The 144179-nt window shown below is 40.2% G+C and overlaps 1 protein-coding gene across 1 annotated transcript; it reads left to right on the top strand.

The window, feature by feature from the left end:
* Positions 1-31067: 31067 nt before the first annotated feature.
* C6 (complement C6) lies at positions 31068-143238 on the top strand. The gene is made up of 18 exons (XM_075543013.1): positions 31068-31198; positions 38306-38468; positions 40164-40320; positions 41123-41267; positions 47435-47576; positions 56068-56206; positions 66105-66305; positions 88172-88412; positions 96769-96891; positions 102459-102625; positions 104210-104435; positions 106501-106672; positions 107490-107601; positions 124757-124889; positions 126043-126231; positions 131088-131175; positions 135769-136010; positions 142546-143238. The coding sequence occupies exons 1-18, from the start codon at positions 31093-31095 to the stop codon at positions 142719-142721; spliced, it is 2922 nt and encodes a 973-aa protein (XP_075399128.1). The 5' UTR covers positions 31068-31092; the 3' UTR covers positions 142722-143238.
* The last annotated feature ends 941 nt before the right edge of the window (positions 143239-144179 follow it).

The raw sequence follows: 144179 nt of genomic DNA, 5'->3' as shown, positions 1-144179 counted from the left end.
CAAACAAAGAAAACCCAACAACAACGACTGAACAAAACATCGAAATACCTCAATCAAAATGAAAGTGGAAAATATTAACAATGGAAATAACTTGAAAATGAGTGAAAAAGGAGATAAAATAGTGTTTTACATATTAACCAAACTACATCTGTCATGCTAGACTTTAGGATGCTTGACGTCTGAGAGCAAGGCTAGCCCATCCCTCGACTGCTCTGAGAGGAGCTTCACAGGAGGATTTAGCCATGCGTGGACCCTGCAAATGGTTCTGAACTTCCATTATCTCCATAGCCTTTTGCACACCTGGGATTGATAAGTTAAGCACTGATACCATTCCCTCCTTTGGATCTGGATTTTATTGTTTGCGATCTTTGGATTACATACGCTAATCTGTACAGGTCATCATACATGTATAGTGATCTGAAGCTAGCCTAGTCTTATATAGCTTCCTTTTCTCAACAGAGTTTTAATTGCTATACCATTGGCTATATTAATGACACTATTGATAGAATTACCTTATGCTCTGGGGTGGGAAGAGAGTGATTTATATTGTTCTCCATCATAAAGTGATATTGAAATATTTAAAGTGAACTAGAGTCATATATAAGCCATAGATACATGAATGGATTTGTGGTTTGCACTTAATTCCATAGAAATTTTGATGGTTCATTTTATAGAAGTAAATTACCAGGCTTTTTTATCTAACAGCCTCTGGTGGATATGAGCTGCCAACATTTCAGTTAGCAGCTGAACCTATTAGGATTTGTTCTAGCCAGGGACTCCTCCATGTAAATTAATTTACAAATATGAAATACAAAGTTAAAATCTTATTCACACACAAAAAATCTCAAGGTCCAGATAAGTTCACAGTTGAATTTTATTAAAATTTAAAGGAAAATGTAATGGCAATATTATGAAACAGAGGAAATGCAACACTGCCAATTCATTTTATGAACTCTACAATATTATGATAACAATGTTAGAAAAGCAATTATAATCAAAGAAAATTACAGATCTTTCTTGTGCACTGAATAAGTGTTGGAAATATTAACTAAAATTGAATATGTAGAAGAGAATCTGATTAGAACGAGAAATCATTCATTTGATTTGGGGTTTGAATTATCCTGGACTTGGGACATCTAAGAGAGGACTAGAGGCTGAGGAAAATAACTGGTAGACAATTTTGAGTTTATCAACATGGCAGGAAAGTAGCACAAATGTGGAAGCCATGGCTTTACACCTATATATTAAAATGATAATGACAAAATTAGGTTGTATAGAGGCTGCACTACATGCCTTTATGAATATGAGCTTTGGAATCCCACCACTTGTGCTTTAAACAGCCTTTAAGATTTATTAGTTGTCTCTCTAGAAGCAGTGATTGTGGATCCAAGTAAGATGAACTCCTTGACAACTTCAAACTCTTCTCCATTGGTCATGATGTTATCTATACGGGCCCAGTTGTGAGGATGTTGATCTCATTTACTTTAGGTTGTAATCCATACAGAAGGCTGTTATTCATGATGTTCATCAGCACATGCTTCAAACCCTCAGTTTCATCAAGCAAGGTTGCTCCATCATATCTCAGGTTGCGAGTAATCTTTCTCAGGTGCAAACCCTCCTTAGTTTCAGCAAGCAAGGTTGTTCCATCATATCTCAGGTTGCGAGTAATCTTTCTCAGGTCCTGATGCTGCATTCTTCTTCCTTTGATCCAGCTTTTTGATTATTTGCTCAGGATGCAGATTGAATAAGTATGGTGAGAGGGTAAAACCCTGATGCACACCTTTCCTGATTTTAAACCATGCAGTGTGCCTGTGTGATGCTTGCACAACTATCTCTCGATTTATGTACGAGTTCTGTATGAGTACAATTCAAAGTTCTAAAATTCACATTTTCAGGGTTATCCATAATTTATTATGCTCCACACAGTAGCTTGTCTTAGCATAGTCACTAAAATACAAATAAACATCTTTCTGGTATGCTGTGCTTGGAGACAAGATCCATCTGACATCAGCAATGGGATCCTGTGTTCCATGCCCCCTTCAGAATGCAGCTGAAACCTCAGTGGAGCTCCTCTCCATACGCTGTTGCTCCTATGATTGGATTATCTTCAGAAATGTACTTTCCTGTGATATTAACGGCATTATTCTATAGTTTGAGCATTCTCTTGGATCACATTTCTTTGGAATGGGTACAAATATGGAAGGTGGATCTCTTGTAGTCAGTTGGCCAAGTAGCTGCCTTCCAAATTTCCTGACATAACCTAGTGAGTGTTTTCAGTGTTTCATCAGCTTGTTGAAACCTGCCTGTTGGAGTTCCATCAATTCCTGGAGGCTTGTTGTTGGCTAATGCCTCAGTGCAGCTTGGACTTCTTCCTTCAGGATTGGTAGTACTGCTGTGCATTTGAATAAATGACAGCCACTATAATGTCTTGATCATTTAGAAGAGTTTTTATTCAGTTATAACCGGACTTCTAGAATCTAAAAGTGATTCTTGGATTTCAGTCCCGAGTCCACATTTCAGTTCATCTCTTAAAGGCAAAAAACTCATTTATCACCTGTCTAGGATTCAAGCAAACATGAATCTTTCAGGGTGCAAAATGAATGGATTAATTGTAACTTCAAGAAGAATAAGCATGCATTACAAGGTACATTCCTTATCATAAAAATACCAAAATTGATTATAACATCCTGGTTTCCATAACAAAATTATATTGTAATATCCTGGTTATCATGCAAGATTAACACCACCATTCAGATTACAATATCCAAAGGAACAATATTGAATCAGAATAGTCCAAATTAATTGTAGTGCCCAGAACCTGGAAACTTGGGAGCACAATCTAAATTAATCACCAGCAGAGACTTTCCTATAAGAGAAGGGAGAACGGGCAGGTCAGTTAACAGTCAACTTTCTGAGATGTGAGGAACGGGCAAGTTACTTAGCAGCTTACAAAAATGGAGTTTATTTTGCTCATCTGCCAAGTACTTCCTGAAATGGTAGAAGGTTGACTAGTTCTTTTTGTTACAGGGACTGTGTTTTCTTTGCATCTTCTTTTTTGATGCTTCCTGTGTCAGTCAATATTTTGCTAATAGAGTCTTTCAATATTGCAATTAGAGGTTTCAATTTTTTTCTTGAGTGTTTCACTTTAAAAAATGCTGAGCAAGTTCTCTATGTTTGTTTTCTAATTTTAGGGCTTTACACCTTTGTTTTCGTGAGGTGCCCTTAGAAGTGTTCTGTTCAACTCTTTGATTTCATTATTTCCACATTTGACATAGCTCTTCTATGATTAAGAGCAAGTTTCAGAGTCTCTTGTAATATGCCCTTTGATCTTTTCTTTCTTTCTTGTCTTTTTAAAAACCTCTGCTTTCTTCATAAATGATGTTCGTAATGTCCTTCCACAGCTCATCAACCCTCCTGTCATTAGTGTTAAATGCACCAAATCTGTCCCTGGGATGTCTTGAAATTCAGATGGTATATACTGAAAGTTATATTATGGCTCTTGTGAACTTGGTTGAATTCTCTTCAACTTCAACTTACATATGAGCAATTGATGGTCTTATTCTGTAGTCTGTCCTGGCCTGGTTTCAGCTGCTGACATCAAGCTTCTCTGCCATGTCAATTTGATTTCTGTGTAGTGCATCTGGAGGATCCCATGTGCATAGTTGTCTTTTGTGTTTTTGAAACAAATATATTTGTTGTGTTAGTCTGGGTACTTTAGAGAAACAAATCCACAGAAACTCTTATGTATAAGAGAGAGTTTTATATAAAGGGTAAGTGCCCATCAAGAAAACATCCCAACTCAGTGCTACCCAAGCCCACAAGTCCAACATTAACCCATATGTCTGACACCAACCCACAAAGTACTGCTCCACCTCACAAAACACACCCTATGACACCTATTGCAGGAGGAAAAGCAAATCAGTGAGCGTGTGAGCATCTCAGTACTGGCAGGGGTCTCCACATGGCTGCTCCAGCACCCAGAGCTGCATCGGGGTAGGTCCATGCGACTTCTCCTTGGGGATGTCTTGTAGGAAGTGAACCTTGCAAGCTGAAGCAGGGAACTGGCTAAGGCAGCTGCACCCTGGTCCGACCATCAGAGAGCAAGAGACCCAAGAACAAGACAGGTGAGGCTCACGGAGCCATTTATCTCTCCACTCTTCAATTAACCCCACAAGTGTTTGTCGGCCAGTTTGGCACAATAAACTTTAACTCATTTGATATGAACAAGTCGTTGGTCTTACAGAACTCTTTATTTTCCAACTACTGTTTCCTTCTGTTTGTGTCCAACTTTTGCATTCTAATTGCCAATACATCTGCCAATAATTATCAATACACCTTAATTACATGTTTGATCAATTTATTACTCAAGAAGATGGGGAAATTGTTCAATTTTTCCTTATTAGCTTTTAGTACTTATATATAAATTTGAATCATCGTATTGATTGGATTTCCTTGAAAGTGGAGAGATAAAATCCTATCACAGACAACAAAGTACCTTAAAGTGGATTGTGAAATGCGAAGCCATTCTTGTTGATTTTATCACTCTTACCATAGTAAACCATATGATTTTTGGATTCAAAATGCCAATACCAGTTCATTTCAGCTCGTTCACACCTGGGGTATTGATCTCTATGCTCTCATTGCATTTCCATTTATATGACTTCTGATCTTCCTAGATTCATGCTTCTACATTCCATGTGAAATTTTTGGTAGATTTTTTTTGTAGCTCTTTCTTCTTGTTTTATTTTTATTTTTTTCGTGCAAACCCAAAAGTGAAAGAAGAGATTCTAATTAAGGAAGGAAGGGGGATTCACCAAGTAAGGAAAAGCACAGGGAGCGTGGGAGCAGGGAAGGAGAACGCAGCCAGGACTGGGGAAACCTTACTCTCCTCTTCCAATTGGCCCTACACAGACAGACAAGGTGACACAGTGGGCCCTCTCCCTTGGCAAAACGCAAAATGGCCCCAGTGGTCAGAGGTTGTCTGGCTTGGGCCCCAGCTCCTTCGCATAGCTGGTACCTCCGATTCAGCCCTTGTTTCCAAACAGTGCTGTGTGGCAATCTACAGGCAGACCCCTGGAAGCCAGCAGAGCGTCCTCATAGCTTCTATCCGCCCCAGCAAAGCTTAGAAATAGGAGGGCTTGGGGGAGGAGCCAGGGTCTGGACCGCCCCCTCCACCTGGGGCCTCAGCGGGAGGAACAGTAGTTGTCTTCTGGCTCCAGGCCACCCAGACCCACAGCGACCAATAAGGTTCAATCACTGGGACCAGTTAGTCAGTGGAGCTTGTTTGTTTAAAAATAAAAGAAGACAAAACAAAACTCTCCTACAAGCACAGAGTTTAAGTTTCAAGACTTTTGTTATTGTTGTTTTTAATTAAAAAAACAAAAACACACCCCTCAACACCAGCGGTAGGAGTGGCGACACCAAGAGGGAAGGGGGTGTAGAAACGGAGAACCGATCTTGGAGATCTATGTGTAACCTCCTCTCTGGGAGATGGGCAATGGGAAGGTGGGTAAGGGGAGACGCCCGGCAATGTAAGATAAGATATAATAATTATTTATAAACTATTAAGGGACCAGGGGGAAGGGGGTGTGGGGAGCGAGGGGGAGGGGAAACAAAGGGAAACTGAGCTGATTCCAGGAACCCAAGTGGAAGGCGAAATTTGAGAATGACGAGGGCAACGAACGTATAAGGGTGCTTTGCTCAATTGATGTATGTATGGATTGTGATAAGAGTTGTATGAGCCCCAATAAAAAGATTTATTAATTAAAAAAAAAAACACCTGTCCCAGGCCAGGGGAAGACACATCAGAAGCCAGCTTGACCAGGTACGGTGACCTTGGAGCAGGTCCACTGCCACTTTCTTGCCCAGCTTGCAAGCAAGCCATGCTTGTAGGGTACACACTGACCCAACGCCCTGCTCTGACTGTTAGGGGGTTCCAAGAAATAACTCCAGGACGCTCTCGCAGAGACTGAAGGAGAGGCCACGTGATCCAACCAGATGTTCCTGAGGAATTCCGCAGCCACCGTGCATGCTCAGGCTTTGACTGACAGCTTCATCTTACCGACCTCTTTGTTAATCTCCCCCAGAAAGTGCAGGTGTTAGTCTGGGTACATTAGAGAAACAAATCCACAGAAACTCATTTATAAGAGAGAGTTTTATGTAAAGGTTAAGTGCGCTTCAAGAAAACATCCCAACCCAGTGCTGCCCAAGCCCACAAGCCCAACATTAACCCATATGTCCGATACCAATCCACAAAGTCCTCCTCCATCTCACAAAAGAGAAGCAAAGATGCCGACTGCGTGAAGAAAGCCTAGTCAGCAAATAAATAAGCATCTCACCACTGGCAGTGGTCTCCACACGGCTGCTCCAGCATCCAGGGTCGCATCGCGGTAAGTCCATGTGGCTTCTTCTCAGGGATGTCTCAAAAGAAGTGAGCCTTGCCAGCTGAAGCAGGGAACTGGCTAAGGCGGCTGCACTTGGTCTGACCATCACAAAACAAGAGACCCGAGAACTAGAAAGGCGAGGCTCACAGAGCCATTTGTCCCTCCTTCAATAGGTTGGCAAAATAACCTAACTACCTCAGTGCATCTTGAAGTCCAGCCACCATCTTGTGCTTGACCATCGCCTCGGTCAGAATATTCTCGGCTCTCATCGTCATGAAGCACATGCAATCTTCTGAATCTCACAAAGCAAGAAGCAGATGAAAATGCAAGCGCAGGAAGAAGGAAGAATGTGTGTGGACTGCAATCAATGACAGAAAACAAAATAGCTATGGATTGTTAAATGGGAAATCATTTTGCCCGATAAACTTTCAACCCATTTATAAGAAATAGCGTTTTCACAAAAAAAGAAAGGAATGAAGTCAACATAGTGTATGCTACCATCCAAGCTATTGTTGTGGACAAATGCGATATAATCCCAATGCAGATCTCTAGGCAACAATGTAGACGACATTTCATTCATTCAACTGAGGGACAGGAAAACAGTATTTTTTTCTATCAGTGGCCCTATTACCCAAACTTGAGCACCAGTTCCAGTTGTAGTAACTCTCCTGTGTTTCCAATTGTCCTTGTGCATGGGCTGAGTTGTTCCAGGGTCACTCAAGGGCCTTACGCAGAGTAGCAGAAAGTTTATTAGGTAAACTTTGGTATGTACAGGTGAGAACAAATTGGGGTATGACAGAACACCTACAGCCACTGCGACACACTCACACTGGATAAAAGATGCACCAAACAATAACCATTATGTCTAGTCTGTTAGCTGATTACAGCATTTTTAAATACTTGTTTCACAGATATATTCAAGGAATTTGACTCAAAAAAAAGCTTAATGCCTTAACATTAAGCATTATGCAAACTGTAAAACCTTAGAAGCACAAGAATTTTAAACATAATAAATAAGTAAATATTCATGTACAATGTCCATAGTCCTATGAAATAAGAGAAAAATAATTCATCCATAAATCATGAGAGACACATCAGTATAGAAATCTTCCAATCTGCTTTTCTTTATTAAATGAAGTTTGGTCCACTTGTTTGCCTGATGACTGAACAATTTTCTGCCCCATTATTTGTCAAAACATAGCAGTCAAATTTTGTGTTTCAGATGTTATCCCTAAAATATTTCAAAGGTTTTACCAAGCTCTTTGGGGGCTTAACATTCTCTTCACATTCTACTCTTTAGCAAACCTGATTTCCCTTTAGCTTTCCTGATTGTAATGGATTAGTATCTTAGGCTAATTTAGCATAAGGTCTGGAAGTAGAGGTTGGTGTTTTCCCACGCTCCCTTAACTCCAGACTCCCTTGCTTCTTCTGGACCAGAGCTTTCTGGGTGTAAAAGTCCATTTTCTTGTAGTTTATGCCAATCTCCTCTTCCAATGTTCAGTTCTTCACCAACGCTTTCCCTCATTTTCTAAGGGAAATCTCCTTGGTTCCAGGCCCATTTCGCCACATTGCCATCTGGTACTTTTCCTTAATTACAGGAAATTGAACCTCTTGTCCAAGATCACGGTTGGAAAGCCTCGAGTCTGGGGAAACCCGACCTGGCTGACTTAAAATCTTGCTTTGCTATCCACAATATTCCACAACTTCCGAATGCATATGCACCTAACAAGAGGAAAAAATAAACCGTGGTATGTTAAAGGTGCAAGATTGAAGAACTGAATCAATGATGGTACCACTATTAGCTAATGGGGGAATTCATTTGGAATCAGTTGACAAGGTCAAGAAGGAAAATAAGAAATTCAGATGCAGTCACACTGCTCTGGAGGGGACTGAGAGGCACACACATGAAATTTTGTAAAGGATTTTGTAGTGAAGTGAAATTATTTGGTATGGATCTTCTGGGTTGGACCATACAACTAAAATATAGGAGAATCTAAATCAAGGATTGATACATTTTGCCATTCTGATGGGCATAAGATTGAGCCATCTCAGAAGGAGGAACAAGAAGAGTCACAGTGGAGCCGTGCTGGATCCTGGTATAAAATGGCAGAAGCAGAAGCTGAAGTACCGAAACCATAGGACAGAGCAGAGGGTTTTCCACCCCCACATAACCAGGCAGAGACTAAGGAGTAATAATGCTGGAAGGTCAAGGTCCAGCAAAAGACATGGCTGAGCAGAGGCACTCCTGAGGATAAAGGACTGTATTCTTACTGTTTTCTGATCCTGACATATGGTAACCTGCTAACATCTCTAACAAACCACCTTAAGCATGAATAGTAGCTGAATTCTGTGTGGTCAGTGAAAATGAGTATTGAACTCAGCAGAGAAATAGAATGTCAATTGATATTAGAGTGACCATTGGTATTCAAATAGGGTAAAAAGAAGATGAAGAGTAGAGACTTGTCAAACCAAAGCCTTTTAGCAGCCAGCCTTGGACCAAAATGGAGATAAATACTCCTTCCCTCCTCTGAGGCAGAGGGAGGCAGATGTACCCCCACCACACACACACACCCTTCCCATATCCTTGACTTTGCAAACATGTGATCTGGTTTTCAATATTTTCTCTGTATGTGTTTAATATTGGGGGTTCTCTCTGATGTATTTTGTCATTGTGGTATCATTCTTGAATCTTTATATGTTTTTTTGGTATATGAAACCCAGGATTGATGAACCTATAAAGACAGCAAGTAGAATAAGGTTCCTGGGGGTACAGGGGGGGAGGAGGGGTAAAGGGAGCTGATATCAAAGAGATCAAAAAGAAAGAGAATGTTTTGAAATTGATTGTGATTAACAATCATACAATACTGCTTGATATGATGGAACTATGGAATGGTATGATATCTGTATTAACTTCCAATAAAATTATTTTTTGGGGAAAAAAGAAATGTAAAGGCTTGGCTAGAAATTTATTATTCAATGGAACATAATTTTAAAATTACTATTAAGATCATCTATGTAGATACATTTTTAAAATTCTTCTCTTAAAATATTCTTTTTACAATCATACTCTCAGAGATTGAAATTTACCTGCTAGAGCTCAGGTGAAATTTAAAGATTTAACTTTTTTCTGAGAGTTTTTCTTCCCTTCCTGCCCATATATGATAATGATGGAGGAGGCATAGCTTTTCAATTAGTAGTATTTTATAATTAAATATTTAATCAATGTAAAATTCCAACGGCTTACCACAATTGTGCCTCTACTTGTCGTTTGTCATACTGACTTGTATTCTGCTGTGATGCAGGGTGCTGTATATTTTAAATACTAGCAGCAGTGTCACCTAAACTGATTAGCTTTCAGCAGAACTTCCAGACCAAGAACAGACTACACACTGCAAAGCAGGAATAGGCTGATCACTTGTGATTATTTGACCACTGAAGCTTCACAAACAAGAGCAGAATATTTTAAGATACTAAAAATCTTATAAATAGCAGAATATTGCCCAATATGGTGTCAGAAGATGAGCCCCTCAATTCACAACGCACTAAAGTTATGACTGAGAAAGAGCAAGGATCTCAAAGTAGAGTCAATCATAATCATAAGGATGAAGGGGTTGATGTAAAAATGAGATGAGACAGCTGCAAACATCCATTAATAATTGGAACTTGCAAGATATGAAGTATGACTCAAGGGGAAGTGGAAGTTGTCAAAAACGAAATGGACCACATAAATATTGATATCCTAGGTATCAGTTAGTGGAAATGGATTAGCATTTTCCATTTTGAATCAGAAAATCATATAGCTTACTATGTCACTAATGACAAATTCAAGAGGAATAGTGTCTTATTTATCTTCAAAAAGGACATTTCAAGATCTATCATGAAGTATAATGCTGTATGTGATAGCATTATAGCTATCTGCATGAGAGGAAATCCAGTCAATACAATCATTACTCAAATTTATGCACCAACCACTAAAGCTAGTGAGGACAAAATTGAAGAATCCTACCAACTTCTTTATACTGAAATTGATCAAACATACAATTAAGGTGCATTGATAATTTATTGGCAATTTGAATGTAAAAGTTGGAGACAAGGACAAAGGAATAGTAGTTGGAAAATATAATCTTGGGGATGGAAATGAAGTTGGATACCATGATAGAATTTTGCCAAACTACTTTTTCATAGGAAATTCAACTGTACACATGGACTTCTCTAGATGGAAGACACAGAAATCAAATTGACTACATCTGTGGGAAGATAAAATAGAGACGCTCAGTACCAGCAGCTAACATGAAGCCAGAGACTTACAGAGTAACAGACATCAATCGCTCATAACTAAGTTCAGGTTGATGCTGAACAAAATTAAAATAATTCTACAAGAGCAAAAACATTACTTTGAGCATATCTCACCCAATTAAAAAAAAAACATCTTAGGAACAAATTTGAAGTATTGAACACTCATTATAGAATATATTATGGACATTGGGAACACATCAAGAACATCATTCATGAAGAAAGAAAAAAGTCATTAAAAAGACAGGGAAGAAAGAAAAGAACAAAGTGGATATCAGCAGAGATGCAAAAGGAAGGAATGATGACGTCAAAGAGATGGACAGAAATGTCAAAGGGCAGCTGGAGAAGATGAAGTGTGATAATGAAATGTGCAAAGACCTACAGTTAGAAATTAAAATGAGTATGATATGTGAATATTACATCAAGAAAACTACTATAAAAAAAGAAACGGAAAAGTTGACCTATGGATACCATGGGTGAAGGAGGAAGAGTGTTTGCTTGGGGGGCGTTGGATTTATTTTAATGGCGGTGGAACCATTTGGAGAGGGCTATCAGTAATGGCTCACCGCATGAAGAGTGCAATCAATGGCAGTGAATTATACATGTAGAATTTGTTGAACTGAGAGTGTTTTGTTTGTATGCCTTTGCCTCAAATTTTTAAAAATACATAAATAACAATGAGTACAAGGGAAAAGAAAATATTCTAAAATTGATTGTGATAAAGATTGTGCACTACATCTTGATATGATTGAATTGTTGAATTGTATATGTGGATTAGGTGCCAATAAAACTGTTTTACAAAACCCCAAAGTGAAGATTATTTTCAGTTTACCTAAAACTGAAAGATCTGAAGAAAACAATTCAAGCCACAGTTACAATACTGGAATGTTCTATGGGCACAGTATTGAACAATGCAGGAAGCAGCAGAAGAAGACAGAAAGAGTACACTGAATCATTGTACCAAACAGAAGTAGTTGACATTCAACCATTTCAAGAGGTTGTATCCCCTCACCATATGCTTCATTCTGTGCTCTGTGCCAATAATCACAGCCGTTGGATTACATGAAGCGGATATGCAGCATGAGGGCTAGAGGACAGCTTATTAACAGTCTTCTGTATGCAGCTGACCCAACCTTGCTTGCTGAAAGTGAGGAGGACGGGAAGTACTTGCTGGTGAAGATCAAGGATTTCTATTTTCAATATGGAGAACAACTCAACATAAAGAAAACCAATAGGTGACATCATAATAAACAGAGAAATGATTGAAAGAGTCAAGGATTTCATCTTGCTTGGATCCACAGTCAACACTCATGGAAGCAGCAGGCATGAGATCAAGTGGCGCCTTTTCATTGGGTAAAGCAGCTACACAAGAACCTCTTTGAAAAACAAGGGTGTTACTTTGAGGACAAAAAGGAGCCTGGTCCAAGCCATGGTGTTTTTAATCACTGTGTATGCATGTGAAAGTTGAATATTGAATAAGGAAATCTGAAGATGAATTGATGCATTTTTAATTACAGTGCTGTTGAAGAATATTGGAAGTACCATGGACCGCCAAAAGAATAAGCAAATCTGTCTGGAAGAAGTATAGCCAGGATGTTTTCTTAAGAAACATGGATGATGAGACGTCATGGCATGTACTTTGTACATGTTAGCTGATGAGAGCAAACCTTGAAAATAGCATGCTTGGTCAAGTAGAAGGCATTGAAAAAGAAAATTTTCAGTTGCCCCACATGCAGATGATCTAGTTGGACATTGAATAAAGGAGACTAAAGAAGAATCAGTGCATTTGGATTATGGTGCTGGGGAAGAATATGGAAAGTATCATGAACGGTTAAAAGGACAAACCAATCTTTCTTGGAAGAAGTACGGCCAGAGTGCTCCTTAGAGATTCAGATGGCAGGACTTCACCTTACATACTTTGGACATGTTGCCAGGAGAGACCGTTCCCTGGAGAAGGGCATCATGTTTGGTAAAGTGGAGGGCAGCCCTCAAGGGGATGGATTGACATCATGATTGCAACAATGGGCTTGGGCCCAGGAACAATTATGAGGAAGGTGCAGGACTTGCAGTGTTCCATTCTGCTGTGCATAGGATTGCTATGGGTTGGAAACAGCTCGATGGCGCCTAACAACACCAGCAATAGTGAGTAATAGGAAGACTCCTCATGGATGGATTGACACAGTGGCTTCAACAATGGACTCAAACATAACCACTGTAACAATGGTGCAGAGTGGGTGTTGGTCATTGAGTTGTACATGGAGTTGCTATGGGTTGGAAACAACTCGATGGCATATAGCAACAACCATGACTTTCTGTGCTCTCCCCTAGGGTTTGTTCATGAAGTCAATTGAGTTAAGCCTTTCAACTATATATTGTTATTATCACACCACATAGTTTTTCCTACCTAGTTCCTAACCATTCTCACCTTGAGGGGCTTACACTTTCCCGCTGCCCCTGCACTTCCTCAAGCATGACGTCCCTCCCAATGATTCCTAGTAATCTTGAGTCAGGCAGGGAGTGAACTCAAAATAGCAATCCTACATAAAATGTGAAAGGACGCCATCTAAGACTAAGGAATTGGGACGAAAAGAAGTAGAGGCACTAAAATATATGAAGGCATCCTGTTTGTGTTTCAGGGTTCTGGCTTTTTAGTTTAATTCCTTCCTGTCATTGCGTCTGCATTTTAAACTGCTTACCACGTGAGGTAGTTAGTTATTTGTGCCAACCTGGCCGATAAACACATGTGGGGTTAATTGAAGGGTGGAGGGATAAATGGCTCGGTGTGCCTCACCTTTCTAGTTCTCTGGTCTCTTGCTTTCTGATGGTCGGACCAGGGTGCAGCTGCCTTAACCAGTTCCCTGCTTCAGCTGACAAGGCTCACTTCCTGCAAGACATTCCTGAGGAGAAGTTGCATGGACCTACCCCAATGCAGCCCTGGGTGCTGGAGCAGCCGTGTGGAGACCCCTGCCAGCGCTGAGATCCTTACACGTTCACTGACTCAGCTTTCCTCCTGCAGTCGGCATCATAGTGTGTGTTTTGTGAGATGGAGGAGGACTTTGTGGATTGGTGTCGGACATATGGGCTAATGTTGGACTTGTGGGCTGGGCAGCTCTGGGTTGGGATGCTTTCTTGATGCACACTTAAACTTTACATAAAATTCTCTCTTATACATTAGTTTCTGTGGATTTTTTCCCTCTAAAGTACCCACACTAACGCACCAGGCGTTAAGGAGTCAGGGATGCAAAGTAAAAGTGAATCTGCACTGTAGAACCTTCCTGGGATGAGGGGAATGAACAACCAGACCTGAGAGGAAATGGAATATGGCTCTCTGGAGAAGACGGTGATGTGAGAAGGTGCAGTTGGGAAGCAACCCTTTCCCTAAACCATAAACTCACTGCCATCCAGTAGAGTCTACTCGGACTCTCAGTGACGCTATGTGGCAGGAGAGCACTGCCCCTGTGAGTTTTTGAGACTAACTTTTGTAGGCGTAGACAGCCCCATCTTTCTCTCTTGGAGTGGCTTGTGGTCTCAAACTGCTGACTGTGTGGTTAGCAGCCGAATGCATAACCACTGGGCCAGCAGGGCTCTCACTCTTGCCCGAAGTGACTCCACTTACAACTGCAGACCCATTCTAGCTCAGCCCAACCTTTTCCTGACTAGCCATGACATGTTCACACCGAAACCACTAAGAAACCTGTTAAAAGCTCTTTTGGGAGAAGCACTTGCTGAAGCCATTTGTGCTACTGCTAGTTCCATCTTTCATTCCAGGAAGCAAAAATAAACTGCTGGAATGACACGCTGAAGCTGTCTCAACTTCTCCTCAAGTGAGATAAGAACACCGGGGGACCCTTGGTATTCTACTAAATCATTCAGTCATGTTAAGAAGATTTGTGCATTCATCATCAAAATCAATTTCAAAATATTTTCTTTTATTCATTGTTGCTTGCTTCCCATCGCCCCTATTGCCATCTGCCAGCCCCAGGCAATTATCAGTCCAGTTCCTGTGTCTGGAGATCTACCTGTCCTGCATCTTGTATATAGAAAATCATACAAAATGCAGAACAGAAGCAAACGAGTACAAACAAAGTGAAAAACAGCGACTGGAAAAAAACAAAACCTCAATAAAAAATAAGACAGAAAAATTTTTAAACTTGAGACAAATTTAAAATGGGTGAAATAGAAGCTTGCATAATAAAGTATTATATATATTTGAAATCATTTTATAGGGGGCTCATACAACTCTTATCACAATCCATACATCCATCCATTGTGTCAAGCACATTTGTACATTTGTTGCCATCATCATTCTCAAAACATTTGCTTTCTACTTGAGCCCTGGGTATTAGCTCCTCATTGTTCCCCCTCCCTCCCCACCCCCACAAACCCTCAATAATTTATAAATTATTATTTTGTCATGTCCGACGTCTCCCTTCACCCACTTTTCTGCTGTCTGTCCCCCAGGGAGGGGTTATATATAGGTCCTTGTGATTGGTCCCCCTTTCTATCCCACCTTCCGTCTACCCTCCGAGTATTGCCACTATTACCAGTGTTCCTAAAGGGACATCTGTCCTGGATTCCCTGTGTTCCAGTTCCTATCTGCACCAGTAATGCATCCTCTGGTCCACCTGAATTTGTAAGGTAGAATTGGGATCATGAGAGTGGAGGAAGAAAGCATTAAAGAACTAGAGGAAAGTCATATGTCTCATCATTGCTACACTGCACCCTGACTGGCTCATCTCCTGCCCACAACCCTTCTGTAAAGGGATATCCAGTTGCCTACAGATGGGCTTTGGGTCTACAATCCACACTCCCCCTCATTCACAATGATAGGATATTTTGTTCTTTGATGCCTGATATCTGATCCCAGCAACACCTCATGATCAAACAAGGTGGTGTGCTTTTTCCATGTGGGCTTTGTTGCTTCTGAGCTAAATGGCCACTTGTTTATTTTCAAGACTTTAGCACCCCAAATGCTATATCTTTTGATAACAGAGCACCATCAGTTTTCTTCAACACATTTATTATGTACCTGCTTTGTCTTCAGCAATAGTATCGGAAAGGTGAGCACCATGGAATGCCAGTTTAATAGAACAAAGTGTTCTTGCATTGAGGGAGTACTTGAGTCGAGGCCAAATGTCCATCTGCTACCTTAATGCTAAACCTAAAAATATATGCACATAGATCTATTTTCCCATCCTCATATATAAATATATTTACGTATGTACATGCCTGTATTTAGACCTCTGTAAATGCCCTTTACCTCCTAGTTCTTTCCTCTATTTCCTTTTATTTTCCTCTTCTCCCACTATCATGTTCAGCCTTCATTTGGGCTTCAGTAATTCCTCTCAGTTACATTGTCCTTGATCACACCCTACCAGGCCTCCTACACCTTCCTTGCCAATGATTTTGTATCACTTGTTACCTTGTCTCCGGGTTTGTTAACACCATTACCTTTCCCCCACCTCCGCCTCTCCCATGCCCCCCAGAATTGTTAGTCTTGTTGTTTTCTCCTCCAGATTGTTCATCCAGCCTATTTTATTTAGACAGACCTGCAGAGATAATAACATGCACAAAAACAAGACAGAGCAAAACCAAGCAACAAAAGAAAACAAAACAACAAAAAAGCCAATGACCAGAAAAACAAAACAAAAAAACCGCAAGAAAAGCCTGTAAATAGTTCAAGGTATGTTTGTTGACCTTCAGGAGTGTTTTCTGGTCCAGTCTGATGTGCCATCGAGTCAATGCTGACTCATTGCAACCCCTGTGGGCTTCCTAGACTGTAACTGTTCACAGGATTAGCAAGCCTAGTCTTTCTTCCTAGGAGCTGCTGCTGGTGGTTTTGAAGTCATGACTATGGGGATCAAAGGCCAGCACATAACCATTTAACCACCAGGACTCTTGTTCTGTCTGCCCTAGTCAACTTTACAATGTTCTCTGTCTGAGAGCATGGCTATTCACATCCCGTGACTGGGCACAGGGGTTTCTCAGGTGGTTTAACCCAGATGTGGATCCTGCGAAGGCAGTTAGGGCTTCTGCTGTCATCCATAGCCTTCTGCAAACAATTTGAGCTCTCATACCATTCCCTCCTTTGGTTTGGGATTTGATTATTTCCGATCTTCCTATTGCACAGGTTGATGTGCTTCTTCCATGTGGACTTAGTTGTGCCTCACTTAGATGGCTGCTTGTATGAAGACAAGCCTTTAAGTTCCCAAATGCTATTCTTTCTGATAGCTGGGCACCATCTGGGTTTTTTGTTGTTGTTGGTTTTGTTTTCCCAACACACTTTGCTACAGTACCCTTCTCTGCAGTGTTCTCTTGATGAGGGTGAGGACTGAACAGGGTCAAATCATAAGAACAATAGTTTTTAAACTGGGGCTAGAATTTAGTGTGAGTCCCAAATCCATTTATATATCTATGATATATTTATATAGGTGATCCACTACAGATATTATTATCATTTTATGGGAGATAACATTATAAATCATTCCTCTGGGACATAAGATAATTCTATTGGTAGTGTGATTTATTTAGCTATTGGTATAGAATTTAAGGCACTGTTAAGGAAAGGAAATTATACAAATATAAGCCCACTTCAGACTGCAATACTTGTATTGTTGACTTGTACAAATTAAACTCTCAAGTTTAATTTGCAAACTATTTAAGCAAACAGTGGGGATAAGTGTAGGGTAAAACTTTCAATAACACTCATTTATAAAGATAGAACCAGGCCTGCTAGATTAATACATGTCATAAGAAAGCAAGGAAGGCATTAAAATAGCAGCCCCAGGCCACCATTCACTGGGCACCCTCAATTCTTTAACTTTGGGATGGCAGCCAACTGCTTCCTCTCACAGTATGGTGTGTAAGCCCACAGCTGAAGTCCATGGAAGGATTTCCCTTCCTTAAATCTGCTGCAAATGAGTTTGAAGTAAATCCCAGTTCACTTCATTGGGTTTCCATATAGAATCATTCTGGTGGGGACTGTGAAGGATAGTGTGGGCCTCGAAAGCACAGAGCCCAAAGTCCCTGTAGGGTAGGACACATGGCCTGAGTGAGTCAGCAAGGGCTACATGGAAACTAGGTCAAAAGAGTCCAATTGAGAACATAGTAGGTGTAGTCTTCCCTTGGGTTCTATATAAATATTGTTAAGCATTTTCCCTTATGCGAGGCTGTTCCTCTTGGGTTACACACCAACAGAAATGATGTAACCACCTTCTCTCAGAAAGACCTAAACGTAAGGCCCATGGCTTTCAGGGTCATCAATAAGAAAATTGGAACAAGCGTAAGGTCCCTATTGTAGAGCATACACAGGATACCAAATACAGTAAAGGAAACACACACCGAGTGAGACAAAAAGATGAATGGGACCTATTCAAAATGAAACACGTATGCACTTCCTCATAGGAGTACAAATGAGAACCCATGGAGTGGGGAAAAATCTTAAGCAATGACACAATGGACAAAAATCTATAGAATTCTTCAATATTTCAATAAGAAAAAGAAAACAAATAATCCAGTTGGGCAAAGGACATGAATATATAATTCACAAGGGGAAACACTTGAATGGTGAGCAAACCCAAGAGGAAATGCTCACAATCACTAGCCATTTGGGAAATGCAAATCTAAACAAAGATGAGATATCATTTGATGCCCTCAGCAGTAGCCTGATTTGGAAAAGCAGAGAACAGGTGCTAGAGAAGGTGCCGACAGATTGGAACTCTTATACTCTGCTGGTGGCCTTGCAAAGATGTGCAACCATAGTGGGAAGCCATATGAGGATACCTAAAATAATTGGCAATAGAGATACCAACTACCCAGTAATACATTTGCTGGGCATACACCCGAAAGAAATAAGAGACAGAACATGAAGAGTTGTATGGTTTCCCATGTTCACTGTAGCACAGTTCACAATAGCAAGAAGCTAGAAACGGCCCAAATGCCCATCAGGAGAAGAATGGATAAAGAAACTCTGGTACATATGCACAATGGAATACTACGTATCCCTGAAAAGAGTGATGGAACCATGAAAACCCCTCATGACATGAATGGACCTGGGAGCCCTTATGTTGAGTGAAGTTAGTCAATCACAAAAGAGCAAATATTGTATGTGTCCACTACTATCAGGATATACACAGGATGAAGGCAGGCTCCCATCTCATGTAACCTTTTAATCTGATCTCCCAAGCAACAAGGTAGATAGCTTGCTGAGAGTGCATGAATCTTATATACACCCCCGTTCTTTATTTGTTCATCTTAAAAACCACATCAGCAGAGGAGACTTCACCTCATCTGCAGTCAGTATTGCAAGGTGAGAGGAGAAGGGGAGGACCATCCGGGCGCTGCCATACAACACTGTGTTACGGTCACTCCAAGTCAACAGTCACGCCTGCAAGGGTGATCAGTGAACTTTACTGGTCATTCAAGTATCCTGCTCTAAAATGGTTTTCTTTCTGTTTCATGTGTGACAAGACCACATTACTCTCCGTGTAATGGCAGAGGGGTAGCAGAGAAAAAAAGACAGAGTACGGACAAGAGAGAACAGGGTTTCAGATACCATCGGACTACCAACTCTCCCTCCAAACCTCACTTTCATGGCTGGTGTGGTTGTTGTTGGGTGCCATCGAGTCAGTTGGGACTCACAGTGCTCCTATGTACAACAGAACCAAACACCGTCTGATCCTACACCATCCTCACAGTCTTTGTGTCTGAGCCCATTGTTGCAGCCACTGTGTCAGCCTATCATGTTGCAGGTTTTCTCTTTCGCTTCCCCTCCCTTTTCCAAGCACGACGTCCTTCTCCAGGGCTTGGTCTAGCCCAATAACATGCCCAGAGGATATGAGATGAAGTCTCTGCAGCCTTGCCTCTACAGAACATTCTGACTGTACTTCTTCCAACACAGAGCTGTTTGCTCTTTTGACAGCATGGTATTTTCAATATTCTTTGCCAGTAACTTCTCTCAAATGCACCTTTTCCTCTTTTTTTGGCCTTCCTTATTCAATGTTAGTGGAAGGGTAAATTTCGCCCCAGACTCCAAATCACACAAAACTTCAGATTAATAGGATCTGCTAAGAAAGGCATAGCAACAAGGAAGAGTACCTTGTTTATTCCAAACAATTCATGGTTGCAAATGCATCATCGTATCTTATGACCTTGTTATTCTTCAGTCCTCATAACGCCCTTAATTTCTCAAAGTAACAAGGTTTGTTTGATTAAGCTGGGTAGTAGTAAAAGTGAACAATTGTATTTCCTCTCCACTTTTACCAAATAGAATCAACTTATATAGCGAACTCAAAACCTAATTTTCTGCCTTTCTATTTCCACAAGTAGTACAGAGTAGGTAATTGCTTCCTTAGTCAGTAACAATCATTCATAAAATTTGAGAAACCAAAGACTATGGATTGTTTCAGCTTCTTCCAACTCCTATCCTACCTGAATTAAGTTCTAAACTAATCTCTGATTTTAACACACTGTTGATTTAATAGTTACTTTGTCAATGAAAATTTAAAAGAGCAAGCATTTAAGAAATATATTTGTTGCCAAATTCTCCGCTGATGTGATTCCAGCTCCCAAAGTTACGCAACATATTCCAAGAAAAAGAAACTTAAACAGTAATGTTTTACTCTAGGGGGAAAATGCCAGAGATTTTGATAGGGAAGTGGAATTTCTGTTGCTGACATTAGAATTATATTAGAGCGCCCTATTCACGGAAGGCTATGGCCCACAGGGAAAGCCTTCTGACCATTGAGCAGCATGTGAATGGCCTTTCCCTCACACAGGGGGCATTAGAAGTTGAGTGTCTCTACACCCTCTCTCTTAGGGGCTTGCCTGGGTGTGGTGTGAGGAGATCACCATCGTGGGGGCTGCACAGTCATCAGTCATGCGCTGACTGTCTTGGTCAGAAGGTCCTGGATCAATCGGGTAAACACTTCTCTCTAACATAATGCAGGTGTCCCAATCATAGTTCCTTTTCTGCTTTCATAGTCCCACCAATTGTAGTGCATTGATGTCTTCCAATCATGAACTTGTGACTGTTTCCTTTGTGGTCCATGCCTTATTTAAGTAATTACCTGACTGTAAATCATCTGACGGCATTATATTCTTGTGCTTGGGTCTCTCTCATCTGGATCGTGTGTTTCTGTTTTTGTCTTGTCTTTATTCCATTTAAGTCTTAATGTCTGCCTGAAATTTGGGCTGCTAGCTACTAGGTCAGCAGTTCAAAACCACCAGTCACTCCATGGGAGAAAGGTGAAGCTTTCTAGTCCCATGAAGAGTTACAGTCTAGGAAACCCATAGGAGCAGCTTTACTGTATCCTATAGGGTCAGAAAAGTCTCAGGCACAGTGAATTAAATTATATTTGAGATTGATGTTGCTTTTGGACCCAAAATAAGACCAAAAAAACTAGTTACTGTGAAGAGTATCACTATCCGTACCTTGTAATGACACAGTTTTTTTTATCCTTTTCTTCCTCTCAAGAAATAGTGTGAAGTTGACTTTTAAATAAGTAATCCCTACCGGAAAATATTTTGTAGGGAATATTGTTTCAAAATCAGCTTAATGTCCATTGATGATGCTGATTTTCTTTTGTAGATTGTTTTTGCATACCTGTTTATCCAGTCTTGCAAGCTCTATCAAAATCTCGACTTTAATACAAGTTTTGGAGCTCTGGTGGTGTAGTGGATTTCGTGTTAGGCTGGCAACATCAAGGTCAGCAGTTAGAAACCACCAGACCCTCTGAGAGAGGCGGATCACATTCTACTCCTTTGCTCAGTCCCACAGTCTCTGTGCCACAGAATCGGGGTTCCTCTGGTCTTGGTCTCCATCATTTCAGAAATCTCAAATGCGCTCTTCTCCCAATGCTCCGGGGGGTTCTCTCTGTGTAGAGGTAGCTTTGACCCACAGAGGAACGACTTTGATGGAGGGAGGATTGTGTCTTTGATACACAGAGGAAAGACTTTGATGGAGGGCAGATTGTGTCTTTGATGCCCAGAAGAATGACTTTAATGGAGGGCAGATTGTGTCTTTGATACACAGAGAAATGACTTTGATGGAGGGCAGATTGTGTCTCTGATACACAGAGAAATGACTTTGATGGAGGGAGGATTGTGTCTTTGATACACAGAGGAATGACTGATGGAGGGGGCTTGTGTCTTTGATACACAGAGGAAGGACTGATGGAGGGAGGATTGTGTCTTTGATACACAGAGGAAGGACTGATGGAGGGAGGATTGTGTCTTTGATACAAGAGGAATGACTGATGGAGGGGGCTTGTGTCTTTGATACACAGAGGAAGGACTGATGGAGGGAGGATTGTGTCTTTGATACACAGAGGAATGACTGATGGAGGAAGCTTGTGTCTTTGATCCACAGAGGAACGACTTTGATGGAGGGAGGATTATGTCTTTGATACCCAGAAGAATTACTTTGATGGAGGGAGGATTGTGTCTTTGATACACAGAGGAATGACTGAAGGAGGAGGCTTGTGTCTTTGATACACAGAGGAAGGACTTTGATGGAGAGAGGATTGTGTCTTTGATACCCAGAAGAATGACTTTGATGGAGGGAGGATTGTGTCTTTGATACACAGAGGAATGACTGATGGAGGGGGCTTGTGTCTTTGATACACAGAGGAAGGACTGATGGAGGGAGGATTGTGTCTTTGATACACAGAGGAATGACTGATGGAGGGGGCTTGTGTCTTTGATCCACAGAGGAATGACTTTGATGGACGGAGGATTGTGTCTGATCCCCAGAGGGATGACTGATGGAGAGGGGATTGTATCTTTGAGCAGCTCATGCTCTCAAGGCAACAAAGGGTTCAAACCTGCTTCTCAGGTCAAAGCTTCCTCCTTACCTTCACCCTGTGTCCATTAACACAACAGAACCCCCTCCAAAATTGGACTCAAACACAGGCACAGAATCTAGAATGATAACACTTCACGTATGGAATGATGGCTAGCAGGGCCATATTAATAGACTACATCTCAGTTTGATATTATTTGTTGTTTGAAAGTAATAAAATTTATCTTAGGTAGGGATCATCCGCTTATAAATAGCAGACATATACTTCAACTATCAAAAGCAAAAAAAATGATATTTTGCTGAGAGGAAAAGGAGTGTTTTATTAAATAAGAGGCATCCAAATGCATCTGGGCCTCATGAGAGGCAACCTTTTCTCTAGCTGAGGTCACAAGTATCACATCTATACATTTTGCCAAGTTCCCATTTCCGTTCTCCATTCTCTCTGGCCATAGGCATTTTATACATCTTTTTGCATTTGGCCTAAGTAAGCTCCAAATTATGTCTAACTAAAGACTCTTGAGTCCTAATTCCCAATCTTGGCACACAAAATTCGATTGGCAGCCAGTTCAGGTCAATCAGCCTGGACCAAAGACAGAATCATGCGACTTGCAGCCGACTCGGCAAGACCCGTAGCATTAGATTTTTCTGAATTGAAACTGGATAGACTTTTCTCTAAGAAATTATAGGGGGAAGAAAAACATTTGACAGAAAAATCTGCATTCTAGAAAACGTATGTGAGTGAATATTAAAAAGATGTTTATGAAAGATATATAATTTGTCTATTTCTACGTGTTTTTTCCCTCTCCACTCCCACATACGCATGCATATTTTTCCCTCTTTTCTTCTCTGGTCAAGGTGTTTTACACTAATAGCTACTCAGTAATTCTTTTCTAAGTAAGTAAATAAAAGGTTTTGAATAACAACCATCATTGTAATTATCGTGACCAACTTAAAGACAAGAGATTAAGAGATTGAATGTTCAGGGAAGTTTTAATTTCTGTCATCAATTTCTTTTTTTTTTTAAGCAAAAGGGAAGAAATTTATTGAAGACCATACGGGAAACCCTATAGGGGACCAGCATACCTTACTGTTTCGGCATGCCTGGCACAGGGTCATACCATTCACTGTACCCCAAGTCCCAGAGGGACTCCTCTTGAGCAGAGCCCCAAAGCCCCAAGACTGGCTGGGGGTGGGGACCAATTTCTTAAAAATATAAATTCTCATATTTTTCTACCCTACTACCAGTAACTTTGGATTAAATTTATTGGAAGAACTAACCAAGTCTTACTGATTTTTCAATGTCTAAATTTCAGCATAATGCCTAGTATACAATGGATGCTCAATGAAAATTCATGAATTGAGTGGAATGGTATGACATTTGAAAAAAAGTTAGCACATCATAAAATGCCAGGCAAATATTATCTGGCGATTTTCTTCACTATGACGCACTAGAAAAATTACTCTTGTGACAATGTTCAAGATACGTGAAAACCACTAAAGAAACAAGCAAGAAAGGTGATCTAAAAGTCTATGAAAGATGGATTAATGGTCCCTGTGTTTATGTCAGGAGGCGGTTGGGGGAAATGGTGCGATAGTAATGATAAGAATAAGATTGAAGACAATGTTCTAAAGCTGACTGTACAACTCTTCTTGATGTGATTGGATTATTGAATGCAGGATATGCGAATTAAATGCCAATAAAACTGCTGGGGGGCGGAAATCTACAAAAGACCCTCTCGACACCAGTCAGTGATTTTGCTGTTTCCCTTTCCTGTAGGGCCTACAATTAGAATCCAATTATGATTTCTTGGTAATTTTGGTGTCTTAGGTGGTATCCAGTTGAACCCAACGTATAGCAAAACTTTGCACAATGAAACACTGCCCAATCCAGTGCTGTTCTCACAATTGTTATGTTTGAGCCCATTACTGCAGCCACTGTGTCAATCCATCTCTTGGGGTCTTCCTTTTCTCAATCCAGCTTGAATTCTTGAATAGCCTCAACTCTCTTCCATGGAGAGACTGGTAGGTTTGAACCACCAAACTTTCAGTCAGCAGTCCAATGCTTGCTCTGGACTTCAGAGATGAGCCTGAATTATACCGTGTCCTGAAAGACAAAACTGGATTGAGGAAAACTCATTTAGTTTGCCAACTAGAAGTTCACTGTTGGTCATTGAGAGATTACTTCTTGTAGCCTAGTATATTTATAAGCCAGATCACAAAGACAAAGTTAATTAGATATAGACTATAGGAAATAGCAATGCAAATGCATTCAGCTTAAGTGACTCCTCTAATAATTGTAATTGAAAGAAACAAAAAATGGTAGGTTGAGATACAATGTAAACTTCTGTTTCCTCAAGATTTGAGACTTTTCATCTATATACCCCTTAGTAAAATAGTTCAATTTTTCTCTTCACCAAAACTACTCACGTTTCAACTGACTTCATACTTCAAGTACAATTTTAAGGCCTGCATAATATACTGGATCAATAGCCTTGGTCTGATGAGAAATTAAAAGGTTGCTTTGCTATAATGATGAGCAGGCTTATGAATAGTGAGCGTGTTTAAAAGACCTCAGATAGTAAGCAAGTTCAATGTTCACTATCTTATGTTTGGGGTTATTTTCTTGGCTGAAAGTAATATTTGGCTGAGAATCAGTCATCATTAGGATGGGAAATAAATATTTTTATTTCCTTCTAGAAAAATGCTAATTGCAGTGTCCTAATGTTTCACGTGCTGCCTCTCATGTTGCCTCCATCCTTATGTTGCTTTACCGGTCAGTGGAAAATTAAGCTCACCAGCGACTTTCCAAATTATGAAGGTACAGGGCATCCTGTCTCATAGCAAATCTAAGATTTGCAGTTACCGAATCACCTCAGCTGGTGAACTTTGTAGCAGGCTTTGTTTTTCAGCAACACTTTCCTAGCGGCTGTTTGGAAAGTAACATATTCTTAGCATGCCGGAGGACAATGACCTACAAGGATTCAATTCTTATGCTTTTTCATCGTTAATAAAATACAAGTAAACATCTTTCTGGAATTCTCTGCTTTCGGCCCAGATCCGTCATCTGACATCAGCAGTGATATTCCCTGCCCCTTGCAGGCAAGGATTGTAAGACTTCCTCTCAGACACTTTGAACTTGTTATCAGGAGAAAACAATCCCTGGGAGAGAGCATGAAGCTTAGTAAGTGGAGGGGGAGCAATAAAAGAGGAAGGCCTTGGATGAGATAGATTGACACAGGGCTGCAATACTGGTCGTAGACAAAGGAACTATTGTGAGGAAGGCAGGGGGCTGAGCAGTGTTTCATTCCATTTTACATAAGATGGCCATGAGTCAAAATCTAATGGCACCTAACAACAATGTTTAAGTCCTCAGAATCCCCGGTGGCACAAGGCTTGTTAAGTACTTGACTGCTAACTGAAAAGGAAGCCACCCAAAACCTACTTGGAAGAAAGAATTAGTGGTCTGCTTCCAAAAGGTCACAGCTATGAAAAGTCTATGGAGTACAATTCAGCTCTGTACACATGCAGTGATTGTGGGTTAAAATCAATTTAGCGACAACTGGTTTGGTTATTTGATTCCTAAATCTGTAACTATCAGTCATCAGTCTTAAGTAGAATTATTCCTACTGGTCAATGCCAAGTGGATAATCTTGGAAACACTGATCAGGCCAGAAATCGTTTCCACTGAATTTCAGGATTAAGAAAACTTCTATAAAGGGCCAGATAGTAAATATTTTGGGCTTGAGGATCACACATCTCTATTACAATTATTCTACTGCAGCAATGCCAAAACAACCACAGACAATACCCAACCAGCATGCCTTTATTCCAAAAATAACTTCACTTATAAAAACAGACAAGCTATATTTGTTTCAGTGGCTGTAATATGCCAATCTCCACTCTAGGAAAAAGCATTGAATAAGATTTAACCATTTAACCTTTCATGAAGTCTAAAGAAAGAGAACCCAAATCACTGGGAAAAAATGGCATTTTAATAATAGGTTCTATTTTTTGGGTCACAGAAATTTGCAGTCTATCTCAGAAATTCCTCCAAACCACCTCCAACTTTGTCCATTTGTGCTTCCCCTGTGCCATGATACACACCCTTCCATCTCATTTCCCTCCACATAGGCCCTATTACTTAATACTATTTTCTCTCATTTTTATTGGATCTTGATAGGAGTCTCACTAGGTTATGACTAGAGAGCTCTCACCGCAGAGTGGATTGCATGTTGGGCTGCTAAACACAAGGTTGGTGTTTCAAATCCACAAGGAGCTCCATGGGGGAAAAGATGAAGCTTTCTATTACCATAAAGGTTTATAGCTTCAGAAACTCACAAGGGCAGTTTTACTCTGTCCTATGGGGTCATTATGAGTCACGGCAGACTTGATGGAAGAGGCAGCATTTGTTCTTGATTCCAAACAACATGGCCTAAGGGAGAAATAATGAAAGAGAGAGAAAGAGAAGAGAAAGAGAGAATTTAGGCTTTCAAAAAGACTAGACAAAGACATGTACCAACTTAAGTTCTATATTTTTTACTATATCTTGGATTTATAGTCACTATGCAGTCTCATGTATGGCGAGGCGAAGAGGCTATGTGGTTAGGATTAGGTTATATGTTGTCCATTATGACTCATAGCCACCCCGAGTCCCATCAGGCTTCCTAGAGTACGATCTTTACAGAAACGATCACTAGATATTCCTCCCATTGAACCACTGGATGGGTCCAAACTGCCTAATTTTGTTAATAGTTCAGCACCTGACCCTAGCTCCACCAGAACTCTGTCATTAATATTAGTCTTTAATATTGGTCTTTAATATTGGTCTACAGCATACTTGTCTTTAATATTGGTCTACAGCATGCTTGTTTTCCTCATTAGCCTTTGAAGTCTCCAAATAGTATGGGATAAGAAAGAACACAGAACTGTAAATTAGGTACGTATCCCATCAGACTTACTTTGAATTTGGGCAAGTTATTCTCATGGATGTTAAATCACAGTGTCTTTAATATAAAGATATAAAGATGGGCATATTTGTTTATATATATAAATATACATATATATATTCAAATACAATAAGGAAGCAGATGGACTTTGGGCCTCTACTTAAACCTGACCTCAGTACAAGAGCGACTGTTCTAATATTATGGCAAGGTATGATACTCACCTCCCCAACATGATGACTGAAGACAGAATGGTTGATGAAAGTCAGTGAAGAAAGCTAATGGTGCCAAGCTATTAAAAGACATAGCATCTGGAATCTTAAAGGCTTGAAGGGGTAAACAAGTGGCCATCTACCAGAGAAACAACAAAGCCCACATGGGAGAAGCACACCAGCCTGTGCATCATAAGGTGTGGATGAGAACAGGTATCAAAAGTCCAAAAACAAGCAATCAATTTATGTGAAGGAGCGTGGACAAAGTGGAGACTCCACCCGAAAGATAATTGGACAGAAGGACCACACAGAAGAGATGATTTATCCAGGGTGCAGTACAGCACTGATAAAGCACATAACTATCCTCTAGTTCTTTAATATTTCCTCCCTCCACTATTATGGCCTTAGTTTTGCCTCATTAACCTTGCTCGACTTTCATAAGTACACTTGTACAGTCACTATCTTTCAATGTAAAAAAATCCAAGATAGATTAAACCCATCAGGAGCGGTAATAGGAGTAACAATTGCCTGAAGGCACAGGAAAAGAGGAGGGGAGAAGGGGTGAAGAAAGAACTGATAGCAGTGATGAATTCATAACGTCACTTGAGGGGAATGAATAACAGAATTGTAGGTGAATTGATACATTGGATGATCTCCTGTATGGCATAATTAATAATAATATATAACATATTAAAGGTCCAAGGGGGTGGAAGGGTGGGGAGGGAGGGCATAGGGGGAGCTGATATCAAAGAGTTCAAGAAGAAATAAAATGTGTTGAAAATGATGGTGACAGCAATTGTACAATTATGCTTGATCTAATGGAACTATAGATTGAAATAATATTCTTAAGAGTTCCTAGTAAAATGTTTAAAAAAAAGCAGTTCCTGAACTGTGCTTCATCTCTTCTGAAGATCTGAAAAAAATGGTCACTTCCAATTGCACAGTAAAACTTTAAAGTTGTTTAGTGAATACGTTTTCTACAGAAAAATATAGTTAGCTTTAATTATATATTTTAGTCTCGCAAAATTTTCCACTGCTTTGAAAGACACTTTAGAAAAAAAATAAAGAACCAGAATTTCCGTGAGGCAAAGTGTCTTGCTGAAGATTACATCGCTAGTAGAGACTCAAGATTAGAAATGATATGTGATATCCCAAACCTACACGGAAGTAATATCTAAAACACACAGGTTACACCCGACTCTGGCAATAAAATAAAATAAGCACAATAGACTAGTAATCAGAGAATGTAAATTATTAATTTCAAGAATAATCAGAGAAGTGCTACTTAAGCAATCATGAGAAACCATTTCATATTGTCCAAAGTAAATATCGGCGGTTGCCTAATAACACATCCTGATGCAAATGTGGAGAAATGAAATCCCTGCTGGTAAGAGTGTAAACATATGTAGTCTTTTAAAAGAGCAACCTGGCAGTCTTTAGGGAAACTACTTTCTGCTTAAAAACCTAGTGATTTCACCCCTGGGTAAATGCCCAGAGAAATTCTCTCTCAAGATCACAAGAAAAAACTACACTTTCTTTATAGGTAGAGTGATTTGGAGGCAACAAAGTAGGTCCAGAATTCTAAGGGAATAGGTAAGTGAAATGAGGTCAGTACTGGAAATCTCTGCCACCATAGATTTACATATGAATAAGGCTCAGAAAAGGAAGGTTGGGTGAAAACAGTAAGCAATCAAATTAAATACAGAGCAAAATGCCATTTCTGGAAATTGCAAATATGCATGGAAAATGTTACTTATTATTTTTAAATAATAGACACATCTATAAATAATCATATGGAAGGGAAAACTAGTTACATACATTAATCGACACTTACTATCAGAATCCACTGGAAGGCAATGGGACCTATGGGAGTACAAATGAAATAAAATGGTGAGGGGAAACAATTAGGCAAAATAAAGCAAAAGATCTCAACAGAGCACTGATGATATGATTCTATAAGCTGAAGAGTGTGATCATTTCCATTTCTTTAAATCATTTCTAAATGCCACTTCAAAATTTTATGTGTTTTTAGGTGTATATTTACAGAGGCAAAAACAAAAACCCAAAACAAAATACCATCTACACATTGCATGCCTGGAAGTAATCAAGAAGAGTGGCTGTATCCAAAGGTTATCATGGGTTATGGAGGAAGAGTTTTTGCTTAGAGGGCATGCAGTTTAAGAGTGGTAGAATAATCTGGAAAAGGTTATCAATAATGGCTGTATAAGATGAAGAGTGTAATCAATGGCACTGAATTATACATGTGGAAGATGCTGAACTGGAGAATGTTTTGTTGTGAATATTTTTGCCACGCTACAAAACATATTACATAAATAACAGTGAGTATAGGAAGAAGAAATTGTTCTAAAATTGACTGTGGTAATGAGTTTACAACTCTTCTTGACATAATTGAATTACTGAATTGCATGACGTGGTTGAAATGCCAATGAAACATTTTTTTAAAAAGAGTAGCTTTCTCTGGTTGTAGGACATGCATTTTTTCTTTTAAAATGTGAACTTATTTTATACTTTATCGATTTTAATGTAATTTAATATCTATATATAGTCTATATCTTCTCCAATCCATATTTCATACTCAAAATAAATCACAATCTCTACATATTGTCAGCAAATCAACATATTCCTAAAAGTAGGGGAGAGGTGATGTTATTTCATTCTTAAGAAATCTCTTATGAAAAGTTTTCCATGGACTCAGAGATGTGTTTTCCCAGTCGGCTTGAAAGGGAAAATCTGGTAATGCAGGACCTTGTGTAACATCTCATGCTTAGAGCTTTAGAGTCACTGAGTTAGGGTAACTCGTTGTGAAGTCCAAAGTTTCTATTGACTGTTTAGTGTCACCCTCTAGAGTGCGTGTTGCTCCGGAGAGGAAACCATTACCTTGTTTCCCTTAGTGAAGGGAGAGGAAGCTTGTCTGGCTTACCCCACACCCTTTTTATGGTGAATTCCTTTTGTTTCCTCAGCCATTTTCCACTGTGTAGAAACCACGAGCTCTGACGAAAGGTGAGTGATATGATGATTTCATTTTCATTCTTAATATTTTAACATATAGACCATGCTTCTAACAAGTATTCCTGTTCCATGCATGAGCTTTTATCCTGAAAGTGTAGCCCTGTCTTTTACTTCTATTTTTTAAAAATCATTTTATTGGGGGCTCACACAACTCTTATCACAATCCTTTTTGCTGAAATCTCCAACAACCTAAAGGTTCATGTTTATTAAGAAAATGTCCTTTTAGAGAACCACTTAGTTGAGATCAACTTTTTCTAAGAGTTTAACTACAGTTTAAAAGTAAAATAAATAAATCTTTAGCCAAAGGGCCAGTCATGCCCCTGGAACGTTCAGCCTGTCCTAAAAACAGTAAACATGATTTCTTCAGCTTCCGGGAATGCGCAGCAGTCAAAAAACATAGGAAACTAGGGATTTGAGCCTTTCTAAAGAAAATGGAAAAGAAGAGCCTGCAGTCAGTGGTAAACTCGAGCATTTTCTTAAACAGGAGAAGAAACTGTGGTGAACTAAGTGCCTTGGGAGTAACACATTCATGTAAAGGTAATGCTCTGGGAGGTGACTGATAACAATAAGATAAAGATTTTTAACTAGAATTCCCTAAGTGCCAGCAAAGCTATCTTCAATAGTTCAGTGAGTTCATCAATTAGTAGAGAGTTCAAAAAATATTTTAATTATAAGAAAACCTCAGAATTCCTGCTATTCTACCTTGGCACTGAAACTGGAGAATTTTTCCTGATGATCAGAAACAGATCTTTATTCCACAAACATTATGTCATTTCATGTTTACATGAAAAAAATGTATGTCATTTTTGACAACTCCAAAATATTTCAGAAATGTTGAAAATAAATTAGGAACCATTTCATTTTACATTTTGGGTCATGGTAAACCAAAAAAAATAATGAATTATCTTTAAGAGAAAAGGTTAATTAAACAATTGTTTCTCATAACACTGAAATATTATGAAAAGAGACACTACTAATGAGTAGCAGCTCATCAAATAACAAGCATTGACATGCCATCTTAATTTACAGCGTCTTCCAAATAGCCTGAGGACACTCATAGATAGTCATAGAAGAGAAGAGATCACAATAGTTTCTAAAGGACCTGCTCTTGCAGATTTTAATCAGAAACAGGATGAATCCACCTGTCCTTTCTGAGTTTCTGATTAGATAGTGTTTAATTTCTTATAATATAACTGCTCCCAATCAAGTTATTTACTTGCTAAATTTAAGAAAGTGTTTCCCAATTATTGAGAGAAATATTCTAGAAGTTTCTGTTTCATCCTATTCAAAAATCTAGTAATTATAAAACAGCTCCGTTTACAGGACCTTGCTGTCTGTGTTATCAGCATGTAAAGCAGCCCCAATATAAAAAATCAAAAAAAAACAAACAAATAAACAAAACGGGGGGGGTGGTGGTGGTGGTGGTGGTGGTCTAAGAATCCCTGCTCCCAGTGATCCTAAAGGGAATGAAATCATATCCTTATTTGGAGTTTGAGTCTGTTGTAGAAGGCTCACACTTCCAGGTTATCGCAGAGACACTGATGGGGCAGTAGCCAGCGCTCTGTCCGGTAGCTCTAAGGCCGGAAGTTGGACCTGCAGTCCATCATGGGGGGAATGTGGCAGTACGTCCCATGGGGGGGTTATGACATGGACTCCACTCATCGGCCAACAGGTTTAGTTTGGGAGTTTTTTTAATATGATATTGAGCCCTTGGGAGTGCAATAAGTCTTCATTCAGCTCAACTGAGAACCAAAACTTTGAAGGTCAGAGTTAACCCACAGAGGCCTTGGAAGAAACATCTGATGAGGTGCTTCTGAATACATGCACCACAGAAACCTTATAGAGCACTACGAGGGTATTCTAAAGATGTTGTTTAAAACTCTTTATTGACCTGTGTTTGTGTCCTAGATGCTCGCAATTAGGCTATGCCTAAATCAACTCTAATATATACATGTGGTTTACATTTTGCAGCAACTGAAAAGAATGAAGTAGATATGCATACACTGATGTGGAAAGACCTTTGTGTTATATTACCAGGTGAAAAAAGGAAAATTGCAGAGTAGTGCATAGTACATGATCTTGTTCATGTATATATTTAAATAATACGCACGCATAGCTATTGGTTACTCTGATGTATCGAAGTATTTTCATTCCATTGGAGTCATAAAGAGAGAGACTTCACTGGGTGAAGTGACTCTACCTCAAACATACTTGTCACCTGAGCACTTAAGACCGAAAATTCATGGTGTTTGAAAAAGCAGAAGGCAGCTATACTAAGATTATTGAACAATCGGTAGGGGGGAAATCATTGATTTACTACATCAATGCCTATGTGCTATATTGATATATATTATTCAGGCAAACTTGTGACAGACATTGTCAATGAATATTAGAGTAAACATTCCCTAAGAACCAACTCCTCTTGATTGTGTAAATAGGACCCAAACATGAAAAGATTGATTCTGGGCAAGTGAATAATTCAGGTATTGTGATATCAAAAATTAGTACTAGGAGTTATTCAAAGACAATATTAAAGGAAGATCTGTATGCCCAAGGGAGATGATCAATAAGACTCTTTACAATAAATTAACAAATTGGTCTCTAAAGGGAGGCAAAGGTAGAGTTAAAAAAACATCGATCCAAGAAAGGGTTTGGGGCTCACATGAAATGCTAGCTCCAATTTAAGAACAATTAGTTCTTGCATCATGGTCCTACTAGGTACTCACCCTCAGGAAGGGAACACCAAAGATACGGGTACTGTAGCAAAGTGTGGTGAAGAAATTAGATGGTGCCTGGCTATCAGATAAAATAGCATCTGGGGTCTTAAAGACTTGTTTCTAAACAAGCAGTCATCTAAGTAAGATGTCAACTAAGTCCACGTGGAAGAAGCACATCAACATCATTGATCAAAGCATTATAAATCATATCCCAAGTCAAAGGAAGAATTAGTATCAGAATCTAAACTGTGAGACACTAGTTTGCAGAAGGACATGGATGACAATGGGATCCCAAGATACATTTGTGGGATCTACATAGGGGATAAGCCTCTGGTGATTTCCCCGTATCCATAATAGAGGGAAGGGAAGAAACTGGTCGTCAAACAGAGTGCATCAGAGAGATGACTATAGAAGTTCAAAATGATAAACCTTCCAGCAGGGTTAAAATCTTGTCACTCGATCCCCCCTCTGACGCTCACTGGCAACATTTTCTGTATTTTTTGTTTGTTTATCGCAAATGTATTTTGTCATTGGGGGTGGCCCTCTTGAATGTTTATATTTCTCTGTTTTTCAGTACATGAAATCCAGAATTATTGAACCTATAGAGACATCAAATAGAATGAGGGATTCTGGGAGTAATAGAGGAGGGTGGGGTGGGAGTAAAGGGAGCAGATGTCAAGGAGTTCAAGAAGGAAGAGAATGTTTTGAAACTGATTGTGGTAGCAATTGTACACTCCTGCTTGATGTGATTGAACTATGGAATAATATGGTATTTGTATTAGCTCCCAATAGAATGGTTTTGGGGGGGAAGGTTGCAAGTATGAATGGGATTCAAAAATGTGTGGAAAATTTCACGATATTTTAATTTCATGTACATTTTGAAGTATTCATAGTTCTTTACAGAATAACAGTTTTTCTCGTATTGCTCTACCTATTTCAACTTGATTTTGTAGTTAGAAATGTCTTATGTTAAAAAGTAGCTTAGTAAGAAAAGTGTTGGGATATCATGTTTAACATCTGATTTTAATAATTAACTTATACCCTTAGAACTCTCCAATTTCACGGTTGAAAAAGAGAAGAGAAAGAGAAAGAGAAAGCAGTGGTATTCTGGGGAGTTTCCTGGAATGGGTAGAAGAAAAGAACCTCAGACTTATAGTGTTCTTTTTCATCTCTTTGTGTTCTGATTAAGTTTATAAAATATGTACAGTTATTTGGGTTTTGTTTCATTTTAATGTTAGACTGAGTTTCCTTATGGGGGATATTTTAAGCTGTTTTAATATTCTTCTTCGTCCATAATTGTATTTCTTAGAACACAGTCTCACTCAACTCACTACCATCATCAAGTCAACCCTGGCCCCAGGGACCCTATAGACAGAGTCCCCGCCCCCTCAGGAGTCTGAGGTTGTGGTTGCAAGGGAAGAAAGACAACGTTCTCCTTCGGGGTGGCTGGTGTGTTCGAACTGCTCACCACGTGGATAGCAGCCCAGTGTTTTACCTACTGTGCCACCAGGACACAGTAAAATCTATCAAATAAAAAAGATGGCTGACTTAATTAATTAGAAGTACTTTTAAACAAACCTGACTCTCAAGAAATCTAGTTTGAGATTCAGTAAACCACTGCAATGAACTAAGCGTAAAACAATTAGGCTGTCAACAATCACTTTTTGATAAGAGAACAGTTAATAGTTGGAGTCCAATTTTGGAATGCACAGATTTTAAAAATGTAAATTTAGACACTTCATTTAAATTGCGGAAGTGATTGCAATTATGGTCCTAAATTATAGGATTCAATTTTCTTTAAAGGTCATTTCTAAAATGTGTCCAAGATTAAATCCAACAATGCTTGCTTTCACTTTCAAAATCCTGAAATTAATAAAATGGCCAAAAAAAATCATCCATTATGGTGTTAACATTCTAATAAGGAATGAAAAAGAAGAGAGGATAAATGTATCTGAATTAATTAAGCAAAATTTAATATATTAATAAGGGATATGTACAGAGAGAAAAAATAGTGAAGTGGAATAGGAAATGCTGGTGGAAATTGCAATTTTAAATAGGGTAGTCACATATTTATTTGCAAGATAAAAATAATTAAACCACATTTCTATATTATTTGAGTATGAATACCCTTAATTAATCCAAAGCATATATCTGACCTTCCTAGATCCTTTCTGTAGTTTGCTAATTTGAAAAGCCACATAATCACCAGATACTATTACATTTGTGAAAGTCTTAATTGTTATAATTTTTGAAAATGCATACATTCTGAATGAAGACTTTCCAAGAATGATCCTAAGAAGTTTATATGAACCTTCTCATTTAATTCTAACAAAAGCGTGGCAAAGCTGGTAAAAGTATTTTTCCCATTTTACAGATAATGGCTCCAAAGCACAGAGAAATAAGTGAAAGTATTTGACTTCTGTATGTTACAGGTATCATCTTACTGGCTGTGATTGCTCGTTAGTGGAACAAATTTTCTGCTGTATGATGCTTACGCTGTTGCTGCTGATCAGCTACTGATAAGAGCAGGGCTTTTCAGTGGAAACTGTAGATAAATTGCATTAAGAATATGAAGCCCTTCTATGAAGAACTGTAAAATAAAAATGAAACATAGCTTTATCAGTCTAATCCTGAAGACAGAAAGTACAACCAAAGCCTTGGCTTCCAGGAGGTGGAAGCAGTCCAGGCAGAGCAAACTGAACCTGTCAGGGTGACAGTGTTTTGGGATATTCAAAGCATTTTGTTTGTTAACTTTCTGAAGGGTCAACGAATGATGACATCTGTTTATGAGAATATTTTAGAAAGTTAACCCACACTTAGAATAAACTTCACCACAGAGTCATCTACGAGGGCAATGATCTTTTCATCAAGTAAGGGCCATTTTATGAGGGTTTTCATAGGAACTCATTAAGTACCAACCTTACAAAAATCATTTAGCTGCTTCTGAGTTCCTTTTATTGTTTTATAATTTTTAAAAATCTTGAAAGGACACCATTTTCTTTAGCCAATAATGTAAAAGGACTGCATTAATATGGTTAAGGATTCGATTAGTCTTAGTTGATAATGTGGTGGTTTATAAATATTGTACTGACTTTGATGGAGTTTACATTGAAACACGAAGTTTATACTTTTCATTTTTACACTCTAATTCCATTTCCCACAAACTTTTGAATTCTCCTCATATACATACAAATACTCTGATAATTAGCATGGGGAGAGAATCAGCAAAACCAAGGAAATCGCTAATGAGATGAATCAACCCAATGGAGTCCAACATAATAACTATTGTGAGGATTGAATTGGGTCACTATGATTTGATCTTAACTTTAATTTTTCAGTCAGAATCGTGTAAATTTGACCTATGGAGATATTAATGGTTACAGCTATTATTTTTGCTCTTTCTGGTGGGTCCTCTTCAACTAGGGCACAAACAAGAATAGTTATTTCTTCAGAAATTATAGCTGGGTTGCTTTTGCTGGGTTTATTGTCATCACAATCTCCTCCCTTCTCATAAACTATTGCTTTCTTTGGGCCATGGTTACCATACACTTTTTAGAAAGCATCCATAATTTTAGCATTATTCTACACACTCGTTATCATAAATATGACATTTATTCTTGCTTTCATTTTAGCAGAATTCATGTTGTTCTCATGGGGGCTCTATTCAAACTGATATCTTATCCTTCTTAGTACCTCAGATTGATCATGCTCACACATGTCATAAATTGATACAAAATTTTTGTTGCAAAATATCTCTTTAATACATACATAGTTTTTTACAATGTGCATTTTCTGTGAAATTTTTGAAGGTTCCTCATATGTTGCCTTCCTCTGGTGAGATATAGAGATTAAAATGATAATAATGGAGGGAGAGGTTGTTTTTCAATTTCCCATAAATAATGCAAGAATCATGAGTGATCAGTACAGCACGCAGCAGGAGATCACTGGTCAAAGGATTCTCTAGCATCTACCCATGGTTGGAAAAGCCTTCACATGATCTGGGTGGGGAAGTTCCAAACAGCCATGCAGTATTGTCAAAAACTCACTGAAGGCAGGCATCTCAACTCAGAAGCAGGAATCTTGGGCTTCTAGTTGTGACACTGACTTTGCATGATTTTACTTCATTAAACCTCTGCTTCAACGTCCATAAAACAAGGAAGTTTGACCAAGAGGTTTCAAAGATCCTTCTTGCCCTAACTTGTTGGACCCTGCAGGTAACACTAGGTTGCGGATTGTACTATTTCTCATTAGTTGTTCAAGCACAGTTGGTTTCTAGGTGCCAGAAAAGTAAATGAAGCCTAAGCTGCTTCTCCTGATTTCAGATGTATGAAAAATTGAAATGTATTTGAGAATGTTTCCCCAAATAAAAGACAGTCGTTTTAAGGAGTCTAAAATCATATATTGTTGTTAGGTCTCATTAATTTTTTATCTATAGTAATCCCATCTGGCAGAGGAGAACTCCCCCTATCGGGTTCTATAGGCTGTAACCTGTATGGGAGTAGCATTTTCTCCCCTGAAGCCAGTGGGTGAGTTTGAACTGTCAAACTTCTTGTTAGGAGAAGGGTGTGATTCCATTGTGTCCTCAGGCCTCTTTTTATAAGATGCAGCAGTACAGTTTGGGAAGGACACCAGTTACTATGTATTTTCTTGGAGCCTTTCTATCGAGAGTACGAGCTCACGGATTCATTAAACTGAAAGCCAAGAGGATAGCACGTGCCCCAATTTGACTTGTGATGGGTGCCCTGATGATGAAAATCTTCCATGCTTGAAACTTTTAGAAACAGGACTACTACATTGCGTGGCTTTATAGGCAGACTAGATGAACAGACGGTTTCTAAGACCACATTGTAATCTGTGACTGCATATGGCTTGGAAATTTCTGTTTCTAAAATTTTTTATGTATGTATATCCTATCTTTCCATTTCAGGACCTGGAGGCTCTCAAGATATGGCCAGACATCCCCTCTTGCACTTCATTCTGCTGTGTGTTTTGACCAGTGGGAGCCAAGCCTGTTTTTGTGATCATTATCCATGGAGTCAATGGTCCAGCTGCTCAAAAACCTGCAATTTTGGAACACAGAGTAGACAGAGGTAGGTGCACGCTATGTGACTTTTCTTTGTGGTTTGGGAGACCTCAAGAGTGGAGCTCGGAGTTTCAGAAGCGCCCCCGAGAGAAAGGGTAAAATGTATCTCACTGGGGATGCAAGTTGAAATCTGATAAAGTCGAATTCATCTTCTCCTTAACAATGATGGAGTTCAAAGAAATTTAAGTATGAATCTGGGTAAGATTGACAGTTGACTATTGAACGTATTTAGAGTGACGACTCAGTGTTTCTCTCAGTCAGCAGAGTTCTGCTTGCACACACTTAGTGAGCTAATTCTAGACAATTTCCCCTGAGAAAAGCACAGGACCTTGATTGAGCAGCACCGTTAGCTATTAGCTTGATCGTTGGCATGTACAAGAAGGCAAACAAACTGTGTTTATTCAACAAGAGTTAATAATGTCGCCTTATCACTATTTCAGACTACTCATTCCCCATCATTTCTTCTATGCCATAGAGATGATCAACTGATATAAGATGAAGGCAACAAATGTACAAATGTGCTTGCACACAATGGATGTATGTATCGATTGTGATAAGAGTTGTATGAGCCCCTAATAAAATGATTTTTTAAGAAAGAAAGACATGCATTGGATATGTTTTTAATATTATAACACTTTTGCACACTTAATTTAGAAAATTATTTTACACATATGTGAGTCTCCTTAAAATCTTCAGTGACTTCCCTATTAAACCTGTCCCTAAGCCTGTGGAAACATATTTGTTTATATTATCTTCCTCTGTAAGAAATCTTCAGTCGTGCTCCTGTGATTAGCTGCTGCCTATGGTGACCCCGAGACAACAGAATACAATTGCTCTGTCCCGCCCCTTGAGGGGTGGGGCCCCAACAATTTTCAGCTCTGATCCATAGGGTCTGCGTTAACTAATGTTGGGGAGTGAAACACCTGGCATTTCTGTCTAGTTCATCTTGGTCTGGCAGTTCTGCTGAAACCCGTTCACCACTGGGAGTCGATAATTCTGCCACTTAACCACCATGCTCTCCATCATCTGCCAAAACCAAGTACAATATATCCTGTCCTTGACAGTCATGCATTTGACAGGTCTGGCCTACAAGCTCCTCCCTGACATGACATGCTGTCTTCCACGTCTGGTCTTTGCATGTGGACACTTCCCTTTTTTACCCAGTGAATTCACACTAATTTTTCAAGATGTATCTCTCCTGTCATTTTGTCTTTGAAAGTGGCTTTATGTCAATCACAGTGTGTTGTTATTTATCTATTTTTTAAACAAGTCACACTAAATTTCTTTCCATTCTTCCTTCTTGCCTTTCTCTTCTGGTCTCTTCCAAGAATTCGATCAGGATTGGCTGAATGAATGTGTGGCTTTTTCAGTCCTTTAGAAGGGTTTCCTGCGTGACTTGCCTTCTAATGTTTAATGCTCTAGTATTACTGTTCAATGCTCCGTGATTGCTGTCTTGAAATTACTCATTCTCCAACAACGGCCATTGCACTCTCATCCTGTACGTGGCCTCACAAATGATGTCGTCGGTCGTGAATTCCAACACAGAGCAAGAGCATCCCCGACACCAGTCTGTCTGATTTTCTGCAAAAACCTTGTTTCCTTTGATTCATGATAATGAATATTCAATGAGACCCTTCTTATGGGACTAGAGCCGTAGTCACACACTCGTTCTGAGCAGTCTTTGTGTTTCTCCCTCTTGCAGACAAATAGTAGTCAACCAGTACTATTTGGATAATTTCTGTGACCAGGTTTGCACCAAGCAGGAGGTCCGAGAATGCAACTGGCACACGTGTCCCATCAATTGCCAGCTGGGTGATTATGGCCCATGGTCAGACTGTGACCCTTGTGTGGAAAGTCAGGTAGGTAACTTGTAGGCATAGCCAACAACTAAATAAAAAGATGTGGCTCCATGATCGGCTCGGCACGGGCAGAAATATTGAATTTGTATTAATTTATGAAAATAAACTGCCCCTCCATCCAGTGAGGGAAACTTTTATTTAGCAATATTGGTGTGACGAGGATGTTTTATTTGATATGTTTTACCAGCATGTGAACTCTAATCTACACTTATCTTTGCCTGGCTCTGGAAATTCAGAGAACACAATCAGGAATAACACACATTTTAGCCCAAGATTTAAAATCAGACAGATATCAGGGAAGTGAATTAAAAGTCCAAACTTTTAATTCCTCTAATTTCTCTTTTCCCTTGAGAAAGTGCCCCCAACTTGTTTGCCTTTCAACCTGCAATACGTACTCACCTCAAGGTCATTCCTGTAAGGGAGTGGGCCTTGAGGACCTCAGGCAGGTCCCATGCTGAATAGTCACACATTAGGAAAGGGAAATTCCTATTTGGAGCACTCTCTCTGTGAGGCAAAGCATGCAAAGCCCCAGGCAGGTTTGTCATTGTTGGTCCCTGGGATGGTTATTTATGTTATTGGGAAAGGGATAACTTGGGGAATGGGGATGGGAATGGTTGCAAAACGTAAAAATGCCATCGATGCTACTGAATTATGAGTTTAGAAAGTCCAGAATTGGTGTATACTCTGCTGTGTACAATAAATTACACACACACACACACACACAAAAGAAACTCGGTTTGCTTGAATACATTTCTGATGATGACCTTATCTCCAAATTACCCATATTTCTCTTTCTTTTCAGTTTAAGTCTAGATCTATCTTGCGCCCGAGTCAATTTGGGGGACAGCCTTGTACTGAGCCCCTGGTGACCTTTCAGCCGTGCATTCCATCCAAGCTCTGCAAAATCGAAGAGATTGACTGCAAGAATAAATTCCGCTGTGACAGTGGTAATGCATTTTTGTAAAATGTACAATCTAAACTAAAGACAGCGACATAAAAGTCATTCCAATTGATTACCAGTGAAAGTCCCACCAAATTTTGCAGGATGGAGGTGGGAAGGAAAGCAATGCTACCACGTCCAAGCTATTCGTGTGTGAAATTACAGCTTTCGATTTATGCCTACCTGACCACTTACCTGAGTCACGTGTTCATCAAGCACTGGTGGCCAGGTTCCTAAAGTGTTAAAGCAAAAAGAAAGAGGAAGAGGAGTAAAAAGAGCAAAAGGTAGTTTTTATGTTTTTAAGAATCAGCTCTTGGTAAGCATAAATGTCTACAATAAGAATAATCACATGAAAAGAAGAAACAGATTAAACAGATGTTCAATCTAGTGTATTATACTATATTACCAATAAACATCAAAACCTACTTCCAGAGAGTCGATTCTGGCTCACAGTAACCCTAAAGGACAGAGTAGAACTTCCCTGTAGGTTTTCAATGTTGAAAATCTTTACAGGAGCAGAAAGCCCTATCTTTCTTCCGTGGAGCAAGTGTTGAGTTTGAAATGCTGAACTTTTGCTTAACAGCCCAATGCATAATCCACTACACCACCAGAGCCACTATGTTCAAGTTAAACATTATTTAAAAGCACAGGTAGCAGATCATTTCAGACCCATGAACAATAGCATTCTGACTTCTCATCTGAATAATCACTTTGACCTTAAAATAAAATTAAATTCAGATTAGTGGAATCCAGTCCATGTCCTTATGCTTTGAAATACCCTGAAAGGTAAATTAGTTCTAACTAGATAGTAGATTTCAAAATTAATAGATAATTTTCCTTTTCACCTTTTGCTTCTTAGGCCAGCTTTGCTGTTCTTTACAGAATGCCAGACAGGAATCCTGCTGTCAAAATTATTCCACTATACCCCACACATGTATGATAAGTGTAAGAAAAGAGAGATAGACAGATATATCAACAAGTATTCCTATAAAATAAGAAAAACTTTTACCATACCAAAGGTGAAACTGTTTCCTAACACATCCTCCAGCATGGTCTAAACACTTCTGAAGGCTGTATTCCCATGTCTATAAACCTCTACCCCCCAAATTCTACCTCCTCAAAGCTACCATTTTCATGATCCTTGAACGACACAGAAGTTTTTCCTTTAAAATTTTCTTGAAGCTAAAATAACAAAATGAAATCTCAAAGAGTAGGACAGCCTTTAATACCATCAGAAATGATATTTAATTGTCATGATGAAGAAAAAAAAACCTTGGTGAAGTTTTCTTAACCTTTTCCTCATCAATGAAATTTTCAATTTTTAAAAAAATCCTTCCTAATAACCCCCAATGGTCATTCTGTGGATTTGGAACACATCTATCAACGTGTAAAGACCTGGAATTAGAAAACTTTGTTAGCTTAGGTGGTCTTGAGAAACAAAGCCAAAGACACCCATATATGCGTAAGAAAGAGCTTTCTATAAAGAAGTAATCTTATATCAAAAAGGTATGCAAGCCCAATTCAACTTAAGCCAAAGGGTCTGATGCTAACCAGAGCCCTCTTCCCACTCACTTAGTTGCAAGCTGACGGTGCAAAAAGGTGAACTGGGATGCAGGAAAATCACAGGCCGGAGGGTGAAGAGTCCCATGCATCCAAGTTCAGTGGAAACAAGCTGTTCAGGGCATCAACAGCTCTCAGGGGCCACACCTGTAGATAGTCACAAAGTCCCAGCAAGCAGTGTGTGAAGGGGAAGAGAGAAGAGACATTCTTGTTTCTTTCTTACAGGACAGGCCACAAGTCCAAAGAGACATCATCAGGCTATGACCTAATAAATAGGTTGGACTCTACTCCTCCACTTTCAGACAAATGCAAGTGGACATAAAATCTTACTAACACACACACACACACACACACACGAAGATCACACTTAGCATTTCACAACCTGTCAGGACTAAATGAAAGAAACCAAGCCTCCATTGCAAATATTAAAAGGATTAGGGGGAAAAATAGGGAACAATGCACCAAATGAAGATGTAAATAAATCACAGTCATTTTACCAAATAGAACTGGTCACCATTTAACAATTTCAAGAGGTTGTATATTATCAAGAACCTCAGATGGTTTTAAAGGAAGAAGTCCAGGCTGCACTGAAGGTACTGGCAAATATTGACAGGATATGAATAGAAATGTTTCCATAAAATTTAAATAGTCTATGCCAAGAAATTTGAAAGACAGCTACCTTTCCAACTGACTGGGATTGATCCACAGCTGCCCATTCTAAAGAAAACTTGACCCCATAGAATGCAAGCATTATCAAAAAATATCATTAATACCACATTAAATGTTTCTGAATGTCATTTTTAAAAGTTGGCAGTATTGGTGTTATCAGATTCCACGTAGGTGGGTTCTGACCCGTAATGACGCCTATGCACAGCAGAATGGAACACTGCCGGTCTTGCACCATTCCCACAATTGCTCCTGTGCTCGTGCCCATGGTTGCAGCCACCGTGTCAATTCTTCTTAGTATGGACCTTCCTCCTTTTCACTGGCCCCTTACTTACTTTACCAAGCTCAATGTCCTCCTTTAGGGATCGGTCTCCACTGATATGCCCAAGGTAGCTAAGACAAAGTCTCCATCTTTGGCTCTAAGGTACACTCTGGCTGTACTTCAAAGGCTGATTTTTTTTGTCCTTTTTGAGTTGCCAGAAATTCAAGCTGGGTTCAAAAATGACATGGAACAAAGAATATCATAGCTGATGTTAGATGAATTTTGGCTAATTATGACAAAAAATACCAGAAAGACATTTACTGGTGGTTTATTCATGATGCAGATTTGACTCTGGAGATCATAACAAACTTTGGATAACATTGCATTGACTGGGACACCCAGAACACTTAAGCATACTCATTCAGAACTTGAACATAGGCAGGAGGCAGTTATCCAAACACAACATGGGGAAATTGAATATGGTTAAATCAAGAAAGATATTATCAGGGTTGTATCCTTACACCACGGGATTCAATATATATAATGAGCAAATAATCTGAGATGTACAAAGCATGAGGATAAGTGGAAGGCTCATTAACAACATTTCAATATGAAGATGACACAACATTGTTTAATGATAGCGAATAGGACTTTAAGCACTTACTGATGAAGACTAAAGGCTACTGTCTACAAAAAGGATTATATATACCTCAATGTAAAGAAAACAAAAATCGTCTCCACTTGACCATTAGATGGCATCATGTTAAATGCAGAAGAGATTGAAGTTGCCGAGGATTTCATTTTCCCTGACTGCACACCACCCCTCATGCAGCAGCAGGTCAGACACCAGAGGACTTGCCGTGGCTAATCTGCTGGGCAGTGCCCTTTTAACGTGGTGAAGAGTGCAGCTGTCCATGTGAGGATGAATGTGCACTGAACCAAGCCAGGGTGTTTTCAGTCACCTCATACGCATATGACAGCTGGACAGGGAATAAGGAAACCACAGAAGAGTTAATGCATCTGAATTATGGTGTTAGTGCAGAATCCAGAAAGTTCCATGGACTGCCAGAAGAACAAACCAATCTGTCTTTTAAGAAGTACAGCCAGGATGCTTCTTAGAACAGAATCTTGGGTTCTTTTGATATGTTGTCGGGAGGGATAGACACCTCATGCTTGGCAGAGTTGAGGGTCAGCAGCAGAACAGATCTTCGTTGAGATGTGTAGACACAGTGTCTCTAACAATGGGCCCAAACATAACAAGTGTGAAGGTCGTGCAGGATTGCCAGTGTGTTACTCTGTTGTGCATAGGATAAGTGTGTCTGCACCATCCCAAAGGCCCATGACAGCAACATGTCTAGTACCCTGTTGACAGAACTTTTCTGTGCAAGCACAAGGGAACTTGTTGTAGCTCTTCCTCTCTCAGAAAATGTCATTTGAGTCATTCGACTTTATTTTACCCTTATCAAAAGTTAGCCTTTACAACACTTTTCAAGTACCAGGTCGAAAGTCTGAAAAATGTAAAAGAAGAAAGAAAAGGAAAAAAGACGTAACATATTAGAGGACTTCAAATGTTTGTGGAAAAATGGAACTGAAAAGCATTGAGCCCTGGTGGAATAGTGGTTACATGTTGAGCTGTGGTCCGAATGGTGAGCAATTTGGAACCATCAGCAGCGCTGCAGGAGAAAGACTGGGCTTTCTGCTCCCACAGACAGCTACTGCCTCAGACACACACAGGGGTCGCTATGAATCAGCACTGAGTTTGCTTGGGTTTTGATGCTCTGTAAGCGTTTACCTAATTCACAATCACAAATGTTTAATGGATTTTTTTCCTATGAACTTTTGGATGCCCTCATGCACTCTTTTTCTTTTAGAAAAAGTTTTTATTCTATTTCAAACTAAATTATTCATTCTATTTTAACTTCAAATAAACAAACAAAACGACAGAGATGTACTATTTGAAAATTGAGCATCTCTCAAGTTATACCTTGGGGTTGACAGAAATTCAAGTCCATTTATATTTTCAGTCTTGTGTGATAATATTGCTCATAATTAGTATCCTTTATAATCATGATTCCAGAGTATTGCAAGCTTTTGAATCATCAAAGGAAAACTTAATTATGTTCATTTCATTCTACTGTCTTAGTAAAGAGTATTAGCTAAAAGAGCTTAAATTAAGGAGAGCATTCTATAAATCACAAAATTTAATTCAGCCGAATATTCAATTCCCCCAAGCATTTTAGTTAGTCAACATAGTCATGCATAACGGTACTGAGATGCTTGTCACACCTCACCTGGCAGTCTTGCATGAAACATTTAATCACTGTTACATGAGATTGTATATAATGGTATAGATGCCAGAACCCCTGCTTGCTAGCAAGAGAGTGAAAGGCAAGAAAAGGCAAATCTCTTATTGCACCTAATTCATTTCAATTTCTATAGTATGTAGTTTGATTTTGGTTTCTGGGAGTCTTACTCGAGTCAACAAATATAAAAAGAAAAGGGAATTCCCTGAGTACATGCCATTTGAACCACTTTTTAGCTTTCTCACTCAATTTGCTACCTAATATTGTAGTGTGTAGATGCTTGTCTCATCCAAAAAAATTATATATGAGAATAATATTTACTGGCTATATCTATAGCAAAATACTTACAAATCATGTGAACAACAGGACTTCAAAGAGTTCTGGAAAAATCCCACATTTCTCAGTTATAATTTTCCAGGAATTTTTGACTACTTCTCATATTAGAAGAATATGTAATAGTACTATATAATAGTAATATATACTGATTATACAGTAAAATATATACTGTTTGTGTATATTAAAGGAATTATATAGTTAAATAAGTCTATGGCAAAATAAGTATAATTTTTGACCTCTATAAACAACCTCCAATCAAGATACAGAATATTTCTATTCAGAAATTTCTTTTCCTTTCTCTTTTCAGTCAATCCTCTCCTTGTTTCTGAAATTCATATATAGGAATCATAGCATGGTCTTTAAATGCCTGACTCCTTCTGGTCAGTTTTGAGATTTATTCAGACCATTGGGTCTAACAGCAGATCCTTGCACACATAAAATTAGAGTCTTTTAAATAAGAACCTTAAGTCCACCATTCTAGATCAAAACAAATTCTGAACCTACTGTTAATTTTCTCAGCACACCCTGACCTGGATCTCTCCGGCAAGTTTATAGTAAAGAGCATGGGATTCTACAATTAATTTTCTTTTTTCGAGACAGTCAGCACATTCTCCAAAGCTCACTGCCACAGATTAATTCTGATTCATAGCCATCCCATGGGACAGAGTAGAACTGACCTTCTGGGTCTTTGAGGCTGCAAATCTTCAAGGGAGTAGAAAGCATCAGCTTTCTGAGAGAAAGCAACAGGTGGCTTTGAATTGCTAATCCAGTGCTAAGCAGCCCAGTGTGTAAGCCAAGATGCCACTAGGTCTCCCATCAGCACAAGAGTGACTAAATAACACTGTGGGGAATCTTGTCCTCTTTTTTAAAAGAAAGGAAAATGTCAGTCAGAAGACTTCATTTCCACATGTCCCTAAATATCTATCAGAAATAATCAAAATGTTCTTTAACTTTAATCTAGACATTTAAATCAGTTGTATTTTGAATGCACAAATCCTTTGTGAAGTGCTCAATGGATGTTGATATTGTTTGTCTTTTCTTGACGAGGCCGCTGCATTGCCAGCAAGTTAGAATGCAATGGGGAAAACGACTGTGGAGACAATTCGGATGAAAAGGACTGTGGGAGAACAAAGGCCGTATGCCCGCGCCTGTATAAGCCCATCCCAAGTGTGCAGCTCATGGGCACCGGGTATGTAACTGCTAGTCATCACGTGTGAGACAGCCAGGCTCCGAAGAACTAATGGGTTAGAAGCAGCAAGCAATGAAGCCACGAGGCCTGTCATTGACTCTGCTCTTATTACAGTCGTCAGCCCTGTCCCTGCTAAGAACTACCGTGCACAAGTGGCTTGTGATCTTACTGCTGGTGAATCCAAAAAGCAGCATTTGCATGTGTATCTTGTGCTACACAAAGTTCGGAGCCCTTTATACACATGATCTTTTTCATTCTCGTGCCATCTCTCTTTTGGATATCGCTCTCATTGGAAGCTCAGAACTCCCAGTAATGACAGGAATGCTCATTCTGACAGCTCTGGAGTGGATCCGACTGAACTGGTCCCGGCTGGCTGAATAAAACCCATCAGAGACAGGAGCAAGTGAAGAAGGCAGTTTTCTCAGACGTTGACCTGTGAGAATGTAGACAGGAAAAGCCTTAAAGGAGCACTCCCAGGCCGACAGGGGAGAGGCAAGCCCGGGCTAATCATAGGAGCCAAAGGCAGAAGAGCGAGGATGGCCGGCATTTTTTTTTTTTCATGTGTGTGGGAAAAAGCAAGTTGGCATGACTCCAGTCACCAAAGCTTCTGTGAGGCCATAATTAGGTCAACCTTGTGAAAGGCAGGCGGTGAAACTTGAGCTGACACCTAATCCTACATGTTCGGCTGTCCATTCAGGGGACTGAGCTTCAGAAAGCTTACATAACTGTTTGAGTCTACCAAAGAGTAAATGAAAAAGAATCCAAAGCAGCCATGAAAGTTCAGGTTCTTTCTATGTGTGTACTGACTCAGAAACACCATTCACAATACAGAGGGGAACATCCTGGAGGAAGTTTCAGAAATAGCCCTCAACCCTCCTCCTTCTGAACAGTGCGCAGAGCTTTGTATTTCAGGACTCTGTGTTCATGAGGGCATTGGGGTTTGGCAAGGGATTGTAAATTAATTATACTAGGTGCGTGTCTTGAAATATTTACTAAGCATAAGCTAAGTCATTGAAGCAGAAGCGATCCCTGATTGAGACATAAGAAAGTTCAGTAATGGTAGCCCCTGTGGCCTCCTCCAGCGGTCCTGAAGGCATCTCCCTTAATTTGTCGTTGGTTATTGCTTCATACTGGACTTTTATAAAATTGATGTATTTAGTTATGCTTCCAGATTGGCATAATCTGAAACCTTGAAGCGTCAAAGGCAAAGAGCAGAAATTGTAAGCACAGTTTTACTTGATTTAGAATACAAACCAGAAGCTACTGAACCAAATTCAGGAATGCCAGTAAAAGGAAACAACTATTAATCTGGGTGAATTTGTTTTTTAAAAGCTGGTCCTAGGCCAACCATAGCCAAATAATTTAACACCTCCGAGTCTCAGTTTCCTCCTCTGTATATTGAATGGATATAAACTGACTTGAAAGTCTATATAAGAAGTCTCGATTAGGACTGAATCTAATGAGAATTCTTCAACTTCATCTTCTGTTTCTCAGTGTAGAGATATATATTTCTTATTTTTTTCCCTGGAAACATACTTCAGGTCTCCCACTGACAATCATGTCTTCTAATGTTCTAGTTGGTGAGAGGCGATATTGTAATCTTATCTCTGGCTCAGCTGGTCTAGTCTCTAGTGTTACAGATGGCAGGACCACATGCTGTGTATGCTTTGGCAGAAGAACCATGTGGCCCTGTGCCACACAGAGCTGTTGTCCCAAGGATTCTCAGAAATGAGCACAATCCGCTGGCTCAGGACTGTCGTCCTCTTCTCCCCTCCACAGGGATGAAAAGTTTCACACGGCTTACTGGAATCTCTTTACTTATCTACTGACTTTAGAATCCCTGACCTCACCAACACAGTTCCACCCACAAAAAGCAGCTTCCTGAATGGCTGTCTCTTTTTAAAATGACATCTCTCCAAGATACAACTTGGAGCCTGGAAATATAAAGTATTGAGAATAGTCTAAACAATGTTGAGCAATAATAACCAATAATGACAAAGTCACACTTTTTGATTTGAAAAGACTTCCAAGCTATAATAAATAAGACAGGTGCTACTGGCACAAGGATAGACCTTTGGATCAATGGAATAGAATTGAGAATTCAAAGCTACACTCCTTCTTTGAACATTAAATTTCACATGCTACTAGGACCTTTAAAGAAAGAATAATCTGTTCAACAAATCATGCTAGAAAAATTATGATTCACATTCATAAAGTAAAATTTGACCATTTCCTCACACCTTAACAAATATTAACTCAAAAAGGTTCATTGCCCAAATGGAAAATCTAAAACTATAAACTCTAAGAAGATACAGAGAAAATCTCCATGGCTTTGAGTGAGGCAAATCTTAGAAATGCCATCAAAAGCATAGATGATAAAAGGAAAATAATTAATTTACAGGTGTCATAGGCATTTAAAACATCTCTGCCTCAAAGAACACCATCCTGAATTTAAAAGACAGCTCACATAGTGGGAGAAAAATATTTTGCAACATATATCTGATAAAGATCTTATAATCAAATTATGTAAAGAACTTTTCAAAACAATAAGACAACCCAACTAATAAATGGATAAAGGATATACAAATGGCCAATAAGCATATAAAAATATGCTCAACATGATTAGTCATTGTTGTGGTCCTTTTAGGTGACATCGAGGTATTTCTGCCTCTGAGCAGAATCACACACTGCACAGTCTTGGGCCATCCTCGCCGCGGTTGATATGTTTGAGCGCATTGATGTAGCCGCTGTGTAAAGCCATTTCATAAAGGGTCTTCTGCTCCTCTTAGCCCCTGGTTTGCTAGAACGTCTTTCCCTAGGGATTGTTCCTTCCTGAAAACACGTGCCAACTCTGTGAGACGAAGTCTCACTGTATCCGCTTCTAGCGAACATTCTGGCTATACTTCTTCCAAGACAGATTGGTTTGTTCTTCTGCCAAGCATTATTATTTTCAATATCCTCTGCCAGTGCCATGTTTCCAAAAGCATCCATTTTTATCCAGTCCTCCTTATTCATTGTTCATATGTCTCATACAGATGAGGTGACTGAAAATATTGTGGCTTGGGTGAGGTTTACCTTAGTTTTCAATATGACATCTTAACTCTTTAACACTTTTAAGAGGTCTTGTGCAGCACAGTTGCCCAATGCAATACGTCCTTTGATTTCTTGACTGCTGCTTCCACTCATGCCCATTATGGATGCAAGTAAAATGCAATCCGTCATGCCTTCAACTTTTTCTCCAGTGATGAAGATGTGTTATTAGTTGTTAGGTAAATGTAAATCAATATCACAATGAAATAACATTTCACACTAAGTAGAAGACTTAAAAAGTGAATGATAACAAATTTTATGACAATGTAGAGAAATTAAAGCCTCATATATACCTGATGGGAACGCAAATGGTGAAGCCACATGGGAAACGTTCGCAGACTTCAGAAATTCACGTAGCGTTATGATGTGACTCCATAATCCCACCACTTAATTACATACCCAAGAGAATTAAGCACCCACTGAGCACACAAAAGTTTGAATCTGAATGTTCTTACTATCATTATTTACAATAATCATATATATAAATAGCCCAAATATCCATTAATCAATGCATAGATACGCAGGATGTTATGAAGACATTCAGTAGGACATTGCTATTACTTGCTGAATTCAGCCAACCGGATGTTAAAATGACACGGTCAGAGTTCTTTCTGTGGTGCTGACTGGGCAGCTAGCCAGTGTGGGAATCAGAAATTACATTCCTTCCTCCTTTTTAGTGTTCATCTGTACAACAGTGTTGTTATGATAACATTTTGAAATAATAAATGACCTAGTGGTATATCATTTTAATACTTTAAATGGCCATTAGGGCAGTGTACCTATTGTTAAATTATTTTACTCTACTTGTTTAGCTCCTTGTGGGAGTCACAGTCTCCATCCTTCTTGTCCCGAGTCTTCCCCTTGCGCACAACTCTTCTGCGTCACCAAGAAGGGTGTCCTGTTCCAGGACCGGTCTCTCCTGACGACATGTCCAAAATGCGTGAGGCAAAGTCTCACCATCCTTGCTTCTAGGGGCATTCTGGTTATACTTCTCCTCAGACAGATGTGTTTGTTCTTCAAGAGCACTTGAATTCAAATGCATTGATTCTTCTTAGGTCTTCCTCCTTCAGTCAGTCCCAGCTTTCACGTGCATATGAGGCAGCTGAAAGTAACACCGCTTGGTCCAGGTGCCGCGACCTCAAAGTGACATCCTATCGTACCATGGGACATTATTCAGACTGAAAAGGAATAAAGTTCTGTGTTAGTGTGGGTACACAAGGGAAAGAAATCCATGGACACACAGGTGTGTATAAGAAAGAGATTTATATACAAGGGCAATTAAACATTGATAAAACATCCAAGCCCAGTCCAGCTCAAGCCCATAAGTCTGATATTAGCCCATATGTCTGATACCAATTTATAAAGTCCTCTTCAGACTCATGGAACACATGCAATGACACTGAATGTAGAAGATCACAGGCCAGTGGGTAGAAAGGCTTTGGATCCAGTGGCAATGGAAACATCTCAGCATTGGCTGGGGTCTCTGCATGGCTCTCTGCACCCAGGGCTGCATCAGGGTCAGTCCATGTGTCTTGTCAGCTGCTATGTCTTCCTGGGTGTGTCAGAGAGAGAGCAGTGTCTCCCACCTCCAAGGAGGAAGTACTGGATTTCCCAGAATCCTCAGAGAATGCCATGCCCACACAGAGGCCTCATGGGCTATGATCTGGTTGACAAGCTAGACTCCACCCCTACACTCTTAATCCTCAAATTGACAAATGATGATATATCTGCCACAAGTACTGAGCCACACTGCAACAGGAATAAATCTTAAAAACTTGTGTTTCAGGGTTTTAAAGTGGTCTTTGTGCAACAGAGTGTCATTGGATCTCTTGCCTGCTGCTCCCATGAGCATTGATTGTGAATGTGAGTAAGATGAAATCCATGACAACTTCCATCTTTCCTCCATTGGTCACGATATTCCCTACTGCTCCAGTTAGGAGGATTTTGATTTCCTGTACATTCATTTGTAATCCATACAGAAGGCTGCAGGCCTTGATCTTCATCTGCAAGTGCTTCAAGTCCTCCTCCCTTTCAGCAAGCACGGTTGTGTCATCTGCATGTCACAGATGGCTGGTAAACCTTCCTCCAATCCTGATGCCACTATCTTCTTCATAGAATCCAGCTTTTCTGATTATTTTCTCAGCATGCAGATTGGATGAATAAGTACTGTGAGAAGACAGAAACGTGAAGCATACCTTCCTTGATTTTAAACCATGCATGCAGTATGCCGTTGTTATTGTTCACACAACTTCCACTTGATCAATGTACAGGAGGATAATGAATTGTTCTAGAACTCCCATTCTACTCAGACTCTCCACAGTTTGTTATAGTCTACACAACTGAAGGCCAGACATCCTTAACAAAACACAACTGAACATCTTTCTGGCATACTCTGCTTTCAGCCAAGATCTACCTCACATCAGCAATGATAACCTTGGTCTCGTGTCCTACTCTGAATCTGGCCCGAAGCTCTAGCAGCTCCCTGTCAAGCTACTGCTGCAGTCTTTGTTGGATGGTCCTCAGCAGATTTTGCTTGCTTGTGATATTCGTGATATTGCTCTGTAACTTGAACGTTCTGTTGGGTCACCTTTCTTAGGAATCGGTGCACATACGGATCTCTTTCAGTCAGATGGCAAACAACTGTCTTCCAAATTTCTTGGCAAAGGCTAGTGAGTGCTCCCAATGCTTCATCAGCTTGTTGAAGCATGTCAGTGGATATTCCATCAATTCCTGGAGCCTTGTTTTTGGCGAATGCTTTCAGCGTAGCTTGGACTCCGTCCTTCAGCGCCATTGGCTTTGATCGTGTGCTCTGCATTGAAATGCCTCGATGCTGGCGAGTTCTTTTAAGGCGAGTAGTTCTGCATATTCTATAAATCTTCTTTGGATGTTTCCTGCGTCGTTCAATGTATTTCCTGTAGAATCGTTCAAATTGGCAACTCAAGATTTGAATTTTTTCTTTAGTTCTTTTCAGTTTAAAATATGTTGAGTATGTCCTTCCTTTTTGTTTTCTAACTCTATGTCTTTTCACGTTTCATTGTAACATTTTACTTTGTCTACTGAGCTGCCCTTTGACAATTCCTATTCGGTTCTTTTAAAAGTCTTATTGGCCCATAATCCACAGTCACACAATTCAATAGTTTTATCATATCAAGGAGAGTTATACAATCATCACCACAGTCAATTTTAGAACATTTTCTTCTTTCTTGTACTCATTGTTATTAGCTCTCTATTTCCCCAGCCTCCCCTGCAAGAAACCATTAATCCAGTTATTGTCTCTATTGATTTACCAATCCTGGATTTCATTTACCAAAAAAAAAAAAAGGACACAAGGAAAAAGACAAATCAAACTAAAATAATAACAGCAACAAAATAAAATAGGGAAAAGCTCAATGGAAAAGAAAGCTCAAAATATTAAAAACTGCAACAACTTTAAAGTGGATCAAAGGGATATCAAATAATAAGGCATTAAATTTAAACATATCTACATCTTCCATAATCCACTTTCCAGAGCACTCTGCTCTACAACAAGGTTGGTCACATCCCTCGTCTAGGGTGAGAGGGGATACACTGGAGGCCTCACTCACATGTATTTCCTTGACTTCGTCTTTTCTTCCATTTGCTTTAGCTACTCTAGTATTGAGGGCAAGTTTCCGAGTCTTTTCTGACATCCATCTTGGTTTCTTCTTTCTTTCCTGTCTTTTTAATGTCAATTTTTTTTCTTTCTTTCTGTATGATGTTCTAGATCATACCACCCCACAACTCATGGGGCCATCTGTTATTAGTGTTCAACAAGTCAAATATGTTCTTAAGATATTCTCAAAATTCAGGTGGGATATGCCCAAAGTCATATTTTGGTTCTCATGGCCTTGTTTGAATTTTCATCAACTTGAACTTGAACTTGCATATGATCAAGGAATGATCTTTTCCTCTGTCAGCCCCTAGCCTGGTTTTAGCTACTGCTATACACAACTTTTTCATTCTAATTGCTAGTAATTGTCAATTCATTTTAATTTCATGTTTGGTCAATTTCAGACTGAAGACTTTAGTAAAATACTTCAATTCTGGCATCAATTTCATTGGTAATTGATGCATAAATTTGAGTACTAATTGTATTGAGTGGATTTCCTTGTAAACAGATAGCTATAATCTATCACAGACAGCATTAGGCTTCAAGATAGACCTTGAAATGTCCTCTGTGATGACAAATGTGAAGACATTCCTCTTGAAGCTGTCATTACCAGCATAGTAAACCATATGCCTTTGATTCCAAATGGCCTGTCCCACTGCCATTTCAGCTAGTAATGCAAGGACATCACTCTTGATGCATTCCATTTCATTTTTGACAAGTGCTAATTTTCCTAGATTTATACTGCGTACATTCCAAGTTCCAATTACTAATTGATGCTTGCAGATGTTTCTTCTCATTTGATTAGTGCTTCATCAGCAAATAAAGGCCTCAAGGACTTTACTGTCACACACTTTACTCTCTTTATGTCATTATAGTTTGCTCGGCTTTCAGAAGGCAGTTCTCCATCGGTCGTATTGTGAGTGCCTTCTGTCCTTAGGGGCACTTCTAGCACGATCTCTGACAGTTTTCTGCTGATATTCCTGAGGTTTTCAATATCTGAAAATATTTCTATGCTATGTATAAAGTTTTCAGTGGATAATGCATCTGAAGTTGAAGAAACTTAGTTTCAGTCTGTAGTAATTATCAGTCTTAGTCTATAGTATTTTAATCCATAATAATTATTATAGCTATTATTAAAAGCAAGATTAAAACACTGTTGAAATGTTTTGTTATCAATTATCTATCAGAATTTTAAAATTGTATTTATTAAAGCAAAATTGGCCCTAAATAGCATTTACTTTTGTAGCAATTTAGTTCATAGTTTCCCTGAAAGCTTGTGCTGTCTTCTTAAACCATAAAAAAACTAACTCGAATTTTTATTCCATATTGAAAGACCCCCAGATTAATTGAGAGTAATAAGGAGAACCTAACCAGAGTTAGCCCTGGTGGACCAAGGTTTACGTATTCATCTATGCACTGAAAGAAAGATTGTGGATTCCAACCCATGCAGTGGCTACATTAGATACAAAACTGATCATATTCTCCAGTAAAGATTCACAGCTTAGGATATTCGATGGGGCAGTTCCATTCTGTCTTACCTGGTCACTGTCCATCAGCTCCTCCATGGCGCACAATAACAGTCAGAGGTAGATGGACTGAGTGTGGGCCTCCACGCCTCTCTGGATGATGCCATAAGCTAGAAGAAAAGGATTTCTCTTTCACTCACTTGTCATAGTCAAAGTTGTCTAGGAGAGAAATGCATTTTAGGTAACTGGGGTCACTTTTAAAGATTTCTCTACAGCTATTCACTCTGGAAAATTCCTTTGTGTCCAGGTTTCACTTTCTGGCAGGAGAGCCCCGAGGAGATGTCCTTGATAACTCTTTCAATGGAGGAACCTGTGAGACTGTCAAAAGCAGCAGAGCGAGTAATCCATACCGTGTCCCAGCCAATCTGGAAACTGTCAACTTCGAGGTATGACATCCTATCATGATGGCAACACAGGACCAGTGGTGACTCTCGGATAAACTTCTTGAGAAAAATTAGTGACAAATGAAGGGACAGTATGAAACAGGACCAGTGGTGGCTCTCAGTTAAACTTCTTGAGAAAAATGAGTGACAAATGAAGGGACAGTATGAAAAGGTAATGAATATTTATAATCACCCATTAGGTGTCATTTAATCCTTCCCAAAGCAAAAAGATCAGTGTTATTCTCTTTAATTAACAGAAATTGAGGTATATCATACTGGTTCTCTTAAATAACCATAAATTTTAAACATAACAAAAGACCTTGGCTTCTAAAACAATCAAGATGAGTCAAATGATAATGAGGGAACTTCTTCCCTTCTTTTGTGTTTCATTTGTTGATTATGTTTTAGTTTGGGTTGTTGTTTATTACATAATGGTTGTTTATTACATAAATGGTAATGAGCTGAATACGACATGCTCCCTGAGTCTCGGATGGTGTCTTACTCATGAAAAGTGCTAGCTGCTTCTTAAACTATCTAATTATTAAATTTGTAATAAAGGAAATGAGGATATGTTAGTAATGGCAACATCCATGGACACACATTTGACATCAGAAAAAAAATCAGAAGATCTAATAGTTCCTGCCCTAACTTCTCTGTCAGTTTGTCAGACTGTGGTGGCTTGCATGTTGCTATGATGCAGAAGCTATGCCGTATGGATGTCAAATGCCAAAATGTCACTCAAGGTAAACAAGTTTAAACAGCTTCCAGAATAAGAACAGACACAAAAGAAGGAATAGGCTGTCCACTTATAAAGCATTAGCCACTGAAAACCTTTTGAATCACAGCAAAGCACTGTCAAAGGCTGTGCTGGAGTATGCGCCCTGTAGGTTAAAAGGCACTCAAAATCAGACAAGGGCAGAGCTGCCTCCTGGAGACCCAGTTGACCACAATGCAATGGATGGAAAGAATTCAGCTTTCTGGACCTTTATTGATGTAAGGGGCCTGACTCAAATGAAACCAACAGTGGCAGCATCCACGAACAACAGAGAACATAGAAGGTTTACAGTCTGAATCTACATAAATTAAAAGTCATCAAAAATACCAGAGACTGCATGAAAATTGATATTTTCAGTATTGTGAAGCTGAGATGAACTGGTACTTGCCATTTTGAATCAATTGTGTGGTTTAATATGCCAACAATGACAAAGTCAAGAGACTTGTCATCACAGTCCTTCCCAAAAGGAACATTCTGGGATGGAGACGCATGCTAGCTGTGATGTGCCTGCTGTTGGGACGTGCCCTCAGATCAGTTCTAATAGCAGAAGAGACGCTGCCTGCTCGGTGCCATCCTCACTACTGTTCTTATGGCTGAGCCCATCAGTGCAGCCACCGTGTCCATCCAAGCCGTCCAGGGTCTTCCTCTTTTTCACTGTCTGCCTACTTCACCAAGGACTGCTTTCCCTTGACATGTCCAAAATACTTGGGACCAAGCTCTTGACCTTGCCTGTAAGAAGCATTCTGGCTGTACTTCATCAGAAACAGATTTGCTTGTTATTTTGGCAGTCCCTGGTACTTTCAATATAATTTGAGTATTCTGTCAGGTCGCCTTTTTTTAGAATGAGTACAAATATGGATCTCTGCCACAAAGTTGTCCAAGAAACTGTCTTCCAAATTTCCTAGCATAGATCAGTGAGTGCTTTCAGGGCTTCATCAGTTTATTGAAACATTGCAATTGGTGTTCCATCAATTTCTAGAGCCTTGTTTTTAGCTATATTATTATTCCGTGTTGAAATAATATCAATACTTTTGTAAAGAAGTCTAATTAATACATTTATTATTCAGATGTTTTCACTAATCATAAAAGCTAGTGGTGAAGAAATGAAAGATGTCTACCAATGTTTTTAGTCTGAAAGAGTTCAAATACAGTCAAGATGTATTCACAATCTTGATGATTGGAATGTGAAAGCTGGAGACAAAGGAGATGAGCCAGTAATCTAAAAAGAAGGCCTTCATGATAGAAAAACAAAAAGCTAAGGATTGAATGACGGAATATTTCAAGAGCAAGGACTTCTTCACTGCAAATATTTTTTCAGAAACACAAATGGTGACGGCGTACATCGATTTGGCCAGATGGAATACACAGAACTCAAGGTGACTACACCTGTGGGAAAAGAAGAGAAGCTCATTAGCATCAATCAATATCAGGAGCTGACTATGGAACAGACTGCATCAGTTGCTCATTAAGTGAAGTTTAAGAACATGAAAATAAGCCCATCAAAGTAACATATACCCTTGAATATATCCACTTGTTCTGAAGAACAGATTTGTCATATAAAACAGAAATCTCAAGAACAGATTTGTCATATAAAACACAAATATATGATGAGTCTGGGACGACAGCAAGAACAGAGCACCTACATGGAAAAAGCACAAGATGATCAAAAGGACAAGCAAGCAAGAAACACCCAAAGTAGGTGTTAGAAAATACTCTGAACATTGCTCTTGAATGTAGAGACGCTAAAAAAAATTAAAGAAACAATGATGTAAAAAAAAAACTTCCCAGAAAATTTCAAAGGGCAGCTAGACAAGACAGTGGAAAAAATTATAATGAAGTGTGCAGAGACCTGGAGTTAGAAAACTGGAAACGAAAAACAGGCTCATCAAATCTCAAAGTGACATAACTGAAGGGAAATGACACGCTTCAGGGTGTAATCTTGAAGGATTCCATGGGAAAAGTACTGAATGAAGTAGGAAGTATGAAAATAAGATGGAAAAACTGGACAGTTTGTGTGTTACCAAGAAGTAGTACAACCATTTCAGGAGGCACCACATGATCAAGAACCAATGGTACTCAAAGAAGAAGTCCAAGATATGCAGAAGGCATTAGAGAAAAGCATTGCCCCAGAAATCGATCAATATTGATTCCAATGTTCCATCAACCTCAAGTGCTCGCTCGTCTATGCCAAGAAATTTGGAAAACTACTACCTGGCCAACTGATTGAAAGAGATTCATTCTGAAGAAAGGTGAGGAAACAGAATTGGAAAATGATCAACAATATCATTACTATCACATGGAAGTGAAATTTGCCTTAAGATGGCACAACTATGGTTGCAGTAGTACTTCCAAAAGACATGCAAGAAATTCACGAAAGAAGGGGAGCTGGCAGCAGGGATCGGATTGCCTGTGTCAGAAGGATCTTGGCTGAAAACCAAGAACACCAAAGCGATGTGCGCTGGAGTCTTGTTGCTGTTGTGAGGTGCCACCAAATCGGTTCTGACCCTCTGTACAACAAAACAAAACACTGCACAGTCCTGCACCATTCTCAAAATCATGCCTATGCCTGAGCCCATTGATGTAAGCACTGTGCCAGTCCTTCTATTTGATGTCCCTCCACTTTACCAAAACTAATGTCCTTCTCCAGGGACTGTTTTTTGTTTTTTTTGCTGAGAGTACAAAGGGGTACCCCTCAAAAAATTGAAAAAAGCTCCGCCGGGTGGAGCTTTCATAGTACATATTTTTCCTGCTAGGAGAGCATCAAGCAACTTACTCTGAGTTAGTGTACCCAGTGGCATCCCCTGGGAAGGTTCTCTCTGGTCACAGTGAACTTTTTCATAAAAGCAGTTTCACTCGAACCACTTTTTTTGTGATGGCTGCTTTAAGATAATAGTGCGCAGCTGGGAACTTCTGTTTCCTGCTCAGGAAAAAATGGTGCATAAACTTTTGTGATGTTAAACCCAGATTACCAGAATAGTGCTATGGGAAAAACTCAAGTGTATGAGTGATTTTCTCATTTCAAAAAGGATGAAAAGTCGATTGATGACAAACCTCATTCTGGATGTCCACCGGTTTCCTGAATGGACAAAAATATCAACTTGTAGTGCATTTGGAGTTTATTCCAACAGGTCAGACTGTTAATCAAGCTTTCTATAGGGGTTCTGAAAATATTGTGTAACACTGTGGGACCAAAAAGGCCTGAATTGTGGGGATTGGCTTTGCCACGACAATGTACCTGCTCATGGAGCAATCTCAGTGCGCCAATTTAGACCCAAACCAGCATGCCTCTCTTGCTCACGCAACTTACTCACCTGACCTCGCTTCCTGAGACTTTTGTTTCCTCGAATGAAGAGGGCATGAAAGGACTATGATCTGATGATGACTTGGAAGAGGTAAAGAAAACAATGAAGGAGGTGGTCAGGTCAGTCATCCAAACAGGTGAGTTTGAACAACGTTTACAAGAACGGCATCACAGTGCCCCTGTGGGTTCTCCAGGCTGTAACATTTGTGGGGAGGGAAAAAAAAAGAATGGAATTGCAGATTTGACAAATGCATTAAGTGTAATGGAGAGTACTTTAAAGACAATAAGGTGATAGCTTTGAAAAAAAATTCCATTGGGGGACCCCCTCATATAATGCCCTTTGAGAATATACACATACATCTGGCATGACCCACTTCAATATGCTATGAACGTTTGTCCATTGAAGTTTTTCATGTTACATTTTGAATAAGAACTGGTCATTGGTCTTGAAACGTGTTATTGGGGCCTGCAAAAGTTATCTCAAATTATCTTGAGTTGAAGTGACTGTGTCTCTTGATTTTATTTATTTTTAAATAGTTTGATTGGCTCAGAATTCACATCTCATACATTTCTGTAAAGTTGCTTTCAATAAGAAGTTGTATATAAATCATCACAATCAGTTCTAACACACTCTCCCATATTCATTATTTGCTCCTCAATTCCGTTCAACCTCCAGCCCAACCCCCAATCCAAAATGAGCTTTTACATCAGTCATTGTCTCCATGTATCCCTTTTCTGTGTTTCATAAACATAGCAAAAAATTAAAAAACATAACGGAAAAAGGGGAGAAATAAAAGACCACTGACAATATTAAGATAAGCCAGAGTGATAATAACTGTCTTGGAAAAAGTGAGAAATATGTAAACCTAAAGCAAATTCAGGATGGGTTAAGAAGGAGGTCAGTTTACAAGGTTTCACATTATACCGTAGTTCCACCTACCACAATCAAGTGTACAATAATCTCTTTCTGATATTAAAACCATTCACGCCCCTCAACTGTGGCCAGAGGGGATCTGCCAGAGGCTTGATCCCAATAGGTACTCTGCAGGTGAATTTGGGGCTTCGCTCTTCTCCATAGCCTTCTACAAATTGGCTGCTCACATTCAATCTCTGATATCTTTCCCCTCGTCATATTTAGATTTTGCTATTTGTCATCTTTGGATCTCGCAAGCTGGTGTACTTCTTCCATGTGCACTCAGCTGACATCGCACTTAGATGACTGCCTGTTTGGATACAAGCCTTTAAGATCCCAGACACCATCCAGTTGACAGCCAGGCACCATGGGCTGTCTTCACCACACTTTGCTGTAGCGCCCATATCTTTAGTGATATCTTCATGACGGCGAGTATCAAGAAGAGCCATGTCATAGGAAACAACTTTTCTTGGATAAGGGATAAAATTAAGTGAGATCCCAGAATCAATCTACTTGTCCTTGGATTATGTATGATTCTGGTTTACTTTAGTGGTCTCATTATCATTTTATGTCATCCTGGGATATAGAAACATATAAATAAATATGTTATTAATGGAACCCAGGATGTATATTTATATACATGTCATCCTGGGGTTCCATTAATAACATCAATAAGTTTCCCTTGACTTTCTTCCTGTCCCACTAACATGCTCAGTCCCCACCAGAGTTTCAGCAATTCCTCTTGGTTACATTACCCTTGATCATGCCCTACCAGGCCTCCCACACCTTCCTCACCACTGCTTTGGATCACTTGTTGTTCGCTTGTCCCTGGGTGTGTTAACACCACTTCCTTTCCCCCCACCTCCCTCTCTCCCATGTCCTCCCAAAACTGTGGGTCCCATTGTTTTCTTCTCCAGATTGTTCATCCAGCCTATCTTATTTAGACAGACCTGCGGAGATAATAACATGCACAAAAACAAAAGCAGAGCAAAACCAAGCAACAATATACAACAAAGCAACAACAACAACAAACCAATGATAAAAAAGCAAAACACAACACAACAAGAAAGAAAAGCTTGCAGTTAGTTCAAGGATCATTTATTGGCCTTTAGGAGTATTTTCCAGTCCAGTCTGTTGGGGCACCCTGCCCTGGCCCCAAAGTCCACCTTCAGCATTCCTTGGGGACCTGGCCAATCCATTCCCTTGCTGTTCTGAAAGAGCTGGGAGGCAAAGAGTATTTATAAAGGTCTAGATAAAGACATGTATATATGCAAATATATTTATGTATGAGGATGGGGAAATAGATCTATGTGCCTACATTTATAGGTTTAGTATTAAGGTAGCAGAAGGACATTGGGCCTCCACTCAAGTACTCCCTCAATGTAAGAATACTTTCTTCTATTAAATTGGCATTCTATGATGCTCACCTTCCCAACACAACTGCTGAAGAGAAAGCAGGTGGATAAGTAAATGTGGTGAAGAAAGCTGATGGTTCCCTTCTATCAAAAGATATAGAATCTGGTGTCTTAAAGGCTTGAAGGGAAGCAAGCAGCCATCTAGCTCAGAAGCAACAAAGCCCACATGGAAGAAGCACACCAGCCTGTATGATCATGAGATGCTGAAGGGATCAGTTATTAGGCATCAAAGAACAAAAAATCATATGATGCGTGCTCACCTCCATGATATGACCACTGAAGACGAATGGGTGCATAAGCAAATGTGGTGAAGAAAGCTGATGGTGCCCGACTATCAAAAGATATAGCGTCTGGGGTCTTAAATGCTTGAAGGTACAGAAGTGGCCATCTAGCTCGGAAGCAACAAAGCCCACATGGAAGAAGCATACTAACCTGTGTGATCATGAGGTGTGTTGAAGGGACCAGGTATCATCATCAGAACAAAAAAATCTTACCATAGTGAATGAGGTGGGGAGTGTGTAGTGGAGACCCAAAGGCCATTTGTAGGCCATTGGACATCCCCTTGCAGAGGGGTCTCAGCCAAGGCTGGCATCAACAATAATGCCCCTTGTTCCATGTCCCCTACTGAATCTGTCCTGAACCTCTGGTAGTTCCCTGTAATGTACTGCCACAAGTGTAGTTAGATGGTCTTCAGAAAAATTTTCCTTGCATGTGGTATCAAGAATATTGTTCTACTATTTGAGCATGCTGTTGGGTCACTTTTCTTTAGAAGGGGCACAAATATGGATCTCTTCCACTCAGTTGGCTAAGTACCTGTCTTCTGAATTTCTTGGCATAGATGAGTAAATGCTTCCAGTGCTTCATCAACTTGTTGAAACATTTAACTTGGTATTCCTTCAATTCCAGGAGCCTTGTTTTTGGCTAATTATTTCAGTGAAGCTTGAGCTTCTTCTTTAAGCACCATTGGTTCTACCTCATTTGCTACCTCTTAATACGGTTGAATGTGGATAAGCTCTTTGGGGGACAGTAACTCTATATCTTCTTTCCATGTTCTTTTGATTGAACAACCCTATGTTGTTCACTATATTCTGTAAAGAGTGAAACTGTGCCATGTCATGGGGTTTCCTATGGAAGTAGACTAGCATATCTTTCTCCCACGGATAGGCTTGTGAGTTCCAACTTCACATGGAGCACTTACTCACTGTGTCTGCAAGGCTGCTTGTCTCATGCCAAAACCCACACTCAAGTCAATTCTGATTCCTAGGGGCCCCATAAAGGAGTTCGGAGACTAAAACTGTTTACAGGGACAGATAACCTCAAATGTCTTCCATGGAAGGTTCCGTGGGTTTGAATTGCTGAGTTTGTGTTGAGCTATCCAATGTCCACCCGACAGAGCCACCAGGGCTCCTTCTTGCTTCAAGTCAGCCTCATTTGAATATATTGAATACTTCAAAACAAGAAGAGATTTCTTTCCATTGCAAATTCGACAAACGTCTTTAATACAAATACATGATGTTTGGTTTTTTTTGGTTGGGGGGGCGGACTCAAGTGCCAAAGAGGGAGAGACTCCTTATATGTGCAGGCCAAGAGACTAAAAAATCTGACATGCAGCCAATCAGAGAGACATTATTTTTATTTTAAATCATTTTACTGGGGACTCGTACAACTCTTATCACAATCCATTCATCCATCCATTGTGTCAAGCACTTTTGTACATTGAGACCTTCTTTTGTTATACTCTGGTGATTACAAACAAGGATAAGCAGTACTGCTTCTTCCAGCTGGCAGCTGGTCTGGTCAGGAACGCTTCCTCTGAGGGGTTCTTTCTGTGGCTTCCTCTTAGGTGTCCAGCGTGGTAGGATACCTAAGCTGCCGAAGCCATTGACACTGGGATGTTAAGAAATTCAGACCATGGGGAGGGATCAGGAAGTATTCACAGTGCTGTGGTTTTGCTCTGGCTCCCAATGAGGAAAGAGTATAATTCAGATGACCCAATGATACACAGAGAATACCTGCTTAGCTGCAAAGACCATTTTGGAGAACTAATTTAAGTCCCCACTCATCAATTAATTTACTTGCTAAATCAAGCAAAGAAGCAAAAAATGATACTCTGCAGTCAAGTCAATTATGACTCATAGTGACCTTCTAGCATGGGGTAGAATTTCCCCTGTAGTTTTCCAAGACTGCATCTCCCTATGCGAAACCAAACGAGACACTTCTCATTCCTGCACCATCCTCACCTTGCTCCTACGCTGAGCCCAGTGTTGACCGTAACTCTTCTCAAGGTAGAGAACCCTCATCTTTCACTTCAGGTGCTGCTGATGGTTTCAACTTGCTGACCTTGAGGGTATCAGCCCAACATGTAACCACGATACCAGCAGGAGACCTTAACTTTCTTGATACCTTTTCTCATCCATCCACTTTTATTTCTTACTCACATAGCTGGCACGGGGCTTCCACTTCCGCTTGAAAAATACCCGGCCCAACTTATCACACCAGGCAGTTCCACTTGTTGTATTTTTTAATTCTTCATAGACCAAATCAATGAGAAGTTACAGCCACTCAACAGGAAGACCCAAAAGATTGTCTTTTGTTTTCAGATTGGCCCAAGTGGAAGCCAAGGTCTGAACAAAGCCCAGGGCATGGAGTGGGAACCTGAGAGGTGTTTTCTTCTTGCCAGACCTTTGTTTCCCCAGAGCCAAGCACCCACCCAAACAAACAAACCAACAAATAAGCCACTTGATCTCAAGTTGACTCTGACTCATAGCGAGGCCAAGTGTTTCAAACAGAAATATGCTCAAAGAATTCCAATGGCCGTTACCTTTCAGAAATAGATTTCTAGGGCTTCTTCGGCGGTGCCTCCTAAGTAAACTTGAAGTGCTCACCTTTTGGTTAATTGCTGAGTGCTTAACCAGTTGTACCACCCTTTTATTAAAAACAGCGAAAAGAACATGATCAGACTAAAAATACCCCCAAAGGCATAAAAAATATATCTCACTGCCATAGAGTCAATGCTGGCTCACAGCGAGACCCTGTGGGTTTCCAAGACTTTCACTGCTTAAAGGAGTAGAAAGCCCAGTCTTTATCACGAGGAGCTGCAGGTGGTTTTGAACTGATGACCTTGTGGATCACCGTCCAACATATACCACTACACCACCAGAGCTTCATAAATGGCTTGCAGCCTCTTCAACTCTTAGCCATGGTATTCTTTCCTTGATGACAATTGTCACAGATAATTGCCTTTCTGGCTTTTATTGTTATTTGGATAGCCCTCTAGGAACACAGCACTTACCATATTAAATTGAGTGTGCATGCTGTCTCTCCTTAAAGAAATAACCCCTTAAGAGCAGGGCAAATAGTATTTCTTCTCTCAAAAAGTGAGTCCTCAAATGCATTTGTTAAACTCAGAAAGAAATGGATGATTGTTAATGGTATATGTCTACCCTTAGCTCCAGTATTTCTGAAGTTATGTTATACTTCTTATGACTTTTTTCCAGGTAACTACTGAAGAGGATGATTTGGAGACAGAATTCTACAATGATTTGATTTCCCTCAGTGATAAGGCAAACCGAAAAGGTACACATGAAAGTCAACACAGAGACTCTTTTTCGGTGCCCATTTTCTACTCCTCAAAGAGAAGCCAAAGCACCAACCAGCAGTCTGCCTTTAAACAAGCTGTTCAGGCCTCCCACAAAAAGGTAATAAAAATAACTTCTGGCATTCCTATCCTTTCTTGAAAATTAACACAAACGCCAGCAATGGTGTGATTATATAAATATATCAAATAAGTAGGATTATTAAAACATCTAAAAAGTTATATATTTTTAGTCATATTCCACTTCAAAAATTTCAGAGGTAATATATATGGCTGTGCTTCCCTTTCACATACATTTGACTGTTTTTTATTAGTATTCTTTGATTTTCACTTATGTCACATAGTTTTAGATTTGTTTCTTAAAAACCACATGTAATAGGATATTGCTTTTATAATATAGTCTCAGGATTTTTGCTATGGATATTCAACCACTTTACATTAATTATGCTTGAAATAAATTATCTTCTTCATTCTATTACCTGAATCCAGGTTCTTATCTTACCAAGAGAAAGATTCATTTCTGGAAAACACATGACATTAAAGGACTCATAGGAAAAGAAGTCCTTAACACTCCGAATGTCTGGCTTCAGCACTTCAATCCCTCACATTCATACAAGATTCTTAAGGATTCCAGTTGTGTACTTGAGATTCTCAGGAATTTCCATCAGGGTATCAAGCAGTTGTCTCAAATGTAGTCCCAAGATGCTTTATGTACTTTGTACATGCTCTGTCCAAATCTCCATCTCTGATCCTTTTACCTGTCTCATTTCTCCCCTGAGAGATTTCATACACATAACTCTTTATGGGATCATGGTTTGAGGTCTCTCCTTCTGTAGTAGCTTCCAGCTTATACGAGGCTCAGCGAATCCTCCCCCTGCCGATGTGAATAAAAATCTCTCTTATTACGGGGAGCAAGCTCTATCCAGTTGAAATGCTTGACTTGAGGCTGTGAATCATTCATAGACATGGGCTTATTCGTGGTCAGCAGTCTGGGTTTCCTCGGCATCATCTAAGTCTTTGTTTCAGAAAATTCTGCCACAGTCACACCAAAGGTTGTCCTAGGGGAAATTCTCATGGTCATAATGAGACAAAAGCAAAGAGGGCTAAGGGACAGATGGACTGCCTAGCAAGGCTATGCCTGCCCATGAATGATTCAAGACTTCCCTCCCCTACTTTACTCTCAATGAGTCTTAATGTACACGCGATTATAAAAACAGGAAGGTGTTGGCTGTTCTAACAGGCTGAATGAAAGGTCCCAAAAGATAACTTTTTTCCCCCTCTATGTTCTAGCTCTGAGGACACCATTAGGCCAAGCTTTCTAGTTTGTGTGTTTCTGTGCATGTGCGTGTGCCTGTGTTTGCGTCTTCTCTTTCTCTAAGAACACCAGCTCTCCCTGCATTTTCTATGCAGCTTAGTGGTGAGAGTTGTGGGTGTAGAAAGAATATTCAAGATGGCTTGTGGACTGGTTCCAGGCCTAGGATGGAGATGGGGATCGGTGTGCAGGCGGCAGCTTGCTGTCAAACCAATGGCTTTTGGTGTCTAGCACTGGATACATATCCTCCTCCAGACCAGAGGTTGAAGGTAGCACACTGATAATTAGCCTGGGCTGGAAATGGCAGCCAACATTGGCTCTTGAATCACTCAGTGCTGATTTTTCACTGTACACCATCACGTCTGCCATGACCAGGAGACTTCATAGTATTGATCGGAGCGTATGGTCATCACCTTGATCCAAGTCGTTCCTTTTCCTCTGCTACATGTGCAGCAGCAGTGAAACATAATACTATGAATGGAAGGCAGATTAAAATCTTCACTATCCCTTGTAAAGGTGATCTACCTCATAGGCATGTTTCTGATAGGGACTTAGTAGCTATGTGAAGCCTTATCTAATTCTATTATGTCCTGTTCTACCTTCCCTGTAGTCTGATAGGTGTGCTGCAAGAAGTGTTGACTCCTGCCTCAACTCTACCTTGCTGGGCTTGTAAAAGGCCAAAGTTGCTGTTGCTCAGGGCCACTTTGGCCAAAGGGCTCCTTGAGCATCACTGTGACACGCCCGTCCCTCAACAGCTTTGCCTGCTATTGGCCCCATGGTGATTGATAAATTTCTTAAAGACTATTTCAACTCAAGCTTAACATAATTTAGAGACTAATGCTCTCAAAAGTGACCAATGACAACCCAAGTGCTGGACTAAGGGACTTCCTTTTTACTTTCACTTTACAACCCAAATTTCCAGGAAATCTCAAGGAAAGCCATGGTGTTTTGCTACAAAATATTTATTTTCCTTGAAAGATAGATAAGGATGTTGCTTTAGTAGCTGGGTATCACATAAGTTGTTACTTAACTATACTCATAGTGAGGTCAATTTCACGAAGTAAAAGCTTGTAAGAGTTGAAAGTGGAGGAAGAATAAATAGGTATTCTTGTGGCAAATACAATGATGCAGTAGACAACTAGTACTTGTCCTGGATTGTGACAGTCCATCAAATAGCATCCTTTGTCCAGTATCTAGTCTCCCCTAAAAAGCCAGGGGTAACTGGCAGGGAGTTAACATGATTTCAGATTAAAATATATAACAAGTAGCATATGTGTGGATAATCAAATCATCCTTGTAGCTGAGCCAGCCATCAGAGAGAAGATTGATCAGTGGTTGATTCAGAAGGGTATCAAAATTCTAGGTTCTTTGTTTAGCTGTCTGACTACCGAGTCAGGTACTTGACCTTGTTTAGCTGAGAAAGCTTTGGACTTTCTATACGTATTCACTAAAGTCAACATGACCTGCAAGACTAGTGCTGGAGATGATAAGCAAGGATTGTAAAAGGTGGCAAAGCTATGATAGACCTAAGATGCCGGCATATAATGATTTTAGAGGATTTGGGAAATAATCAACTTTGAAAAAAATTTTAAAGAAGTATTTCAGTTCCCCTAATCTATAATGAGTAGGTTTAATGATAAATGGGAGTTCTATTAAGCTTCTTTGTTGTGAGCAGACAAACTTATTAGAAGTCCAAACCTATCCAAGCTCTTGTAATTTTATTTATTTTTATATATCTGCGGTTAGGTCTGTAAACTGGGGTAGAGTTATAAACTTATCTCTCAACACTATGAATAGTTCCAGGTCTGTGTTTCGAGTGTTTTCCAGTTGAGTCTGATGGGGTACCACACTCTATCCCCAGGGATTTCACTTTGCTACCATTGCCGCTCTGTTGCCTGCCCTTAGTGTTTCCCCACAATGTGATGGGGTTAGATCAGGCACAATTCCTGCACTGCAGCGGTTCTCAACCTGGGGGTTGCAACCCCTTTGGGTGTTGAACGACCTTTCACAGACGTCGCCAAGACCACTTAAAAACATATTTTCAATGGTCTTAGAAACCAAGACACCGGTCCCCAATCCATCCCCAGGCAGGTCTGCCCACATGCAGATACGTCCACATATAAGTACCCAGTGTGATGACATCATCGTGCCAACCCCATCACATACACCCCATACAAATACAGGTATATGTGATAGGGTTGGTGCCATAATGTACTTATGCGGACCAGTCACACATGTTTAGAGAGCAGCTACTGTGTAGAAAGCAGCTGTGGTGTTGAAAGCAGTGTTGATAGTGAAACGACACTTCATGAATTATAATTACTGTGTACATGTAAAATCATGGACTGTAAAATCATCATCTACTGCAAAAAGTGTATATACCTGTACCATGGGAACTTAATCTGGATGCTGATCAGTCTTTTTATATTCAGCTGTGGTTGATGTGAATACTGCCCTCTTGTAATAGTGACAGGTATGTAAAAAAAAAAACACAGAGAATGGTAAATCATAGGAAACTTTAATTAACTGTATTGACTGAATTTTGCCATATATCATCTTTTGTATTATTAAAGCTATTGCTATATATTATTTTCATTAGCAAACCATCCCATGACAATGGATCATGTAGAGATGAATGTTAAGAAAAGAAAATATAGTGAGGATATTTTACACTATGATTTTACACAATAATTACAGCAGGAATTGAGAAACTGCAATGTTTTACATGCTATGAAGTTCTATCAGCTGAATGTATTAAGCTGAACAAACTGAAACACTACTTTGATATCAAGCACCCGAGCTTTGCCAGCAAGGATACCAACTATTTTAGAAGCCAAGCTGAAGGACTCAAGAAAGCCTGCTTTGACACTGGTGGCAAGTAACACAAACAAAACTCGAAGTCATTGAAGCTTCATACCCAGAATCTCCAGAGCTATGAAACCTCACACTATTGCTGAGGATTTACTGTTTCCAGCGGCCAAAGATATTGTTCGAGTTATGATCAGAGACAAATTTGTTGCAAAGTTGAATATAATTTCCTTATCTAATGACACTGTCTGCAGAAGAATAGATGACATATCTGCTGATAGTCTTGATCGGGTAATCCAGGAAACTAAATCTGCTCCACTTCCAATATTTAACATCCAGCTGGATGAATCTACAGACATTGCAAACTGTTCACAGTTATGGTTTACATGAGGTCTATTAATGATGGTGACTTTAAAGATGAGTTTCTTTCTTTTTTGAAAACCTCTTGAAATGACAACCACTGCATGTGATGTATTTGACACAGTTGGTTCATTTCTGAAAGAACACAGGATCTCTTGGGAAAGGGTTTTTGGTGTTTGCACAGATGGTGCTCCAGCTATGCTAGGATGTCGATCTGGATTTCAACATATGGTACTGAATGAGTCACCAAAACTCATTGGAATTCACTGTGATTCATTGGCAAATATTAGCAATGAAGATGCTGCCACAGAGTTGCAAGAAATAATGAAAAGCGTCATGAGTTCTGTCAATTTTGCCAACTGTTTTTTCAACTGTGCAAGGAATTGGATGTGCCGAATAATGCTCTGCTATTTCACACTGAAGTGAGATGGTTGTCAAGAGGAACAGTTTTAAAATGTGTTTTTGAGCTTTGATGAACTCAAAACATTTTTAAATCAGAAAGCAAGACCGCAGTTTGAAGCACTTCTCAGCGAGAAAAGTGAACTGCAGAAAATAGCTTTCTTGGTTGCCGTCTTTGTCATCTTGATTGAGTTAAATTTATCACTGCAAGGACCAAAGGCAACATGCCTCAATTTGTCTGAGAAGATGATCATTGCAAATGTAGCTTCAGCTTTGGAAAAAAAATTGGATGAAAATAAAATTTACATGTTGCCTATTTTATCTGCTTTCATTGACAAAAATGAAATTGAACCAGACAAAAAGGATTACAATGATAATTTCTGTGAAAGAACATTTGCACATGCAGATGAAATATCATTGTATTTTCCAACTATACCTGAAACCCCATTTGCACTGCCAGAAGCCCATTCACAGCCAAAGTTGAAGATCTTTGAGACAGCACAAGAGGAGTTCATTGAACTTATTATCAGCGATTCAGGAAGAACTGATTTCTCCACAATGCCAGTTACAAAATTCTGGATCAAGTGTTTGCAGTCATATCCTGTTCTGTCAGAGACTGTGTTGTACCTTCTTCTTCCATTTCCAACAACATAGCTTTGTGAAACCGGGTTTTCCAGCTTGTTGGTTATCGAGTCTAAATACAGAAGTAGACTTGCTGTGGAAGATGATCTTCATTGTGCTCTTGCAAAGACTGCCCCGAGAAGTTCTGCTCTGGTGAGAAAGAAGCTTCCTCAGCCTTTGTGCTGACGTTGGCTTTTTAAGCATACTGTTGCAAGATGTAGCAATGCAGTTTGCTGTTGTTATAGGACGACTGTTATCCATGCTACACCATGCTTCAAGATAAAATTTCATTTATTTGTAATTAGAAATAAATATTTCACATTAATTACATATCATTTTTGTGATTAATCAGTATGCTTTAATTATGTTCAATTTGTAACAATGGAAAACATCCTGCATATCAGATATTTATATTATTATCTACAACAGTAGCAAAATTATAGTTATGAAGTGGCAACGAAAATAATGTTAAGGTTGAGAGTCACCACAACACAAGGAACTTTATTCAAGGGTTGTGGCATTAGGAAGGCTGAGAACCACTGCCGCACTATGTATCCAATATTATCCACCATAGCCCTAGGGTTCAGGGAGGGACTTCGTGTCTTGTGGGGGGGCCAGCCCTATGGTCCTCCCTGTCCATTGTCTGCTCTGAGCAGGGATATCGTCCTTGGGGCTTGGTGGGCCAGGATGTGTTCCCCTCACTCTTCACCCTTCTTCATTTCTCCTGTGTGCTCTGATCAGGCACACCCCTCTCCCCAAGTTATAACTTTGGTGCTGTCCTCTGAAGTGCATTCTTTTGGTGGGGAGGAAGGGGTGTCCACATAGTTGGGATTGGGGCCAGCTCCGCAGGCCTCCCTTATTGGTTCCCTGGTGCATGCTGATATGTTGTATTCAATTCTTGATGCACCGGGTTGAAGCCTGGACTCTCCCTCTCCTATGGAGATATAAACAATACCCTCCCCTTGAGTGGCTTAGTGCCCTGCTCCCCCACACCCATGTCTTTTTTCTTTTCTTTCTTACCCCCTCCTATTAGTTGGCTGCCATATGTATCCCTGGATTGGGTTTGCCCCCTGCCATAGTAGCTGGACCTCACTCCAGGAATGCATGTAGATAATAACTTTTCCCTGTGCGCTCCCCACCCCCTTTTTAAGCTTACCTCAGTGGACTCATGTTGTACTTGTCCTTTTGTGTTTAGCTCACTTCACTTAACATAATTTCCTCCAGTTCTTCCCATGTGGCAATGTGCTTCATGCATTCATCACTGCTTATTTAGGAGTGCGTAGTACTCTATTGTGTGTTTGTACCACCGCTATTTGACCCTTTTGTCCGTTGATGGAAATTTGGGTTGTTTCCAACTCCTTGCAATTATGAACTGTGCTACGATGAACATTGGAGCACAAAAGTCTGGCCTTGGTTTATTTTTTGCCTCTTCTGGGTATATGCCTAGTAGGGGGGTTGCTGGGCCATATAGTAGCTCAATTTCCATCTGTTTTAGATACTGCCAAATTGATTTCCATAATGGCTATACATACCTTAAGTCCACCAGCAGTGGTTGAGAGTTCCTATCTCCCCACAGCCCCTCCAACACTTGTTACTTTCTGATTTTTTAATTGGGCTATCTTTGAGATTATTACATAGTATCTCACAGTTGTTTTAATTTGCATTTCTCTTATGACTAATAATCACGACAATTTTCCTATATGCTTGTTGGCCATCCGAATTTCTGCCTTGTGAAACTTCTGTTCAGGTCCTTTGCCCACCTCCTTAGTGGGGAATTAGTTTTTTTTTCTTATTGTAAGCTTGCAGAGTATTGTAGATTGTAGTAAGAAGGCGCTCGTCAGACATGTCGTTGCTAAAGATGTTTTCCTAATCTGTAAGCATTCTCATTACTCTCTTGGTGAATTCGTTCGATGTACACAGGTGTCTTTTCTTCAGTATATCCCACTTGCCAATTTGTGCCTCCTCTGTATTTGTGTCCTTCCCTATTTCTGAGAGCCTATGTATTCCCTGTGCAAGGTTCTCAGGTTTGTCCCAATTCCCTCATTGATGGCCTTAATAGTTTGGGGTTTTACCTGCAGGTCTGTGATCCACCTTGAGTCTATTCTTGTGCATGGACTGAGGTAAGGGTCTTGCTTCACTTTTCTGCAGATAGATGTCCATTTTTCCAGCAATACTTACTGACAAGGGCATCCGCTTCCCATTTGATATTTTGTGGGCCCTTATCAAAAATCTGTTTTCTGTATGCTGTTGTTTTTATTTCTGGGTTTTCAGCTCTTTTCCACGAATATCTGTTGTTATACTAGTATCACACTCTTTTGACTACTGTGGCTGTATAATAGGTGCTGAAGTCAGGTAGAGCAAACCCTCCAACTTTGTCCTTCTTTGTGAGGAGTTCTCTGCTATTTGGGGGCTTCTTCCCTCTCCATATGAAGTTGGTAATCAGTTTTTCCAATTCTTTGAAGAAGGATGATGGTATTCATATTGGGATAGCATTAAACTTATATAGTGCCTTGGGCAGAACTGGCATCTTTGCTATATTGAGTCATTCGATCCATGAACATGGTATATTCTTCCATTTGTTGAGGTCACTTTTGGTTTCTTGTAATAGTGTTCTGTAGTTTTCCTCATACAAATCTTTTGGGTTTTTTTAGTCACGCATATCACTAGATATTTCAACTTGTGCTTGGCTATTGTAAAATTTACTTGGCTTTTTACTCACCTCTCTCTTGATCTTATTCTTGTCTGATGTGTGTGGCAGTCTGATAGACTTCTGTTGGTTGATCTTGTATCCTGCCACTCTGCCATATTTCTCTATCTCTGCCAACACTCCACTTGTGGACTTTTGGGGATTTTCAATATATAAAATCATATCATCTGCGAATAACGAGTTTCGCCTCTTCCTTTTGGGTTCTTTCCTTACGACGATGAGATTTACTTTTGAAATACAGAGCATTGCAAGAGAATTCTATTTAGCCACTCGTAGGAGGAAGAAATCCTCACCAGCCTGGACGGCCTGTGCTCAGTATTCCTTGCCCCTGGTATGTACACCAAGCCTGGTAAGAGTCCTTGTTGTTGCACAGATACTCAACTTCCATTGGGTAGCAATGACTTCTGGGAAATGTAGTCCCAAGAGACTGTCCTGGACACTATACACTATTGAAATACCTTCACTTTTTCCCTACCTCATTTCCATGTTATTTTATTTTCATTCCTCACTTTGTATTGTTTCTTACTCATTTCACATTATTTCCCTCTTTTACCAGCTTTCCATTTGCTTCATGTTGTCCCTTTCATCAGTTGGGAAGCTCTGCTATACTTTGAAATTGTGCTTATAGCTCCTTCACTCTAAGATCTCTAGGTGGCACACACCTAACTACTTTTCTAAAGTTTAGAAGATTTAACTTACCAATCTAGAGGTGGAAGAAAAGCCTGGTGATCTCCTTCTGTAAAGATTCCAGCTGTACCCTAAATTACTTTACTTGATGCAGTTAGGCCAAGGCATTTGACTTAAGGCAGTCCCTGTGGAATTGTTACAACTCACAGCATTTCTGAGGCAAACGGGTTGGATGTGGACGTCACCTGGAAGTGCCAGATAACTTTGAGCATTTTTTTCTTGTATGCTGAATTGTTAGTGACCAAAACGCTATATCCTACTGTCTGATTAGTCAATAGACAAATCCTGAAACTGGCCTAAGAAACGTCTTGTTGTTCTGGTTGTCTGCCCAAGGTCTACAATTGTTTCCCATGGTTTCCTGGAACCTGAGTTAATGTAAATATTTGTACATGATCCCTCCCTCCCTACGGTGTGAATTCCAAAGCAAAAAGTATATATTCTCTTTGTATTCTGATTTCAAATAAGATGCCCTGACACTGCCTGGGTTCTGGTCAGTCTCTTCGCTGGTGTCACCTTCAAATAAACTTCTCTTTTTCTCTATGAGTTAGAGTTAGTGCACTGGCTCAGATCCTCCAAGATATGAACACTTATTGGAAGGCACACAATCAAGAAAACCTTATATAACAGTGACAAGCCCTGTCTATACATATTTATAATAGCACATGAGATAATAACTGTATCCCTCCTCTCAGAAAGACGCATTACTTACCTACTCCCTAAATCCCATTTACATTACCTCTTTGAAAACACATTTTTTCTTACCTACCCCATTCTCTCGCCATCTTCCTAAGGAATCCAACACCTCAGGAAGTATAGTTTTTACATAATAGAAAAATATTTAATATTTTTCTGAAAAACAGGTATGTACCTGTGCATATATATACTTATACGGACATATGCATGAGACAAAAGGTATTAATACAAAATCATGGAAATCTTTGTTAAACAAAGTTCCTAAAATGTGGAGCTAGGGTGTATTGAAGTGTCCCTCATCTAGCTCTATACACTCTCCCAGGTGACTTTTCCATAAAAGCTTTCCATAACTTTTCTCTAACGAATTCTGTCTGAATGGGCAAGAACAGAGCTGTAGAGTTTATGGGTTAAGGTTTCCCAAGGAAACCCTTATAAGGTAATCATTGCTTTCCTTAAAGAATGACCAAGTACATTGTCGTGATGGGGGTGGGGGGCAGAATTGTTGGCACAATTAACCTGGCTTTATGTTTACCTATACCATTTCAATTTTCTTAAAACTTCTTCCTGAGAAACCCCTGTGATCATTTCACATCCTTTGACAAGAGCGGTCAAGATTCCTCCTTTGGAGTACCATAGCATACTGTCTAGAGCCTTCGATGCGCAGTGTCCTGAATTTAGCTGGCTCAGCAAATCCCCTCAGAAGGTGCTGGTTTGATTTGACCAGGCACTTTCACGAGATGAAGATGGTATATTACTGAGAGGACTTGTCCGCAGCCTTCCCCTGATTGCAGAGACATGTTTCAGCTGGAGCAAACTGATGTATACACGAACTGAAACCCTAGTAGCCGTACTTTCTCGGTGACCCCTGCTCCATACACCTGTTTACACATCATTTTCTTCATTCGCGTCTTCCATTTACCAAGATGACTATTCCAGTCAATTGCCTTGGTTCAGTGTCTCCTTCAAGGAGGACACATGCAGGGTACTCGCCTGTCACTTAACTCCTCATATGAGAGATTTCAAGACTCTAATGGACACATGAAATTAAAAGCATGGAATAGTCTAGGGGGTTGAACAACATAAATGTGGGTGAAGGGGACAGTGGTTGGTGTAATACATGAAAACATAATAATTTATAATTTACCAAGGGGTCACAAGGGTGGGGCAGGGAAAGAGGAGCTGATACCAAGGGTTCAAAGAGGAAGCAAATGTTTAGAAAATGATGATGGAAACATATGTATCAATGTGCTTGAAACAATTGCTATATGGAATGTTATAAGAGCTGTAAGAAACCTCAATAAAATGAATTTTTTAAAAGATAGCAGACGACTTTGGGCCTCTACTCCAGGACTCTCTAAACACAAGAACGCTTTGTTCTAGTAACCTAGCACTCTTTGACATCCATCTTCCAGACATAATCACTGAAGACAAAATGGGTGCATAAGCAGATGTGGTGAAGGAAAGGGATGGTGCCTGGCTGTCAATAGCATGTGGAGACTTAAAAGCTGAAAGTTAGACAAGAGGTCATCTAGCAGGGAATCAAATAAGCCAACATGGAAGAAGCACAACTAACTTCTGTGATCATGAGATGTGACAGGATCTTCTATCAGGTAGCAAAAAAAATCCAAAACAGACAATTATATCGATGTGACCAAAGGAGGTTGGAGTGGAGACCTAAAGACCATCTGTAGACAATCGGACATCCCCCCACCAAAGAATTATAAGGAAGGGACGATTCAACCAGCATGCAGTAAAACACCGAGGAAACACACATCATTTCTCTAGTTCATGAATGCTTCCTTCTCCCCACTACCAGGACCCAGATCTACCATACAAATCTGGCTAGACCAGACTATGCACATTGGTACAGATAAGAGCTCATGATATAATGAGGGGAGAGGGAGCGGGGAGGGGAGAAAGGGGAAACCCATTGCATGGTTTTATATATACCACCCCATGGGATGAATAACAGAAATGAGGGTGAAGGGAGACAACGGATGGTGTAAGATCCAAAATAAAAATAATAATATATAATTGATCAAGGATTAGGAGGGTGCAGGAGAATGGGGAGAGGAGCTGATACCAAGGGATCAAGTAGAAAGAAAATGTTTTGGAAATGTGGATGGCAACTTATATACAAGTGTGCTTAGTATAATTGGATGATGGGTTATTATAAGATTTTTAAGAGCCCTCCAATAAAATTATTAACAAAAAGAATAGAATATTCTCATGCATGTTTTAAGTCCTCATAACTAAATATGTTTGCAATTTCTCCCTGAAAATAAATAGATAAAAATAATAAATATTTTGATGAATATTGGAATCCTGTACAATAGTTCAATATATCATTCCATTGTCTTTGAATTTCCATTGTCCCATATGAAAAAATCATATACAGAGCTGATTTTCTTTCTTTTATTCTCTATTTGGAAATTAAGAGATTTTTGCCTTTACCCTTAGAACTTAGGATCTGTGCAAATGTTATAATATTTTTAAATTTCATGGAGAACATGTGATACCCATTCACTATATAAAGATATGTCACCATCATTTCATTTTTCTGCATCTGTTCATTTATCTCCTCCTAATGTTTGATTTTAAGTCTCCTGAATAAAGCTTTCAACTCTGAAAGCATTAAGAGATTTGTATTTCATAAATTTGGATATTTACTAATATCTCTTCAAAATTGCACGTGTTCCTCCCTGAAACACCTAAATATTTGTTCTTTCCAAAGAGATGAATTGAGGAGAATGATCTTGCTTCCTACGACATGAGAGGCAGGAGGCTAGAGGAGGAGGCAGAACCACCAACCCTGAGCTAATGGGACGAGGCCCTGGAGGGCGTCATTTTATAGCTCCTCCCTCCTTTACCACAGTGCCTATTCTCTATCTCTTTATTTATCCAGTGTGCATTTACATAAATTTGAGATGTTTTTACAACTTCATAGATACTTTTTCTAAGAATATCATTTATCTTCAAAAGAACTCTCAAAGTTTACAAGAGAAGATAGTTTTAACACCATTTCACAGATTAGTAAACTGAAGTGCAAACATTCTTAAATCAACAAATGTCTATCAAACTCCTACCACGGAATCAAACTCATACCATGGAATCAAATTCATACCATGGAATCAAACTCATACCACGGAGCAGGAAATATACAGAAGTCCCCGAGGCTACATGAATTTACAAGGTCTCACAGTGAGTAAATTCTAGAGTTGGAATAATAATGAAATAGATTCCTTTTATAGCGTGTCTTACTTCTTCAGTTTTGAATGGGCTATGTGTCATAAATTGTCTTCCAGATTTACCAAATGACTTTTTTATTATCACAATTACTAGGAAGTAAAAATACTTATCCCTGGGCTCTTAGTCTACTGATTTGGAATATCTGGAGTGTACATGTGAATCTGCTTTGTTAAAATCTCCCCTGTCATTTTGATGCAAAGTCAGGTATTGGAAATAACTTCTTTAAAAAAAGAAACATAATCAGAGGTGGAAATGGAGATGATGTTGAAAGGTGTAAATAGAGTTATCATTCCTTACTTTAAGACATGTTTCTCCGAAGAGTATACAAATGTTTCAAACATGCTAGAGAACATGATTTGTATTTCATTTTGCTTGGATCCACAACCAAGGCTCGTGGAAGTAGCAGTCAAGAGAGATGCACTGCTTTAGTAAATCTGCAATACAAGACCTCTTTAAAGTGCTGAAAAACTGGATCATATGAAGAAAAATTTGGTGCTAGGATTGGAGGAAGGCTTATTAACAACTTGCAACATGCAGATGACACAAATTTGCTTGCTGAAAGAGAAGAGAACTTCAAATACTTTCTGATGAAGATCAAGGATTGTGGCTTTTAGTATGGAGTACAACTCAATGTAAATTAGAGCAAAATCTACACAATGGACCCATAGGTAACATCATGTTCAATGAAGAAAGGGTTGAAGTATCAAGGATTGTGTCTTGCTGGGACTCACCATCAGTTCTCATGGAATCATTAGGCAAGAGAACATAGGAAGCATTGCACTGGGTAAATCTGCTGCACAAGACCTCTTTAGGGTGTTCACATGCAAGGATGTAACTTTGAGGACCAAAGTGTGCCTGACTCAAATCATGATATTTGCAATTGCCTCATAAGCGTGTGAAAATTGGATATTGAATAAGGAAGACTGAAGAACAATAGATGCATTTGAATTGTGGTGCTGGAGAAGAATATGGAAAGGACCATGGACGGCCAAAAGAATGAGCAGATCTGTCTCAGAAGAGGTCCATCCAGGATGCTTCTTAGAGCCAAGGATTGTGAGACTTCATCTCAGATACTCTGGATCTGTCACTGGGAGGGACCAGTTACTAGAGACGGACATCATGCTCTGTAAAGTGGAGGAGCAGAGAAACAGAGACCCTCAACAAAATGGTTTGACCCAGCGGCTGTGTCATTTATTGGTTTTTACAAGTGTAATTTATTTTCCTTTCTTTCTTTCTATTTTAGTCAATCACATATTTGACTTGACATTGGTTGGACAGATAATCTCTTTTCAAGTCAAATTGCCAGCTAACTCTCACTAAATTTCCAGCTCTTCTGATTTCTTCATAAATTCAAAACCACATAAGGGTCATTGAAATTAAACAAAAACTCACAAATAGTTGAAATAGATAAAGTGGTTTAAAAATGAACTCTATATGGCAAAGTACTTTTTCAGTCTCAGATCACCATTTGCAGCCATCAAGTCCTGACAGGTTGAACGCTGTAGCAGTCCGCATGCTAATTTGAGTTGCTACGTGTCCTTCATGCGTTCCAACTCAGAGTGCTCCTGAGTGAAACGGAATGAAACACAAACCCGCCCCGCACCATCCTATTTTTGTACCCATTGTTTTTGCTATTTTTGTACCCATTGTTTCAGCCACTGTATTAATGTCACTCACGGAAGGCCTTCCTCTTCTCTGATGATCCTCTATCAAGTATGATGTTCTTCTCCAGGAAAACCATCACATGTAATTGCTATGTGATGAAATGCGGAATGCTATTTATAGCCCATTCTGAGCAATTGTGTGTTTTCAGTCAGTGTGCCTAGAAGCGAGGCTGCATCCTGTGTTATATTTTATAATGAAATCTTATTATATATTGCATAGTCAAAATATTGCAACTGAAAGGAAATCATTTAAGCACATATAATGAAATGCCATTGTCTTTTCAACCTAGAATTCAACACAGTAAAATTTCTCATTATTCTGTCATTGACTTTAGGACCTCATCGTTATTATAAATTTGCATGACAATGTGTGTACAAGTTGGTCCAGCAAACTGATAAATACACTCTTTCCTAAATTATTGCCTTTGTATAGCTAGGTGACAATTCAAAATCCAGGTGAACTTCAGAATCAGTGGTATCCTGATAAGAGACATAGTTGTCGTCGTCATCCTTAGGCGCCATTGAGTCGGTTCCAATCCACAGCGACTGTCTCGAGCACGCAAGAAGGACTAAGTCCTGAGACATGTCATGAAGCTGAATTCACGCGTTTATTCATCAGAGAGGTAACAGTTTCTATTCTAACTTAAAATTTGGCCTCCAAGTCACACATCAGGCAAGGGCTTCCCTTACCGGTGGAGAGCTGAGTGGCGTCGTGTCCTCTGCCTCGAAGATGCTCTGAAGCTCGTCTGCCTCCAGGCGGGGTTTTAAACACTAAGGTGAACAACTTTGCTTAGTCACAAACTGCATGCAGGACCCTATCTGGTAGTTTGGATAAGTTCTACCAGTGGGCACCGGCAGTTGGCTTACTTGTGCAATAAACATGACTGTGTTCCTAACCTTGTACTTGTTTTTCAATACACTTGCTCACATATATAACACGAGCAAGACAAACTCCATTTTCTTTTACTTTAAACTTTCAAATATTTTGTTTTAAACTTTGTTTTGAATGTGCTAAATTTTTGGTGGACGATATACTGATCCTAAAAGGTGCTAGCTCTTTGATGAAGAACGTGTGAATTCAGCATCATGACTCGTCTCAGGGCTTAGTCCTTTCCACGTGCTGAGGCAGCAGCCCTGCGCACAACAGACACACACTGCCTGCTCCGCCGCAGTCCTCACGATTGTTCCGCTCCGTGAGCTCAGAGCCAATGTGTCAATTCCTCTCCTTGAAGGGCTTCCTGTTTTCCTGCTTGCTGCCCATCTACTTCAGCAAGCATCCTGTCCTGCTTCAGGCGCTGCTCTCCCCTGACAACCTGTGCAAAGCGTGTAAGACAAACGTCTCCCCGTTCTTGCTTCCAACAGCACTCTGGTGGCAGTGGCGTTTCTAAATGAAATGTTGGCAAGCTAAATTCGAGTCAACGGCTAGAACTAAGTTGTAATAAACATGGAAAGTTATTTAATGTCTTTATGTCTCAGATTCCATCCCTAAAATTGTAATGATTTTCTTTTTAATTCTATAGCCTAAATGTTTTCTCATAATTAATTTATAACCCCTCATCTGCCAGCCGAAGCACTGAAGCAGAGAGTACCTTTGGTCGATTTCAACTCTGCAAGTCTGTAATCTTTGACATTGGATCATAAACTTTGAATGAACATCTTGAAATACCCACCTGGCTGTAATTGAGGCAATTATGGGAAAAGATTTCCAAACTAAATGACCAGTTTGTGTGGAAAAAAATCAAAATACTTATTCATTTTTTAAATATCATCCTGAAATTATTCAGTACTTCTTAGTATAACTTTGGCAAACGGAAGCATTGCTAATCTTAAAAGTACAATTGCTCTCAAAGCATTTTCACAAATGATTTGAATGATACCTTCATGTTGATATTTTAAAAATAAAGTTAATTGGAATAGTTTTATTTATGGGAATTCTCTCTGAATAGAGTTCATTTCCTATTTTATATCTAAAACTATTCATTAAAACACAGTAGATGGGTGCTTTTTCGCCTTCATAAATGACTTTTATTATTCTAAAGCATTTTTTTAAAGCTATTAACTTCACTTCTCAATTCATGAGCACCGATGTATGCTATGGGAGCGTGTGGGTGTATGTATGGAGATATGAATGTCTATATGAGTGTGTGCTTAATCTTTGAACATATATGATGCAACCATGTGCATATACATGTTTGTGTAAAGAATACTGGTTTAATGATAAGCACAATCAATCAAGTTTGCAATTACACTTGCACCAGCAGGCGTGAAACAATTACTAGGTTCTTTTTCCATTAACAAATCATAGACGTTGCTGTCATTCGGTTGTTTGAATAAGCAAGTAAATAAAGGGAAAACTCTTAAGACGACAGGAGGTGAACAAAAACCAGAGAGAACTAGAAACTTTGGCCACATGGGAATACGTGATGAAAAACTATTGTTAACAAGTCAGAATGCTAGTTCACGTCACTTCTCAGTTCATGAGCACCTCTGTATGAAGGTATCATTCACCAGAGAGAACTAGAAACTTTGGCCAACATGGAAATACGTGATGAAAAAGTTGCCAAGAATCGTGTTTGATTTAACCTACATCGCCTTTTTAAGACACAAGAAGAAGAAGGTTTACAGAAGAAACATGATTTGTTTATTCTTATTCCATAATAAACTTGTGAAGTATAGTGTTTCCAATGCTTTCACTTTTACATACTGCTAGGAAGATGTCCAACTGAGTCATGCCTTTCAATAAATTGGTAGTAGCAGATGACTCCATAGGCTGAAATGATAAGAAAATCAACTAATTTTGTCTTCAATGCTAACTTTTTTATAGTGGTATGAATTGTCCATGGTATTTTACTGAACAGTTATTTTATGATTAGGTAACCCAAGGATTCTTTATTTATGAATAGGTAACTTTCTTTACTTATGATTAGGTAACTCAATTAAAAAGGCAATGCTTTTTAATGTCTGTGTTATAAAAGCTACAAATATTTAAGAATTTCTGCAAGAGTTACAGACCACAGTGGTAAATGCTGTTATACATTCAAGGCAGCAATAATGATCTAAGAGCAAACATGTATTAACATTTAGAAAAATATATTCCTAATATGAACAATTCTGATATATGTTTTTTTCTTATAAGAACATACATATGCCAAAGAACAGCTACAGACTATTATAAGTCTCAAGATGGACAGCACATTGAATTTGATAAATTAGTAAAATGATAAAAGGAATATTACAGTGAAATTAATGGTGCAATAAAAGTCAACTGAGAGGATGCAGCACTTCAAGATCTACTCTTTCAATATTACTAAATACTCAATATATGGTAGAACAAATGCACAATTTGAGGGAAAAGATCATTCTCACGAATAATATGTGTGGCTAGTTAAGGCCAGGTTGGTTCTTACTCAGAGCACTCCTATGTCCAACAAAATGAAACGTTTTCCAGATTTGTGCCATCACCCAGTCACTCCCGTGTTTGAATCCAGGGGGGGTCTTTGTCTTGTTTTGTTGACCTTCTATGAGCATGACATCTATGAACATGACATCCTGCTCCAGACTGGTCCTTCCAGATAACAAGTCCAAAGAATGTAAGAAAACACCTTGCCCTGCAGACTTCTAAGAAGTATTTTTACTGTACTTCTTCCAGTAGAAATTTGTTCATTCTTCTACCAATACATTTGTTCATTCTTCTACCAATACCAACACTATATTTCAAATGAATTATTTTTCTTGATTCTTCTTTAGACATTGTCCAGAATACAAATAAACTCAAACAAACAAGAACAAAACAACACAAAAAGAAACTCTGCACTACCATTACGTTGATTCTGACTCACAGCCACACTATCATACAGGACAGAACTACCCTGTGGATTTCCGAGATTGTAACTCTTTATGAGAATAGAAAGTCTAACCCTTCTCCTGCAGAGTGGTCAGTGGTTTTGAAGGTACCACCTTGCAGTTAGACAGCCCAATGTGTAACCACAAGAGCATTAAAAAAAACTAAAGAAAACAACCAACAATTTAGTCAGGCATACCTGAGCCCTTAAAGTGGTATCTGTGCTTTTTCAAACTTTATAAAGTTCCGTTGCAGATTTTTCCAGTGCGAGATACTGTTTGATTCTTGACTGCTTTGACTGCTGTGTCTATGGACATTGATTGTGGCACCAAGTAAATGAAATCTTTCACTACATTACTGTATATCATGATATTGCTTATTGGTTCAGTTTTAAGGACTTTTGTTTTTTTTTATGTTGGGGTATATCCCAGACTGAAAGATATAGTCTTTAATATCCATCAGGAAGTGCTTCAATTTTTTCTTGTTTTCAGCAACTGCATTTGTATCAACTGCAAATGACAGACTGTGAATGAGTCTTCCTCCAATGCTGATGCCATGTTTTTCTTTGAAGAGTCCAGATTCTCGAATTATTTTCTTGGTGTACAGACTGAACACGTAGGTTAAAAGGATTCAACTCTGACGTACATCTAACCAGGTTGTAACCCATGAAATAGGTCCTAGCTCTGAGTAACTGCCTATGTGCTGACCTACATACAGGTTTGCCCATGGCCATAATTTAGTGGGATCCCCATTCTTCACAATGTTAATAATAATTTGTTACCATCCAACTGCCAAATGCTTTTACACAGTCGGTGAAACACAGGTAAATATATTTCTGGGATCCTTTGGTTCCATTTTATGTCTTTTAAAAATCATTTCATTGGGGACTCTTACAGCTTTTATAACACTCCAGACATCCATTGTGTCGATCATATCTGTACACATGCCGTCGTCGTCATTTCCAAAACATTGTCTTTCTGCATGAGTCCTTGGTATCGGCTCTTCTTTCTTTCCACTCCCTCCCTCACCCTCCCACCCTTGTGAATCCTTCATCAATTATATATTGGTATATTATTTCCTATATTACACTGTCCAATCTCCCTTCACCCACATTTCTATAAATCGTCCCCTTTAGGGAAGGGGCTAGTATATATCCAACCTTATGAGGGGCTCCCCTTTCTTTCCCTTCCCCCTCCCCTACCAGCCCCTTACCCTCACAATATCACTACTCCCACTACTGTTCTTGAGGAGTTTATTGTCCTGAATCCCATATGGAGAGAGCTCTTATCTGTACCCATGTGTGTTGTCCAGAATAGCCGGTGCTCTACTGCCCCTTAATTGACTCATACCTTCTTTATAATCCTTCTGTGGGATTATATCCAATTATCTACAGATGGGTTTTGGGTTTCCACTCCAATCTCCCTCATTTGAATCAATGTGATTGTTGGTTTTGGATCTTTTGATACCTGATACCTTGCCCCATTAACACCCCATGATCACAAAGGCTGATGTGCTTCTTCCATGTGGGCTTTGTTGCTTCCCTGCTAGATGGCCACTTGTTTGCCTTCAAGTCTTTAAGTCCCCAGATGTTATATCTTTCGATAGCTGAAAACCATTGCTCTCTGCATCACAGTTGCTTATGCACCCACTTTGTCTTCAGTGCTCGAGTCAGGAAGGTATCAAAGAGTTCCAGGATATTAGAACAGAGCATTCTTGTGTTGCGAGAGGCCTGGAATAGAGGCCCAAAGTCCATCTGCTATCTTAATACTTGACATATAAATATATGTACTTTGGTTTCTATCCCTTTCATTATAAATTAATACATTTACATCTATACATACCTATAGCTATATCTCTATTAATCACTTCTGCCTCCTATTTCTTTTCTCTGTTACATTCTCTGCTTTCATCCAAAGTCCACCTGGCATCAGCAATGGTGACCCTCCTTGTACATCCTCTTCTGAAAGTGGCCTGAATTTTGGCAGATTTCTGTCCGTGTTCTTCTACAACCATTTCTTAATGATCCTTTAAAAAATGTACTTATGTGGGCTATGGATGGTAATGTGTAGTAATTTCTGCATTTTGGTGGATCACCTTTCTTTGGAATGACCAAAACATGGATCTCTTCCAGTTGGTGAGCAAGGTAGATTTCTTTCATATTTCTTGCAAGTGAGCACTTCTGATATTTATTGTTTATTGAAATGTTTGAATTGACATTCCATCAATTCCTGGAGTGTGATTTTCACTAGTGCCTTCAGTGAACCTAGAACTTCTTTCTTCAAAACCATCAGTTCTTGATTATATGCTTTTTCCTGAATGGATGTGTTATTAAAGTGTTGTTTGTTTTTTTCCATGACCTTTTCTACTAAGCACCTTGGCAAGTTTTGAATGTCCCATAATGGGAATTTCACATTCTCAGGGAGTAAGTGTACTTTTCACTGAGAGCACAAAGTCCTCCACTCTTTAAAAATTTTGGTTCTATGGGAAAATTCAAGCATTAAACTTAAAAATAGAAGTGATAGGAAATCACTCGAATGTAAACCTTTGAAAGGCACAAACGTTCTCTTGAATATTCAGTGTGCTAAATGGAAGAAAGAAGTGGAGAGGGAAAGAAGGCAGGAATGAGATGGCTGAGGACTCCTTTGACCCTTGTGATTATGTGTTCTTCCTGTTGTGCTAGCAGCCAGTTTGTGCCATAATTAGAGCACACAGGAAAACGGCTGCTCAATAATTTACATCTCCATTAAAGCACTTTTGCTAAAATATGATCCTTACTCCATTACTACAATTCAAACACTGTAGTTTCCTAAAATGGAGATATAGAAGGAAGTATGCAATTTTTTCTTAAATTTTGTGCATATGAATACTCTCAAAACACCCAGTGGTTAAGGAAAAGGATTATAAAAAATACTGGGATTTTGGACAGACTACTGCAAACATTGTACAGTAATTCCATTCTCCATACAAAGGGTCAAATCAATTTGAAGGCACTAACAATAGCAATCTTAAATTATCTTGACATCATAAGACCTTGTGAAAAGGCATTTTAAAGTATTTCTGATTATAGGCAGACAAGAATATATTTTTGCTTAGTTTTACTCCTGAAAATTTTAACTCATAGCAATGTTAGAGTTGAAAGAGGTATAGACTATTATCTGGTGGGTAGCCCTTTTCCTTCATGGAAATTGTGATCTGAAAAATCAAATGAATTTTCCCTGACCGTGATATGAACCTTAGCTACATAACTTGCAGTTCAATGTTCCCAGAACCTTTCTCAATTACCTTTCCTGGTTTCAAATGTAGCAGGATGCAGTCATGATCTGCAAGAGAGAAAGATTTATTTTCCTGATAATTGTTCTCTTTTTTGATAGAAAGCTTTTGCTTCTGTCAGTCACACAGTTTACAGTATGAAAATAACCTAATCTGCTAACCTGTCCCATGCTTTGAATATCTCAGGGAAAAGGAAAAAATGGAAAGTAGAGTTACAATTTTATGTCAGAAGATGCAAAAGAGACAAAATTGTTGCCTCACTATTGTGGAAATGAAGTGAATGCCAAATTGATGACATTTAAATGTTTCAAGTATTTATTATTTTAATCATTTTTTTAACCTCTTCTCTTCCATGCAGGATTCTAGCTTTATTAGGATCCATAAAGCAATAAAAGTCTTAAACTTTACAATGAAGAGTAAAGATCTGCAGCTTTCGGATGTCTTTTTGAAAGCACTTAACCACCTGCCACTGGAATACAATTTCGCTCTGTATAGCCGGCTCTTCGATGACTTTGGAACACACTATTTCACCTCGGGCTCACTGGGTGGCGTTTATGACCTCCTCTATCAGTTCAGTAATGAGGAGCTGAGGAACTCAGGTATGCTTTTTGAAGCCTCAAGTTGACAACCTGTATGATAATATATAATATACTTTTCTGCCGGCCTTCATCTATCATTTCAATTATTTTTATTTACTGACTCTATTTTTAAAAACTCCTTGCTATCGAGTTGACGCCAACTCATGGCAGACTCCTGTGTCAGAGTAGACCTGCACCCTGCAGCGTCCTAACTAGCTTCTTTTTCTGAAGTAGAAACCAAACCTTTCTTGCATGGTACCTGTGATGTACTTGAATCTCAAAAATTTAAGTTAACAGCTATGAATTTAACCATTTGCCCAACTCAGCAACTCCATTGGCCTTATTAAAAAAACTTGAACCAAACCCATGGTCATTCAGTTGATACCAGTTTATAGGGATTCTATATCTAGATTTTCCAACACCGTAAACATTCCCGGGAGGAGACAGCTTCATCGTTCTCTCTCGGTTTGAACCACCAACCTTTTCAGGACAACTTTTATTGACTCTGACAATCATATGGTTTACTGTGCTTAGGAGGACAAATGCAAGAGGAATGGCATCATCAATATCATCAAAAAATAAAATAGTTCGAGATCTTGCTTGAAGTACTATAGTGTCTGTGATAGACTATCTCTACACCTAAAAGTAAGACTAGTTAATACAGCCAGAATATAATTTGTGTATGAATCGCTAATGCCAATGATTTTAAAAAATGAAGAATTCTAACTTCTTCAATCTGAAATTGCTCAAACAGGCAATCCAGATACATGGATAACTATTGGTAAATGGAATATGAAAGTTGAAAACAAAGAGAAAATATCAGTAGTTGGAAAAGACAAAATGGATGTTAGAAGATACTCTGTAATTTAATCTTGAGCATAAAGTAGCTATAGCAAATGATAATGAACAGAAAAGTTATAAAGGCAGTTTGATACGACAAAGTAAAATATTATAATAAAATATGTAAAGACTTGGAATTAGAAAGCCCAAAAAAGAAGAACATGCTTACCATATCGAAAACTGAAAGAACTGAAGAAAAAATCAAGCCAGGAATTGAAATATTAAATGATTCCATAAGAAAAATATTGCATGATACAGGGAGTATTAGTAGAACATGGAGCATACAGAGGCGCTGTACCAAAAAGAATCGGTCAATAATTGACTTCTTCCAGAGGTAGTATATAATTATGAGGCAGTAGTATTGAAGGATGAAACCAAGATGAACTGAAGGCAACCAATCAAAAACAAGACTCCAGGAATGGGTAAAAAATTAATTGAAATGCTTCAAGAAACTGCTACAGCACTGGGGGCATCTATGAATCCATAACAAGAAAATTGAAAGGCGGTTGGTAGGTTAATTGGAAGAGATCCATATATCTACCCAATGAAAAGTAAGCCAACAGAATGGAAATATTATCAAGCAATATCTTTAATATCACATGGAAGTAAAGTTTTTCACAAGATAATTCAACAGTGTTTGCAGTACATCAACAGAGAGTTACCATATCAATGACAGATGGATCTTAGCTGGAATCTGACAACACTAGAAATATTTTATTGTGTTTTATTGACTACTCAAAGACTGATATGGATAACATTATGAAAAATGAGTTCCAGAAAATTAACTGTGCTCTTGGGGAACTTGCAGTTGTTTGAAAAGAGCAAGGGGATTTGGGATAGTTTAAATTCAGAAAATATGTGCATTGGCAATGAGTTTTGCCAACAGGAAGGAGCCTAATGATAGCAACTTATTTCCAAAATGATACTGAGAAGAGCTGACCACACACACCCTTAAGGAAATGAAATGAAACTAGAAATTTAGGACCAAAAAAGGAGGGGAAATAACTACGATGAACCTCTGTGATTTCGCATCAAATTTGTTTCTGTGCAGTGTGGCATCTGGGATCATAAGTTACATATCACTAGTTTATCTAGAATGAGATGTGCCTGCCGATACCAAATGGGGACCATTTTTCCCCCTGGAACTAAATTCTAAACGATAATTCTATTGTTCTTGTAGGAAATAATATTTACATAGAATAATATTTTTTAACAAATGCAATAGCAGCTTGATTTTCCTTTTCTTTCTTTTCTTTTTCTTTTTTTAGTAATTTGACTAAAAGACCAGGATATTAGATTAAAGCTACTGAGGACTTGACAGGGAACTACTATGCGCCAGATGCGTACTTCATCAAAAACAAACAAAAGTTGTCATCAAGTGGATTCTGATTCAAACTGCCAAGAAAAAATAATAATGAAAAGATATAATGAGATGATAGATATTATTCTTAAATTAACAGATAAATTAAAAACACATTTTAAAGGAAAGAAAAATAATGAAATCCAATAACACTCCTGATGGAGGATAATGTAAAGAAAGAAATTACTTAAATGGGAATAAAAGTCTTGGCTTTGTCTTCAACCGCTCTCTCTACAGCAGCACATTGAAAGGGAACTGCCGGACGTGCAGGAAGGCGTCAAAAGAGGACGTGGAATGAGGGATGCCTTTGCTGATGTCAGGCAGATCTTGGCTCAAAGCAGAGAATTCCAGAAAGATGCTCCATTTTTTTGTTGTTGATTCTAACAAGGTATTTGACTGTGTGGACCACCTTCTGGACAAGCTTGAGAAGAATGGGAATTCCAGAACATTTCATTGGGCTCATTTGGAACATGTACATGGATTACACAGGTAGTTGTGTGAACAGAACAAGGGAATACAGCTTGGCATAAAATCAGGAAAACTGTGTGTCAGGGTTTATCCTGCCCTCGTACTTTCAATCCATATGCTGAGAAAATCATCAGAGAAGCTGGATTATATGAAGAAGAGTGTGGCATCAAGACTGGGGGAAGGCTTATTACCAACCTGTGATATACAGATGACACAGCCTTGCTTGTTGAGCATGAGGGGGACTTGTTGATAAAAAGCACTTGTTGCACTTGTTGATAAAAAGCAAGGATTGTAGCCTTCTGTGGGAAATACAATTCAATATAAGAAAGAATGATATCCTCACTACTGGACCAACAGGTTAAAAAACATCATGATAAATGGAAGGCTGAAGTTGTCAAGGATTTTGTCTTACTTGGGTCAATGGATATGAAAGCAGCAGTCACTAGGTCAATCTGCTGCACAGACCTCTTCAGAGTATTGAAGAGCAAGGATGTTTCCTTGAGGACTAAGGAGTACCTGACACGCCAGGGTATTCTCCTATGCATCGTATGCACGTGAATGTCAGACATTGAATAAGTAAGACAGTAGACGCATGCATGCATTTCAAGTGTGGTGCTGCTGAAGAACATTGGAAGTACCATGGACTGTTAAAAGGATGATCAGAACTGTCTTAGAAGAAATACAGCTAAATTGCTTCTTAGGAAACTTCATCTTACAACCTTTGGACATATTGTCTGGAGATCAGTCCTTGGAAAAGGACATCATGTTTAGTAAAATGGACTGGCGGCAAAAAAGACGAAGGCCCTCTCTAAGATGGATTGACACAGTGGCTGCACCACCAGGCTCAGGCATAGAACCATTGTGTGAATGGCGCAGGATCTTGCAGTGTGGCACTCTCTGGTTCATGGGTCACTGTGGATCAGAGCTGACTTGGTGACACCTAGCATCAACATCAAAGATGTGCAGTAACTCATGAGGACAGTGCTATGCTGACCTGCAGGGCCACTATGAGTCAGAATAGACTCAGTAGCAGTGAGTGAGGCTGTGAGAATCCAAATGGAGGAGCTCGTACGTTTTAAAAGGCTAAGGGACGAACTTTAGTCCATAGTAAATTTAAAGATTCACATAATTTGGCTAATTTGATTTCTATGATGCTATTGGTGATCTCCACTAAACCAGATGATGAAGATTGTTGGGACAGTGAAACCACTGGTATTTGGGAAATATACAAAGGAGTTCCTTAATCTGACTGGAAAGATGAATTTATTATTCATTTCAAATGACTTTGAGGCGATGTTAAGCTAGTATAATATTTTTATGCAATTTATTGCTTCACAAGTGGAAGTGGCTTGGTGACAAAGGAAATTTCCACACCATGTGAAAAGTGACAAATCATAAGAACATAGAGCCATTTTAAGGTGATTGTTGTATAAAAGCAATTTGTAATCCCAGTAGAGGTCCAAAAGGTAACAAATATTTTCAAGGAACTTGCCTAGGTGGTACTCAGAGCAAAGTAAAGTTCTGCTATAAGGCATTTTTGCCCACTAATGTTTCTTTACATTTCAATCATTTAATCTCCTTGAAGATTCAAGCCTTCATGTTAAGCGCATATCAAAGGATCATGCCATTGTGTGGGAGAAACTAATTTTCCATTAGACCCAGACCATAATCTAGTATTGGAGTCTGATAGTATCCTTCTCACTTATTTTCTCTTTCCTTGAGTTGGTCAGTTTCCATTTATAGGTGCTTTTCAAAAGTCCCGGAGTCAGATCATGAAGGTTATAATTGTTCACCAAAAAAATCAGGGTAGTCTCCCTCATTAGTTCTCATCAGCCCAAAGAGAAGTATAGAAGCCCTCTGCAGGGGATTTGACTGTAATTCCCTAAATCTTTCCTTCCATTTCTTGGCTATGATTACATTGGGTACAAAGAGAAAGAAGTACTTGATGTGTAGATTCAAAGTCCACACCCCTGTAAAGGTTCTCTAAGATCTTCAGCATTTTTATTTATCTTATAAAGATCTTGAATTTAAAGACTCATGTAATTTTTTAATTATGAGAAATTTCAAAGATTTAAGTAAGGCCTTTTTTTAATTTTGGCCAACCCATAAGCTATGAATTGTGTATTCATAACATTTTACCCTTTTCCAACTTGTTAATTCTGTTTTGCTGGGATTCCTTAAGAGGGTCTTCTCATTAATTCAAAAGTTGGTGCACCTTTCTATGGAAGTTTATTACGTAGCCTGCATTTCTGAGGGAACTTTGCACTGATATTTTCATAAACTTTTTAAATGATCATTTTCTGTGGATGGGAATATTTTATAGTACGTCTCAAAGAAAAATGTCAATAGTGAGGTAGGACAATTTTTTTGGTCAAATTCATAATTTTGTGGCAGGGTCATATGACATCCAGCCTTTTGCAGTGCTGTAGGTTCATCTGAGATTTTGTGTGGTGTGTGTGAAAGGAAAGTTACTCAAAGATTTCATAGGATTGCCTATGGAAAGGTTAAAGGTGTACGGTTCCATAGAGCTAGAGGTGGCAAAACACAGGCTATGGTCACAGGTATAGTCAAAAGACAGCTGCTTGACCAAACTTTAGCAGGATTGCATCCTGAATTTTTTATCTATCTACGGGGCTCCTTTTGGCTAATGTATTTAACTGGAACTTTCTCAAAACACTTACTGCCATTGAGTCCACTTTTACTCGAGCATGACTCTGTAGGGGGAATAGAACTGTGCCTGTGGGTTTCAGAGACTGAATATTTGTGGGACTTGAAAGCTTCTCTTTCTCCCACGGAGTGGCTGGTGTTTGCAAACTGCTGACCTTGTGGTTAGCAGGCACAGGCAATGCATAACCCACCACCCCGCCAAGGGCTTTTGGCTTGAACTTTAGTAACTGCTCAGATGGATTAATGCCTTTGAGAGTAGACTTTGGGACCTCCATTTGCTGATGGAGCATGATTTAAATGAGAAGAAACAGCTACAAATATCAATTAATAATTGCAACTTGGATGTATGAAATATAAATCTAGGAAAATTGGGAGTCATCAAAAATGAAATAGAATACATAAAAACAGACATTCCAGGCATTAGTGTCCTGAAATGGACTGAGAAGGGATATTTTGAATCAGAAAAATCATATGGTTTACTATGCCCTGAAGTAAACAATCAAGAGGAATGTATTACATTCATTATCAAAAAGGACATTTTAAGATTTACTGTAATAGGATTATAGATATCCGTTTTTAGGGAAATCCAATCAATACCATTATTCAAATTCATGCACCAACCACTAATGCAAGTGATGCAGAAATTGAAGAATTTCTAATTTCATCGATCTAAAAAGTTTTAAATATGCCATTGTGTTAGACTGGGTTGACTGAAGAAATAAATTCAGTGACACGCCTATGTGTGTAAGAAAGAGTTTTAGATCAAAAAGTAATTATGCATCAATAAAACATATAAGCCAAGTCCAAATCAAGTTCATAAGTCTGATACTAGTCTATAAGTCCCTCTTACACATGCAATGATGCAGAATTCAGGAATCTTACAAGCCAGAGAGTGCAGAGCCTTGTGAATCCAATGGCAGGTCTCAGAACGGCTCACTGTCATGAAGGTGAAGATGGGTGGGGGAGGGAAATGAAGAAACTCCCAGGGAGCCATTTATCTTGGTCACACCTCCAAAGGAGGTCATCAAGCTGATTAAACTCCACCCATATCTTCTTACAGGTGCCATGTTGGCACAAAAAACTTAGCTATCACAGTCATTAAGATACATTGATAATTATTAGTGATTGAAATGCAAAGTTGGTAAAAGAGGAAGTAACTATTGTTTTTGTTGTTATATGCCACCCAGTTGGCTCCAAGCCATAGCGATCCTTTGCACAAAAGAACACTGCCCTATCCTGGGCCATCTTCACAATCGCTCCTACGCTTGAGCCCATTGTTGCAGTCACTGTGTCAAACCATATCCTGGAGGACCTTCCTCTTCTGTGCTGCCCCTCTACCTTTCTGAGCATGATGTCCTCCTCAGGAGAGTGGTTTCTCCTGACAAGATGTCCCAAGTTTGTAAGAGGAAGTCTCGTCCTCCTGTCCTCTAAGAAGGACTCTGCCTGTACTTTCCAAGACAGATTCATTTGGTGCTTAAACATTCCTCTCTAGCACCACACTTCTAGTGCATCAGTTGTTCTTCAGTCTTCCTTAGTCAATGTCCAACTTTCATACACATACCAGGCAATTGAAAATAGCATGAGTTGGATTGGGAGCACCTTAGTCCCCAAAGCAATATCCTTTCTTTTCAATATTCTAAAGAGGTCTCGTACAGCAAAATTACCATTTCATTCTCTTGACTGCTGCTTCCCTGAGAATTGATTATGGATCGAAACAAGAGAAAATCCTTCACAATTTCAAACTTTTCTCCGATTTTCATGATGTTACTTATTGGTCCACTTGTGAGGATTTCAGTCTTCTGTACATTGCATTGTAGATCCTTGATCTTCATCCATCAGTAGTTGGAAAACATGGCTCTGATGATAGCAATGAAACCCATGATTGCATGAGAGAATTTTATAAGACTAACGAATTCTTCATTACAAATACCATTATTTTTCTGCAAAACAAAAGACACAGGTGGAATACACAGAAATCAAGTTGACTACACTGTGGGGAGAGACCGGCATCTTTGCTCTTCAACATTTTAAAGAGGGTTTGTGCACATTTAACCAATGCAATATGCCATTTGGATTCTTGACTGATGATTTTACGAGAATCAATTGCTGCTTTCATGAGAATCAATTTTATTTATCCAAGTAAAATAAAAATCCTTGACAACTTCAATATTTTCTCCATTGATCACACTATATATTAGACCAATAGTATTTTATTTTCTTTAAATTGGATTGCAATTTATATTGAAGTATGTAATTTTTATGTTCCTTAATGTTTCAAGTCCTCCTTTATTTAATGAGCAAGGTTGTATCACATGCATATCACATCATGCCATGTTATTCAGACAGTACAGCAGTTGTGAGTATTCTCTTAAAACTAATAGAAAATAACAAACCCACTGCCATTGAGTTGATTTTTACTTGTAAAGACCCTATTGCACAGAGTAGAACTGAGCTTCTGAAGCTGCATGTCTTTATAGAAACAGAAGCCTCATCATTCTCCCATAGAGCAGTTGCTGGGTTTGAACTACCAACCTCCAGATTACCAGTTCAATGTTTATACCACAGCACCGCCCTGGCTTCCAAAGATTTTACTAGGGAGATCAAATTTGAAAGGGTACCAATCTGCATGACTATGCAATTTCTTTAACCGTTTTCAGCAATTTCTGAATAGGCATAAAGACGGATAATCCAGGCAAGATCTGCATTTCCTATGGTAGAAGGGAAAAAAAGACAAAAGAGAAGGGCTTTGAGTTATTTGCAAGTTATTGGTTGAAATTAATGACCATGAGATATAAGTAGGATAAAGGGTAAAATGATGCGTTAAGAGAAATGTGGTCAACAGTCAATCCTCTGTGCAGGCAGTGTTCTTTTGAGCAGATGGACTTGGAGATCAAAGATGATGGTAAGATGGAGGGGATGGCTTTTTCCCCCCAGAGGGGGGGGGGGCAATTAGCTCCAACAATGACTAGTATGTTCAACTCCTCTCCCCTGAATTCTCCATGGAATATTTTCAATGTTTTCTGTTTCTGCTCCATTTTCTAGGTTTAACAGAAGAAGAATCCAAAAATTGCGTCAGGATTGAAACAACAAAACGCTATCTTTTTGTTAAGAAAAAGAAAGTGGAGCATCGGTGTACAATAAACAAGCTGTCAGAGAAACATGAAGGTAACTGAACTGTCACTTAGCAGCTCGTCCAGCATGCCTCCCTGCAGTTGAACATAACTTACGTACCATAGTGTACTTGGCTGTGCTATTGTTCTTACTTTTCATTCATTTCATTATAGATCCCTCTGTGTGTGGTAGGAAATTGATCACAAATAAAATATATCTAACACTACTTAAATTTTAAAATAGTTAAGATTTTCTTTTTAGATTTATGATCAGAACTCTACAACTCAATCATGAGGTACAGATGAGTGTGATCCAGGCCTTCCTGCCAAAGAACTTACAAAATTATATATATACAACCATTAAAAATGCAGAATAACAAGACTCCATGTGAAGTGTTTAAAGAGAGACAAAGCTGTGGAAATATGAATATTACCCACCAACTGCCATTAAGTCAGTTCCACCTCACAACAACCCTACATAGAGTTTCTGAGACTGAAGCAGGAAGCTTCTTCTTCCTCATCCTTCTTCCTAGGACCAGTTAGTGGGTTGGAACCACTGACCTTTCAGTTATCAGCCTACCTCACAGAGCCACAGGGGTCCTTATGAGTACCACAGTAGAAGATATTTCTTGATATCAGAGTCTATCAGATCTATGAAGAAAATTATTTGGGTACTATCAATTTAAAACTTCACAAGACTTTGGTAAATGGTGGGGGCGACGAAGGGGGAAAAAGGAAGACACATGTCAGGTGTGTTAGTCTGGGGAAACTATAGAAATTAGAGAAACAAATTCATAGACACTCATATGTGTATAAGAAAGAGCTTTATATACAAGAGCAATCGAATATTGAGAAAACTTCCCAGACCAGTTCAGAGCAAGTCCATGAGTTCAATATTAGCCCATATGTCCTGTACCAGTCTATAAATTCTTCCTTAGACTCATGCAGCCATGCAATGATGCCAAATGCAGGAATATCACAGGCCAGTGGTTGGAAAGTCTTGTGGATCCAGTGGCGGTAGAGGCATCTCAACACTGGAAGGGGTGCTCCTTCAGCTCCAGGGCTCTGGCATAGCACCATGTGTGTTATTAGCAAGCATATCTCATGTGTCTAGTGAGCTATTTATCTCCCTAGTGCCTCCAAATGAGCTGATAAAGCTGCGACCTGATTGAGAAGCTAAAATTGACAAGAGTATGTAACAACTACATCAGATTTTAAGGAATGATTGTACTTCCTTCCAAAGATTTACCCACCTTCTATGGATTTTTAATATATTAATTACTTCTGCTCTCCAGACACCTACTATACAGTGGGCATCTCACCCAAATTCCCACAAGCACCAATGTTTCACATATTATCTGCCTACCACATATAGCTCTCATTTCTGTGCAGTATGTTAATAGGATTGATGTGAAGACTTAGTGAAATAGTCAATATAAGGAGCCTGAAATAGTGACGAGCAGCTAACGAGGGCATTTTCTCTTTCCTCGTCCTCTTTTACAGTAATCCTATCCTGATCCACGACATTGCCATCAACCAATCGACTAAATCAGAGACCTGGGTGTTGTCTTTGGTTATTCCCTCTTTCTCACCTCCTCTTCCAATAATTAAGCCTGCATAGTCCATTAAGTGTCATCCTTAATGTCTTTCTAAGCAATCACCGTCTATTTCCCTAGGCATATCTTCCATTCAAGTCCTCATTATTCCATCTTTACTATGCACAAAAGCTTCCTAATTGATTGTAATGCCTCTCCTCTGGCCTTTCTGCAATCTAGTTTACAACTTCCTGTGAGAGGAATGTTCTCCAAGAACACATACATCATAAAATTATCAAGATACAACATGGCTTCATATGGTCTTCAGGATACTGACTGCCTTGCCTCTCGCTACTTTGCTAAGGCTAATGCCATCACCTAAAACAGTCATATGCTCTCATATGTCTCAGCATTATAAATACATGTTTCATGACTTTATTTTGCTAAGGAGGGACCATGTGATTGAAAGACAAAACACCAGCGAGTGGTCTGCCTGTGTGCATAACTAAGAACAGGCTGTCCTGAGCAGAATAACTGTATCCTGAGCATTATAATTCTAACTTGCAACCTGCCAACTTCCCTAATAAAACCCATAATCAAGAGGAGTATGTTCTGTAAATTATTTTTAGCCATTGTAATGCATTCTCAAGCCCAGCTGAGAAGCAGAGAGTACCGCAGGAGGGATAGTTTGAATGAGAAGGTGGAGGCATGCCTGACTTCAGCCTTATGTGAATTGACCTCTGGTAGCTGATGTTAACGGCAGTTATTCTCCTTTTTGCCTCATGTGAAGTAAGAGGAGGGCAGACACTGCTTCCATCTCCTTTTTTTAAAGTACACTATGAAATATAAGTGAAACATGCAAACTACAGAAGACAAATGATGTGATGGTGGGGCTGTAAGATGGCACAACCACTGTGGAAAATGATCGGGAGTGTTCTTTTAAAGGCTGGAAATAGGAAGAACATTTGACACTGTCATTCCTTTGTTGGGATATACTCTGGAGAAGTAAGAGCCAATAGGTACATGCATGCCCATGTTCACGAAAGCATAAAGATAGGAACAATTGCTGACCTAGCAGCTAGCAACCTACCTAGTCTGCCAGTAGTCCTTATCTTAAGAAGAGATCTCCCCTCTTTCTTTCCATTGATTTTGATCATAGGAGACTTTTTTCCCCCTGTGGTTAACTTCATTAATTTTCTCAGGAAAAGTTGCAAATTGCTTTACCAATGCGGATAAATTCCCAAAGGTGCTTTAGTCTGTCCTATGCCTTAACCTCCATGTCCTTGTTTCTAGCTTCCTGGGTAAACAAACCTATTCCTCCACACCTGGTATGAATGCTACTTGGTTGATATCTGTTCTTTTGAGATATTTTGTTGGATTCTATTGGCTAGAATTTGTTGAAGATTTTCATGTCTACATTCATTAGGTATCTTGTATCACTTTGCAACATGGATCTCTGTACTCTGGAACATTTAGAGTAAAATTGATGGCAGCTGTCCTCTGAATGTTTAGTAGAATTTTCCAGTGAAGCTGTTTGGCTTCAAACTTCGTTGAGCTAGGAGTTTTTAAATGACCTAATCAATTTCTTCTTTTGCTCTGGGTCTATTAAGGTTTCTATGTCAGTTTATGATGGTTTAGGTGGGTACAGCTTTGTTAGAAAGCTGTACATTTGTTGGAGTGCACTTTCTTACACTGTTCCGTTATTATTTCCGTTGGTTCTGTTGCAATGACACTCATTTCAATTCTTCTTCTTGTTATTTGAATCTTCTCCTATTTCTTTGTTATAATTCCTGGTGGTTTGCTAATTTTAATAATTTTTTCAAAGAGCCCGCTTCTAGTTGTATTAATTCATTCTATTGTTTTTATGTTTCCCGGTTCATTTACCTCTGCTCTCACCTATATTATGTCTTTTTGTTCTTTCTTGGTAACTGTAGCCTTATTTTACTGCTCTTTTCGTAATTATTCAAGGTTAAGATATGGATTTGGGTACTTTCTTCTTTTTGATAATGCTATAAATTGCCTGAGATATAATTTAAAGGTTTTTTTAAAATAATTAATGTAACACAATTTCCTTTCAACTTGTCATTCCCGACATAGTAGCTACATGATTTTCTCATTCACAATGACTAATACCTGTCCTTTTCAGTTCAATAATTCCAGCGATACTGTTCCCTAAGTGTTCCATTTCCTTTTGACAACCTCTAATTTTCCTACATTCATACTTTCTGCTCTCAGTGTTAGTGTTGCACTTTTTAGTGGATGTTTACAGTTGTGTATTCCCATTTTGAATAACACATAAGTAAATGAAAATCCTGGCCGATTCGCCCTACCCGTGTTCCTCAGGTCATCTCTGCTTTGAGAAGGCACCTGCTCCCCAGGGGTATTTTGATTGTTCCCCATGCTGACAGACTCATCTCCCAGCACGACATCAGAAAATGTTTTGTTGCTTCTCCTAAGGGTTTCACTGACCACATATTTCAGAAGTAGATTGTGAGTTCCTTCTCCCCATTCGGAGTTAATATGGAAGCCCTACCTGTCCACCCTGGATGACTCTGTTCACTTTTAAAATCCAATAGCATCACCCAAGCCACCACGGGGGAACATATTCCTCTCTGTTTTCTAGTGCATCTCACTTTGGAAACAACTGTACTGCTTTTCTCATAGAAAAAAATATATTATTCTCATGATCCTAGACTATCTTATTTTAGAACTCCAGGGAAACAGGTACATCATTAACCCTTCCCGGGGCTCTTGAATAACTAGGAAATTCATATCCATAACCTGTATTCATCTCATCTTTTTAAAAATCACTACATTTTACTATGACTCAGTTTCTATCCATATCCACGTCCACACCATGCACTGCCAGAAGAATGACCGATCTGTTTAGTAAGGAGTAGAGACAGCATGCTCCCCAGAAGCACAGAGGGGGAAACTTCCTCTCACCTGATCAGGATTGAGCAGCTCGGTAGCAGGTCAGTATGCTTGGGGAAGCAGGGGGTCGGCATAAAAATGAAGCCCCTCAATGAGGTGATTAACACAATGGCTGCACCAATGGACTCAAGAAAACGCCAGTCATGAGGATGGTCCAAAATCCAGAAGTGTCGCCCTCTGTGGTGCATGGGATCCCACGGAGCTAGAACCAATTGGAGGACCTCTAACCCCAAGAACAAGCCGTCTTAGTTAAAGTTACCTTTAGTGCATCAGCATTGCTTTGTCTAAGGGATATGTTTTACACCGATGGACCTTAAATGACATTTCCTCTACGGAAATGTGGTGTCAACTCGAGATGTTGTTGTTGTTGTTGTTGTTATGCCGTTGTTTCCTTTTTGTTAGTTTCCCCCCTCTTCAAAGTTAAAAGGCACTTAATCAGTTTTCTGTCTGTAATTGAGAGTCTCCAGCATTGCAGCCATTTATCTGGATATTTTGAATCTTGGAGGTTTATGCCACTTCTGTGACATAAGCTAATATGAACCAAAAGTCTCTCTGTCATCAAAGAGTATTGGTCAGAGAGAGAATCAAGGCTAGGCTTGTCCTTGCATTCGAGCCTAATCTGAATGACTAAGGTCAAATTATTTTTAGCATCAAAGTCCACTTTCATAACTACCATTCAGGGTAATTGGGAGAATGTCATAAGAGATTGTGTGTATAGTACCTAGTATAGACAAGATGTTAAATCCATGGTAGCTTTAGGGGTCTTAAGGAGCCCTGGCAGCATTGTGGTCACGCATTGGGCTGCTCCCTGCAAGTTTGGTAATTACAAATCACCAGCCGCTCTGCAGAAGACAGGACTTTCCACTCGTGTGAACAGTTACGGTCCTGGGAAATCACTGGGGCAGTTCTCTCCTGTCCTAGAGGGTCCATATAAATCTGTACTGACTTGGTGGCAGTGTGTCTGACTTGTTTTTTTTAAGCATTCCATTTGTATCGCTTCTCTTATTTAAATTCCCTAAATGGAAAAGAGTGTGTTTTTTTGCTTTTCACTTACCTTACTTAATAAGGTGACATTGGTGTACTGTCTGATGCAAATGGGCCTTTGTCAAAAGTATGAACTTACAATAAAATTGAATGGATAATTTTCTTGCAGGTTCCTTTTTGAAGGGAGCAGAGAAATCCATTTCCCTGGTTCAAGGAGGGAGGAGTGAGCAAGCAGCAGCTTTGGCGTGGGAAAAAGGGAGCTCTGGGCCAGAGAAGAAGATCTTAGATGAGTGGTTAGAATCCGTGAAAGAAAATCCCACTGTGATTAACTTCCAGGTAAAATGAAAAAAATATTATGGGTCAAATCTGAAGTAGTTCAATGGCAGCCCAAACTGCATCTCATACTGTCCCGTTTTCATTTTTCCTCTTACCTAATAAAGAACGTGCCTTTATTACGCATGTACAATGTACCTCTCTTTCAGGGTTTAATTGCTCATCTATTGATTTTGCTATTGGAATAAGCACATTCAATAGTGCAGTATTTAGAATCCCTAGCATGAATGAAATACCAAAAAAGAGAGTTTGCTGAATAAATATATTCAGATTTGCATGGGATGTTACTCTTCATCTCCCTGTGTGTACAGTAATAAGATTCTAGGATTTTCTAGTATCTCTACCTGATAAGTATGCAAGCATCACTTATAACTCTATGAGATGGATGAAATTTTAAAGGCATTTTGGCTTTGATGTTTGATTTTACCAGTAGTGTACTTGTCATAATCTCAAATACATTCAAATATGGTTTTATTACTTATTAAATTCATTAAGATCTACAGAGAGAAAGACAAGTTCCTGTCACCCAGCTAGGTATTGTGAGTCACACATCAAGCTGAATGGTCATCATGTGTGTGTGTGCGTGTGGCAGGGTGGGGTGGGGGGTGTGTTAAGATGGTAGTAAAATGAACCCTGGTTATTGGTTAGCTGCATTTTTCTTTGGGGTTGCTATTGCTGCTGCAATTCTTTCATTCATCCTACTGGCAAATTCATTTCTTCCTTTTTCATTCGCCACATATGTTCTCAACTGGATTCATCAAAAAACATAGAACAGTGTCCCTGGAAAATCACAGAACGCTGACAGCCTTTCGTCTTCCTCCCTAGATTTGTCTGCTTTAATTACTGTGATGAGCGTCAGCAGAGAATTATTGATCTGACTAACGCTTTCATTTCAGCTCTTTAATACAAGCATTTGAAGTGTAATGACTGCGTGATATAAGTCCATGTAGTTGACACCTCATATTGATGCTTCATACAAAGTAGACGCCAAGGGCCTAGGGTAGGAAGTTCCAAATCGACCATATCTGTCTTACTTTAGGAACAGAGCGAAGAAGAGTAAGAAGAAGGATGAGGAGAAAGAAAGGGAGGGAGGAACGAAAGGAGGGAGGGAGGGAAGGAACAGAAAAGAGCCAAGCCCATTACTGTCAAGTCAGTTCTACCTCGGGATGACCTCTTATGTTACAAAGTGGAATTGACGCATCGAGGTGGTTTGAAGGATGGATTCATGAGGGAGCAGATCGCTAAGCCTTTCTTCCGTGTTCCCTTTGGGTGGGTTTGAACCGCTAACGTGTCAGCAGCCGAGATGGAACCTTTTGCGTCACCCAGGGGCTGCTCGGCAACAGCAGACGCTGGCTGATTTGGCAAGACTGCTGTTGCTCCCACACTCAGCGGAAGAGACTCTCTCTCTCTCCTGAAGAGGAGTTTCTTCCACTATGTTTAACAGGACGACACACTATGATCTGCAAGATTTTCTTTTAAAGCGTGTGGGCTTTTCCAACCCCTTTTTTCTTTCTATGCGACGTGGGCCGGGCTGTCTCCAGGTTGCCAATGTATGTGACTAGACTTCCCTTTACCATCCCCATTTAGCTGGCGCCCATCGAGAACTTGGTGAGAAACATCCCCTGCGCCGTGACGAAACGAAGCCACATCAGGAAAGCCTTTCGAGAATATGCAGCCAAGTTTGATCCTTGCAAGTGCGCCCCATGTCCTAATAATGGGCGACCCACCCTCTCCGGGACCGAGTGTCTCTGCGTGTGCCAGAGCGGCACCTATGGTGACAACTGTGAGAGGCGGTCTCCGGATTTCCAATCTAGTAAGTCCTGGGACGCGTAGGGAGTGACCCCTAAGTGTCACTACGAGTCCAGAGCGGTGTGGGGACAGCCAGCTGGAGTGTGTTGATTTGCTTTATTGAGTTTGCTTTTGAAGTAGCAGTCACTTCGACCCTGATGCACTCCTTTGCATGACAAAAATATTCTATGTTCATAAATTAAACAAGCAAACCCTTCTGTTAGCAATATCCACTGCTGCCAACAGGTAAATATATGTGTGAAAAGTAGACTCTAAAATCGAACCGACTTGGTGTAAGGCTCAGCTGTAATCAATCACTAGGTCGACTTGGAAATTTTGCCTTATCTTTCTATACCTCACTGTGTTGATCTATACAATGGGGTAACTACATCTACCTGAGAATTAAAAACAAAAACATAGTACCATCCTTATAACGAAAAACAAAATAGCAAGCTATATAATCAATGATGCTGGTATTATCTCTGTTATTACTAGAAATTAGTTTTCAAATAAGTCTTACTCCTAGAATGTATTGGGTGTAGAATGAGGATGGCTTGGTGTAAAGGGATAAATTAAGTCAAAACCAAAGATTTCACACAGGATGAATGGGTAGCTCTGTGCATTAGGCATTGGGCTGCTAACCACAAAGTTGATTGTTCAAACCCACCAACCACTATCTGCCACCCTAGATATTTTACAGTCTTGAAAACCTTACAGAGACTTGCTGTAAGTGAGAATCAGCTCTGATGGCTGTCGGTTTGGTTTTAAGGAGGCTTGGCATCATGGGGTTAGTCACTGGTTTGCAAACTATAAGATCAACAGTTCAAACTCAAGCCTCTCCTTGGGAAAAAGGTGAGCTTGTCTAGTCCCCTGAAGATTTTGAAGCCTTGAAAGGCCTATATAGAGCCTTTATGACTCGGAACTGACTCAATGACAGTGGCCTTCGGGTGAAATAAGTTTCTCAAATCCTTTTTAGAAGGCAGATGAGAAGTAGGAATATATCCTACTGTCCTTGAAAATGTAAGTTGATATTCTGTTGAAGATACTTATATATATGCAGCTATGTGTGTATGCTCACACACACGATGTAAGTCCAAAAGACATGACTACTAAGGTTCCACTTCATGCATTTATTAGTGTTTCCAAACAAAACATATTTAAACACATCTCTGTGAGCAATGGATAGCTGGAGACACGTCCTCTCAGTAATATACTTGTGTCGGTCTCCTCAGGGTGCCTTTCAATAAAATAAGAGGCCCAATCAGAACAGTGGCTTTGGGGGGATCTGCTGGACCACTTCAATTCAAGGGGCAGAGTAGTCCTCTCAGAACACTGTGGCAACTCTTTTGTAGAATTCCTAGAGGATAAATTTGATTGGTTTTCCTCAAAGGACACAGGAAGTTTTTTAAAAGCTGAAAAAAACCCATTAAGGTGAAAAAAGCAAAGAGAATTTCTCCAAGGTATTTTTCCCCCATTCTAACAATGCACCTGCTCATCATTTGAGCTTGGCACAGGCTGTCCTCTGAGAATTTAATTGGGAACCTCACTTCATTCACCCTTCAATCCTGGCTTTGCCCCTGTAGACTATTTTTTTAATCTCCAAACTCAAAGAACCTTTAAAGGGGGGAACACAATTCGAGCAAACTGAGGTTGCCTACACTGCCCTTTGACGTGACGTAGCTGGAGGAACCCACGATTATTTGGGGAAGGTCAGAGAGATGGAGATACTGCCCTCAGACATATATTGACCCAGGTACAGGATATGTCAAGAAAAAAATACCTTAACATTTTATTTTTGTTTATTGGAGGTCTCTAGGACTTTGTAGCAACATACTTCACTGACCCTCAGGTGTATGTGTTCACAAATAATTGAAAATTATTCATAATGGTTTCCATTCTTGTCCAGCAGGACTTGTCCAAACAGGACTGAGAAAGCAGTCAATGTATTAGACATTTTTCAAAATCACCTCTGATATTCTTGTAAGGGGCTCACAGAAGTAAAAAGCCAAGATACCAGTTGGGTCCAGAACTAAAGCCCCAAATTCTCTCAGATGCACTGTGCTCCATGGGTTCATCTTCCTCTGTTCCAGATTCCGTGAATGGGAATTGGGGCTGCTGGTCTTCCTGGAGTAGTTGTGATGCTACTTACAGGAGATCGAGAACCCGAAAATGCAATAACCCCACCCCCCAACACGGAGGGAAGGCATGTGAGGGGGAGCAGCAGCAGGAGGAGGACTGCACATTCTCAATAATGGAAAACAAGTGAGGACGGGAAAGGGAAAATGATGGGTCCTTCTTCCCCACTAACAGAGACAGCCAAGACAGTTATTACACTACTGCCAGTATAGGTTATTTCTATATTGATTTATTTATATATCTGCTAAGAAGTACAGTCAGAGTGCTCCTTAGAGGCAAGGGTGGTGAAACATCATGTTACATACTTTGGACATGTTGTCAGGAGGGGCCAATCCTGTAAAAGGACATCATGCTTGGTAAAGTGGAAGGGCAGCGAATGGGAGGAAGGCCCTCGATGAGCTGGACAGACACATGGCTGCAATAATGGGTTCGAGTATGAGCACAGTTATAAGATGGGCACAGGATTGGGTAGCGCTTCATTCTGTGTGCACGGCGTCTCTGGGAGTCAAACCGACGCGCTGGCAGCAACAACTGCTGAAACAAAGGAGCGATCACAATTTCACCTGTTCCCACAAAGCATTGCTTCTGCTGCTATTTCTTTCTCTGCATGCAATGTTTTCTCTCGAATCTCGAGGTTAGCAGTTGAAAACCACCATTGCTCTGCGGAAGAAAGATGAGTCTTCTACTCCGATAAAGAGTTAGCCTCAGGAACCACCAGGGGCAGCTCCTCCCTGTCCCATAGGATCCCTATGAGTCAGAATTGACCGGATGGCTGTGAGTCTGAGAAACCCATGTCGGAAGATGTATATGTGTTTACCTATAGATATACATGTCTCTACATGTAGATTTCTGTTTACATTTATGTATATGGGTACCTAATTATGTCTCTATGTAAATTAATTATTAGTTATTGTCATTATTTACTATAATTATTTCCTTTCAGTGGACAGCCGTGTATTAGTGATGACGAAGAAATGAAAGAGATAGATCTTCCTGAGATAGAAACAGACTCAGGGTGTCCTCCACCTATTCCTCCAGAAAACGGGTTCTTCCGGGTAAGTGTCCTACCTCTGCTTCAGATTCGGTTGTTGTTCGGTGCCATAAAGTTGATTTGATTTATAGAGACCCATGTGACAGAATAAAGCTGCCCCCTTGGGTTGTACTTCTGGGAGCAGATCACCAGATATTCAACCACTGAGACGCGGAATGGGTTCAAATTGTAGCAGCTAAGCATGCCACCACTGTGCCACCAGTGTCTCTCTTAGGGTCAGCGCTCCAAACATAAAGTTCTAGAAGGATGATTTTTCTTTGAACGATGCTTACTGCTTTCACATTTAGTTATCTATTAATCAATGGGCAAAATAATAATACTAGTTAGAAAAGCATTATCACTCTTCCATCCTGAATTCCCTAGAGATTCTTCGGACACGGTGGTTAAGCCACAGAATAGCAGGTCCTTAAACATGACTAAGTTCATAGGATAATGGCATATTTACATGACTGGAGAATGGAACTTGAACACAAGATAGCTTTAGATGATGCAGCACCCTGTGAACTAGCCACTATAAAGGCGTGTGGTGAGAGAGATAGGTGTCCCCTGCTGCGGTTCAAGGCGGCACTGCATCTGTGATGCCTTCCTGGACTTCAAAAAGGCAGAGCCATAAGTCATCAAATGCATGCTAGCACGCTTTTAAAATTAACTTTATCTCTCCCATTAAGCCACAATATGTTTCCATTATGTAAATAAGGACAAAAAACTGGATAGCAAGAATTAGCAGACAGATGTTCAATACACGAATACATGTTCCATATGATATATTTTAAATTGATCACAGAAGGCATACTGTTTAATTTTACCTTTCTTAACTTCAATGAAGCCTTCAAATTAATATTTTCACTTCAGCTGTATTATGTTCATGATCAAAAAGCAATAATCCTTGGATCTCTAAAGTCAGCAAATAAATATCCATGGAGCAAAATCTGCTAATGTGTGGCCCACTGTCATTAATCTTCTGCCCTTTTATGAAAGCTATCATGCCTACCGGTTTACATGTAGATAAAGTATTTTGGAGGGAGAAAATTTCAATTAGTCTTCAAAGCAGAGGTGCAATCAAGGTACCACCTGCTCAAGCTCCACCCCATGTTCCTAGGCCTAGTTGGCACAATAAACCTAACTATCACAGGTGCTACATTCTAGAATGTAACAAAATCAATGGCAGGACTTATTAAGGCACAGATTTCTGTTGGAAACTTCTGCAATTTTTTATTGCGTTAGTCTTTGGTGAGAACACAGATAAAACTATACCTAATAAGTTGTCAGGCGATGCAGATTCTGCTGGCTCAAGACACACACAGTTGGGCAATTAATATAAGAAAGAACAAGAAAATATTACTATTGTCCATAGACAAAATCTAATCCATCACCTGTTTCTTATTTTTAATAAATCTTTCTTGGAACATAACATTCTCATAAAGATTAGTTACAGAAATCATACCCTGCCAAGCCTAATGCAGTCACTAAGTGGTCCATTGTATAAAAAGTTTACTGATTCCTTCCTTGCCTAAACTATTACACTCCTAAATAAGTTCCTTATTGTTGGATTCAGATATAAAAATAACTTTTCATCTATTTGCACTAGCTAGTTGCAAAAATTATTAAAATTGCAGAGATTCTAATTTTAAAAACACAGGAAAGGTTCTAATAGTGATTCATTATTCTTATGACTTGTTTTGTAAAATTAGATTATGTTTCAATTTCATGAACAATTCAATTTCATGAACAAATTCAAACCTTATTTTATTTTTTTCTCCTTATTAAAGATCTAATCTTTATTTGACAACAACTTTTACTCAAAAATAATAGAATTTTAAATATTTCTAATATTTAATTTTCTAAGTGATTGATTAAAATAAGTAAAACTAATGGCACAAATGATTAAGCAAAAGAGCTTAACAAGTTTACAAAGAGTGGCTGGAGAAAGGCAAAGTAAATAATTATAATGAAATGTGCAAAGACCTGGAGGTAGAAACTCAAAGGAGAGAATCCCGTACGGACAGGAAGATGGCCGACAGGGACACCGGCATACTCTGAGCTCCTCCAAACAAAGCGGGATTGGTGACCAGGTAGCTGAATAGTAAGAGTCTGGTGAGTGAAATATCCCCCTGGGACAGCACCCCAGTCCTACCCCACGTATTTGTCCTGAGCAGGGGTCTAGGTGAAAGAGGACCGGACTAGTGGGACATCTCTGGCCACTAAGCTGCCGTGAGCTCACTGGCGACTGGCCTAGGCTCCATCCCCAAACCGGACGCCAGCCCAGAGCCGCTTGCTTGCCCTGCCTAGACAGGCGCAGCAGGTCACGCTCCCCTACTCCAGAGGCCCACTCCCCACTCGCGGATCCCCACTGGGAGAGAAGCTTTCCTCTCCCGCAGTTCCCCTCTCCCTGCAGGGCAGCGATCTGCCCTCGGGCCCGCGTCCCTCCCTCCATTCATCATAGCTCAGGGGAGCGGACCTGCGGGTTGTCTGGCGACCCCCACGGGGGACCATCCACCCGCACCGCTGCCGCGGACCTCTCCACCTGCCCTCCGTGCGCCGGCCTCCCACCCCCGCCCCCCCCCCCCCACCCGCCACTGGCAACCTAGCGCCAGCTCCACTCCTGGCCGGGACCCTGCGCTGAGCACTTCCCGCCGACGGGAACCATAGCCCAACCCACGCCTGTCCCGGACCCTGAGCTTCCGCGGAGCGCCGCGCCCCGCGCTGCTGAGTCTGCCCACCAAGGGCCCCTCCCTGCGCAAGGCACAAGAGTAGGTGCCCTCCCCAGGGTGCTGCGGGGACCCCGGCGGCCGCGACTCTGAGCAGAGGAAGGGCGCCATTGCCCCCTGCGGTTTCGCGCCAATCCTCCGTTGCCGGCGCCATTACCCCCTGCGGTTTCGCGCCAAAAGGGCGGAGAGCGAACACCATTGTTCCCTGCAGTGTCCCGCAGCTGCCTGCGCAGCTATCCAAGGGGCCTCCCCGTGCCCGCTCACAGCCCGGGCAGATCAAACATTCCACCTGCAGTGGAGCCTGGGTCTCGGCTTTGCAGTCCCTGAGGAGCCGTCAGTGAGCTCCAGCCAGCTCTCACCACCTGGGGCCCTGTTGGGTCCCCAGTGCCAGCCCTAAGCCTGCTGCAGCCCGCCCCAGCCACCCCAGGAGACGGCACAGTGGCCTGAGCCTCCACACAATAAGGTTACTCCTGTCTCCCAGAAGCATGGGGCCTATTAAAGGATCAAGGAAAAATCAACAGACCACATCACTCCCAACAAAAAAATCAGAGAAACGAGGCACTTTAACAGATCTAACGTCACTCATAGAAGAAACAGATATAGATCAGCCACAAAAGGAAATCTTCAGAACTCTGCTTGCAGTAATACAGGAGCTAAGAGAAGCAAACCAAAATAAGGATGCAACGATAGAAGGGATGAAATGCACAATAGAGGGGATGAAGTCCACAATAGAGGGGATGAATACTATCCACCAAAAGGAACTGCAGAAACTAACAGAGGAGGTAGCAGAGGCCACACAAAAGGTCACAGAAGCTATATCTAGGCTTGAGGAGGCTGAGAACCGTATCAGTGAACTCGAGGACGCTCAAACCAAACGAAGCAAGCGAGAAAAACAATCAGATAGGAAAATTAAAGAAACAGAAGACAGCCTGAGATCAATGACAGATGCTATGAAGAGGAATAATATTCGAATAATCGGTCTACCGGAACACAACATAACACACAAATCGACCGCCAAGATAGCAAAGGAATTCCTGGAAGAAAATTTCCCCAACCTAACAAAGGAGAATCCGACTCTCATACAGGAAGCAGAGAGGACGCCGGCTAAGCTAAACACCAAGAAGAACACGCCAAGACATATAATTGTAAAATTATCCAACTTAGAGGAAAAAGAGAAAATTCTACGAGCATCAAGGGAAAGGAAGAGTCACATACAAAGGAGCGCAGGTAAGAATATGCTCAGACTTATCAGCAGAAACCATGAAGAGGAGGAGAGAATGGAGCAACATCTTCCAAAAACTGAGAGATAAAAATGCCTCCCCCAGAATCCTATACCCTGCCAAGTTATCCATTAAGATAGAGGGTAAGATAAGGGTCTTCCAGGACAAGGAAGAACTCAAAAAATATACTGCAAGTCACCCGACCCTGCAGAACATACTGGCTGACTCACTATGGCCAGAAGATCAAGCTCCAACTAGAACCACCAGGAGACCACCATATAGCCCATCTCCATCTAGAAGCCAACATGCCAGCAACACGTACCAGGACAACACGGTCTCAGATGGAAAAGAGGACAGGATAGAAACCCTCCACTCAAACGCAGTACATTGATATGAAGGAAGATAGGCAAAGACCCAAAACACAAAACAGAATATGGCAACCATGAAGCCAGAGATTGTAATAATCACTCTGAATACAAATGGGCTCAATTCATATGTTAAAAGAAAGAGGCTGGAGGATTGGATTAGAAAACATAACCCATCAATCTGCTGCCTGCAAGAGACACACCTTAAGCAAGCAGACAAGCATATGCTGAGAATAAAGGGCTGGCAGAAAGTTTACCAAGCAAATGGTAACTCCAAGAAGGCAGGAGTGGCTATCTTAATCTCCGACAAAATGGATCTCAAGATCCAAAACATAAAAAGAGACAAAGAGGGACATTACATAATGCTCAAAGGCTCAGTAAACCAGGAAGCACTAAGCATACTGAATATTTACGCACCTAATAATGGTGCGGCAAATTTCGTCAAACAAACTATTAAAAAAATGACAGAAGAAATCACGGAAACAACAATAATAGTGGGGGACTTCAACACTCCACTATCAGAGAAAGACAGGTCACAGGGAAAGAAGCTCAGCAAAGAGGCCAGAGAGCTAAACAATGTAATTAGGCAACAGGGCCTGATAGACATCTATAGAGCCTTTCATCCAAAAGCAAAAGGTTTCACATTCTTCTCCAATCCACACGGATCTTTCTCAAGAATAGATCACATACTGGGGCACAAGGCCAGCCTGAGTAAATTCAAACACATAGATATTATCCAGACGTCTTTCTCAGACCACCATGCCATAAAGCTGGAGATTAATAGGAGGGCACCCAGAAAAGCAAGGGCCACCAATTGGAGAATAAACAACGATCTCCTGCGACATGAATGGGTTAAGGTCCAGATCAGAGAGGATATCAGGAAATTTCTAGAAACTAATGAGAACGAGCATACAACATATCAAAACTTATGGGACACTGCAAAGGCAGTTATCAGAGGTAGCTTGATATCACTGAATGCATACATGAAAAAAGAAGAAAGGCGTATGACAGATATGTTAACACAAAACCTCCAACAACTAGAACAGAGTCAACAGAACTACCCCTCCAATAGCAAGAGAAAAGAAATAATAAAAATCAGGGCGGAGTTAAACCAGTGGGAAAACAAAAGAACAATGCAAAGGATTAACGCAACTAGAAGCTGGTTTTATGAACGAATTAATAAAATTGACACTCCCCTGGCAAAGCTTACCAAAGATAGAAAGGAACAATCATCAATAGCCAGGATGAGGGATGAATCGGGGGCAATAACAACAGACCCCAATGAGATAAAAAGGATAATCACAAAGTACTATGAAGGTTTGTATTCTAATGAATTCAGAAACCTGGAAGACATGGATAAATATTTAGAAAAACAATCTATCCCTAGATTATCTGAGACAGAGATCAAGAACCTCAACAAACCCATAGCGAAGGAAGAAATAGAGAGTGTCATCAAAAACCTACCAAGGAAAAAGGCCCCAGGGCCAGATGGCTACACAGCAGAATTTTACCAAACATTCAGGGAAGAGCTGACACTGATCCTCCACAAAGTATTCCATAACATAGAAAAGAACGGCAAGCTCCCAAACTCATTTTACGAAGCCAGCATTACTTTGATACCCAAACAGGGAAAAGACCCCACAGGTGTAGAGAATTATAGACCAATATCTCTAATGAACATAGATGCAAAAATCCTTAACAAAATATTGGCCAATAGAATACAAAGGAACATCAAACATATCATTCACCACGACCAAGTAGGATTCATCCCAGCGATGCAGGGATGGTTTAACATCCGAAAATCCATCAATATCATACACCACATCGAGAAGAAAAAGGATAAAAACCATATGATAATATCCATAGATGCAGAAAAAGCATTTGACAACATCCAGCATCCATTCCTAATCAAAACACTCATGAAGATAGGATTGGAAGGTAAGTTCCTCAAGCTCATACAAGCTATCTATGAAAGACCAACAGCCAACATCATAGTCAATGGAGAAAAGACAAGAACAATACCACTGAAAAAGGGTACAAGACAAGGATTCCCCCTGTCCCCTCTTTTATTCAATATCGTTTTGGAGGTTCTGGCTAACAACATAAGACAGCGGAAGGACATCAAAGGGATCCAGTTGGGAGAGGAGGAGGTGAAACTATCGTTATTTGCAGATGACATGATCCTATACATTGAAGACCCCCAAAACTCCACAGTTGGAATACTTACAGCAATAGAGGAATACGGAAGAGTAGCAGGATACAAGATCAATAAACAGAAGTCGGTAGGGTTTCTATACACATCGGACAGGGCCATGGAAGAGGCGATTAAGAGGGAAGTACCCTTCACAGTAGCCAAGAACAAACTGAAATACCTAGGAATATACTTAACAAAAAATACTAAAGACCTTTATAAGCATAATTATAAAACCCTATTACAGGAAACTAAAAGTGACCTTCACAAATGGATGAAGCTCCCCTGCTCATGGTTAGGTAGGCTGAACATAGTAAAGATGACAGTTCTTCCTAAAGCACTCTACAAGTTCAATGCTATACCAATCCAATTACCATCAACCTTCTTCAAAGAATTGGAAAAACTGACCACCAACTTCATATGGAGAGGGAAGAAACCCAGAATTAGCAGAGAACTCCTCAAGAAGAAGGACACAATTGGAGGACTCGCCCTACCTGATTTTAATGCCTACTACACAGCTACAGTGGTCAAAACAGCATGGTACTGGCACAATGATAGACACTCAGACCAGTGGAAAAGAATAGAAAGCCCAGGAGTAAAATCATCAGCATATAGACAACTGATCTTCGACAAGGGTCCCAAAAACGTCAAGTGGGAAGCAGATGCCCTCTTTAATAAGTGGTGCTGGAAACAATGGATATCCACATGTAGAAAGTTGAAACAAGATGTCTACCTCACCCCATGCACAAGAATACACTCAAGGTGGATCACAGATCTAGAAGTCAAACCCCAAACCATCAGGACCATTAAGGAGGGAATCGGGACTAATCTCAGAGCACTGGCCCAGGGAGCACATAGGCTCACTGCAACAGGGAAGGGGACACACACAGGTGATCTGGAAATCGACAAATGGGATCTAATAAGAATAAAACACCTGTGCACCTCGAAAGACTTTGCCAAGAGGGTGACAAGGCAACCCACAGACTGGGAGAAGATTTTTAGTAATGACACGTCAGACAAAGGGCTCATTACTAAAATCTACAACACCATCATGACCTGCAAAAAGAGGAAAACAGTTAACCCCCTAAGGAAGTGGGCAAAAGAAATGAGAAGAACTTTCACTAGAGAGGAGATCAATATGGCCAATAAATATATGAGAAAGTGCTCGAAGTCCCTTGCCATAAGAGAAATGCAAATCAAAACAACCATGAGATACCACCTAACACCCCTGAGGCTAGCCCAGATCAGTAAATCAGAGAGCAACAAGTGTGGGAGGGGCTGTGGTGAAGTAGGAACCCTCCTCCACTGCTGGTGGTCGTGCAGATTTGTACAGACACTGTGGAAAGCAATCTGGCGATACCTAAAGAAAATGGAAATTGATCTACCTTACGACCCAGCCATCCCTCTACTGGGCATATACCAGGTTGAAGCAGCAAATAAAACACGACCAGTCATATGCGTTCCAATGTTTATTGCGGCACAATTCACAATAGCAAAGACTTGGAAACAGCCTAAGTTTCCATCGATAGACGAGTGGATTAGCAAACTTTGGCACATACACACAATGGAGTATTATGCAGCACTAAAAAGCACCGATGAGCACATGAAACACGTTATTTCATGGGAAGAGCTGGAAGGAATTATGTTAAGCGAGGTAAGCCAGACCCAAAGGGACAGGTACAACATGAGTCCCCTGAGGTAAGTACAATCAGCATGACAGAAATGGGGCATTAATCCACCCAAGGGGAGGGTATGGTTTATATCTCCACAGAGAAAGTGGGACCAGACTTCAACCCAGTGTCGCAAGGTGTGAATGCAATATCCCGGCGTGGAGGAGGGAACCGGTGGAGAGGTCTGGGAGGCTGGCCCCAGCACCATAAATTAAGTGGATTCCTGCCCCTCCCCCAAAAAGAATTTGTTCCAAAGGACGACATTGACTCTGCAGCTATGGGAGATGGACATATTTGATCAGAGCACACGGGAGCAGATGAAGGGGCAGGAGGAGAGAGTGGAGCACAGCCTGGCCCACCAGGCCGTGATGATGATGTTCCTGAGTAGAGCAGCAAGTCCACAGAGAGAACAACATGGCTGGCCCTACTATGAGACATGATGCCCCTCAGTGACTAAGGGTGATACAGGGGACAGCACCAGAGACAAAGTGTGGGAATAGCACCTGACCTGATCCCACCACACCGAGGCAAATCACTGGGGGCGTGCAGCAGAACAGCAAGGGAATGGAGTGGCAAGGACCCCAGGGAATGCTGAAAGTGGACTTTGGGGCCAGGGCGTGGTGCCCCAACAGACTGGACTGGAAAACGCTCCTAAGGGCCAGCAAAGATCCCTGAACTAACTACAAGCTTTTCTCTTGTGAACTGTTTTGTTCGGTTCTTTTTCAGTGGTTTGTTTTGGTTGTTTTGTTGTCTGGTTGTATACTGTTGCTTTGTGTTCCTCTGTCTAGTTTTCGTGCATGTTAGTGACTCCACAGGTCTGTCTGAATAGGACAGGCTGGATGAACTATCTGGATGAAAAACAACGGGACCGACAGTTCCGGGGGGACTTGGGGTGGGGAGGTAGGGGGGGGTAAGGAAGTGGTGTTAACAAACCCAGGGACAAGGGAAAAACATGGGACCCCAAATGGTAGAGAAGGGGGAGTGGCAGGCCTGGTGGGAAATGATCAAGGGTAAGGTTGCTTAGAGAAGAGGTATACTCTAGCCCAGGTGGCGATGAAGCATGGTAGTAGGGCAGGAGGAAGGTCAAGGGAGATGGAGGAAAGAGCTAGGAGTCAAAGGGCATTCATGGAGGTCTAGACAAAGACATGTACATGCAAATATATATAGGAGGTTGGGGAAATAGATCTTTGTGTCTATATTTATAGGTCAAGTATTAAGGTGGCAGAAGGACCTTGGGCCTCTACTCAAACACTCCCTCTATGCATGAATACCTTCTTTTATTAAATTGGAACTCTATGATGCTCACTCTCCCGACACAACGGCTGGAGCCAAAATGGGTGAACAAGTAAATGTGGTGAAGAAAGCTGATGGTGCCCAGCTATCAAAAGAGATAGTGACTGGGGTCTTAAAGGCTTGAAGATAAACAAGCGGCCATCTAGCTCAGAAGCAACAAAGTCCACATGGAAGAACACACCAGCCTGTGTGATCGAGTGGTCCCAAAGGGATCAGTTACCAGGCATCAAAGAACAAAAAATCATATCAATGACTGCACACCTCCATGATAGGATTGCTGAAGACAAATGGGTGCACAAGCAAATGTGGTGAAGAAAGCTGATGGTGCCTGGCTATCAAAAGAGATAGTGTCTGGGGTCTTAAAGGCTTGAAGGTGAACAAGCGGCCATCTAGCTCAGAAGCAAAAAAGCCCACATGGAAGAAGCACACCGGCCAGTGCGATCACGAGGTGCCCAAGGGACCAGGTATAAGGCATCATGCAAAAAAAAAAAAAAGATATAAGTGTGTGTATGTATGTGTATATATGTGTATATGTATATATGTATGTGTATATATATATTATATTAAATGAAGGGGGAAGTGCAGAGTGGAGACCCAAGGCCCAAGTGTCGGCCAATGGAGATCCCCTCATAGAGGGGCTTAGGAGAGGAGATGGGTTAATTAGGGTGTGAGGTAGTATCGATGAAGAACACAGCTTTCCCCCAGATCCTGGATGCTTCCTCCCCCCAACTACCATGATCCGAATTCTACCTTGCAGGGCTGGATAGGACAGAGGCTGTACACTGGTACATATGAGGGTTGGAGGTACAGGGAATCCAGGGTGGATGATACCATCAGGACCAAGGGTGTGAGGGACGATGCTGGGAGAGTGGAGGGTGAGTGGGTTGGAAAGGGGGAACTGATTACAAGGATCCACATGTGACCTCTTCCCTGGGAGAGGGACAGCAGAGAAGGAGGGAAGGGAGACCCCGGGTAGGGCAAGATATGACAAAATAACGAGGTATAAATTACCAAGGGCATATGAGGGAGGGGGGAAAGGGGAGGGAGGGGGGGAAAAAAAAGAGGACCTGATGCAAGGGGCTTAAGTGGAGAGCAAATCCCTTGAGAATGATTGGGACAGGGAATGTATGGATGTGCTTTATACAATTGATGTATGTATATGTATGGATTGTGGTAAGAGTTGTTTGAGTCCCTAATAAAATGTAAAAGAAGAAAAGAGAAAAAAATGATTAGGGCAAAGAATGTACAGATGTGCTTTATACAATTGATGTATGTATATGTATGAACTGTGAAAAGAATTGTATCAGCCCCAATAAATTGTTAAAATTTAAAAAAAAAAAGAAACTCAAAGGAAAAACATAGTAGGTATTTCAACAGCAAAAAGAACAAATGAAAACTGCCAATCCTCAAGTTTCAATACTGAAGAATTTTATGGCCAGATATGGAATGATGAAGGGAACATTTAAAGAACATGTAAGGAATATACAGTCCACAAAATAAGTGGTCATCATTCAACCATTTCAAGATGGTAGCACATAATCAAAAACCAAGAATATTGAAGAAGTCCAAGCTGCAGTGAAAGCATTAAAAAGACAAACAAACTCGCTGCCTTTGAGTCAATGCCTACTCATAGTGACCCCTTAGTACAGAGGGGAACGGCTCCTGTGAGCTTTCTCATCTGCAATTCTTTATGGGATTATAAAGTCCTGTCTTTCTCCCTCAGAGCAGCTAGTGGTATCGAACTGCTGACCTGATGGCTCCCAGCCCAATGTACAACCACAACAACTCTCAGAGTCAATTCCATTCTGTCTCCCTAAAAGTCTTTGAGGGAGCAAAACAATTCACATTCCATCCAAATAGCATTTGTTGTGTTTGAACTGCTGAACTTTGGGTTGGAACTCCAACCCTAATCCTCTATCCCACCTGACTCCAAGTGCAAACCAAGACTCCTGGAATTGACAGAACACCGATTGAAATGTTTCAACAAATGGATGCCATATCAAAATCAAGAAATTTGGAAGTGTGCTACATGGCCGGCTGATTGGGAGAAATCCATACTTGTGCCCATTCCATGAAAGGTGATACAACAGATTATTCAATTTAGTAAATATTAATATCATACCAAGGTTAAAATTTTGTGAAGATAATTAAAGAACAGTAGAGTTGTACATCAACATATCCTCTGAGAAATTCAAAATGGATTCAAAAGAGGACATGAACTAAAATATTTCATTGCTAATATCAGCTAGATCTTGGCTAAAAGAAAATACAAGAAAGATATTTAGCTATATTTTATTAGTTATGCCCTGATGGTGTAGGGAGTTATTTATTGGGCTGTACTCTTAAGGTCAGCAGTTCGTGTCCTCCAGCGGGTCCAAGGGAGAAAGGTGAGGCTTTCTGCTCCCAGAAAGGTTTACAGCCTAAGACACCCAAAGGTGCAGTTCTCTGTTTTACAGTAACACTAAGACTCAACTTGACGGTAGTGAGTTGGGTTTGAGTGTTATTTGTTGTTATTTTCAGTTAGTGAGTTAGCTAGTTTGTTGGTATTCAAAGGAATTCCACTGTGTTGGCCATAACAAACTATGTCTAATTTTGCAAAGAATAGAAAGTCCCGACACTTCATTGTGCTCATGTGGAAAGTGTACATAGACTAGCCAAGAGGCAATCATTCGAAGGCAACAAAGGGATACTGTGTGGCTGACAATCAAGACAGGTGTTCATACGTTTTCCCAGCTGCATGCTGAGCAAACTGTCCAACAACCTGGAGTATAGGAAGAACGTGGCATCAGGATTGGAGGAAAACTTTATAACTATCTGCAGTATGCAAATGACATAATGCAAAGATAGAAGTGAGAACTTCAAGCACACTTACTAAAAATCAGTGATTCCAGAGCTCAGTACGGATTATACCTCAATGTAAAGAACACAAAGATATTCACAATTAACCCGAAAAACAACACTATGAAAGATAAATGGAAAAGAGATTGGCATTGTGAGGAATTCCCTTGTACTTGGAATCACAGTCAGCACCCAAGGAACAGCTGTCAAGAAGTTCAACATCATATTATGTGGGGCATAGCTTGCCAAATACCCCTTTTAAAGCATTAAAAAGCAGAGTGTCACTCTGGAGACTGAAGGATGCTTCTTTCAACTACACATAAATGTTTAAAAGCTGGACAATCAAAGGAAGATCAAAGAATCGATGCGTTTGAATGACGGTGTACAGGAAGAATCTTGAATATACCACGGATTGCCAGAGAATGAACGCCATCTGTGTTGGATGAAGTAGGACCCATTGGATGAAGTAGGACAGGAATTCTCTTCTCAGAAGCAAGGATAAGAAGACTTTGTATCCTTTACATTAGACATGTTCTTAGAAGGAACTTTTCCCTTTTAGCACAGTGGTTCTCAACCTGTGCATCGCGACCCTTTGGGGGTCGAACGACCTTTTCACAGTAGTTTCCCAATTCATAACAGTAGCAAATTTACAGTTCTGAAGCAGCTACAAAAATAGTTTTATGGTTGGGGGTCACCATAAGGGTGTGGCATGAGGAAGGTTGAGAACCACTGCTTTAGCAGGACATCATAGCTGATAAAACATGGGACCAATTAAAAAAGAGAAAGTATCTCCACCAGGTAGATTGCTTTATTTGCATGTGAAAGCTGGACATTGACTAGGAAGACCATAAAGAATTGATGCATTTGAGTTATGCTTTCGCCAGTCTTACAAAGATTGTGGGAACGCCACAGGACAGAAGAGAGTTTCCTTCTGTGGTCTAGAGGGCTTTTGTGAGTCACAGCTGACTCAATGGCACCTAAACGAGAGCCTTGTTAAGTTTCTTGTAACAAAATGTCCCTGTATGGAATCAGAGGGAGGTAATGACTTAGAGCCTGGGTGGCATAGTCATTGAGCACTGGGCTGTGTGTCTGTCTGGGTTGACTAGAGAAACAAATTCACTGACTCATATATGTGCAAGAGATAAATTTATATCAAGAAGTAATTATGCATCAATAAAACACCCAAGCCCAATCCAGATCAAGCCCATATGTTTGAATTTACCCCATATGTCCGATATTATCCCATGAATTCCTCTTGAGACTCAAGCAGCACATGAAATGATCCCAAATGCAGGAAGATCACAGGCCAGTGGTTGGAAAGTCCTGTGGATCCAATGTCAGTGGATGCATCTCCTGGGCTCCCGCTGCCATCAGCATGGCTCCATATGGCTTGTCAACAGGAATGTGTAGCAGAGAGTGAGTCCTGCCTCCAGGGAGGAAGAGAGCAAGTCCAAGAAGATTCAAGTGAAGACCTCATGCCCAGAAGGAGGGGTCACCAGGCTCCACCCTTTCATTGTTATTTATCAAGTTGACGTGAAATTGTGTAACTACCCCAGGCTGTGATCTGCAGGAGAAAGAGGGCACTTCCCGTGTTCCTCAGGAGAAAGAGGGCACTTCTACTCCTGTAGAAGGTTACAGTGTCAGAAACTCAGAGGACAAATTCTACCCTGTCCTCCAAGGTCAGTGTAAACCAGCACTGACTTAATGGCAGCATGTTTGAATGGGTTTAATCAATGTGTCACAAAAGGATTATATCTTTTCTGTGTAAGTGGGGCACAATATTTATATTCCAACTATGCCCACCTCTTACTAAGCACGTAGTTTCTCTGTTCTTGAAATCGTAGGTTATAGATTGAGAAATGCAGCAGATTGTAGTCCAATGTGTGACCACTGTGGCATTCTATCTATGATGACATATTCATTTCATGTGGTGACAGTAGCAAAATACCACAGACGAGGGAGACACAAAGGCCTTCAATGAGGCAATGGCAGGCTCAAACATAAGAGGAGGAGGGCACAGGACCAGGCAGGGTTGATTCCGTTATACACAGAGTCACTATGAGATGGGACCAACTAGATAGTGCCTAACAACAAGGTAAGCACAAGTTAAGGAAATAAAACTCCACATTATTGGACGAACAGAGAACATCATGATAAATGAAGGCAAGATTAAAATTGTCAAGGATTTCATTTCACTTGGATTCACAATCAATGCAAAAATCAAACTGCATATTGCATTAGGCAAATCTGCTGCACAAGACCTCTCGAGAATGTTTAAGAGCAGAGATGTCACGTTGAGGACTAAGATGTATCTGACCCAAGACCATGGAAAGGCAGACAATGAATAAGTAAAACCATAAAAAAGTAATGCATTTGAATTATGGAGTTGGCAAGGAATATTGAAAGAACGACGGACTACCTGGTGGCATTGTAGTTACACGTTGGGCTGTGCTCAGCAAAGTCCACAAAATCATCCACCGCTCTGAGGAAGAAAACAAGCTTTCCACTGCCATAAAGAGAAACAGCCTCAGAAACTCACAGGGGCAGTCCTCTCTGTCCTTTAGGGTCGCTATGAGTAAGTACAGTATTGAGTCGATGGCAGTAAGTTTGATGAACTGCTAGAAGAACAAAAAAATCCATCTCTGAAGAAGTACAGCCAAAAAGCTCCTCAGAATCGAGCGTGGAGAGATTTAATCTCACAAGCTGTGGGCTGTTATCAAGACGGACCAGTTTCTAGAGAAGGACATTCTGCTCGGTAGAGTGTTAGTGGAAAAGGAAGGCCTTCAAGGATATGGGTTGACACAGTAGCTGCAACAATGGGCCCAAGCATAGACATGGTGAGGATGGCACAGACGGTGCAGCATTTCTTTGTCTGGTACATCAGGTCCCTGTGAGTCAGAAATGACTCCACGGCATCCAACAACAACGTGTCACTAAAAAGAACAGAAATGCGTTGTCTCAGAGTGTTGCATTCAATAAATCTGCTGCACAAGAACACTTCAGAGCATTGAAAGGCAGGATATTACTCTGGGGACTAATGTATTAGTTGGGTACATTAGAGAAACAAAGCCACAGTAACTCATGTATAAGAGTTTTATATAAAGGTTAAGAGCACATCAAGAAAACATCCCAGCCCAGTGCTGCCCAAGCCCACAAGTCCAACATTAACCCATACATCTGATGTCAATCCACAAAGTCCTCCTCCATCTCCACAAAACATACACAATGACACCGAATGCAGGAGGAAAGCCGAATCAGTGACTGTGTCAGCATCTCAGCGCTGGCAGGGTTCTCTACACGGGTGCTCCAGCACCCGGGGCTGCATTGGGGTAAGTCCACGTGGCTTTTCCTTGGGGATGTCTTACAGGAAGTGAGCCTTGTCAGTTGAAACAGGGAACTGGCTAAGGCAGCTGCGCCTTGGTCCGACCATCACAAAGCAAGAGACCTGAGAACCAGAAAGGCAAGGCTCATCCCTCCGCCCTTCAATTAACCCCACATGTGTTTATAGTCCAGGTTGTCACAATAAACTAACTACCTGAACTAAGGTGCACCTAACCCAAGTTTTAGTAATTTTTAGCTGCCTCATATGCATGTGAAAGTTGGACATTGACTAAGGAAGATCATGGAAAAATAGATGCATTTGAATTGTGGTGCTGGAGAAGAATATTAAAACTACCATGAACTGCTTAAAGCACAGACTGATCTGCCTTGGAAGAAATATGGATAGGGTTTTCCTATGGAGTCAAGGGTGGTGAGACTTCATCGTACATATTATGCACCTATTGTCAGGAGAAACTAGTCCCTGGAAGAGGACATGATGCTTGGAAAACTATAGGAGACTCCGGATAGGGCAAGATATGACAAAATAACAATCTATAAATTATCAAGGGCTCATGAGGGAGGGGACAGTGGGGAGGGAGGGGATAAAAAGAGGACCTGATGCAAAGGGCTTAAGTGGAGAGCAAACGCTTTGAAAATGATTAGGGTAAAGAATGTATGGATGTGCTTGATACAATTGATGTATGTATATGTATGGATTGTGATAAGAGTTGTATGAGCCCCTAATAAAATGTTTAAAAAAAAACAAAAAAAACTATAGGGTAGTGAAACCTAGGACGGCCTTCAAGGAGATGCATTGACCTAGTGGCTCCAACAGTGGGCTCAGGTATAGGAACAATTGTGAGGAGGATGCAGGAACAGACAGTGCTTTGTTCTGTTGTGAATAAGGTCACTATGGGTCAGAAGCAACCCACAGCAATGCTTCTGGAAGCCATCATAGGAATGGGTATGTTGATTCCTTCTGAGGGGGCAGCACCTCTCTTAGCTTCTGGTGTCCATCAGCCATAACTGGTATTCCTGAGACTGTAGAGGCCATGTGTAGGCCATCTTCACCTGGCCCTCCTCTGTTTCCTTTTCTGCATATCTGTTCTCCTCTTTTTAAAGACATCAACCATATAAGACTAAAATAGCCTCATACTAATCTAGCTAATGACATCCTCAAAGACTCTATTTCTAAATGGGTTCACATTCGCAAGCACAGGGTTGGGGACTTCAGTACATTTTTGGGGAGGTCACAATTCAATTCAAAGCAAGTGAGGAGCAAGCCTTTGTGTGAAAGTAAATTAAAACTGCAGGTATGGAAGGTACATTAGAGGAGGACGCTTCCACTGAGAGACTAGAGAGAACACTGTCCTGACAAGAGACAGTAAGTGGCAGAGATAGGGAGAAAAGTGGAGTGGAAAGATACTTGAATAGGACTTTATAGCAATGTAGTTACAACAGGATAGGGGTATAAAGAATCCAGCACGACCTTGAGATGCCTCAAGTTTATGATTCACAACAGTAATGCTTGTTTACTTCTGTTTTAATTCTAGAATGAAAAGAAGTTGTACTCGGTTGGGGAAGACGTTGAAATTGTATGCTTTACTGGATTCAGAACCATTGGATACCAGTACTTCCGATGCTTACCAGACCAAACCTGGAGGCAAGGAGACGTGCAATGTCAACGTGAGAACCTGAGCAGATTCTGGGTGGGATTACTCTAAAGGATGGATGTACCCGATATAAATAGAGGCATAGCCTGAATCAGAACATCTACCCTTTTTTTTCCCTCCCTGAAATTCTGGTAAAAAGATTTAGTGAAGCAGAAAATAAGACTCTTTGCTAAAATTAGATTTTAAAATATCTTCATATTTCAGTTCTCTTGTCCTTGTCTTTTTAGCCTCATACTCATAAGGCTGTGAAGTATGCACTTAAAAAGCAAGCCAGGAAGTCTGCAAACCACATATAACCATAGACATCTGCTTTGCTGATGCACAAAGGTGTACAAATTGATGGCTCTCAGGAAGATGATACATATAATCTTCCTGTAGCCAAGTGGCTATTTACATGAGATGTGTTTTCCCCGTAGCTCGACGCCTTGCAGCACAGCCATCTCCTTGACTGAAGAAAGTGGTAAAGGCCTTAGCTTCTCAAGAGTGCATGGCCCCTACGAGCTTGTGGGCTTAGCAAAGACCTTTGTTACAGTAAAATGCAAAATCACGCAAACAAAAATCACGATCCAAGGACCAAACAGCCATTATGATGCATCATGAAGCGGAGCTGGGCCTCAGGTCAATGAGCACGTTTTGCCTCTCTGTCACTCACAATATAGTGACTTGCCCATTAGAGAGGAGGGGCAGACATCAATGTATTTAAAGCAAAAAGCCTGAATAAAGTAATGAAAATGGCGTGTGTCCAGAGGCAGTTTGGGAACCTGGGAGAAGAGTCCTGGGGTCTTGCTGTTATGATTTTCCCCAGAGTCCTTTTGACCCATGCCAACCCCAAGTGGACAGAGCAGAACGGGTCCATGGGGTTGTCAAGGCTGCGACCTTTCTGAAGCGAATAGCCAGGACTGATTACTGAGGAGCCTCTAAATGAGTTCAAATCACTGACTCTGGGGTTCAGAGTCAGACGCTTAATTATTTTCATGCTGAGAAACTCCCTTTAGACCCTTCACCTCGCAATGTTTCTCCCAAAGGAGGCATTATCGCTTAATGACTAATGGCACTCTCGCTTCAATCTCACTCAAAGTGTCTTCTTTAGTTTCATAAAGTCTGCCCATATTTGCGTAAGAATTCTACTCTCCGGCTCCTCATATGAAATACTTTTCTTCTTGCAGGGATAGGATGCCTCAAGCCAGTTCTTCAGGAAGGCCTCTCCCTCTCCCCCTTTGAGACTGTGTATAAGATTGGAGACTCCATTGAGATAACCTGTCCTAAAGGACTTGCAGTGGCTGGGCCTTCAAAGTACAGGTGCAGTGGGGATTCCTGGACACCACCCATTTCAGACTCCCTCACCTGTGAGAAAAGTGAGTAATAGCTAAGAATTCTAGGGTCTGCTGAGGGGATATATCCCAGGATTGGAAGTATATCATCTCTGGTGAAACTACTTTTCTTTTTTTAAAATTTAATCATTTTATTGGGGGCTCTTACAACTCTTATCACAATCCATACATATATCCATTGTGTCAAGTACAGTTGTACATTTGTTGCCATCATCATTTTCAAAACATTTGCTTTTTACTTGAGCCCTGGGTATCAGCTCCTCATTTTTATCCCCCTCCATTCCCACACGCCCCTCCTTCATGAACCCTTGATGATTTATAAATTATTATTATTTTGTCATATCTTACCCTGTCCGGCATCTCCCTTCACCCACTTTTCTGTTGTCCATCCCTCAGGGAGGAAGTTATATGTAGATCCTTGTAATAGGTTTCCCCTTTTCACTCACCCTCACAACCCCCTCCTGGCATCGCCACTCAAAGCACTGGTCCTGAAGGGATCATTTGTCCTGAATTCCCTGTCCTTTCAGTTCCTATCTGTACCAGTGTACATCCTCTGGCTTTAGCCAGATTTTTAAGTAGAATTGGAATCATGATAGTGGGGTGGAAGGATAGGGAAGCATTTAGGAACTAGAGGAAATTGTATGTTTCATCGTTGCCGTATCGCACCCTGCCTGGCTCGTCCCCTCCCCGTGTTTTAGGGAAGAAACAAAAGGTTCCATTGGAGGGCTACGCTGTATTTCACCTTGTATAAACAGTGAGGTCAGAGCCGATTTGATGGCACCTAACAACGACCAAGAATGAGGTCAAACAGCAAAGGGGAAGTGATGGCTCTGCTTGATGCAGTCAGCTATGCTCCTTCGAGGGAGAGTCAATCTGTCTTTCCCGTGGAAAGCGACACTATGAAAGGAATGCAAGCGTTTTCTTCTGAAACTCTCAGAATGGAATGTTAGTTATAATTTTTTCATAAAATGGAGAGCCATTTCAAAAAATAGTACACACATTATAAAGCGTTGATGTTAACCTAAAACATAGAAATGGTATTCACCAAGTCCTCCATGTAGGATAAAGATTTTTTTACTTCCTGTGTGGTCTTAGGCTTGAGTTTCAAAGCATCATCCTCAAAAGTAAGCAGAGCTACACTTCCTCAACCGTATTGCATAATAACAATTACTTTAAAACAATAGTTTTTAACTCCGCGTGAGACATTGTTTTCAAAAATTACCACTGCCCAAACAGAGTCAACTCCTGGCACCACACCAGCCTGCAACAGGGTCGATGTTTAAGTAGACAAGGCACAGAAAGGAGGACTATACACACAAGCACATTTAGATTTGAGAGACAATATTATTTATGCATCTATACCTTTGTTGAACTTATATCATCATCTGGTGGAGCATACAGGAAGCAGGGTTCTAAAACTTTTCAAACATAATCAAACACCTCAAGAGAATCATCTGGTGGGCCTGGGAGCTCAGTACCATAGTTTCAGGAAATGCCAACGTCAATGGGCATAGCATAACTCACCAAGGCAGTGTTTCACAACCTACCTGTGCAGGTGCACATTCACACTCACTCCTCTGTGGTCAGAAAACACCTTTAAATCGTAATCAATCTAAACTTACATACAAAATTTTTCCCCTCTAGACAAAGAAGATAGATCTCTGATGTTTTATACTGTCTCTAATTATAATAGAACTAGAAATGAGTGAAAGTTGTTACATAAAAAGGAAGAAAATCGTCAGTAAAACAGAGCATGCGTTCCTCTCAATATGTGTAGGACAGTGCGCTGCACAGCATCTTATAGTGTCACTTGGATAGGGAAGTCTCGGAGTTGTTTCGGTGTGAGCGTGTTGCTTTCTGCTGGAGTTGGATGGTGCATGCCTCCACAGTTCCTCCTTTCCTCTGAGAAATCGACCCCCCCCCCCTGCAGAAGATCCTGGGACCTCACCCCTTCACAGATTGCAATGTGTTTGCATTCACCTGCAGCGCGGAATCTGCTGGGAGCGCATGGCAGCTTCGTGCCAGTTCAGGCTTCAGCACTTCCTAGGCACACACAAGTTCCTTGCAGGGGATCACTGGAACTTTGAAAGCGGTGGTGACAGCGCTCTGTGTTACTTGAAATTGGATTCTCCTTGGAAACCATTTACATCTTCGAGAGTCTCCCTGAACTAGAGTGTGGATTTATTTACAAAAGGCAAAAACACACCACTATACAAAAATAAAACCAATCCCACATCAGTGTAAATTTTAGTACCTGAGTACAGGCTCTAGGTTTCCACGATCGTGTTGATTCTAGGCTGAATTTCACCATACGAAATGAGCGTGTCAGCAGACAGCAATGGAAGGAAATTAAGAAAATCTATCAGATTTGAAGTCTTTCTTTTTGCCTCTAGCATAAACCCTCTTCCTTTATGAAATCTTCTTCCTCATAGACTGGGAAGCAGCTACGTGCAAACACTCTCTGCCCTGGTCTGCTGTCTGTTGTAACAGACTGTGCAGATACAGACCACCCACTGTCACTCCCTGACAGAACTTGCTTACCAAGGCCGTTTTCATCCTATGGATGTCAGATCCAGAGCAGGGAGATAGACTTTAACTTGAGAGGTCAGCAGGAGGACCAGTGGAACCAGTCAAGGTTCTCTGAGTCGGCCTCAAATATAAACAAAAGCACTCAAGGTTTCCCATCAGATAATATACTCCAAGTGTTATTGCTTCCACTGTCATCCACAGCCTCCTGCAAACCAGAAGTTCACGATTTAAGCTCTGAAACCATTCCCTCCTTTATATTTTGATTAGATTACTTACAGGCATTGGATCACACTGGCTGGTGTGCTTTTTCCATGTGGACTTAGTTGATGCCTCATTTAGATGGCTTGCTTGTTTGAAACCAAGCTTTTAAGACCCCAGATGCTATTCTTTTTGATAGCCAAGCACCAACTAGTTTCTTCACCATCAGTTGCTATAGCGCTCATATCTTCAGTGATTTCTTCATGAGGGCAAGCATCAAGTAGGGTCATGTCATAAGAAGTAATTATTCTTAGATTGGGGCTAGAATTAAGTGCCAGCCCCAAATCCATTCTTGCATCTATGGTCTTTATATGTCTCTGGTTCACCTTAGAGACCTCTTTGCCATTTTATGCTAGAGAGCATTATCAATTATCCCCCTGGGGCACCACTTCCACAGCCATCAAGTCGATACTGAGGCCTAGTGACCCCGCGGATCACAAGAGAGAACTGCCCTTGTAAGTCTCCAAGCCTGCAAATCTCCACAGGAGTCAACAGCCTATCCTCTCCCTACAACTAAGAATCCTACTGGACAGCTTTCATAATTTCCCAATAATAGGCACTATCATCTATTTACCTACTGACCATGTCTTAAGTTAATTCACTCCTTTCCATGTTCACCTATGCCATCCTTTTTCACCCGAACTACTACTATATTATCCCCATAGATTGTCTACTCATGACCCTCTTTCCCACACAAGAAAAGCTCAAACTCGTTGCCATCAAGTCAGTTCAGACTCATACCAACCCTACAGGACAGAGGAGACCTTCCCCTGTGGTTTTCTGAGACTAAAACTCTTTATGGGAGAAGAAAGCTTAGTCTTTCCAAGTCACTGTGCTTTCCCCAGACAGAAGCCATAATGGACTTCTTTTTCACAGTTCAGAAATGTATTACACCTCCCTCTGCGTAAAACCCTTCAAAGACTTCTCACTCTTTAGAAAATAAAAACAAAAATTCCTCAAATGCCCTGTAATCTCCCGAAGAGCCTTGCACGCTCCTACTCGGGCTGCATCTTGACCTCGGCTCTTCTTCCTCTGCAACCTTATTGACCTCGTTTCAGCTCAAGGAAAGTCACAGGCGCCCTCTCACTTGAGCAGGTTGGATGTTTCCATTGCTTGGAGCACTCCGATGCCCGCTCTCCTTGCCCATTTCAGCATTTCCAACCATTCTGGATTCACCAGAGTATTTGATTGCACACGTTCCTTCGCTTTAATGGCAAAAAGAGCAGCAACAATCATATTTGTGTTATGATGCATGATTCCTGTCTGGCTACCCCAAAGGACTTTCAAATCGATGATCAAAGGATCTGGGCCACACTGTGCTCTACTCCTTATCTGCAGACTGGTCCTTAAAAGCGAGGGTCCAGAGACTTCATCTCACATCACTGGGACATGTATCGGAAGGGACCAGCCCCTGGAGGACATCGTGCTTGCTAAAGTAGAGGGTCAATGAAAAAGAGGACTATCCTCAAGGAAATGGATTGACACCGTGGCTGCAACAATGGCTTGAGCATAGAATTGATTGGGAAAGAGCCACAAGGCTGAGGAGAGTTTTAGTCTGTTGGCCATCGGGTCACAGTGAATTGAAACGGACCCAACAGCAAATGAGAACGGCAGCAACACAATTTCCAGAATCTAAATCTGTGCTAGAAACAGTTGAAGTGCTCACTTCATAGTTTGAAAACAAACCCCAAACCCACTCCCCTTGCAGCCTTTCAACTCACCAAGACTTGACAAGAGGAACGGAACAGCTCCCGAGGTTTCCAACAGCGTGAGTCTTTACAATAGCAGACAGCTAGATCTTTGGGCAGCTGCCCTGGAGCCTAACCAGTGAACATAAAGACCACCCATGCCATTGGCTTTCGTTCTCTGAAGACCGTCCTTTGAGTCAGAACATACCAGCTTGAGGACCTTGGAACAGACTTTTCCAATAGACTATTTTATGGCAACGAATAGCCCAATAGACTATTTCATCGATATTTTAAAAATCTAAAAGGAATGCTCTAATTTCCGGGGGCAAATGAGAAGCTTCCCCCACTGCTTTCCTTTCCTGAATTCAAGCATGGTTTCTATCCTTTTCCTTTCATTGATTTCAGATATCCTGGAAAAATTACAGGGCCATTGTCACCTGGGACAAAAACAGTCAGGAGCTGAATGCGTTTGCATGTCTCTAGAAGACTGTAGGTAAGTGATACCCTATGGAGTGTGTATGAAAATTGGAAAAGCCAATCTAGTGTAACTAGCTTGATGGAGGATCTGAGCGTATTGAAGCACAAATATGGAACATATTAATTTTTTACATGACTGATACCTCTGTGCTCTATTGAATACCACTAGGTAGCAAGCTTTCTTACTTATCTTTCAGCCTGGGTCCCTAAGTTTACATGGCTTTTGGAAAAAATTATTAACACAGTATCATTTGGACATAAGGATTTATTACTATTCATTTTAAAACTCCAGATTCAACTATCTCAAAGATTTTTCCTTTCTCTGAAATACAAGGCAAATTTGTGGCTCTAAAAGCTTGAAGTGAAAAAAAAAGTTAATATAGATTTCACACACTCATAGCTTTACCTGTTTATGCCTTCACGCTGGCTCAGAGAGCCTGGGAAGTAAAAATGACAGATCCTCGCAAGACTGTCACTACTAGCTCCAATAACTGCCTTTTCTTTTCATGAACCAGCCCAAGAGCAGCAAGATGGCTCAAGAGCCAGTTTCAGCTAAGGTTGATAAACAAGTCTAAAATACCACTATTATAAACATAAAACTTCAGTTCTCTATCTAATAAAGTAAATATCAGAAATCTGAGGCTTCTGTGGTGACTCATTTCATGTGAGACTGAAGCTTCTTCCAGTTTTCTGGTCTGCAATCCAAGATTTCTCTGCCTTAGCAGCTCCACTCAGGGACGTCATCCTCAGGACTTGTGCAGTATGAGGTCTAGACCCTCACTCTCTCTTTTCCCTTCTTGCTTTGCTTCCATGTAGGCATGGCAGGCCGGCCCCTCTCTCCAACTGGTAGGTTTCGTGTTGTGCATCTCTGTAGCACATACCTCTAGGTGGGGGTCGGTTTGGCTCTGATGGGGCCGGCCCTGTAGACCTCTCTGCTCATGAGCTGCTGCGTGTGGTTACGTTGCTCTCAAGGTCTGATGTACCGTGGTGGGGTCTGCACAATCCCCTCCCCCTGGGGGAACTAGTGCCCTGCCACCCCAGTGCCATCGTTGCCCTCTCTCACCCACTTTTCTCCTCCTCCCCCCCCACTTCCCCCTTCTTTGTGTCGGAATGACATGTGGGGTTTGGTCTGTCCCCACTTTATTGCCTGCACCTGAGCCCATATAGTGTGAGATAAGTGGCTTTCCTTCTATACCTGCTGTGCTGATTATACTTACCTCAGTGGACTCACATTGTACTTGTCCTTTTGTGACTGGCTAACTTTGCTCAGCATGATTTCCTCCAACTCTTCCCATTATGTGCTTCATGTGATCATCAGTGCTTTTCAGTGAATCAAAGTACTCCAGTCGTGGTGCTTCTTAAAGACAGCCCCAGGAGACTTTTGTCTCATGTGCTTTGGACAAGTTATCAGGAGACACCAGTCCCTGAGGAAGGACATCATGCTTAGTAAAGGGACGAGACGGTAAAAAGGAGGAGGGACCTTGATGAGATGGAGTGACACAGTGCTTGCAATAATGGGCTCAAACAAAAATACGTTTTCATTCAAGAGCACCTAATAACAACAACAAGGGGGCTCACCAACATGGTCACACCAAGGGGAGTCGTGAATTGTAACCCTTTGGCAAGTTGCATAGCCACTCTGCATAAAATGGGACTTAAATTACTAAAGTAGAAAGAGAGAATTGCTCCTGCATAAAGAGAAATGAAGCCCAGATACATTCTACCCCATTGATGAAACCTGAAAACATTATGCTGAGTAAAATAAGTCCATCGCAAAGGGAAAACACTGTGTTACCTCACTTAAATGAATTATCTAGGTCAGGAAAGTGTATGGAGACCACAGTTTATTTGTGGTTATCAGGGGTGATGCTGCTGCTGCTGCTCTTATGTGTAGTTGAGTTGATTGAGACTCAAAGAAACCCTATGTGATAGAACTGTCCCTATTGGGTTTTCTAGAATGCATTCTATTTACTGAAACGTCCCTAGTGGTGGAGTGGTTAAGCAAGCAGGTCAAACGGTCAGGAATTTGAACCCACCACGTACTTGTGGAAGCAAGATATACTAGTCCGCTTCCATAAAGATTTCAGATTTGGAAACCTACATAGTTGATATCGCTGTTTTTATTGTTGTTGTCAAGTGCCATCAAATCGGTTCCAACTCACAGCGTCCCTGTGTAAAACAGAACAAATACTGCCTGCTCCTGCATGATCCACACAGTTGTCATGTTTGAGACCCTTGTTGCGGCCAGCGTGCCATTCCTTCCTGTTGAGGGCCCCTCTCTTTTGCTGACACTCTCCTTTACTAAGCATGACGGCCTGTTCCAGGGTCCTCTCTGGTCTCTTGTCAGTGAAGGTAGATTCAGTGGCAATAGGTATTCTTTCTAGGAGCACATCACCTGGTTTCTCTCCCTCAGAACAAATGGATTGGTCCAACCGCCAACCTTTCAGTTAGTTGCCACACACATGAAACTGCTGCATCACCAGGGCAGTCAGGAAGCAGAAAGTGAGTGTCATTGTTCAGGAAGCAGTGAATTTCTGTTTATGGTCCTGGAAATTTGGCATTGATTATGGATGACAATAGCATAACATGATTAATGAATTATAACTCATACACATAAAAATATTTTGGGGGCAGGGGGGAGTAAAGACAGGATGTATGTTGGAGCAGGAAGACAACAGACTTTATCAGAGTTGTCGATGCTTCACTTCTAACCCTGATTATGTTAAAATCATCTTCTCGTGTATTCTATGTGAACAAATGCTTATAAAGACAGATTTGTTAATTTTTGGATAGCTAAAGACATTCTTTACTGATGTTTTACATGGAAACAATGCCAGATGGGAAATAGTCAAGAGAAAGCTGTCTCTCTTTAGCACAAGCAGTCCAACTCCGATCTTCTTGTTCCTTGAGCATCTCACTCAGGGCCTACTAACTACAAGATCAGGGGTTCAAAACCACCAGCTACCCTCACGGTGAAAGATGGGGCTTCTTACTTCTATAAAGAGTTAGTTTCCCAAAAAAAGAGTTACAGTCACAGAAACCCACAGAGGAAGTTCTACCCTGTCCTACAGGGTCACTCTGAGTCACAATTGACTCAGTGGGAAGGAGTTTTATTCTACATGGTGTGAAAACAATCTATTTCCTGGACCTGCTCTCTCAGCTTTGCCATCTCCTTCTACACACCAAGGCCTCTTATTTGGAGTTGGAGGTATTTGTGTAGAGGCCAACAACTTAGACTCTCTGAATTTAGAAAGTGGCTCTTTGCACTCAGCGGTAGGCTCTGACGTCAGTACTTAGAAACCGTCTTATACATTGGTTCCCTGATTATGACTCTGAAGTTCTCATACAAGAAGAATCACAGTTTGGTGCAACTGAGATCTTGTCCTTTCAGCATGAAGAGGCTATGACTACTTGTTCCATGTTCGTGGTAGAAGGTGCTTAGAGATTTAAGCAAATTTCTCAGAATGATTTCAAAGTTCATGCCCTTAATCATGAGAAATTGAATCTCTAACTATGTGAGTTAGAAATGTGATTATGAAATCAGTGAGTGTTAGCATTTGGAGGAAACACAGACTGTGTTGGCGAAGTACAGCGAGGATACTCCTTAGAAGCAAGGGTGACTAGGTTTCATCTCATGCAATCTGTGCATATTATCAAGCGAGACCAGTCCCTGGAGAAGGCTATCATGTTTGGTAAAACAGAGGGTACAAAAATGAGGAAGAGCCTCAATGAGATGGATTGGCTCAGTGACTATAACAATGGGCTCAAAGAAAACAGGGACTGTGGGGATGGCACAAAACCAGACGCCGTTTTGTTCTGTCACGTGTAAGGGGACTGTGGGTCAGCAATATAGTTGCTTGCCAGTGTTGGCAAGCAATAGAGCAGGCTGCTGATAGCTAGCAGGCAAGATGGTAGGCTATTGGCACAAGTCCAAGAACTGATGGTTGCTGAAACAAATGCAGAAATCCACATCAGCAAGGAGAGAGAGGAGTGAGTTCTCCATAGTGTACATATATGAATTAGACACACTCACAAGACACACAGACTATGACCTGAGTAAGACCTTGGACGTCACCATAATCTTCCCACAAGTGCTTCCAACACAGTGCAGATCCCACCCTGGAGTTGTTCACCTTACGTTACGTCACATTATGGGAGAGACCTTACTGCCAAACTACTGAAGATCCTGGATCAACCAAGTTGACCCAAAACTTCACTGTCACACCATTCTTCTCACACAGTGACTTATTTTGGGGGTTAGTATGACAAAGACAACTGTCACTTGAAAGGAGAGATTTAGGAGGGCGAGACATAACTAGGACAAAAGTCAATTACAGCCAATTTATGAAAGATCTTGATTAGCAGAGCTTAAGGATTTAGACTTTAACTTATAGGTAATTATGACTTAAAGATTAAAAGGAAATTTTAGAAAAATAAATCTCAGGTGCCATGGAGAGTGGGGAGATTAAAAAGGAGATGTTGGTTCAAGTGGGAAACAGAGAGGTAAGTGAAAAGAACAGTAGGTGGTAAATTAACATAATACATTGATTTATGCCCTTTCCCTTTGTCTGAACTTCTAAAGTAAATACTGATTTTCTCTCTTCCACAGCTCTTATTCAGAAGAACTCTGTGTATATGATAAAACTTCCAGCAATCATTTTACTTCATCTGTTTGTGAGTTTTCAGCCGAGAAATGTTTGAATAATCGGCAACTGCATTTTTTACACATTGGTTCCTGCCAAGATGGCCAACGGTTAGAATGGGGTCTAGAAAGGGTACGCCTTTCACCAAATAGCACAAGGAAAGAAGCCTGTGGCTATGACACCTGCTATGACTGGGAGAAATGTTCAGGTGAGCGCCAGAGGTGACAGCGTGCTATGTTCTTGCTTTTCAGCCGTTACACACCTTATTTGCTTTATAGACAATCTTTACTAAAACTAACATTTGACTGATCAACAATAATTTCATATTAAAAAAATAATAAAATCCTTTAAATTGAAAGAAAACTATGTGACCTTCTTACAATTATAAAGAACCACCTTACAGAGGTGACAAATTGCTGGTATAACTAGAAGCCCCATAATATCTTTTTTCAATTTTCCCAGGAACCTCATATACCTCAAAGGTGCTCATACATATAATTCATTCTTTAAAAATAAACTGAGATCAGTCACTACACAGTATTTTATACATAACTGTTTTAAACTTAATGTATCATGAAGCAATTTTCAATTTCCTTATGCATTATTCTCTCATACCATTTTACATGTTCATCTGTGTAATGTCGATACGGATTTTCTGTGACATATTTAACTAAATTTCTGGCTGTCATTGTTGTTTTTGTTGTCATTTCTATTGTTAGTTAAGTGACTCATAGCGACACTTTGTAGAACAGAACAAACACTGCCAGGCCCTGGGCCATGGTCACAATTGTCCTGGGTCTTTCATTCTTTTGCCCCCCTTCTACTTTACCGATCATGATGTCCTTCTCCAGGCACTGGTCTCTCCTGACGACATGTCCAAAGTACGTGGGACAAGTCTCTCCATCCTTGCTTCTAAGGAGCATTTGTTCCTTCGACTGCATAGGGCACTTCCAATACTCTTCACCGGTACCATAATTCAAATGCATCGGTTCTTCTTACTCTGGCTTATTCAATAGCCAACTTCCACAGGCATAGGAAGCAGTTAAAAATACCTTGGCTAGGCTTCTTGATTCTCTGTTACGTATTTTGCTATAATTTTTGGAATAGGAAACGCAGGACGGAAGAATCTATAGAGGAAATGGCTAGATTAAGGGTTTTGAAGCTGAGGGGGTAATGGGGAGCTGGGAACAGGGAGCACAAGACGGAAGAAAATGTTTTCACCCTGATGGTAGTAGTGATTGTACAACACTTGTTGATTTTACTGAACTATTGAATTGTATGATGTCTGGATTGTGCCCTAACAATATGGTTTTTTAAAAGTGCAATAAAATACTTTGGCTTGGGTCAGGAGCCTCTTTGTCCTCAAAGTAATATCCTTGCTTTTCAACACTTCAAAGAGGTCGTGTTCAGCAGATTTACCCAATGCAATTAGTCATTTGGTCTCTGACTACCCCTTCCATGAGCATGTGCTTGTGGATCCAAGCAAAACGAAACCCTGACAACTTCAATCTTTTCCTCATTTATCATGATGTCACCCATTGGTCCAGTTGTGAGTGTTTTGTTCTCTTTATGTTGACTTTTACTTAATCCATACTAAAGGCTCAAATACTTGAATTTCATCAGCAAGGGCTTCAAGCCCTCCTCAGTTTCAGCAAGCAAGGTTGTGCCATCTGCATATTGTTAATATGCAGGTCGTTAATAAGCCTTTCTCCAATTCTGATAACTCTAGGTCTTTGCACATTTCATTATGACACTTTACTTTGTCTTCGCAAGTTGCCCTTTGAAATTTTCTGTTCAGCTCTTCCACGTCATCATTTCTTCCATTTGCCTTAATTGCTCTAAGGCTAAGACAAGTTTCAGAGTTTCTCCTGGCATCCACTTGATCTCTTCTTTCTTTCCTGCCTGTCTCTCAAGCCCGTTGGCTTCTTCAAGTCTGGTGGTCTTGATGTCCTCCCACAGCTCATCAGGTTTTCTGTCACTAGAGCTCAATGCATCAAATCTGCATTGAGATGGTCTCAAAATTCAGCTAGGGATTTACCCAAAGTCATATGTTGAGTAATTAATATTGTTAGGCATTTGGACTTTCTGCTGCTATTATCTTATTTTGACTTATGCTTTGATAAATAAATCACCAATAAATCTACAGTCTAAGACCCTTAAGAAGTGTCTTAGAAAATGGAATTTAGTCCCTAATAAAATGTTAAAAAAAAAGATGATTAGGGCAAAGAATGTATAGATGTGCTTTATACAATTGATGTATGTATATGTATGGATTGGGATAAGAGTTGTATGAGCCCCTAATAAAATGTTAAAAAAAAAAGAAAATGGAATTTAAGGTAAAAATTCATGTAGGATATATTTGTTTTTTCTATTTTAAAATTTATTATAAAATATTCTAAATGTATATTTAAGAATTTACTTTTGGTGCAATGTATCAACTTGCTTTGCAAGAATGTTTTTTAACCAAAGTATATTCCTACCTACAAATTATGATAGTGATCTGCCCTTTCGCTCTCTCATCAAGCCTGAAAGTTATCACCTCCCTATAGCTCTACCAACTTGATAATTAATGGTGATACTACATTTCCATTTTTATAAATATTGGAGATTTGTATTTCTTTTGTGAAATATATGTACATTTGGTCTGAGATGAAGAAGGACCTTGAAGTAGCTTCATAGAATTCATGCAGGTGAGTTAGAAATTAGTATTTGACAGACTCCAGACAGACAGCTAGATTTCTTTTCTAACACATTTTCTGAAATTATCTCAAATTAGGCATAAAAATACATTTAGAAATTGTTCAACTTTTACTATGACCTTTGCAAAATTTCATCTTACTTTTGGGGGAAAACAAAAATGTTATTTCCTCTACTTGTATTTTTTCCCCCTTCTCATGTATTAGTCTAATGTCCTTGAGCTTAGTCCTGGTAAGGTGAGAGATTTTACGACCCAAGTGCCATCCCCCTGGTCCACTTAGAAGTGATGATCAGGATCCATTTCTCCTGAGGCCACAGGTGGAAAGGCCTCAAGCAGAAGGTGGTCAGCAGGTCACACCTGATGGCAACAAATCAGGAGGTCAACATCTGAGGCTTCCAACTTTCAAACCATACGGAACTTGCTATATGCTGTTGTTAATTTTGAGTGACATTGTTAACTTGCAGATTAAAAAATACTATTCTAAATGGCTCAAAGGGAGACCAAATAGCAAGGTGTTATATTCCAACCTAACTGCAATGCTTTGTCTAATATTGAGGCTATTCATATTTCTAGAATATGGTCAGTGGAGATTCACCAGAGACTCAATCCATGCAGAGACCCCGCAGACAGATTTTGAACTTCCAATATCAGCTGGAATATTCCACAAATAGGCATTCCCTCCTCTGGATTTGGATTTTATTATTTACAATCTTTCGATCACACAGACTGATGTGCTTCTTCCATGTAGACTTAGCAGATTCCACACTTAGATTGCTGCTTGTTTTGAGATAAGCCTTTAAAACCCAGGCACTTTCTTGGGTTTTTTGTTTGTTGGTTTGTTTGTTTTTACAAATTATTTTATTGGGGGATCTTATTGCTCTTATAACAATCCATCTGATTTCTTCATCACACTTTACTATAGCACCCATATTTTCATTGAGCTCCTCATGAGGTCATGTATCAAGCTGGGCCATGTCAGAAGAACTAAATGGAGAACATTATTTTCAAATATTTATACAAAAAAACAAAATATTGGACAGTAGGGAGGATAAAAATGGTACCTGAATACAAGTACACTACAACAGTTAGGTCAACTATTTGGGGATGTGTTTAGTAAGTTGACTTCTACTTTTTTTCATTCATTATGAATAAAACTCTTCTACAGCAAAGCATTTATTCTGCTGGGCTTTTTCCCCCACAAATGATTCTTTTCGATCTGTCTGAGTGAAAAATAAATGGGATTTACAATTTCATCTAAATTTGTACATTTCCTTTTACTCCTATACTGTTTCTAAATGCTCCACATATCCTGGAATCTACACTTTTCTGCAGGAACGAAGCGGGGAGGAGTCTGAATACCTAACCCTTAATTCTCACAACAGCAAAATGTTATCAAGTGGGAACATGAACATTTCTTAGAATTTTTCTTTAAATGATTTAGAATGTGGTTTTGGTCTTATTTACAACAAGAATACTCAAAGCAAATAATTATCTTAGAGATATGGTCTTCCTTTGCCAGTTTTTTAATTAGGTAAGTCAATACCTCGATGTCATGGTGTTTATACTTAGAGCTGATAACTCCAAGGTTAGGGGTTCAACTCGCCAGTTGCTCCAAGAGAGAAAGAGGAGGCAACCTGCTACCATAAAGATTTTAAAGTATCAGAAGCACAAAGGGACCATTCTCCTCTGTCCTAAAAGGTTGCTAGGGGTCAGAATCACCTCAGTGGAAGTGGGTGGTGGATAGAAAATCCCGTTTGGCATGGCACCGCGACACAGCATCAGTGTAAAAACCATAGCAATCATGAAGAGAGTAAGAGCTACCAATGCACTTTGTGCTCATCATGGCAAGTTGAGATATTGTTACTTTTTAATTGAATTGAATATCACTTTGATTAAATTGTGTTCTTAATTATATTGAGTAGTTTTCCACTCTCTTCCTTCTCTATCTAAATTGGGTTTTTTTAAGTCTTAAATGGAATGTCAAAGAAACATGAAATTCACTTTTTAAAATTAAAACGTGAATGGCTACCCAGGGAGCCTACTTTTATGGATAGTGACAATTCTGTATGAATTAAAATAATTTTTTAAAAAACAGAGAGGGAAACTTATTCAGCAGCCATTCTTCCAGCATCAAATATGTGGTGTCACTGGACTAGGCAGGGTAGAGGATTCGGTGATAAAGGGCACTCCCGAGGTAGCTTTATACAACAATTCCCTGAATAACACAAGGCACTGTGTGCTAAAAGCTGTTAACGGGAGAGAGAGCTTCTGGACTGGGAGAGTTCCATGAAGATGGAAACATGAGAACTGAGTGCAGACGGATGGCTTAGTGGGGATTGTGAGAAGAACTTTTTGGTTCCTGTATGCCCACTGCCATCAAGCCCATCCTGAGGCAGAGTGACCATATAGACTAGAGTAGAGCTGCTCCTTCCGTTTCTATGGCTGTAAATCTTTTCCAGAACAGAAAGCCGCCCCTTCCTCCCAGCTGGTCCATTCAAGCTGCTGACCTCGTGGTTAAGAGCCCAGTGCACAGCCCACCTACAGCATGGCCTCTGCTTTGTCACCAGGGCAGGCAGACTGAGAAGAACCTTCGATTAAATGGAAACATGCACACATATAAACAAACATGTCACCTTTAACTTAAAATTACCATATAGACTCATGTACAAGCTGAGTTTTTGTGGTAAGATTAGGTGCCTCAGCTTATAATCAGGTCGACTTATCCTTGAGTATATGTTGTATTTGGCATTGGTAAATGGCTTTGGTGAATTTACTTCTAAATAAGCGTTTCAACGCTTCAATGAATATAAGATTTATATGAATTATAAAGTGATTGAGTCCATAGACAAACCTCATGAGAGAGTTTTCTAATTTTACTGTTTATTGAAAATACAGATTTCTTGGCCTACTTCAGGTGCTTTCTTGAAAGAAATCTCTCTCTACATATAATATAGATTCATGGTAAAGAATTCAGCTGTGACTCATTATAGTTAAAACCTAATAGATTATTTATATATTTTTTAACATTTTATTAGGGGCTCATACAACTCTTATCACAATCCATACATATACATACATCACTTGTATAAAGCACATCTGCACATTCCCTGCCCCAATCATTCTCAAAGCATTTGCTCTCCACTTAAGCCCTTTGCATCAAGTCCTCTTTTTTCCCCCTCCCTCCCCGCTCCCCCCTCCCTCATGTGCCCTTGGTAATTTATTCATTGTTATTTTGTCATATCTTGTCCTATCCGAGTCTCCCTTTCCCCCCTTCTCTGCCATCCATCTCCCAGGGAGGAGCTCACATGTCCCCTCATAGAGGGGTTTAGGAGAGGAGATGGGTCAGTCAGGGTGAGAGGTAGTACCGATGAAGAACACAGCTTTCCCCCAGATCCTGGATGCTTCCTCCCCCAAACTACCATGATCCAAATTCTTCCTTGCAGGGCTGGATAGGGCAGAGGTTGTACACTGGTGCATATGGGAACTGGAGGCACAGGGAACCCAGGGTGGACGATACCTTCAGGACCAAGGGTGTGAGGGGCGATGCTGGGAGAGTGGAGGATGAGTGGATTGGAAAGGGGGAACTGATTACAAGGATCCACATATTTATATTTCTTTAAAAATTGAGGCAACTCATTTAGCTTCTCTAGGCTGTTTCTGAATGTGTGAAATTAGGATGACAACATATGGGGCATGCATTTGTTATGAAGATTAGATGAAACAGACCTATAAAGTACATAGCATAATATGTGGTTGTCTATCACACATGGCTATAAACCTACTAGGAAAGTATTAATGAGAAAAGAGGGAAAAAAGAACTGGTGTAAGACTGTGAAAATGGATCTTCAGGGAGATAGTAACCGATTGGTGTGTTCTGCTTTCTCATATCCAATCAACCTCTTACATCCATTCAATCTCAGCTGGTATTTTAGGGGCTGATGGCGTTGTCTCAGCTTTTCTGTTCATTGCCACGGAGGAACTCAGCAATCTGGGAGGGAGTTCAGCAAAACCAAGCCCTAAATTACCGTCTTTTCTTCTACTGCAGCCCTCACTTCCAAGTGCATCTGCCTCCTGCCCTTCCAGTGCCTCAAAGGTGGAAACCAGCTGTACTGTATTACAGTAGGATCAAGTACGAAAACAGCAAACATCTGTGAAGTGGGAGCTATAAAATGTGCCAACAAGAAACTGGAAATCTTGTACTCTGGAAGGTGTCTGACCTAACGCAACTACTGATCAACCGATTTACTGGCCATCGCGACTGTCTGGAATGTTATTGAAACACTTAAGAAGCTATGGACCAAAATTATTTCGCATTTGTTTTATATAGTGATTCTTCCCTTATTCCCTGCTTACCCTGTGCAGGTCCAGTCCACATCTCCCGGAAACACAACTTTCTTATCAGTCTAGTAAATTCTCTAGTTAACTGATTAAGTTACACTGCGTGAAAATTTAGGGACTTCTGCAGCTTTTCTAAAGTGTCTGGTATTAAGCACCCGCACAATTAGAAATAAGGACACAAATGGATAACTCAAAAATGTATTCAATAAATAGAGTAATATAATAATCTAAAACAGATTGGAAAACAACATGTTTGCATTCATTCAACAAATAATTCCTGAGTATCTGCCATGCCCACTTACTATCTATCATGCTGCATCCTGTCCAGGTATAGGGCATTATCAATGAATCAAATAGACAAAGATCTTTTCCTGCAGGTAACTCACAGTTGTTTAGGAGGAAGGTGAAGATATGCAATAAATTAAAAAGTCTTAAAATATCTTGTCTGTTTGGTGATAATTGCTATGACAAAAAACTAAGTAAGGAAGGGTGAATTCCGTTTTTAAACCTCATCATATTCAGGAAATAGCCCCGAGTAAGAAGCATCACTGTGAGCACAAGACTCAAGTGGAAATTACTTTCTTTAAAGAACTTAAGAGGAAAGTTCTAGAGCTCCATTATCTCCCGAAGGAGAAAAGAGATGAATGACCTTGGTGTCCCTCAAAAGGTCAACGTGCATCACAAAGCTTTGAAGCGCAAGTATGTGATGGAATAAATATGATCAGAGAAATTTGAAGAAATTTGTTTTTAGGGTAAACGGCCTTTCTTGTATTTAGAACATACCAGGAAGGACTCATTTCCTAAAGGCCAGGGTGTCATTTTTAATTAAAGAAGGGGAAGTGGTGGGGGAAGGGAGGGGGCCTCTAACAATTTCCCAAGTAATGATGCTGCAGATCAGGGACCACACGGTGAGAATCTCCAGGTTAGAGAATGAATCACCAAACAGCTAACTTGATTGGATTTTCCATTAAATTGGATTTTCCGTTAAAATCTTACCCAGACAATCTTCAAGTAAACAAACTGAAATCACTTTCTTGAAATTCATTGGGATTTCCACCAAGTTGTGGTACTGAGACTGGGGGGAGTGGGGGAGAAAGGGGGGAATGAGCCACATATACCTGGCAGCACTCTCAGTAGGTCTTATACATTTATCCCTTAAATGCAGTTCATCCTGCATCTCAGTGTAGAATTTGGGCCATAACAAACATCTTGTAATGCCCAAGAAGAAAGAGAATGAAAAAGAAAAAGAAAGAAAATGCACATTTCTGGTATAACAGAGGTTGAAGAACATTTTTTCCATCCCCAAATTCAGTATATTAGACCCCAACTGAGGGCCCACAC

This window comes from Tenrec ecaudatus, chromosome 2, assembly GCF_050624435.1.
Source record: "Tenrec ecaudatus isolate mTenEca1 chromosome 2, mTenEca1.hap1, whole genome shotgun sequence".
Taxonomy (NCBI): domain Eukaryota; kingdom Metazoa; phylum Chordata; class Mammalia; order Afrosoricida; family Tenrecidae; genus Tenrec; species Tenrec ecaudatus.
Note: the sequence above shows the minus strand (reverse complement) of the source record. Positions and strands in the feature narration are given on the sequence as shown.

Coding starts and splice junctions, on each gene's coding strand:
- C6 (XM_075543013.1), top strand. CDS start 31,093: ATGGAAAAGAAGAGCCTGCAGTCAGTGGTAAACTCGAGCATTTTCTTA. Junction 102,626..104,209: donor CCACTGTGATTAACTTCCAG/GTAAAATGAAAA, acceptor ATCCCCATTTAG/CTGGCGCCCATCGAGAACTT. Junction 126,232..131,087: donor CTCCCTCACCTGTGAGAAAA/GTGAGTAATAGC, acceptor CATTGATTTCAG/ATATCCTGGAAAAATTACAG.